This window comes from Anser cygnoides, chromosome Z, assembly GCF_040182565.1.
Source record: "Anser cygnoides isolate HZ-2024a breed goose chromosome Z, Taihu_goose_T2T_genome, whole genome shotgun sequence".
NCBI lineage: Eukaryota > Metazoa > Chordata > Aves > Anseriformes > Anatidae > Anser > Anser cygnoides.
Genome location: NC_089912.1, coordinates 36,911,841 through 37,044,409, shown reverse-complemented (window position 1 = coordinate 37,044,409; position 132,569 = coordinate 36,911,841). Strand labels below are relative to the sequence as shown.

Here is a 132,569-nt window from a genome sequence, read left to right as displayed (position 1 = left end):
GACCCTTGTGGAGAACAAAACATTATGCTGTTCAGCAGATGAAAACTGTTCATGTAATTTTGCATGTTAACGTTTTTTTAGAAATGTAAAGTGATGGACATAGGGAGACATCTGCTGCCAGTGAGAAGCAATGCGCTGAAGCCACAGTGCCAGAATTTATGCAACAGTGTTGTAGGAAAGTAAAAATAACAGAGGTGGTTATGCATATCTTACAAGTTTATGCCAGAGTCCATGAAAGATTGGGGGTGGGGGTAGGGGGAAAGTTCTTCCTTCCTCCCTTCCTCCCTTCCTCCCTTCCTCCCTTCCTCCCTTCCTCCCTTCCTCCCTTCCTCCCTTCCTCCCTTCCTCCCTTCCTCCCTTCCTCCCTTCCTCCCTTCCTCCCTTCCTCCCTTCCTCCCTTCCTCCCTTCCTCCCTTCCTCCCTTCCTCCCTTCCTCCCTTCCTCCCTTCCTCCCTTCCTCCCTTCCTCCCTTCCTCCCTTCCTCCCTTCCTCCCTTCCTCCCTTCCTCCCTTCCCTTTTCAATTTCCCTTTTGTGTGTGTGATAGGGAAGACAAGCAAGAAGGCATGATGAGGTAGCTGGAAAACCAGATCTTATTTCTTGATTCATTTATCTCAGAGCTGTAAGAAGGGCTTGCTCAACCACATGCTTCAGCAACTGGCTGCAGTGACAGTTTTGTTTTTTGGTACAGTTGTTGCAGTTCCTAAAAATCCTGAAAGGTCTTGTATTCAGCCAAGCAAGGCTCAAGTCTAACACTGGATGGAGCCTACATGGAATAGCTGTGCCCTGCTCATCAGCAGGAGGATCACAAATTTTCCTGTTTGAGTCTGACCTAGTACTGGTCCTGTCACAACTAAATTTTTTAAATATATATGAGTTGCTAGCAGTCTTGAGCCAGTCCCAGCAAATATACCAATGGGTAAAATTAGCAATAATACTGGCAAACTTTTCTTAAATCTGTTCAGTGTGGAATGGAATAAATAAATCGTCAGAGACATTTTAGACCAGGTGCACACTGATATTTCTCTGGAAAAGCTATCCACTGTTTATTCCTGGTACCTCCTCTGTAGTTATATAACCTTCCAGTGACACAGTTACATTGGTTTTACGTGTAGAAAATCTGTACCATGGTGTCTGTCATTAGGCAACTGCTGAAACATCTTTCAGAAATAATTTACGGTTTTTTTTGAGGTGTTTACTCATCATGGTTGCTAAAAAAGTCCTATCAGTCAAAGTAGTCCTATTAATAAGGGCATTTAACCTAAAAGTCAAGAGGCAAACAAGATACTGTAAAGAGAAACGGAAGACATTAAAAATAATTGTGCTTCTCACATCTGCCCTAGGGATTTTTCAAATACCTTTCAGCTTCCTAATGTCAACAAATGCTCAGTGTATTCACTATCAGAATTGTAACATGATACCAGTGCTCCAAACTCCATGCAGCTGGCTGTTTGTTTGTATATATATATATATGTATGTTTGGGTTTTGTTTTGTTGTTGTTTTAAAAAAAAAATCAAACACACCCCTCCACTTCCCTCCAACCCATAGTCAAAAAACATCAACAGCAAAAATTGCAGGAGAAGGTTCAGACCCACACCCCTTGCTAGATGATCTTCTTAGATTGCTGCTGTGATTACACACATTTCCTGTAAAAGTATGATGAGTCATTAATGACAGAAAGAGGCTGCTTATACCACAACATAAGCCTACCATAAACACTGTACATGGAGCTGAACCTTAATGCTGTCTAATAATTGAATTTGATTCAATTATTCATGCAGCTGTGCTGGAGCAGCAGCATGCTCTGACACCCACAGAGGGAACACTACCAGCTATATGATGTTTGCCTGGCGAAGTCTGAATGAATTTAACTTTTTGGGGCCAAAGCACAGGTAAATTAACTTTCCATACATGAAAGAAGAGAAAAGGGGGAAAGGGAAGAGAAGGGGAGGGAAAGGGAGGGGAGACTTTTTCTCCCTGGGGAAAGGATGAGATTCCAAATAACGTATGGCCAATGTCAGCCACTGTTTTAAACCTAGAAAGAGCTCAAATACAGTGGGGGTATGTGCTGAGTGACAACATGCAGGCAATGGCATGGTAGTCTTCTCCAGGTGATTTCTGAGGGGTTGCAAGGTGTTGTAAAGGACAGACTCACCACTGCTTCAGAAAGCTTTCACACTAAGGTTGTGGGGAAACAATGTGTTGAACTGGGATTTTGCTGTGTAAAGAATAATTCATTCATTGTCTATTTTATTATCCAAGTCATAGCAGTTGGCTCACAAACACTCCTTAGCTGTTTATCCCTTTAGTTTATATTATATTTTGACATGTTATCTTGGCCTTCATTGATATTTTTTCTTGCCATTTTTATTGCTTTTGTTTATTTCAGGAGCTTGGAGGAATTCTGTGATATTTTCCCCTTCTGCACTGTTGATCCACATTCTAGTCAAATAATTATTTAAAAGAAAAAAAAAAAAAAAGGTCACGAAAAGTGGGGAAAATATTCCAGTTGCCAAATTTCAGTTTTGGTAATGAGTGGGGGCCAGAATGAAAAGCAGGCTATAATTAAATTTCAGGCCCAGTTTTCAGAGTTCAACAGTCAAAGCAGTTCTCCATTCAGATAAAGCATGAAATGTGCTTTATATTTTCTTATGAGATGGTAAACATGAATGTACTAAAGCCATTAATGTCCCAAAGTCATTGTTTTTTAACTTGATCAAACTGCCAGCTATATTATATTGTCAAGAGCAATGCTTCAGTAATACTTCAGAAAGTAATAAGAACTTGCTGAGGGAAGAAGATCAAGCTAGAAAGGACTAAATGCTAACGCCATAATCTCACTGGAAAAATATTATTCCTGTATCTGACCTACTACCCTACATTCTTCCTGTGGCTAGTAATTCAATCCTTACTGTCCTGCTGTGAGGCGTGTTTTCTTACCCACGAGACCTTCCCACCCTTTTCCAGTATGTACTCTGCTTTTTGATTATCATTCCTCACCCTCCCAGGATTCATATGCATCTCTTAAGACATCTTGCTCCCCGGATAAAAGCTTAGTTTCCATATCTATGTTCAAGCATACTAATTACTTTTCTCTTTGACCTCTTGCAAAACATTAGCTAAAGATGTTTTGAGCAACTTCTGCAATTAGTCATGCAGTGACATTGCTTTGCCTCTATTTTCTCTAGTCTTTTAGAGCTGCTGTAACTGTGTCTGATCCATCATTTCCCAAAAGCATTGGAGAGTATCCATATTAATCTCATAGCTATTCAAAACTCCAACTGTGAAGCGGTGATTAAAAATATCTTACCTTTGGACTGGCTTAGTTAGGGCCAGGCTTCTATGGTTATGCACATCTTTCAAGACTATGTAAATGCTTTTAAATAACATCATTCAAAAGCGACAGTGTGAAATAGTAATATCACATTATCAGAGGGTAGAAGTGCTTAAAAAGTGATACTGTGTAATTTGTGACTGAGCTAGATCATTGCCTTATGAGCGCAGAGTATGAGATATCCTTGTACACTTGCTGTGTATGTACACAAATCAGCCAGTCTTAGGATGCAGTTGCATCTGTTTTCTTACAATGTTGACTGTCCCAGGTTGTCTAATTGGAAAATTCAGTGGATTCATCTGAGCTGTTTATTTTATAGTACTGACTCCGTAAGAAATAATCTTCATTTTTCCTTAAATAATTTTGGTTGGATGGGACTTTGAGCAACCTGGTTTCGTGGACAGTGTCCCGGCCCATGGCAGAAATATTGAAATTAGATGATCCGTAAGGTTTCTTCTGACCCAAACTGTTCTATGATTCTAATTTACCTAAAAATATTTAAGCTAACTGTCTCAGAAATGGGATTGGTGATGCCGCCAGTCATTACATATTGTTTAAAAAAAATGTATCTTGAATTTAACATCAGTCTTAATGAAAATATTTCTGGATTTAATTTGAGTTGCAATCCTTTGACATTGCAGCATGATACTGAGCTGAACTAGATTTGAGTTTGGTACGTCAGATATTGTTTTAATGCTATAGAATAAGATTATTAGTAGAAATATCAACAAAAGCCTGTATAGTATCTGTCTAATGTATACCTGGGACAGAATAACAGGGTGTCCCATTCTCACAGAAATGAACGTCTTGCTTTCTCATGGACTAGTTTCCCGTATCTTTTTTTTTTTTTTTTGTACTCCAAGTATCTGTGTCAGTACTTCTCACAGAACTTTGATGGACTTTGTACAACAACCTAACTGTAATGGGAATCTACAAGTACTGCAAAATGCATTGAGCAAGGAGCTTCGTATAAATTAAAGGGAGGGAAAAAAAAAACAATAAAAAACACAACAACAAAAGACACCTACAAAAAAAAAACACACCACCATTGCCTCTTCTAAATGTCTCAGTAGATCATCCTCTGCCCAGTGCCAGCATAGAACATTTTTTCTGGTTAGGCAGCTGCAGTGCTGTGACTCTGTGTTTTGCAGACCAATCTGTCCATCTTCCACCCTGTCAATTATATTCAGCTGTTGTCACATTGCTCCCTTTTATTGCTAGCTGTTTGGGGCAAGGATCAGCGGGTTTTTAGAAAGGGATGTTGCCTAGTTACAGTGTAAAAGAAGAGTCAATGCAAAACCAGGAGCTCTTGTGTGCTACTGCAGTAGCAAAAACATAGCAAGGGGAAAGTGCCAAAGGATTAGCTATTTATAGGTGTTTTGACCACCCCAAAGGCACACAGGTTATGCAGCTGTGTGCGTTTGCACTTCTGAATTAGTATCTGGCTTGAAAATCCAATTTACCTTTCTCTGCAGTGACTGAAAAGAGAGCTTCCAAAAGCTTTATCTTCCCTCATTTGATAGCTGGCCATTAAGACAGCGTATTCTAAGAAGGAGCTGTTTGTCATGAAGGGCAGTCTCATTTTGTGTACTAGCCCAGTCCTTTTCCACTCTTTTTAACCTTTATTTTTCTAAACATCAAATAAGAAATCCACCAAATATCATACAAGTACATTGGTATAAGGAGAACTCTAAATGTTGTCCTCTAAGTCATAATTACTGTCCTAAAATGAAGTTTTATCCTGCCAGTATGTTGGAAGCTATAGCAGAACAGGTCATCGTCATCTTCCTCTCTGCTTTCAGTTGAAAATGCACAGACAGCTGCTGCTGAACTTCTGCATATTAGAATGGCCAGTTTTGGGTAGCCTTCATATTCTGGGCAGGAAGCAGCAGTTAATTCCTCAAACCATGTATGTATTTTAACCAACAGTAGGGAGTCGTAGTCAATTTAGTATTGTGGTTTAATCTAGCAGTGTTTGTAAGTGAACATCCATTTATGTGTGAATTACTAAAATGAGGAATTAAATAGCTGAAAAGCTAGAAAGGGTTGTGCTACTCACCCTAATCTAAACAGAAGTGTGATTTCAGGAGCTAATAATAAGGTTTACAAGACTCTGAAGTGAAATCATTAGGCTCTGCAGTTGTGCAATATTTCTTCCTGATCTTTCTTGATGTCTTTCGTGAAAACTTATGCAAGGAGAGATGTAACTGGAAAGTGATTAAAATGATCTAATGACATTGCTATCTTCTATTTCTATAGTTAACTTCCCAGCTTAAAGGGAAAGAAGTGTTACTGACAAGTAACAACGTGCATGTGCATTGAGAGTTGACATTCCAGTCTTACAAGCTTTCAAGCCTGCTGATTTGAACCTGATAGAACCCTGCACATTTCACACCATCAGAAATTAGCTCATTTTTGTTGTTTATTTTTGTGATTACCTGCCCTACCTCAAATATATATTAAGTCTATGTCACAAGAGATCAATTATGTACCACCAGGGAAAGGAACTAGAGCAGTCAGATCTAAACAGAATTACATACTCTTAGTTTCAGTTGCTCTTTTTTTTCCTCAATAATTATTTTTTCTCTAATTACCCACTCTTGCAAAACAGTGATGAACTGACTTCATTGCATCGGGATTTACTAAGGCTTTTTTTCTGTATAATTGGAGTCATAAGTTTTTGCCACTAGAGAGCAGATTTGCACTATAAAGTGTAGTGTGCTTACAGAGAAATGTCAAAGGACTGAGCATATAGCATCCTGTAAATAATACCTTTCAAGTGCAATCACCTGGTAATGTGCATGTATGCCTGTTTTCTTTCTTGGTCACAAATGGTCTTTAAACTCTTCCCTGATTTTTATAAATTGCTTCTTTTGGAGACTGTAATGGTTGAATATTTTGCATGTTTCAGGACGCTGGTGGAACTTTAAAATTCTCTTCATACAAATCTCAAATTCTGGAAAGAACTGAATATTCAACAGAGGGAAGCTTAATCCTGCTTTGAGTATACTACCCTGGTAAATGTTGTTTGGATGAATGGAGAGTGATCAGCTCAAATTAGTTTATGTCTTAACTCTTAATTTTTTTTTCAGTCTATTGAATCAACCTTTCTTTACTTGAACTTTACATTAAGCCATATTTAGAAGCAACCTGAAAACCCCTCTTGGCTGTTGAGGCATTCCGATATCCGTATAGTGAGGGTGTGATTTTATAATATGTTTTCAAGCTTGTGGAATATCTAAAAGGGCCAAAGAATTTGCAAATGCAGAAAAGGGAAGCTCAGAAACACTGTTTGTTGTCTGAATACCCAGTAAAATACAATATTTGGGGTTGAATCCTCTGTCTATTAGAATCAGTAGTTGGCATAATACTTTGGTAAATATAGTGGTAAGTCCAGATGTTATTGTTGGGCAAATATGCTCTCACCTATTGCATCCCTTAATAGAGGAGAAATAATAGATATCAGAAGTGGCATTCAGGGTGTTCTTGCTTCACTAGTTCATGGGTAGAAAAATGCTGCTGGATAAGTTCACAAACTGACACGGTCAATGTAATGACCAAGTTTTATGACTACCCATGACACATCCCTTTCACTGTTTTAAACATGCAGTGCATACTCTTCCTTGTGCAGTTTGTTAAATGTGTTAGGAGCACAGCTTGTAATATCCTATGATCAAACACTGCAGAATATTTTTTCATATGCTTAAAGAATTTCAACAGTGAAATTTTCTTCTATTCCAATCTTTTCATTGGGTTCTGTCACCTGAACACCCATACCTCTGAAAGAGACAGTATTATATCTCTGAAGATTTAAAAAAAGATCTGTTTCAGAGGCACAGAACGTTTTAAATCTCTCATGATCTCAGATAGCATTACATTATGGATTCTAAGAAGCACACAGAGGGTCTAGCCCATACTGGAATTGTGTAGCTGTCTATGAGGTGTCTATGAGCTGTCTGTGAGGTGTGGCTTGAATACTAAAAGCTATTCATTTTTTCAGGTTTAAATTCTGTGAGTTATGCATGCAGCTGATTGAGAGAAAAACTCATATCACTTAATCTCTTTAAACTCAAAAAATGGATTAACATATTCTTGTACATTCTCACTCATACTTTTTCTGTGTTTTGGCTGAAGATCTTGTGAAAAGCATCAAATTGTATTAGGGTGGTATGTGTAAAACGTGACTGTGAAAAAGAATTGAAATTCACGTCCTAGGAAACCTTCAACTATAAGAATTTATGTAACTCAAATATTCTGACATGCTGTTGCACCACATCTGTCTTCCCAACCATACTCTTGATATTTTTGCTTTTGTGATATCTAGTTGCTAGTGGAGAACAAGATGACCAGGAACAGAAGGCATGTCTCTCTACTGCCAAGGAAGAAGCTGCTTGTTGGCTGCTGTACAATAGATAGAAATTATATCAATGCTGTTTAAATATCATGGCTTACATGATGTTGTAATAGCATTTTAAGCAGTGTTGAAGGTAATGATGAGTAACAGAGCAGAGTGGAGAGATCCAATCCTCTTCAGCAGTTCAGAAAGAAAGTAAAAAAGAGTCATCGGATGTGGCTCAGTCTTGTCATATGGCATGCAATGAGATGATGTGTCATTTGTTTTCTTCCCCAACCACCAAACAGTACGTCTGCTTTATCATTCCATGTGGTTTGTTTCCCTAGTTGTCCTTTGTAAAACGTCCCATAAGTTTAAATAGTCTAGCTGGTGTCACTGTCCTTTATTTAGCGGTTCCTCTGCCTGTGACTGGGACTTGATTATTCTATAACTAGCACAGGCCTCCCACAGCAATAACCCTTTTTTTTTGATGTCAGCTGAGGCTCAGTGAGGAGAGAGCTGGCCTCCTCAAAAGCTGCCAACAGAACTAGTACGGCAGCTCAGGTGATAGCTGGTCATATTCCTGTTAAGAAAAACTTTTGTAAATATAAAATGAATATGGTTTGTGAATTATAAAATACATATATATTGTACAATATATAAATATAAATGTATTATGTAAAATATATTTATATGGTATATGTATAATACATAAAATATGAATATCATTTATGTTTGACATATATGTGATTTATATTTTATATATACTTATAAAAGAAGAAGGAGCCTCAGCAAAATTCATGCCCATTTATGTCTAATTTGTCCATGTGAGGACTCTCAACTGAATTTGGATGGTGTGTTTTAAGATATTAGTACTTTGGTTACTTGCCATGTGTCAGTCCCTACTACAAGGATGGTAGTGTAAGTGTCTGATAGTTTGCGTTAATTTTGTGCCAAATCTGATCAGCTGGTCGTAAGTCATCAGAAGTCAGCTGTTGCCCTGAAATACTCATAGCAGTATAAAGTATGTTTAGTGTAAGCCAAAATGGTTCTTTAACAAATTAACTGTTGTTTGTGCACCAATAAAATCATATCTATGGTGCTGAGTAGGCAGTATGTAACCAGGCTTAATTACAGTTACTGCATGTGCAACTACCATTTCCTGCCCACTTTGACATTAGTCAGAAGCAAGTGGGACTGAGAGGGACAGCATTGTCTGTTTAGGGGCTTTATAACTGGAATTCTATTTATGGCCACCAACACAGTGGGAAATTCTGATTTCTCATATTACAACAGAAAAAAAGGAAGCAAAGCATAACTTCCTTCTGTCTTACACTATCCATCTCAGTTTTTTAATGCTCGCTACATTACAGAAGCTAATACGCTAAGCTTTATGATTTATTTCTGGTAACACGATATAGCAAATTTGTTAAGGCTGCTAGAAGTCAGAACGTACTTTTAACCATTTGATGGAGAAATGCCAGCCTAAATTAATTGACTGCTTAAAGTTATTAATTTACACAAGTTGGACAAAGGTAGGTTTGTTACGTGCCGTGACACTAAGTGCTGAAATGTAGTGGTTCATGGGAAGTGAACTGACCTGTATAGTCGACTCTGAAGGAAGGTGCAGCTCTTAATGCTTTTTCTTCTACACCATTTGCCATTTCTATCTGTCCTCCTTAGTCCAGCTTTTGTTCCAAGATGAGCTTAGAATGGAAATGCTGAATTCAGACACCCACAGATTTTGAAAAAATAGATCTGCAACTAGTCTGAAGCTTCTGCTCATTACTGGAAAGTGTGATTTTTCTTTTTTCCTGTAGAGTCAACTCTTGGTATTCCAAAATGATCTCTGTGATTCATGGCAAAACAGTAGGGGATATTTTAAGCTTCTGAATGTTAATCAAGAGCTATCATTCAGTGACTTAGTTCCAGCTGAACAGCCTGGAAGAATTTCTGATTCTTTCTAACATCCCTGGTTTTGCTTGTATGCTAGAAATTTCCAGGAATTTGTCATACATCGACTTTGCTCTTGTCTTTTAGGACATATGGTGGCAGAGTGTGAAACAGTATATTACAAGCCTCCAGATAAAAGCACTTAAAGAAAGGTAACTCTGATCTTCTTCATATATTAATATTAATATAATAATGATCCAGAACCATTCACAGTAGGCTGTCAGCTGGGTTTGTTTCTTAGAACAGGAAGGTGACCAGCTGAAACTTCAGTAAGGAGCCCAGCCTTTTTCCTGGTCTTCCTCTAACGGCCTTTAGCCTTCAAACATAGTGAACATGGAAGACACAAGTTGTTGTACTTCTAGGGCAAGTACTTTGTTATAGAACTTACTGCATGTTGTTTTGTTTAAATTTATTTACTTTACCTTATGTTGATATTGGATAGAAGAAGGTCTGTCACACATGTGATGCTGCTTTTACTTCCTGTGCAGCAATTCAAGCATTGGCCTGGAACTCAGGAGGCTGAGGTTTTGATTCCCAGCGCAGCTGTAGCCTTGTGTCTCATTCTCATTTCCCTCTCAGAGACAAGGAGATAATTTTACTTCTCATGGAAGACATGTCATATGACTGTAAGGAACTCGTGCTAAAGCAGCAGCAAAGACAGTTAACATTGACTACACGATTTAAGTGTCTGCACATAGAGGAAGAAGAAAGATCATAATTCTTGCTTTATTTCATAGATGTTTAAGGACATTGAAATAAGTGTCGTATCTGAAGCATGAGAAGAATATTCCCCACAGATGATATATTTTTCTTCAAACTTTCTTAGAATTGAAAGCATAAAAAAATAAAATTGTAGCTGAAACAATTTTATTTGAAATACCATTATATTTTTACACTGTTTATCAAAGATTAACAGCAGGCTTTCTAAACAATATTTCTAAAACATTTCCATCCCAGAACAAATTCAAGTAAAGCTCAATAAGTAATGTTATCTGCCGTTACTGGTAGTCATATTATTAGCACATTTGTCGGGTTATAATTTTTTTTACTAATGAAATGATTTACATTTATGTAGTGTTAATGATTCATTATGATAATTAATTTGCACAAACCTGGGAAAAAGGAGAGAAACCCTTATTTTCTTATAATTGAACTCACTTGTATTAGACATCTCAGTAGTTCTAATATCTCAGAGAATCCATGGCTAAATTCTTTAGGCCTTTGGGTTTGTTTGTTTGTTTGTTTGTTTGCTTGTTTTGGGGTGGTGGTGGTTGTGGTTATAAATGTCTGGTTCAAAATCAGGTTTTAATGTTAAATTGGGCTGTGAAATCCTTCTGAAGGACAGAGTGAGCTTGAAGACATTCTAGAGCCTTGATGCGTATCAGATAAATTAAGAACTGTTTAGAGTTTTGTTTTTCATCCTGTTTTTTAGTAGATTATCAGCTGTTACAGAAAAAAGAAAAACAGTAAGATCATCCTTCTCTCCTCCCGCTTATTCCTTGGAGAAACTACCAAAACTATGGGTATACTGCATTGTTAATCTGGAAGAATTGCTCCTTTCTGGGATGCCAAATACATGTGTTTTGCCTGGCAGCTTTCCATCCTTTGTTGGTTTTGAAAGGATACTTGGCTGAAATTGAATCTTGTCTTGCAACAGCATTTAATTAGCCTCTATCCCTTTGAGATTCGGATTAAAAACTGTGGATGTTGTCTATCTTGGTTTTCACAAGCAATTGATACACAGAGCTGACAAAGTACTCTATCAGAATACTGCTGAATTCTGGCAGAAATCTGTGAGAAGCTCATAATTCCTAGTAAGTCTGCAAGGTCAACAGCTGGTAAAACAAATATAATCATCTCACTCTTGAACATCTTTTGTTCAGCTTGTACTGATGAGTCAAGCTCTTTTCCAGAATGAAGTCAGAATTATTAGCTAAACCACACGTGTCCTTTCCCACCAAGCAATGCATAGTATTGTAAGTACTGCTTAACACACAGTCCACAACCTAAAATACAGTAAAGAACAAGGCTGTCTATCTACCCCTTATATATCCTAGCCAAACCACATGAAATGCTGGGTTAAATGCAACATAAAGTTATTCCCCAGAACTGTCACTATGGTGTTACAGCCCTGGCTCAGCATTTTTAGTGGTGAAATAATTCCCTAAATTGTAACTTAGCTATAGAAAGTGACATAGATGGCCTAAAAATTACAGTGGAAGGCAGGAGGAAAGAGGAGTGATGCAACTACTCATCTTACCCAGGTTTCTCCTTCTTTTTCGTTTGTTTGTTTTGCTTTGTCAATCTCCAGGATGTTTATGTTAAGCAAAACACTAGTCATTTTAGTGACCAGTGTGAAAACCTGACTCTGCTGACTTCACGCTTCATCTCCTCCAAAAACTCTGAGGAGCTATTCTTAGAATATGGTATAAGAAACTGTTGGTGCTCAACTTTACTGCTCACTCTTTATGTACATTCTGTACATGCATTGTTTGCATGTAAGATCACAGGAAAATATTGCATACAAATGGCAAATGCTGATGTTTTCAATGCGACTACAGTCTAGAGGTACAAACTGTGCAGCTATACTTGGAGGTTTTTTGTTTATTTGCTTGCTTGCTTTAAAGAGGCAACTATATAATTTCTTTGCAATATTACACAGCAATTCGAAACATCTACAGGAAAGTTAAAACACATAGTCCTACCTTTACTTCCATCCATGCATCATTTACTTACTAGGTTTGGGTTATTTTTTCCCCACCCCTCTGTTATAACAGAATTGTTATATTCGTAGTCAATTTAGATATTTCAGATTGATTCACTCCTTTTTAAAAACTTAATATGCACAGCTTTTATGGCTTGAATGTTTTCTTCATTACTCTTTCAACTTGTACCAAATACAAGCACTTGCAGCATTCTGTTTTCACATTGCTCTTCTTTTTTTTTTTTGTCTAATTCTCACACAAGAATACAGAAGGTCTAGCTGCAAATTTTAAACCAAATTTTTAGATCTTTGATTCAAAACTATTTCTAGTTTATTAGAACATGTGTCCCATGACTCCCCAAAATACTAGATAATAAATTCTTTCCACTGATGAACATTCCACAAGATGTAGTCCAATTATGTAAAGGGCTTGTGTTTTCCAATTTAATAACATGCTAACAAATAACCTCAGAATCTATTTTCTATAGCGGTGTCCCATATTCAGTCTTTCATATCAGTAAAAACAATGTGAGCTGTGTGCTTCTACTCCTATGTGTTTATAGGTCTTGAAAATTTTCAGTATACATTCAGCATGGAACTCTAATATGCAGGAAGTTATGCATAAATATTGCAGAATGTCATGTCTTTGAACCTAGATCTGTAACATGGTGTGTAAGCATTGCAGCCATTTTCCAGTGTTCACATGGAATATTTTCTCCTCTATGTTAATAGTTTGAACAGTGAAAGGGTAGAGCCTCTCTTCCAACAGTATCTTAAGGTCTGCTCCTCAACCCCCCAGTAAAACTGTTAATAAACTATTTATTTTCAGAAAAATATAATATTTTCATGCCAGATCACTATTTTCACAGAAGAGAAAGTAGTAATAATTTGGGTTGTCTTACCTGAAATTTTGAAATGTTTATGTCAGAAACTAGTTACATTTCCTGAAAGACAGCTCAATTCATCTCTAGAATTACCAGTTAATCTAAATTATCTTAGAAAACATACTACATGGATTCCCAATGCCCTTCATTACTCTCAGGATGACTCCACAAAAGATGTGACTAAACTGATCCTCCAGTTTGTATTAGACAACACTTTCAATTACCTGAGGATCTTTGCCTATGTTAGAACTACAAGAATTGAGTTATTTTCTCTATTACATAGCTATGCTAATTACAAGTTCTATATAAATGAATATTAGCACTTATTTTGACCATCACGCAAAACCATGAGCAATCTTAAAAGTTGCTGTGATCTTGAACATCACTTGAAGAAAACTTTTCTTGACATACAATTTACTGCTGCTGACTCGGAGTCAGACATCATGCCTACTTCCTGCTTCTAGAGCGGTATTTTTCTTAAATAATTAATAATTACTTTGTTTTAATTAATTGAATGATTAAATAAATCATAAGAATAAATAATAGAATGTCGAATTAATAATTTAGAATAGTTAATACTAAGGTGGGAAGAAAAGAAAGAAAAAAACCAAAAACACAAAAACAGAAATCCCACCAAAAAACAGTATCTCAGATCACAGAAGGGGCAGATAAGATTCTACAGCAGCTTGTGGTGACTGTTCAGCTATTTGGATGCTAATCCAAATTCAGTTATTCTACATTTTCTCATGTCCCACCAATACTGGATTCTGTCCCTGCAATTCTTTCCTTCTTCAAGTGTGACATAAGTAACTTTGGTCCAAGGTAAAGATTCTGTCTTTGCCAATCCACTTATAAAAAGAAGTCTTTTATCTATTGTGAGTTATAGTATCTTTTGGAGAGCATATTAGTTCGCTGTTCTGCTCTGAATAATTTTTTTCTTTCTGCACCTTGGGGCAGCAAAATAGTTAACTGCACACATAATTCTAAGCATAAATCATTTTCTACATCTGAAATCAGCTTCCTCAAACAGTACCTTGCAAAATCTGTGCATGGTCAAATAATGAAATAATGCCTGCCTCTTATGAAACCTTGAAGCATAAAATTTGTCAATCTCCCAAAAACTGGTTGCTTCTAATCTAATCCTATCTAAAGGAAAGTTTTGTAGGGCAGAATAATATCCTTTATTCAACCAGCTATTGGTAGCTGAGGGGAAGAAGACCCACAAGCTTTTAACTAGCATATTATTTTTTTTGCATGTTATGTATTTTCCTCCAGTACATAAAGTACAGCTGACAGTGGTCAAATTTCAACTGTTTTTTAGAGTCTGAATGGTATTTTTTACACAAAATTGCATGGATTGCCAAAGAGACTTTTAAAACTAAACATTGCAAAAAATCCTTGAATTAGGAAAGTCTTCCAACTTTTGTCATTAGTAATCTTCGCTATGATTATGTACCTAGCTTTCTACAAAAAGAAAACATCATTTCTTAAACAATAATTGGTTAAGGGATTACTTTGTATGCTTAGTGTTCTGTAGGGACAGATATAGATCTGCTATGTTATGGAAGTTTCTTTTTCCAGAAACTTGAGAGTTTATTTTGCTTTGTACATGTGCCAGTGAAATGGAAGCCTTACCAAAGTTTCATAGTTAAATGTTTAAGACACATACACCCAAATGTGGTGTACCTATTTTTTAAGAGGTACTGCTGAGATGCTCAGCTTTATTGATGTCAGCTCCCAACTGTCCTGAAGGGCAGGACTCATTCAGAATCTACCAAGGATCAGGGTGTTTTGGTCATGAAGCTGCATATAACACTAAATGTGCTGCACTTGGAGCACCCAGGCAATCCTGATCACCCCACTTTTCCCCTCACAGGGCACATAAGGTACGCAAGAAATCCCTCCTTCCTGAATTCATTTGTGGCAAGCGAGTTTTTGGCTGGAACTTGAGTCTCCTTTGTTCTGCCTATGCATCATGCTGCTCAGGAAACAACTGTGGTGATCTTAGGAAGTATCAGCCTAAAAACCTCAAAGAGCATGGAACACCACTGATTTTCTGCATACTGCTGTATGGGATAGGGATGATAATCCTTACACTGAAACTGGTGCAACCTGTAATTCTACTGGCAAGTATGAGCTAGTGATTTACATTAATGTGTCTCAATTTCTAATAAATAGAATGAAGTCTTTGTCCAATGCTTGTAAATTGTACTGGGATCTGTTTCAGATAATATATATATATATATAAAATCTTATATATATATATTTATACATATATATTTATATTTATTTATATATATATATATATATATATAACACCAGATTCTTACAGCCCCAGCTAAGTTTTCTCATTTTAGATGTAGTTCTCAGGATCACATAAAGCGGTGTTCTACTGTAGAAGAAAATCATATAGCAGTGTATGGGGCGAAAAATTGCTTCCTACCTTTCTCAAGCAGATGTATGCATCCTTGATTAGTCTGATCAACAATCAGCTGCAGCTGTAGCATGGTTAAACACTCCAGTCAAGTAGTATCTTTGATATCTCTCCTCTATTTTAGGGTAGGGTGTTAGTCCAAATTGTGAATCAGTAGAATACTGATGAGTGAATGGGATTTAAATTAGAAATATCCAATTAAGACTGTATATTTATAAAAATCAAAAAAATAATAATTGCAAAATATCTGAACAAAACTGGAGTTGCACTCCTAACCCAAAGGAATCCAAAGTTATCTTCTTAGTAACTGCTTCCAAAACACAAAGGGCTGATGAATTTGATTTCTGAGGAGTGAGGGGTTAGGTAAAGGAGGAGAACCTTTTTATTGGCATACACCTTGCCATAGACCCAATATTATAATTTTGCTATTCCCATGAAGGGTCCTTGTGGGGGCTGTGGATAAAGAAAAGCAGCGTGTGACCAAGTCCTGGGCAGATAAAGATCAATGTATGCTAGCCTCTGGGTTGCCACAAAGTGTGAGGAAAAAAAAATAAAAATAAAAATAAAGTAAAAAAAATAATAATAATTTTCAGTTTCTTTGTAATGACAAATCTCAAACCAGCTTTCCTTGTCTCTGGACCAAGTATCTCTGACTACTTTGGTTCTGAGTTGTGTTACACAGTAAGCTAAGACTGCGCTAAATGAATTCTATCATAAAAGAAAGGAAACACAATTTAAAAAAGCAAGACTTTTTTTTTAAACATATGCTTGCCTTCTTAGAACATTTCTCAAGTCTTAAATTGCAGTTATTTGGAAATAAGTTGGAGACTAAAATGACTGTCTGAAATGTCAGAAAGCCAGTTCTAGAGTGAAGTTACCATCTAAGCAATAGAAAAGCCAAGTGTACTTCACGGTGGTTATTTCAAGAAATATTGCAGTTCATTTCTGACACAAGCGGCTGAAGACTAGTAACTTGAACCACATGAGAAGTCTAAGAAGCTGAGAGTAATCAGCGGCCTGGAGCGTTTTGCTGCCTCTTGTGGACAAGGGAGCTTTTACTAGAAAGTTAGCTCCTGACTGCAATCTGCTCGAAGTGTGCTCGGACCTCGTGCTGCATTACTGATGTTGTTGAAGCTCAGGAGAAAAGAGAGGGGTCAGTTAAGCTCTTTCTGGTTCTCTTCCTCATACAAGAATTTTTCGTCAAATTTTTGTTGTTGTTTGTGTGGGGATTTTTGTTTCGTTTTTGTTTGCTTGCTTTGCTTTTGAATGAGAGAAATGTGGTTGAAATTTGACTTGAAGTCTTTCCCATCCTAGATGGTCACATGCACTTTCCTTTCCCAGGTGCATCTTACCCTGTAATAGCACACAGCAACCTCTTTTTTCCAACAGCTCGCTGGTCTCACTGTCTTTGCTCATCCCAGGTGACAGTTTTACTGCCAATTACTGTTACTTGTTGCTGCCTTACTTCTTGCTGTGTGGTACACTGCTTCCACCTATTTGCTGCTTCCTAATGGAAGTGCTGTAAAAGTCACTTGGAATGAAGCACCGAAGATAGACAGCTGGGATGGAAATTGGAAGGTGAATGTACATAAAGAAAGCAACTCCAGAATAGGTAATGGTTATAAAGCTCCTATTTGAAGGGGGGTTTGTTTCTTTGTTTGCATTTTATTTCTTACTTCTATCATTAATATTTGATGTTTGGGGAAAACATATTTGTTTCATCAAGTTCATTCGCTTGATGGTTTAATGGTTACACCTTCTCCCATCATGTGGATTCAAGAAAGCCCTGTCTTAACCTTTCTGTCTAATCTCTGGCAAAAGAGGCCCTGACTGAGGTAGGGTGTGAGTACAAGAAGCACAGCGAGTCTGTGATGTTTCCCAAAAATTTGACTAAGCCTTTATGGCACATAAAGAACCATAGTTCTCTCTTAAGTTCAGGCAAGTCACCTAGCCAGACATCCCATAAGACATCCCTAACCTCTTTCTCGGTGGGACACCTAGGCAAAGCTTTGAATATGGATCGTAGTTGACTACCTGAATTGCACAGCCATTTCTATCTGTATACAGATTTTTGAAACCATCTAGTAACTGTATACATATCAAATGCACTTGAATTTCAGTTTCTCATGTTTAGTAATATGTACGTGTTAACGTGACTCGTGTTATTCATTGTGTTTATAAAAGTAGCAGTTGCCAGTCAAATGCTAAATACCAAGTAGTCACATTTTTAAAGGTAATTTTATTCTACTAAAATGCCACCCTATAAGTAAATTTTAAAATAATCCTTTCTATTTAGGAGCAACTTTCTCCAAGCACATGTTTTCTGTTATGTTAGGGAGTTCACTGTGGCTGCCAAATTTAATAAGATTCAGTGTAATATTATTTTAACCAACGGAGTTGAAAACCCCAAATTATAATGTCAGTTGGAAACCCTCATTGGAAAAAAGGAGGAGAAAAAAAAAAAAAGCCTTGCTTTCCACAGGATTTAGATAAGCATAAGGGAGCTGCAAATCAACAGTATCCGTGAATTTATATATGAATTGTAAAGTTTGTTTGTTTTGTTTTTTCATTTTCCCCCAAAGTACTACTGAAAACACGTGTTCTAAACTATGAAAGCTTCAACTGGCTCAGATTTAGAGACTCAGCCAACTGTGCTTTTTAAGCCTTGATTTGTTACTAGTGACCTTTCGTTGCAGCTAGTAGTTGGCTGTTTACCAGTGGGCTCAAGGCTTGACATTCACTGATGAAAGTTGGCTTGCATTTCCCTACAGAGCTCCCACTTCCTTTCTCCAAGTCATTTCTAAGCAATGTGTGGGGAAACTCTGTCACTCTCTCATTGATAATATCCAGCATTTGAATTTTTCTATCCAAATCTATAGTGGTTTCAATATAGATTACTTTTTAAAGAAAAATAAATAGTACAAAGAAACTTCTCTGTGTATCTTAATATCACTTTTTTAAAATCAAAGGCCATATAACACTGAAATGCACCTCTTCCTAACATCCCATTCAGTTGATTCAGCCTGTGGAATTTGCACAAAGAAACATTATTTTCTACTTTATTTCCGTTAGGTAAACTATCATTATTAGAATTTTAGTAATGGAGTTTATTTAACTCTATTATAATTTGGAAGAAGTGATATATTTTTTTTTTCAGAATTTTTTTTAGAAAGTTGACTTGTATGTTTCCAGTTGTACAAACAACTTATATATTTGTATTCTGTTTTCAAGCAGTTTTATTGTTGTTATTAATAATTATTTATTGTTATTGGATTAAATTAAAAAGCATGTATAGAAATTCGGGGAGATAAAAGTCTAAGCTGTAGTTACTGTCATGGAGATAAGTCTGACCTGAGATATTTTTGTTTTGAGAAAACTGTTCTTTCTCATATGCCTGAAAAATGTGGTGTGCCAGTTCAAGCCCAGCTACTTTTAGAAATGAAACAAAATGGTGCTTTAAATAAGTGTGCTAAAATATGTTCTTCTTTCTGAATAATTTATAAGACTAACTAAAGAAAATTCAAGATATTTATTTTCCCACCTTGTCGTACCTGAATAGAATTTTGAGCGTGATCTTTTCTTGGAAACTTATTTGGAGAAGACCAGACAGGAAAAACCATGGTACTGATGGATGCCTGTAGGTATCAATAGTGGGATGTCGACAAACAAAAAGGAAGCTTGTTCTTTCCTCATAGTGTTCCCCTTACGAACAAACACATAAGGAACAGTTGTGAAAGCAAAAATCAGACTGGCAATCCTTGTAACCCTTTTCTTTCGCTCCTCCCAGCCCTGTGTCATTCAGTTCAGTATTCCCAGTGCCAACCAGAATGCCTCTCTTTCTCCCCCTTGAACAGATGGGCTTTGCAGCATGCCCAGGATGCTTTGGATTCCAACCACTTTGGCTGGGCCTCTGCCTGCCAAAATAAATAAAATAAGAAAGGGGCCAGGGCAGACATGCCCTGCAGGTAGTGTGGCAGACTTTTTATGACCAGCTGGTGCGTAGCTTGATGTTAGCTCAGCTGTGTAGCAGCACAGTAAGAAAAGGTGGTCTGCAAGAGAAGATGAAGCCCAAATATTCAGATTTGATTTTAGTAAGAATTTAGGATCTGTGAATGGTTTGAGGAGACAAAATCTGGAGCTCTGCAGAGCAAAATTCCACCTCCCTGTGCAAGAGATGTTTGGTAGGCAGTGTTACTGTGGGGATGAGTGCCACATACTGATGAAAAGCTGCTGAGTTCTGGTACAATTCATCTAACATGGATGTAGACTTGCTGAGGAAAGGAAGGCTGATAGTGTCTATTTCTTCCTTTCATGTTAGTGAGAACTCTACTATGTCATTACAAATTATTTATATGACTATAATAGGTGCAACACCATTTGCTGTTCTTCAGTTAAGTAATAACTCATGTTGTTGTTTCTCTTTCTCAAATGGATAAAACCCTCCTAGCAAAACCACTTAATAGCAAGAAATCTGTGTTATAAATTTAGAAATTAATTTTACCAAATTTTGTCAACTGAACTTGATCATCCCTACTTCCAGTGTCACCCAGCAATGCAGAAAATGGAAATGTGACTGCAATAAAACTTAACTAGACATCCCAGATACACTCAGGTTTATTCTGCCTTATCCATCCAAGGGCAGGAAGAATGATTTTCTCCTTTTCAAATGGCAGAGTGCTTTCTAGAACATGAGGCAACAATAAAACAATGTACTTTTCAGTAGCTTTAAATAGGAGTCTGAGAACAAGCGTTGGGATGCAAGCACAACAGTCGCAGATTGCCACACTTCACCCTAACTGCTGGTGGCGTACCACAGCATTCCTGGGCAAGACGCAGGGCTGTGGATTACAGTGGAAACATTCTGGGACCTAATTGTTTTGTATCAAACATAATAAAAATGACAGAACATAGGCTTTAAGGATACATGCAGAGCAAAAAAATATGTCTGGAGTTTTATCCACAGTGTCAATTAAAGGCTTGTCAGCTAAATGTTGCTACAGAAAACCCGACCAAAGGCTTGTTGTCTTGGACTGAACTGAATGTTCTTCAGCCTTTAATTGTAGAATAAGATAGAATAATCTCTGAGTACATGCCACAGCACTTGGTAATGCTTTCAATTCCCTGCTTTCCAGTCAGTTCTTTTGACAGGAAGATTACCACGATAGCTTTTTTCACATACTGCAGAAACATACTGTGACACTGCCATTGTGATTTTTGACAATGGACTGTAAAGTCCACCCATAAGGCAGGTAAAAGTAAACATACCTGTAAATATTTAGCAGCAATATTTCAGCTTAAGGAGGAGCCCTAGATAAGGTGACCATTTTATACCCAGAGCAAACTGTGTAGTGCCAATTCTGAGGATTTTGTGGGTGTGTCTGGCTGTAAAATACAATCCTTTATCAGAAACTGCTGTGAACTCAGCTCAGGTGGATAGGTATTGACACTGGTTATCACTCTGTAACCAACTGAATACGTTGAGCAAACTCTTGTCTGCCTGAACAAGATGTCCAAGCTGTAAACCCCACAAAAGATCTGATGAGGATGACTAAAGATTGAATAACCCATGAAAGTTAACGTAACCTCAGAAATAGGAAGAAATTTGCTGTTGACCAGCTGTGTGTGACAGGGTAGTGAATCAGGGGTGGGAGTTTTGTTTGAACTAGTTTTGTTTTAGTTTTCGCCCTTCTAGTTTTGTGAAAGATGAATTCTCCCAGGAAGTTGAGAAGAATTAGAGCCCATATTAGATTCATCCGAAAATGAATCTGAGTATATAAAATGCATACATCAAAGAAGGGCGGGGGTACACTATATGGGATCTAATAGAAAGCATTAGCTGAAAATAGTGGTTTCTGTGTGCATTATTTGGAGTATTATAGTTCTGCAACAGGCTGCAGTCCAGGTAAGAACAAATAGATCCATATCCTGGAGTCAAACACAGCATGCTGTAAATGAAAGCTCTGTTTCTGGTGTGAAGGCAACTGCAATACCATGGGAAAATTATACTAGTCTGTAACTACTGAAGAAATGTTCTGTAATGTGATGATATCTGAGTCAAATTTGTACCTAGTTGTGTTAGCACAACGCTGTTCATATGCATGAATATTAAAATAATCTCCAAGCAATGAAAATGCAGTCTGCATTCAGCAGAGCAGGACCACAGTGTAGACGGGGATCTGGACCTGCAGAGGAACTTTCTGGCTGGTGCCAGTGCAAGGTAGAGCCACAAATGCTGACCTCTTTGGAATAAGAATAGTGTCAGTTGTCTTCCTGTTCTGTTTTCTTTTGTTTTGGTTTGGTTTTTTTCCTATAGAAAATGCAAGAGTAGGGGAAAAATGTTTATCTGAAAAAGACTGCGAAGTAAGGGGAAGCAAAATATTATCTCTCATGAAAAACATGTAATTTAATATTTAACATAGCAACTTCCCAGCTCATATCCAGAGCATAGCTATTTTTTTCTAACATGGGAGCAATGAGTTTCTGTATAGTTTTTCTAAATGGGAGCTGTTAAATTGGCTTTGTTAAACTCTGCAAGCTACTTCTTCATCCACAGAGAGTTATATTCTCTAACATGTCATCCTTCAAGGCCATAGTGATTGAAAAAAATTGGAAGACTCCTGAGGCAGAATTCACTAACTACCCTGTTCTCCAACACAGCAAGCAAATGCATATCATGAGGATGAATACTGTGCCTTTTTACCCTGCTCTGTGTAGCTGCAGTGAGCTGAACAGGACCTAGCCTGTTCAATTTTTTCTAGCTCAGTCAATCCTTTGATGTGTAATGTTACCCTCTTGTACTAGCAGTGAATTACTTTAACTGGAATGAAAGCCAGCGCTGCTGATGCCAGTTCTGCTGACATGAATGTGCATAAATAAGGAGGCCTTGAGAGCAAGTAGTTATCCTTGGGAGATCTGGAAACAGGGAAGACTGGAAGCTGTGGTCATGACAGTAAGGGATTAGTGGTATACTGTGCAGTAGCTCAGACTACACCTGTATGAAAACATAAAGCTAAAATTCCCAAAGAGATAGCTGTGTGGAGATGTCTCTCTCCACACCCTTCCGCTATGTCTTCTCTTAGGCTCTCATCATCCTGGGAGACTGAAGTGACCAAGGCCACTTAAGCTGTCGTCAGGGACATGAATGTCATATCTCATCAGTCTGATGCACAAGGAAGTTGTACTTTCTGCCAACATTTATAAACTTTATATAACATATATTTATATATATAAACAGTGTTCCATACAAAACTGTTGCAAACAGATGGGGATGGTTTATTTCTGGTGAGCAATGTTACCATTTTCCCAGCAGAGGGAAATCTGGAGACATTGTCAAAGCAGGTTTAGTTTACAGAATTAAAAACAGCTTATTGTCATAAATGTACTGGAATTATTTAGTGAAGGACTTTCTCTTTAATTATATGGCTTCAGACAACAATTAACTGATGTCATTGCTTAGCGTGCATTAGGAAAAGCTTGGTTTTGAGCTGTATTCCCAAGAATAAGATCTGAGGCGTTAAATACATTAGTGGTGTCACTAATTTTTCTATAAAAAATCAGTTAGCTTTGGCAAGTTAATAAAACTTTTACATTCTGGATAAAAGCAAGAGCTCTTATTTTGGGATTTCTTTCTTTGTGTGTATGCAAAAAATAGTTGATGTTCACAAAAAAAAAAACAACAGGTATACTCTAATATATTAAAAGTGTCAGTCTGTACTAAAGGGTGTACATGCTACTTAATAAAAGCTTTTCTGGTGCTTAATGGAAAGCTCTGTCTACACTGGGTGTCTTGTCACAAGCATAACAGTGCCGGGAAAATGATCACAGCATATGCCCAGCTATACTGGCAATGTTATATCTGGTAACGATAATGTAATTTTTATTTATTTATCTATTTATTTTGCTTTCCCCCTTTCCAGAAGCCAGTCACACCAATGCAAGGGTGTCTCCACAAGGAGATTTTGCTGACCTGCCTGTGTTGGTGACTGACAGTAACTTCAGATGCCTCAGCAATGTTTAACTGACAGAAGTCTGTAAAAAAAACTAATTGTATGAAAATCATAGAATGAGAGTCCTAATTATGAGAGTGAGGAAGAATAGTCACTTCATTATTGTTATTGAAAGTATAGGTGTTAGAACAGAGATCATGAATACTGGGTGGCTTAAGATGAATTTGGTTTCATGTTCTAAAGGGATGAAAAACTCTGGTAAAAGCTACCCAGCACCAAATCAGAATTATTCTTAAGTGTTAGGAAATAAAACTTGCAGAAGCAAACAGCTACAGACTCCTACCCAATTTACTGAGCAAGTCTTCTGGCTTGTTCCACAAACTTTTGCCATGGAATTGCACTCCAGAATTTGATATTTAATTTTAATATTGATATTTCTGAAAAGAACAAAAAAGCGAGAAATTGTATCAGAATCATACTGCTACTTAAAGCCCAAGGTTGCTGACTCACCATCACAAGGAACTTCAGCTCTAGCGGTTGATTTCCTCCCTCCAGCCTTTTTATCTGTGGCTACTGTCCTCGGCACTGCAGGAGCAGCCAACGGGAGCATGTATCTGCTCCTTATTCTCCTCACTTCATAATATAAGCTGAAGTCATCATCAATTTACATGTTAGGCTGGAAGCAATGGTAGGACGGTAAAGAATGTGTTTTCAATTCAGCCATCTCCACTATGGAAGCTGTGAGCCCTTGGATGTTTGTCTCTGAACTAAAACTGCTCCTTTTCCTTTTCCTTTTCCTTTCCTTTCCCTTTCCCTTTCCCTTTCCCTTTCCCTTTCCCTTTCCCTTTCCCTTTCCCTTTCCCTTTCCCTTTCCCTTTCCCTTTCCCTTTCCCTTTCCCTTTCCCTTTCCCTTTCCCTTTCCCTTTCCCTTTCCCTTTCCCTTTCCCTTTCCCTTTCCCTTTCCCTTTTCCCTTTTCCCTTTTCCCTTTTCCCTTTTCCCTTTTCCCTTTTCCCTTTTCCCTTTTCCCTTTTCCCTTTTCCCTTTTCCCTTTTCCCTTTTCCCTTTTCCCTTTTCCCTTTTCCCTTTTCCCTTTTCCCCTTCCCCTTTTCCCCTTCCCCTTTTCCCCTTCCCCTTCCCCTTCCCCTTCCCCTTCCCCTTCCCCTTCCCCTTCCCCTTCCCCTTCCCCTTCCCCTTCCCCTTCCCCTTCCCCTTCCCCTTCCCCTTCCCCTTCCCCTTCCCCTTCCCCTTCCCCTTCCCCTTCCCCTTCCCCTTTCCCCTTTCCCCTTTCCCCTTTCCCCTTTCCCCTTTCCCCTTTCCCCTTTCCCCTTTCCCCTTTCCCCTTTCCCCTTTCCCCTTTCCCCTTTCCCCTTTCCCCTTTCCCCTTTCCCCTTTCCCCTTTCCCCTTTCCCCTTTCCCCTTTCCCCTTTCCCCTTTCCCCTTTCCCCTTTCCCCTTTCCCCTTTCCCCTTTCCCCTTTCCCCTTTCCCCTTTCCCCTTTCCCCTTTCCCCTTTCCCCTTTCCCCTTTCCCCTTTCCCCTTCCCCTTCCCCTTCCCCTTCCCCTTCCCCTTCCCTTCCCTTCCCTTCCCTTCCCTTCCCTTCCCTTCCCTTCCCTTTCCCTCTTTTTTTCTTCTTCTTTTTAACATAGTTATTTTTAACCTTCATTAGTTCCTTGGTTTGGTTAACTTGTGGCTTTAGAAGCAGTTTCACAAACTTTGCAACTACCAGAACTGGGGGAGAAGATGGCAGGGGGAGGAGGCCAGAGAACAAAGGAGACAGAAAGTGCTTGCTTTAGTTCTGCCAGGAAGCATCTGCAGAGCCATAGCCAGCAGCACTGTAGGGGACGGGGTTGGCTGTGGGGGACAGGAGCTGCTTCTGTAACTGCAGCTGAGCCTACTGCAAGTATGGTTCAGCAATGTCTCTCTAGGCAGTGTGCAAAGTCCATCTTCTATCTCAAGGATGAACTAGTTCAGCAGTCCATTGCAGTTTCCATGTGTAGTCAGCTGTTCTGCAGAATATCCTGTTCATCATCCTAGCCCCATTCACAAACGCCTTCTTAGCTGTTAAATTGCTTCCATTTATACTGAACTCAGAAGCTGTGTGTCTGTTAACACCATCTTTAGGATTTCTGTGTTAAAGTCCCAGTCATCAGCACATAAATCTGCACCAAGCTGAAAATATAGATGAAAAAAGACCACTGAAACAGATGGCATCATGGTATGCTTCATTTTTAAAAAATAAAGCAACTCCTTTTTCCAAATAATCTGGATTTCTATCCTGTAATGCTGGGGTGACTTTGTATCTTCTTAAGCAATTTGACTTTACTCCTGAGACATTGAGCCCTGGTTAGGACACCAAAACTTGCAGAGTCCCTTGCCAACCCAAATTTCTGCAATCTGTATATTTGGGAATTCTGGCTATCATGTGAATGCCGAGGCACTCGTACGCAGGGATGCCCTTTTCCTGGGGCCTGTTATGCACCCCCCCCACAGCAGAGCATGCTGCATTGTGTGTATATACTGCCCTTGTTTAATGCAACTCCTGGCCTAGCATATGTGCCAAATAGATACATTGCCCTTTTTTAATTGCTGCTCCGAACTGTATTGGTGATGAAGGTGTCAAATTCTGAGCAACTACTCACAAGAAAAAGTCCTGTTTCTGCATCACCTGGGAAGATCTAACTATTAAATAATCCCAAAGAGGGGCTACAGGTAATTCAGAGCATGAGGAGGATTTTACACTTACTGAGCAAACCTTTGTCAGGGTAAGCCAGTAACAGTGTCATTTGCTTTTGTTGGCATTTGAATCTTTGCAGTACAATAGTGCTTACCCCTCACTGCTGGCGGAAGACAAGATACCTTGTTGTGTGGCAGTACCACAAAAATTATCCAGAATGCTCATGGTTAGTTATAGATAATAGATAACAAGCATTCCTCTCTCACAGTGCTGCCCAGAGCTGTAATTTATCCGTACAAGGAATGAGTGCGGTATTAGCACTAACACTTGCATGTGGTCCCACAAGATAACTCCTGTCTGTCCCAGACAAAGCCTTTATCAGCAAATCAATCCCATCTGCAAGTGCTAGGTCAACAGGTTAATTGGAAATTTGTGACTGGTTTGACAATCCAGGAAAACTAGAGTGATGTCTCACAGGTTTGTATTTGTAAGACAGAAGTATGTTGAGGTCAGTAAGTCAAAGGGCTCAGAGAAACATCACCAAATTGTTTCAATTCCTGTGTCAGCAGAGTGCTGTTACTATTTAGTATTTTGAGATTTACTGCAAACAGGAAACTTCTAAAGCAAAGACCCCTGGGGCTTGTGATTGTATAATTCTGAACAGCATAACAATACTTTTTGTAGCTTTTATCACTCTTCTGCCTGGAGCCAGCAAACTGCAGTTTGGGGAGGTTTGCTTTCCTCTGAATGATTTAGGACACAGCATTTGATTTACAGAGGGGCTCAGATGCTGTGGACGGGGTGCTCCATATCGAAAGAGAGAACCAAAAGGAAAGGGTTTTGCTTGGACAGACATCTCATTCTGTTGTTTCCTCGTGCTGAAGCCACTGTTATTCCCTGCAAACCAACAGGTTCCTTCTGCACAGCGACTTGCTGCTCCTGGGGCTGTCGCAGTATGCCACTTCTTGTTTTTGGAACATCTTCTCCAGCTGTTCATGGCAAGAGTCTTCCCCTGGTGCTGCTGCTGGTTCAGTCTTTGTTGGAATGACTGAAATGTGTATGCTCTTGGAAAAACATGTGTAGTGATGGTCCAGGCAGTCCCTTGGTGGCAGCTTGAGGGAAATAAAAAAAAAAGAAAAGGAGGACAGTAAGTGACCATACCACACCACATTTTGTGATCCTGCTACACCACAGAACACAGAAAAGCTTTCAAATTTTAGTCCCTCCTTCATTAAAAAAATATTTTAATTGCTTTTGCAAGCTTCTAGGATCTTCTTTTTAAAACCTTAAAATATAGTTTAAGTCCTTTTCTATAAATATATCTTCCTCATTCTCTATGGGTTATTAACTTTGGTTGCCTTTACCACTGTGAGACAGATACCATAAAATATGTGGGGACTAAACACATCCATGTTGAGTAGCACACTTCTGCTTTCTGCTACCAAACTTCCTGCTTCATGCTAGGAAAAAATGCTCTCTTTAATCAAGAAGTACAAAGTGGGGAAAAAAATCTATATTACATGCAAAAACAAACTTTAAGTCAGATGCTCTTAAAATCTACATTTACACTTGCTTTAAAGCTTTACCCATTTTTCTGTCAGCAATGCTTCTGTGCTTCAGAGCAGTAAACACATGGGAAAATGTTTCCAGTGCATGTCTCATGCTGTTACATACCTTATTTTTCAATAACAGAACATGGGAGATGTAATTCTTGCTAACTGTGGAGCTTGCTCTGTAGCTTTCAGCTGTTCCCCCCCCCCCCCCCCACGCCCTCCTTAATGTTTCATGAAATCAGCAGTTTCTGCTAATTCTTTGATGGTGTGTCATATTTGATTAGCAACAGGGAAAGTAGATTTAGATCTGTTGGGTGAGATTTTTTCTGATAAGTTCGGGGTACAGAAAAAGGATCTGCTGCCTTCACTGCCAGAAGCCTCTGTTCAGGGCTACTCAAATAATTTACAGTCAAAACTCATCTCTCAGTTCTAGGAAGACAGTGTATGCTACACTGGGTGACAAGAGTGAATTGCCATGGGGAAAGAACGTATTTAATACCCCCATTTTTGTCTTTCATGTTGAAAATAAATGCTCAAATTTTAACAGTGTTGTCCAGATTCACGGTAAGAAAATATCACTGCTCCTTCATCTATTGTGCATGACTTTAACCCAGAAAGTTGATATCTTCATCTATCAGGATCGCTTGGTTTCTCTGGTCCCTATCCTTTTTATTGTGCTGTTACCACAAAGAAGACAGATGCCTGGATGGCTGATACCTGGGGAACTCTGTCTTTATTAAATACCAAAAAGTCATTTATTGCTAATAATGAAGGAATTCCAGTGACTTACTGTATCTCAAGACTTACAGAAGCTTTCTGGATTTTGGTAAACTGCAAATTTTGCAATAGTTTCTGAATTATTTAAAATAAAACTAGGGAAAGCTTTTTTGTTGTTGTTGTTTTAGTTTTATCTTTTATTTTTAGCTATTATTTCTTTTCTTTTTAATCTTGGAGGTTCAAAAGAAAACTGGTATGCCAAATACACAACACATTGCAAATAACCTCATCTAATGCACTGGAATAAGCTGTAATGGCTCTCATGACCTCGTCTCTCCCTGTTCAAATTAAAAATGTCCTTGACAAATTTGAAACGTGTACATATTCGTCTGCATTCGTGTACACTCGTGTACACATCTTTGAACACACAGAGAAGCTTGTGTTTCAGCAACCTGCTACGTGTGCTGTCATCAAGCATTTTCTACGAGCACAGGAACTGTCTACCTGCCCACATGGGAGTAGCTAAATGTGCTGTCTGCCGCAGCTTTGTCTGGCTGAATGAGAGGTTCAGCGTTAGACAAGCTTTCTCCAGCCAGTGATAAACCTGCCAGTCAACCAGGCACTTAACTAAAGGCGCTGAATAATTAAAACTGTTATTAAGTGAATGTTTTCCTGGCTTTCTGTACATATGCTCCATTTTTTTGAGTAAATCTACACATGAATGTAGGAGGCAAAGCCCTTCTTCAGCACCAGGACTTGACTCATGGCAAGCCACAGATCTGGTCTCCTGAGAGCAGGGATTCCTCACTGGGGCCATTTCTACATGGATGGCCATATCTGAGGCGGGCACTTTTCACTCTAACAGAGGGGTACCAGAAGGAGAAAACTGCTCTGGTGCCTCCAATTTACCGGAAGGTGAGGTACTGGAACTCTTTGTATAGTAAGGGGACAGGAAAAGGAAGATAAAGTAGATCTGGTTTATTTACCAGGAAGATAGTCCAACACCATCATGTAGGAAAGGGAATGTAAGGAAATAATGTGTAGAGGGAATGCATGAAGTATCTTTTGTACTTCATGTCTACCAGATAGAAGCAGATGATATTCATCTGAAAAAGGAAAACTATTTTAGTTCACGAAAGCACTTTGGAATAGAGATTCTTTCACCTAATTCCTACTTTTTTTTTTTTTTTTTTTTTAAATAGTAGCTATCCTCTGGTAAATGTTTTTTCATTGGAAAAGTTCCCCAAGAACTATTTCCAGGAGGAATGACAGAAACCATTGTGGTTTTCGGTTGAACTAGCTTTTTAATTACATCAGATGCCACCCACAATGTACTAAATCCTCTGGCTTGTTTTGCTGTTGTTGTTGTTGTGTTTTGTTACTGTAAATTAGTTAATGGAAAGAAAAGGACAAGGTTAATGCCAATTTAAAGCTTGGACTGGCACACTTCTCTCCTAGAGAAAACCTTACAATGGTGTAAAATTTATTCATCTGATAGTTCTTCTGCAGTGTGGGTCTCAGTTATATCTGCGATAGAATGGAAAGGGAGGATGAAGCCTGCAAATGTAACATGTTTTAAGAACTGATGGAAGGAAATTACAAGCTATTTCTGCAGAAATAATTCTTAGTTTGGCCTGTTGCCTCCTTAAAATGAGATTCTACTGCAACCTGAAGGCACTCAAGGTTTTTTTTTTTTTTTTGTCAAAAAAAAAAACAAACACACACAACCTTTCTTTTTTTCTCTCTCTCTGGCACCAAGAAGTAATATTTTATGTCTTGCATTGTTAGTTCAGGTCAGCTCAGTCTCAGCTGGAGCCTCTTATACATAATCATAATGCAAAAAATAGTCTGAGGAGCTACATGAGTGATTTTGTAGACATCCTAAAGCCCTTGAGAGGCATTTTTAAGCATATTTATTTAACAAACATGATATTACAGATGAAGTCTGAGAATTGCTGTGAACACACTTCTCTGTCCCATGATTGCCTGTCCTTCAGCAAATGCATGGCCTGTGCAAGCTTATAAGTTCTGCAGCCTACTCTTCTGGCAGCGTTTGAAAGTTCAGTTGACTTTCACAGTTAGGGAACATTTACAGAGCAGAGCCTTCAGAAAAGTACCAAAGCCATTATTACCTTTTGACACTAAGCTCTTGTATTTGGGACCTGATTCTAAAAGGAAAGGAAGGGTAAAAAAAAAAAAAAAAAAAAAAAAAACACTCAGAAAAGGTTAGAATGACCTGACCTGGCTCAGAGCTATGCTCAGTTGGCCAGACTCAGACTCTGTTCCTCTCTCGGTCTTTGCCCTTCTCTTCTTCCTCCTCAGTCTCTGGAACTGTCAACAAGAAGCAGGCTCCAAGTTTCACTTCAAAATAACTGTCTCTTCTCAATCTGCTCTTATTTTGGAGCCAACACTATAGTGATTGTGCTTGCACATGGCAGTGATTTTCTTAATTCTGCAAGACTGGTAATAAGCTCTATAGGTATTCATTAGCATGGGTGATAGAAAGTGAAAATAAAGAAGGAAAAAAAAGAAAAAGAAAAAGAAAAAGAAAAAGAAAAAGAAAAAGAAAAAGAAAAAGAAAAAGAAAAAGAAAAAGAAAAAGAAAGAGAAAGAGAAAGAGAAAGAGAAAGAGAAAGAGAAAAATAAAAAGAAAGAAAAAGAAAAAGGAAAAAGAGAAAGAGAAAAAGAAAAAGAAAGGAAAAGAGAAAGAGAGAAAGAGAGAAAGAGAAAAAGAGAAAAAGAAAGAGAAATAGAAAAAGAAATAGAAAAAGAAAGAGAAAGATAAAAAGAAAGAGAAAAAGAAAAAAGAAAGAAAGAAAAAGAAAAAGAAAAAGAAAAAGAAAAAGAGAAAGAGAAAGAGAAAGAGAAAGAGAAAGAGAAGGAGAAAGAAAGAAAAAGAAAAAAAGGAAAAGGAAAAGGAAAAGGAAAAGGAAAAGGAAAAGGAAAAGGAAAAGGAAAAGGAAAAGGAAAAGGAAAAGGAAAAGGAAAAGGAAAAGGAAAAGGAAAAGGAAAAGGAAAAGGAAAAGGAAAAGGAAAAGGGAAAAGAAAAGGAAAAGGAAAGGGAAAGGGAAAAGGAAAAGGAAAAGGAAAGGGAAAGGGAAAAGGAAAAGGAAAAGGAAAAGGAAAAGGAAAAGGAAAAGGAAAAGGAAAAGGAAAAGGAAAAGGAAAAGGAAAAGGAAAAGGAAAAGGAAAAGGAAAAGGAAAAGGAAAAGGAAGAGAAAGAGAAAGAGAAAGAGAAAGAGAAAGAGAAAGAGAAAGAGAAAGAGAAAGAGAAAGAGAAAGAGAAAGAGAAAGAGAAAGAGAAAAGAGAAAGAGAAAGAGAAAGAGAAAGAGAAAGAGAAAGAGAAAGAGAAAGAGAAAGAGAAAGAGAAAGAAAAAGAGAAAGAAAAAGAAAAAGAAAAAGAAAAAGAAAAAGAAAAAGAAAAAAAGAGAAAGAGAAAGAAAAAGAGAAAGAAAAAGAGAAAGAAAAAGAAAAAGAAAAAGAAAAAGAAAAAAAAGAAAAAGAAAAAGAAAAAGAAAAAGAAAAAGAAAAAGAAAAAGAAAAAGAAAAAGAAAAAGAAAAAGAAAAAGAAAAAGAAAAAGAAAAAGAAAAAGAAAAAGAAAAAGAAAGAAAAAAAGAAAGAAAAAGAAAGAAAAAAGAAAAAGAAAAAAACTACACTTCTCTCATCTTCGGGAGGCATGTATTTTTCTGGCCCTGTGGCTCCTCAATTGACACTGTTAAGGGTGTACATGTCAGCATATTCTTGCCACTCTGTTCGAGAAGGACACTAAAGGTGTGCAGCACTTCCAGCAGTGTCTATAATTAGGATTATCTGGTATATGGCAGCACTGGCAGCTTTCTGCCTCAGGCTGTATGAGGATCACACTCATCTGTTTCTTACTGCATTTACTGCTGTGAGTCATGGGAAAGAAATGAATGGGTGCTCCAGCATGTTGTTCAAACTGCAACATCCTAGTTCCTGTTGGCAGTAACTGCCTGCTTGCATATACATACAGTATATAGGCAGACTCATTCTAATCTAATATAGTTGGTGAATATCTCACATGAAAGAGAGACAGCCCTTATGGAGGAACAATCCCAAATGGAGGAACACCAAACACAGGCATGTGGAATCTGATGCGTCGCGTCAGCTACCGGCCGATAAGTTGTGTGCTTTTCACCAAAGTGCTCAGTCCTGGCTCAGTTTAGCAAAACTATTTGATTCATCTGAGCAGTTCATCTGTATATGAACTACAGAAAAGGAATGCAAGAAGCCTGACTATCCCTCATGGCAAGAGGAAAAAAGAAACATGAGGATATTGCCCTTGGTTATTACCTTTCTCTGAGTCCACGTACATTTGGACTGTGAGCAGTGGAGCTACAGATGTGTTATGGTCTTAGGAGCTGCATTCAGTCTGCATTCATACCCAGTCTCCTCCCAGCTGCCATCAGGCTGAGTGATCCACACAGCCCCAGCCTCATGGTGGAGTTCCCAGCTGCCCTGAGAACTGGCTGTGTTGTGCCTCACTTGTTTGCTTTTTTGAGATATGCTGCTCCAGCGCTGCTTCCTCATCCCTGTTAAAATTCTCACCTAAAGAGTCAAAACCACAAAAAGAAAATAAAGGAAAAGAATTGACTGTATGCGCAGCAGTTTGTTTTGTAACAGGCATGTTCCCACCACTGCTGCCTGAGGAAAGAGGTCTCCAGTGCTTGAGGAAAAAAAAAAATGTATCCTGCACAAATGCTTATAGTTCAGGAGTAAAAGTAGTATCTGCAGTGCAATTGCCTGGTCAGTCTCTGTGCTCAGTCCTGGACTCTGGAGCTCTTAGCACTGAACTCTGATCTTCCTTGCATCTTTCCTCAAGTGTCTAACCACTTGTCAAGCACTGAAGAAAAACATATTTAGTATGGGTGATCAAGTCACACATAAATTTCCACCCTTTATGTGTGCTAGGTCCTGAGATGTTCCAGCACAGCAGATGGGACCCAAGAGAAGCTGACCTAAATGAGGCAATGAGCTATGGAAATACCTCTAACATTTGAGGTCAGGACCCTAGTAGCTAAAATATTTCTCTTCCATACCTCTGCAGAGTAGCTTTTGCCAAGTATGTCATTACCACCGTGAAAAGCCTGCATTTTACAAGCAAGAGTCACGGGACATCTCTTCTAGAGAAGCTGAGTATCAAACCCTAGAGGATATTGTTGCTGATAGCTGTGGTGTGAATCTGTACATACCAGTAATCACACTTAAGGGACAGCTTACCAGTAATTGTAGTTCCAGATGCATTGTCCGTATGCTCATTCATTACCCAGCCCCAGCACCACTATTTTTTTTCTGTGTCAGAGGTTGAGGAAACAGAACACGTGCTCCCCCCACCCCTCGGGTCACGCACACGGGAGCAGGAAAGGCACACACGCCACAGGGTGCTGCAGCGACACAAGGACGTGCCAAAAACTGGGAAAGGAAAAGCCACGGTGAGCAGCACACGGAGGAGAAAAATAATGGGGCGAGCGGAGCTGGAAGGCAAGGCACAAGGAGGGCAAGGCTGCAGCAGGAGCAGCCTGGACAGGGCCAGGTGCTCGGGGCAGCAGCCTCGCACAGGGCTTGGGGGAGTGGGGACGGGGGGATAACTCCATGCTATCTCACGTAACCTCGCACAGAGCAGCTCAGAGCCAATGAACTTTTAAAAACCAGTGCCAGGCTGGAGCACCACCTGAAACGCGGGCATGCTTGTGCATGTGCTGTTTTGTCCTGCGCGCAGTCTTCCTGAACAGCGTACTTCAAAACCGGTGCATTTCCCGTCTACTTCAGAAGTGCCTTTTCTTCCACCTAGCCCAAGCAAAGGTGGTTGCATACTGACAGCTCTTGGAATTTATTTATAGGGAAGTAACAGAGATGGAAGGTGTCCAAAAACAAAAACACCAACTCTTTTCGACAGTGGGGAGTCAGCTGTTGCCAGGTGTAAGAGGAGGCAGGAGAAGATCCAGAATTTAGCCAGACTTGTTGATGACAGAAGATAGCATAATAGTCTGAGTTACCCATTTTCTTCTCCCTCCCCCATATTTTTATGCTAACTAGTGCTTATTTCTGAGTGCCAACAGCGGCAGAAAACAAGTAGCTTTTTCTTGGATTATGTATTTGTTAGGACTTGTTACTGCCTTGATCTGGGGGAAGGAGGAAAAAAGCACATTTTCTAGTTACTTCCCTGCTTTGGTCTTCAGAGATTTGGGGCAGTCTTAAGGGACACACAGAAGAGCCTTTGTGCTTCTGAGGCGGTAATTAACCACAGGGCAGTAACGTGATGCTGCTCAGGGTGTCTGGTGGGAAGCGGGCAGGTCACAGATCTGGCTGGAGGCCGTGGTGAAAGCCTAGGGGCAGGGCTCGCAGCTGGACACGAGGACACACGCTGCAGCTGGTGGCGGGGCTGCCAGCAGAGAAGCATGGGATCCACCAGATAGGGCTCTCTGTTTAAGCTGAGGCAAACGAGTCCAGCAGACAGTAATATGGCACATGCTGCACATATGGCAGTGTGTCGACCAGCAGCTCCGTTTTAAGCTTTAGAGGGGCTGTTGTTTTCTGATGCCTTTTGTGCCTCTCTTGCGAGCTGAGGGCTCCAAGAGCATCATTATTGCACCAGCCAAGGCGTGTTGCAAAAGCTTGCAGCTGACTGCTCAGCTGAACCTGGGGAAAGAGAGGCCAATGCTGCAGGTGGGAGCCACGGGGCAGTCCCTGGTTCACTCAGCTCAGCTGAGCCAACCACTTTCAGTTGATCTATAAGAGAAAGAAATTTTACTACTATTCAGGATCTATTGGATAAGCAATTTTGTGCTTTTTTTTTTTTCTTCATGTATGTGCTTTAGACCTTTGTAAAGTCCATGTAAGGACTTCAGACCTTCCAAAGATGGACAGCAAAATGCTCAGTGGAAAATAAAGTTGCTCTACATTTGACATCTACAATAGCCCTCACTGAAGCTGCGCTGTTCTACAGTGGCAAGAAAGCAAAGCCAAGGGGTAAGAACAAGCACAGGGTGTTTTGTTATTTTCATCTAGATTCTTGTGTTTCTATTCTATTTCCCTTGGAATGAGAAACCTACCCCTCACATGCCAGCCCTCAATGCTTACACCCATGGCCATGTGTGGAGGGGCGCGGGCAGCACCGCACCGCCAAGGCTCCTGCGGGGTGCCTGGCACTTACACCCCAGCACAGTGGGAGACCTCCAGGACCCTGCACACCACTCTGCCACCTGAAGCCATCAGCAAACCCTCAGAGGGAAGCCAGGTGTTAGCCAGCAGCAAAGGGGACAGCAAACATCTCAAGCGCCAGTTCTGTGCGGTGTCTTGATGAAAATCAGGCTTCGCTCTCACCAGCCTGCCTGGTATGAATGAGGACAGTGCCTACCCCCTACGTTTTCCAAAAAAGCTGTCAGACTTAAGGGAGGGATTAGCACTGGCGAATTACTGCCAAATTGGCACAGGGGTCTCATGCAGCGGGAGTGGAGCAGGATGAGAAAGCAGCTCTCTGGGGTAATGAATTCTCGGACTATGTCGCAAGACGAGGGGCAAACTGATGACAAAATCTGTGGGTTGCTCACAGGCTCCTGCAATGGATTAAATCTCGCAGTTCATCAGCAGGCATTGCTGTGTCACTCAGTTTAGTCACTTCAGCACCTAAACCCAAACCTTCACCCCATCTGCAGGAGGCTGCTGCAGGGTTCGAAGCCTGTCCAGTTTTCCATGAGCTACCACAAGCTCACATCTCTCAGCCTACCACCTTGAGTCATGGTGGCGGAGGCTTCCCACACTGCTGTGCTTTCATCAGTCTGTTTCCTTCATGGACCAGCCATTGGACAGTGCCAAAGACATTTCTTATTTCTCTCTATCTAGACAGGCTTACCTGACCAAAGGAAGATAGAGTAGCCGGGTAGTGCAGAAGCTGCTGAACTTCTCTTGTTCTCAAGAACTGCTGCAAAAAGCTGCATGCATTTGTGGGCTTTTCCCCTCAGCCACATGCTCAGCCTTGGAGCGGCTGGGCAGCCACACTGCAGGCCTGCCTTTTGACAGGACTGCTGGTCCTGAAGCACACACCTTCTTGTGCACTCCCAGCACAAACCTCCAGCTGGGATTTTTCTATTGCTCCCCATAACCCATGAATACAAAATCAACCCCACTTGCTGGTTGAAGAGCAACAACTAACCCAAGGCATTAAGCACTTTGCATTTAACCACAGAAGCAAAATAGCAAGACGTAGAGCATTCAGCCCTAATGATGGCATGGTGCTATGATCAAAAAAAAAACAACATTCCTCTGCTAATGACCCTGTATGTAGGGAACACAGACGGCATGTTTCTGACAACTCTGTGCTGAGAGATGGTGTTACATCAGTGACAATGAGGCTGACTGAGGGGGTGTCTTAGTGTTGTGAACCTCTCCAACAGGCACATGTAGGCACAGTCACAGACTAACAGATGAAGAGGTATTTGATGAAACTATGCGAGGTTGCACAATCAGAGACCACTGCCTCTTGCAAAGAACTGGTGTACCCCATCAGTGTGTGCATGAGATGATGCTGTGAGTTTGGCTGGTGTTGGGTGGGTGGGTGGGGGCTTGTTACTGATGGTTTGCAATTCCAGTTGGGTTAATTTGGGAGGGCCCAGCAACTCTGCCACTGTATGAGGTTTATGTGGCTGCAGGGGTGACCTCTGTGAGTGGAGCCAGCTCCAGCTGGCTCCAAAAGGGACCTGCTGCTGGTCAGAGCCAAGACAGGGAGTGACACTGGTAGGGCCTGTGGGAGAGCTGATTTAAAGAAGGGGAAAACCTGTTGTGCAACTACAGCTAGGAGAGAGGAGTGACAAAATGGGAGAGAACCAGCCTTGCAGCCTCCCAGGTGAGTGCAGCAGGAGGGCAGGAGGTGCTCCAGGCAGGCAGCAGCAGTTCCCCTGCGGCCTGTGCAGGGAGAGGCCCCTGGTGGAGCAGGCTGTCCCCCTGCAGCCCGTGGGTCCCACATGGGGCAGATCTCCACGCTGCAGCCCCCCCGTGGAGGAGCCCCCGGTGGAGCAGGTGGCTGTGGCCTGGAGGAGGCTGCGGCCCATGGAGAGCCCCCGCAGGAGCAGGCCCCGGGCCGGAGCTGCAGCCCGTGGAGAGGAGCCCACGCAGGAGCAGGGGGTCTGGGGGGAGCTGCCGCCCACCCGTGGGGGACCCGTGCTGGAGCAGTTTGCTCCTGGGGGATGGATGGACCCCGTGGTACGGAGCCGTGTGGGAGCAGGTCTTGAGGAGCTGCTGCCTGTGGGCAGCCCCCGCAGGCTCAGTTCGGGAAGGACGGCATCCCGTGGGAGGGACCCCACGGGGAGCAGGGGCAGGGAGGGACCGTGAGGGAGCAGCAGAGACTGAAGAGCCGTCAGGGACTGACCGCAGCCCCCGTTCCCCATTCCCCTGCACTGCTTGGGAGGGGAGGTAGAAGATGGTGGATGGGAAGGAAGGTGCTATTAGTTTGCTTTTAGTTTTTCACTGCTCTGCTCTGTTATTAGCAATAGGCAATAAATTACAATAATCTCCCTAGACTGAGTCTGTTTTGCCCATGACAGTAACTGGTGAGCAATCTCCCTGTCGTTATCTCTGACCTTGAGCCTTTCTCATCATATTTTCTCCCCGTGTTCTGTTGCAGAAGGGGAGTGAGAGAGCTGAGCTGCCCACCAGTGTGACACCACCACAGCCGCAAGGCCTGCAGTGCATAAGCGAAATGCCAGGTTGTCCATCTCGCGGGCTGACCTCTTGGTAGTAGCAGAACTGTGCCAGCTCCCTTCTGCTCTCCCTGCTTCCTCTGCAGGCGTTGCTCATAGGAAGAAGAATGATCCCATCTGTCTGTGTAGGGTCCATAGTGTTTCCTCTTGTGGTTTGGCATTTCTTCCATCATCTTACTAACAGGACCATCCCTCTGCAGCAGCCTGGCAGAAGACAGATCTCATCCCTGTGTCCTGTTAAGTCAGTATTTTTGCTAGCAGTGAATAAAGGCTGTATCTGAAGCAGCAGTTTAGGAGTGAAAGGTTCTCTGTCTTCTCACCCAGGTGATCCTAAGTGCTCTTACTAACATAAATTAGCAATGTAAAAGGAGCTTGCAAAGGAAGGTGACCCCTAATGAGTCACCCTGTGCCCTACCCTGGCTTAGTTCCTTCAGTCTTTGTGCAAATAAATTATTTCATTAAAACAAACGAAGCCTTTTGACAAGAATGAGATGACCCTTATTACTTTTCTCAGATCTTTTTTTTTTCTTAACATCTGGTAATTGCTTGAAGCGGCAGAGAACTCCCTTGTTACTCTTCTGCTCCTAAGGCAGCCTTATCTTCCTGGGTACAGAACACAGGCAAGGGACAGGGCAATTATTTTATGAAAAAAATAGCTGATTTATATAATTATTAATAGAAAGTATTTTTTTTTCTTTTTCAAAGTGTCATACCCTGTGTGCTTATGCACCTCACTATAAAGCTCTGAAGTAACCTTCCAGTAAGTGTTACTGAGTGAAGTGAGGACAAAGCCTGGGATGCCAGTCACTTGATGGAATGCTGCAAAAGCACGAGGCTGCTCTGTTCTTACCCTTTAGAGGATGTTAACCCCTGAACAAATATCAAAACACTGCTAATGCTACTCGAAGAACATTCTAGGAGATATTCAGTTTTCCTATGTTCTTTATTTCAAGCATCACTTGAATTCATTAGCTTCTTCTGCATACTCCTGATAATCCTTGTGAATGTGGCTATGGTGCCAGTGGTGACGGGAGGATTAAGACTGACCTCAGGTGGGAAACAAGCAACAGCAGTAGTGGATAAAGTCTTAAGAAACAGTTTTCAGAAAGCCAAAACCTTAAGTAATACACAGTGAATGAACAGAAATGCAGACAATGTAGTGTATGAGAAATTTGGGCAAAAAGTCATAGAAGGGAAATAGAAAAGCAGTGAGGTCCTGGACCATACAAATGTATTCTTAGTTTAGTAAAATGCTTATAAATCTTTGCAGTCGTCTAATTCTGGACTCCTCTTTTCTTGATTAGAACAGGCCATTCTCAGTCACGGGTTCATTTACGGTGAAAAATTTGACTGTAGGTTTCTGAATTGGAAAACAGCTTGTAGCAGCTCGGTGTGCTGTGAAAATGCCTTTACCTTGGGACAACAAGCTATCTAATGCAGGTGCCCATGTAGTGTGCCTGGTGACCACTTAACAATTATCCAGATATTTACTGCAACTTTTTGAACATGTGATGCAAACATCAGGACTGCTATTATTGGCGGGGCAGGGGGGCTGTGGGCCATATGGCATGGGCTGTTGGACAGGACCATGGAAATCTCCCACTTACAGAGAAGCACAAATTTAGAAGGCATGACAGTCCCACAGGGGATTTCTCTTCATGGGTGTGGAGCTTTCCAGCTGAGGAAGCTTTCCAAATGAGCAGCTGCACATCCTTGATCACCGCTCTCCAAGCAGTGACAGCACTGATTACTGTATTGATAATAACCAGCTCCAGACGTCCTACCATTAGCTAGGCGGGCTGGCACAGCCCTGCTAAATGGGGGCAGGCGGGAGGAAGACCCCGCGGCAGTTCTTTAGCACAGCTTTCCCTTCTGCAGGGCTAGCTGGGCGCCCTACTTAGAAAAAGCAACCCGAGGAGGGCGTTCTTAACCGGGTGCAACGCGATGTAAATGTGCAGCTAGGAAAGCAGCAGCGCCGTGCAGGGACGTGGCCCAGACAACCCAACCGGCTGAGCTGTGCCCAAGCCAGTCTCGCCTTGGCAGACCTTCGCCAGCGGCAGCTTTGGCTCTCAGGGCTTGGATGAAGCCTCTGTTGTATCAGCACTGCGCCAGCCTCCGCGAGGCTGCAGGACGGAGGTTCAAGGCGCTGCCACACAGGAGGCAGGTGGATGTCGCACACGGAGGCTGAGATGCGGCTTGTGCCCAGGTAGCTGTCCGGCACTAAGCCTCGCAGAAGAAATAGTTGCACTTCATCAAAGCGTGTACACCAGGGACAGTGCGAGCCGCCGTGTCTGTGTAGGTCAGCACTGTTTCGTTTCACTGTACGTATTTGGGGGTGCATGTGTATTTTAAAACACACTGTTTAAAATTGTTTTAGTAAGCAGTCATCTCGCTGTAACTTTGAAATTCTAGGTTTTACAGAGCTGCTGCATTAGCCACAGTGTTTACTTCTGTCACATATTTCCACTGCTCTGGTTATGATTCAGAGAAGGAGCGAGGAAGCTCTTAGCCAAAGTATGCCATGGCTGTTTAATTCCCATCCAAGGGCTGTGCCGGATGCATTTTGGCAGTCTCAGAGGAAAACAGCATCTGTGCAATCACTGATAGATATGGGCAATTTTAGTCAATAAAAAGGAAACTGGGACTTGGTCCTTTAGCAGCAACCTGATGTTGTCTAGCTCCAGCAAGTGGGTATGGAAACACACTTCTGCATGTTTTTCTTAAGAGGCGTGGAATTGCAGGGCACTCATTGCACCATCCCATGCGTGTCCATATTAAGAAAAACAACTTTTATTTCATACGGACTTTGAAAATTGTCAAAAAGAGACTAATTTCCCAGCTCTGTTCACCATGCAGTCCTGTTCCCCTGGGCTGCTCCTACCCACGTTTTGATGGATCTTGCTACTGCCAGCTGGAAACCAATGTCTGCTGCAATTTACAAAAAGAGTATCTGGCTTGGCACCTACTACCTAAAACAGTGAAAAATGAAAAGCCTTGCTGCACTGGGCTCTGGTTTTGTGGCTGTCGCCAATAGCTGCTTCTTGAAAAGAGCACCACGGGGAACTGGCCTGAGCACGGTGCTTGGACACCTATCAAAGTTGACCATCCTCCCCCACTCACCCTCCTGTCTTTTCATTCTTCCACCTTTAGTATCTGTCCCCTCCCATCTTCCATCCTTCCAAACCAGTTGTGTTACACATTGCTGCAATGTGACTGTTGATTCCCTAATTACATGTTCTGAAATGCTATTTTTTTTCTTTTATGAATGTGAATAGAAATGCTGCATAACACCCCCATATACATACTTTATCTCTGCTGCTTAATGTGTACACCATACACAGGAGATGACTGTTACTGCTCCAGGAGGTTAAATTGTGACAGGTGGAAAAAGCTGTAGAGTGCCAAAATGTACATTAGTATTAACCACCTGGAAAGTGTACTCCTCTCCAAGGACTACGTCTCCTTACATGTTTTATTACTACTATAAAGATGATTTCCTAAGGAAAAAGGTTTCAGAATAGCCATCTCCCTAGTGATGCCACATTTTGTGAAACTTGAGAACTTCAAAATCAGTTCCAAGTAACACTCACCTTCCTCCTAGATGTGATGTTTTGGGAACTGGCCTTGCACAACAGCCTGCCTCACGCATTTGGTGAGGGATCACGGTGAACGACAGCAGGTGGGAAAGACAAAGCCCTGATCCTGTGTGGCACAGGAGGGCTGCTTGCACCAACAGCAGTCATTCAGGTGGGTCTCCCACCAGGAAATACACAAATGCAAGATGAGTTTGTATTGCCTTGCAGATAGTTCCAGTTATAACCTACAAAGGCCAATGTAATGGTGAGAAACTTAAAAAACAAGACAAAAGCCAACAGCCTCTTCATGGCATTGAAGGTGTAGCATGGGAGAAACAAAGCACATTCCTAGTAAACAACTGCCCGTGGCTCTGAGACACAGAGCACTGCTAAAAAACCACAGCACTCCCTGAACGCAGACATCAATATCTGATGCTTCCTTACTCCTTACCATTTTGAGGAAAAAATGATGTATCCATTGCGGGTGGCTCATTTTCATGCTAAAACATCTCCTCCCCTCAAGGTCACTATTCAAGTAATAAAGCTTATCACAACCCTTGCATACCTTGTTGAAGTCCTGGAAAATCAGAGTGATATCCAACCCTGCTGTGTCACAGCATACCTGGAATGTCTTCTACTACATGCCAAATCCCAAAAGTGAAGCACCCACTTCACGTGAAAGAACTGATAGGCCAAATGTAAAGGTAATGCTCTACTTCTCTGTTAATAGGCTCTCTTACTGTCACATCTCTAAAAAGAGAGCACCGCATTTTTCGGAAAAAAAATAGTTGTGGACAATCCAATGGTGCCACAAAAAGCCGTGTGAAATGCTTGACTAGCTATGTTATAACAAATAAATTGTGCCTTTTGCATGACAGCTCAATCGTTCATAAATGTGGTCATACTATTTTGTGTTATATTTAAGTAATCAAGTTTGGTATTTAGCAAATTATTGCCAACTCCACCAGCATTTTTTTTTTTGTCCTCAGCTTATTAGGTAACCTACTTGAAGCTTGAACTCACAGTTTGTTAGTTTGTGTGAAGACCGAAAACCATTCCTTGCACAGTGATGACAGACAGGATTAGCACTGATGGTAGAAATGACAAAATCATATTGCCTGAGGTTGCTGGTGATGATCCAGTTGACTATTTAGCAATGAATTCAATATGCAGTTTGCCCCCAGACCAAACAGAACAACCCAGGCAAACCTATAGTGAGACCAGTACATGGAGATAAAGGACCCCAGAAGTGGGAGTAACTTTTCAGAAGCAGTACTCACAGTTCCAGCTGTGGCTAAGCTTTGTCCCTCAGCTGAATAGAGTATTTTCCTTAGAAAGATAGATGCTTTTCCACAGCCAGGTTAAACTATCAATGCTGCCCCTCTCCGTTCCTCCTCACCCCTCCTCCCCGCCCCCCAACAAACACACAAGAAAACAAATAAAGTTCTGATCTCACTCCCAGGTTTACTCTCCATAAGCATCATGAAACCGACCTGGTTTAAAACTAAACCATTTATGAACACAAAATCAAAAACCAGCACACCCTTCACTACACGAGTTCTCAGTACAGTCAGCTGGGCACCCAAATCAGCATCAGCGCTGGCACAGACAAGAGTGTAAGTAGATGGGACCAGTCCTATGCAGTTTTACTGGTTTACATTTGAAGTACTTGCACTGATCACAGGCTAGGATGCTATTTTCAGTAAATGTAACGTTATAGTAACTGTAAATGAAAATACAGTCAAGGATATGTTATGCTCGCACATTGTCATTAGGGATGCTAAATACAATTAAATATTTGACAAGCTATTGAGTAGTGCATATCATTAAATAATTTATTTAAGCATCCATTTAGCTGATTTAATAATGCTTAGTGAGGCAGTGAACATGTAGGAGCTCTTTTGTGTTGTAAGTACAGTGTAAGCCAATGGGTTTTCTTCTGAAATAATGTAAAGCACATGAAATTCCTCTCCATTACACAGACTTTTTAAATATGACGACAAGAATACTGTTTTAGTATCTGCTACTATTGCATATGATAGAACATCCATCAAGGTTGTTTCACTGTGTTTGTCTGGTCCTGTGTTTCGTTTATTTCCAAGGAACTAGCCAGTCATACATTCAGAGTAGTGAGTCGAGAAATGCAGCCTGCACTTAAAGAGAGTAACTTCTCCAAGTTCGTGATGACCACTGGTTATGTTCGTTTGCTGTGTCTACCCACAGAAATCTCTCCTAACCTCCTAACAGTAAGCACTGAAAGAACCACGTAAAATTTATCTACTGTTACTTTGACACCCAGACTGCTACCTGCAGGAAAAGGTTACATTTCCATTAAGTCTCATTCTGGGGACTCTTACTCATGGCTTGGCAATTCCATCGCTAAACACGTCTTGGCTTCCCAGCAGCACATGCTGCACATGCCATCGGTCTCCGTTAAGCAGGTGAACATAACTCTTTCAGAAATAAACTAGTTTTGTTCTGATTCTCATTCTATATCCTAAAGTTACTTAAGACAAGAACCTTTACCTTTGGTAAAATATTTCTTTAGGCAAATTTTAGCTGGTAGCTGCAACCCGCATGTTTTTATAGACTTAACAAAAAAGCCTCAAATCCTCACCCCAAATACATTTTAGAATGTACATACATAGAGCACATTTTACTCTGAAATTTGTGTCCTGATGTAACTGTCTGTTCTCACAGAATTGCATTATACCACAAAACCTGAAATTTAGGCCTGGATGTCATCATTCCATCATGTTCAGAACTGTTTTTAAGGAATAAGAAAATGTTAAAGAATAATCAAATGGTGCAGACTTTCCTGTGCTAAGCCGTGAAACAGAAAAAGGGATACGGAATAAGGATTTGGAATTTTATTGCTGATTTTCAAATAAATGCAATAATCCAAAACCCCCTAATCTGGGATCACAGTCATTTGCCTGCAATCATCACCAAAAGCTTTTGATCTGTGTGAATGTGTACTGCTTGAGCCCTTTTCATTTAGTGGGTTCAAAAAAATAAAAAAACTAATACTCTTTTTTGGTAAACCAAAATAACCAAAATATTGGTTCCCAATAGTTACAGAATAAGACATAGTACTTTTTTTTTTTTTTTAAGGCATAAAAAGACAGAAAACACAGTCAATTCATGAAATTTTTTGAGCAAATTCATGAACTTTTTTGAGCAGCATGAATGGAGATCTTCCAAGAAGATGGTGATAGGGAGAAACAATAAGGTGCAGACAGACCTAGAGAATCCTTATGAAGCTCAAAAATCACTTTCAGTTCATTGTTAAGGTGCCCTATTCACATGCATGCACCAAAAAATAGTAACAGCTTTAAAAAGTAGACTTCAAATATCAATGGATTAATTGCCTTCCCCCTCATTTCTCCACCCCCCAACCCCCAAGGCAAGAGACCAGGAGCACTGAAATCAGGATAACGGTGCTGCAATGATGCATGTATTGTACTTGGTAAGAATGTGTCACCTTGTAGACAAGATTTCTGAATCTAAGAGTTGATTTTTTGAGGGGTGGTGTGGTGTTTGCTTGGGAGTTTTTGGTTGTTTTGAGTGGGGTTATCACAACACTGCAGAGTACAGTGCTTGTTGGGCCCAGGACTATGTTCAGAGACTTGGCTGCTAATGCAGCATCTTCTCATTTAAAAAACACAAAAGGGATGAGCAGACTCATACAACTGCTTCAGTCAGCTCAACAGAGCAAGGCCTAAGTGTGCACAGGCCGGCTCCCTTAAGAGGACACATTAAAAACACCTACTTTTCAAGACAAACCTTTGTAGGCAGTACTAGGCCTCAAAACTCTAAGCTTTTAGTAACCATAAATATTGAAAAACTAAACCGAGAACTTTCTAGTTGATCATTATCTCATGGTTTTATCTTTATCTTTCTTTCATCCCCTTCAGAACTATCTTCTTTTTTTTCATCAATTGGCAATTTCAAAAAACTTGCCATGATGTAGATAATTCAGTATCAGTCTTCAAAAATAACTTAGCATGAAATTTAAAGCAATAAATTAGTGCTTAAGGAATTAACTTTAAGGTTGTCAAATATAAAAAGTGAATGTATTGAAACAAATACAGAGTAGACAATACTGTGCCTTGCTGGCATACTTAATGCAGAAGTGCATGTTATCATGATCAGGTGTATAATTAGTCTTCTGCTGATCACTACAGTAAAATAATCTGTGTCACAATGGAGAAAAACACATAACCACTTGCAGTCAAAAGGCAAGAAATCCTGTTTATGAAGGCTTCCAATTTACTTCTTATTGGGAAACCTCTGAGATCCTTGAAGACAACTTTGGTGTACACATTTAATCAATGAAACACAACTACTAATAAAATTATGGTTTAGTCCACTTGGCAACAATAGGGTCAAGTGACATGAAAAAAACCTCAGCCCTGTAAATTACTTATTACTCATACTACCAAGTTACTTTTCAGAGAATTTTCACCACAAATTTGTCTGTAGGCTGCAGTTGTTTTCCTAATGCAAATGTAACTTATGAAAAAGAAAAGGGTAGGCCACCAACCGAAAGAAAACATTTATTGAATCAAAGTCAATACTTTCCTTTTAATATCTACAAGCCAACACTGAACTGACTTTATTCAAGAATGAACACAATGTACAAAAAAAGTATGTCTGTTATAAAAATATGTCAATTTCTTTTTTCTGGCTATTGAGCTGAAAACATTTTAACAAGTGCAAGATCGTTTTGGCAAGCAAATTTAAGCTGCTGTTACCAATGGCAAAATTCAAATTATTTTCTGATCATGGTATATTTAAGACTTACCGATAAAGTGGCATTGGAAACGCTGACCCCTAAAAAAATCACTGTGTTGCCGTGTTGCCATGCACCCAGACAACTGAACACCTTCATCATGTGTCGTTATGAATCAGTACCTTCATCAGTGAAGACTAACCCGCTTATCTGGAGCTATTCAACCAGGTAATTGACAGCTACCACAAAAATACAACTCGGGGAAGGCGAACTACCTCCAAGGCCCTGTATTTGGTGTGGTGTTTGTGAGCTGAGAGAAGAGTATGTAGGTTCATACATGTTTAAATCAATCTGACAGCTGTTGCAATGTGAAATCAGAAAAAGTATGGAAAAAGAATAAAGAATAATTTATGACAGCAACCTATATGAACACATGGGTGTTTATGTATAAAAATGGATCTCACTAGGCTCAGTTATGCCTTGTTAGGATGATTTTTTCGCATAAAAATGTAACTCAACCAGGACTGAAATCATTGACTTGTTTCAAACCACCAACAAGGAGAAAAAAGACCATCTACAGAGATAATCTGGAAACAGTGCAATATTAAAATACAATTTTCACAACGTGTGAAAGAAACATGCTTTGGAACCTGAGCAAAAGGCTTTTTACCAACTTGGTAAAAAGTCACCCTGTATGTTGTTTTCACTGGCATCTGTTCTGCCAGATTAGTATGTTGCTCTTAGCAACTTCCATGGCCCCTAAATATTTAGTACACAGAAACTGCCAACTACTTAGAGAGGTCTACTAAACTTTTCAGCTAACATTGCAGGCAGTCTGACATGCTGCTAATGGAAATGACCATACAGCCTAAAATTAAGAAAAACTGTAAAAAGAAAAAGAAGCAGCCAAACATGTTGCTTTTTTTTTTTTTTTAAATAGACTAAAGCGCTTCCACAACACTTAGATACGGTACTACACTGGTTTACAGCCTCGAGGTCAGTTCTTTCAAAATAAATATACTGAACATTTACAACAAATGCCTTATGAATGCAAGCTCTCTCTTTATTATTTCAAGACCAGTTGGATAAAAACTAAAATAAAGACATAACTCTGAAGCAGCTAAGTTACACGTCCTTTTTCAGAAACAGGCATTACTTGGTGCCACAGCAAAATTTTTCACCAGCAACAGTATCATCAGTCCGCAGTAAGCGATTTTTTTTTTTCTGGCACCAAATGGGCCACCATACAAAGCAACCTCACAAAGCATGCGGTCATCTACTCTGCTGATTTTGTATGAAATAATCATTTGTGCTTGCAGGTCCAAGACCTTTCAAAAATGGATACGAACAATGGGCGACTAAAAACATTAATGAAAACTCACTCATTTCTAAATTATGTGAGTGGAGAGAAGACTTAAAAGAATAAAGAGCAACAAAATGCTGTGCATTAGTATTTGTGAGAGATGAGGGAAGCTAAGGTTGGTACTTTCATTTGCCTTAAAACAAACAAGCAAAACCTAAAAATAATCCTAAACAGCTCTATGTCCATGGTACTGGTAGAGGCCAATGTGTGCATGCCACCGAAAGGCACGGTCGGACCAATCTGAAAAATGGCATCATCAGAGCAGAACAGCAACTTTTCACGGGAGTAATCACAAAGGGTGAACAATAAGCCATCAATTCTCTCTTGTCATGAACACAGAAAGCAGTCACCAAGGCAAAAGAGGGGACACAGGAAAGAAGATACAGGAACTCACATAAACCTGGAACACAGAAAACAAATTAAACTGAGTTTTGAACATTTTGAGCAACCATTTGCTTACCATAACATTACTATTCATTGATTTAACACCACACATATTATGACTAACTAAATGGAAAAATTGTTGCAAAATATGGTACTCTAACCATGTTACAAAATACTTCTGTAATCTGCTATACAGCTAACTTTACTTGCAAAGATTTGTAGGCTTAAGAACAGACTGATGCATTCAGGACAATCTTTTGTTCATTACATAAAGAAAAATTAACATATTTACATGATATAGATCTTTTAATAACAAGTGCATTTTAAAATTATGCATCATATGGAACACAGCTATTTATAGGGAGCTAATTATGATATGTGGAAAGATCCTTCCTTACTAATCTAAAACAATGTCTAAAAAGTAGAGTGGAATACTTACTGGAAATATATCCCCAAGGCTATCCTGCCTTTGTATCTACAAGCTGCATCTGAACGTTTGCAGACATGCCACCTCCATAGCCTCCCTTGGACTGCATTTGGTTCTGAATTGAGCTCACCTGGAAACAGAAGGGAAAGTGGGGCAAAGAAAACAAGAAAGTCAGTTAGAAGTGAACTATGTATGGTGTCGTCTTGCTTCCAATTTTCTTTTTGGTTTGGTTTTCAAGTTTTACCATTAAAGCTACATTACTTTTGCATGAGGACATATGCAGCGTAGGCTTGCTGGAATTTTCAGTTCTGCAGGCAGCTCAGCAGGAGAGATGGAAGAACTGGTGCTGATGCAGACGTTTTTCCTCTCTCCCAAAGAAAACTGGCTGATTCAGGCTTTCACTGAGCCACTTGATTACTCAAGAAAATTCATCAAATCTCGTACTGGTGTCCAACTCCATCTGACAAGCTGTAATTTAGCTTGTTATATGGAAAACATTCTTTGCCAAGTATGATAAACCAGTGAAGTTAGCACCATTACATTTAAAATATAATAGAAAATTTAAAAAATATATGGATAATATCTGCAGTACACAGCTAACCTCAGATAACTTTCTAAACCAAACAGGAGCTTTTGGTGTGTGGAAAATGTATCTATTTACGTTAAAGCATGTCCCACTTTATTTAATTGATATTATTCCTTTAACTGGCAGGGCATTCATTTTCTTAAAATCATACTGAGTCTACCAATTTCTCTGAAAACAGCTTATTTTAAGGCATTTTTAGCCTGATGCCAGTAGATAGATTAGATCATCCTTCTCCCCCCGGCATGTGCACATCTCTCCATAGGTTTCATTACTTTTATCAACAAAAAGAAAGAGAATCCATAGACCTTTCCTGCTTGTGTTGCACAAGTCAAAATAATCTTCTCCTCATGCCTGCAGGAAGAAAACTCCAACCTTAAAGGCTTGGCCTTTTTCTGTCTGCACCCCGAGCATAAAAAACAAGTACACAACGAGCGCAAGGTAAAATATGCATTTAAGGCTACATCTTCTGAAACTGAACTTTCAGCAAGAAACCTGTGTCTGCAGTGCACCACTTACAATTACTTCATGTATGCTCCATCACAGAGACCTCAAAGCATCACTAGAAAGCTGAATTAAAACAGCACTGGAGAAACGTGTCTAAGTAGCATGCATGATATTTTCCCCATCTACAAAGGGGAAAGAACCATATTCTTTTCCACAGCAAAGCAAAACATACGCACACATACAGACTGAAGCAGCATAATTCCTTCCTGTTTGCTGTTTCTCAAATTAACATGAAAAAAAGCCTATTTTGGCATCTTTGTCTTCAACAGCATAGCATATTGCAGTGCTTACCAAAAGATCTGAGTTTTTTTTAATGCACTTAAGCAGCACACTACTTTCTACCCTGGTGCTTTCCCCAAGTAAGTGATGCAGCTACAGCGAAACAATACTATGTTCAAATTTTTCTTCAGGGCTAAGTGTTCAGAGGTAATGCTCTAGTGGGTCTGATGCCAGTGACTACAAACTCTGTAAGGAAGTGTGGAGGAAGAGCACAACCACATTCATAGGGTGGTGTTTGAAAACATTCACATTTCACCAAGCTGGTCGTCGTCTTCACTATGCACGTCATGTTAGCCATTGGAACACAAAAGGAATTTGAATGTAACCTTTTTTTTCTTTCAGAAAATATCTAATTTACACGTTAATGTATTCCCCAAAACAATTTAAGGACTGAATCCATTTAATCTGAACAAACCCTACTGCCTCTACTGAAACAAGTAGAAATGTCACCCTCTGGGACACGTCAGCTTCCAGCCTGACAATTTGCCTATACCACTTTAAAACTTTAGAGAAAAGGCTATCAATACAAACTCCAAGGCTAAGGTGTAAGTTTTATGAGTGCTTTTTCTAAAGGTTAGAAAAGTCACTCTGGTATTTGATCACACATATAGGTGTTTTTGCTAGTGGATAAGGAACTATCAATCTAAAATACAGAGGCTGTTGCACCTATGGGAAATGGACTCCAGCAAATTTTAGTTTCAGTGCATGAACAGCTCAGTGGCTATTTTGTATTAAAAACTATATATATGTATGTATTTACATATAATATAAAAAATGTAAAAATATATATTTCTCTCTCATATGAGACATATATAGTGTTAAAAACTGACCAAAATGCAGATCTAAATGATGGGCTTACAAGGTGGTACTCTTTCTGAAGCACCCTCCTTTTGAGGCAGTCTGAGCTACTGCCTTTTTTTTTTTTTTTTCCACAAAGACATTATTGCTTCCCTTTGACGACATACAACAGCATGGTTCTTTTCCCTCTTATGTCTAATTTAGATAGGATAAGGATTCAAAGGTTTTGGAAGGGGAAGCGGATTGCACCAATTAAATATCATACAATCTGCCGTACTGCTTATCTATCTCATTAATCTCTTTCCTTCCTTTTTTTCCCCCTCCCTTTTAGAACAAGGAAATAGCACAGATGGTCCTTGAGAAAAAAGACAAGGAAAAACTACAAAAAGGAAGGAATACATGAAATCAAAGGCTAAATTGAGGAGCATGAAGACAGAAAAATAAAGTGGGAGACTGCCATGTAATACAAAGGTTAAAAAAAAGTAAGAAAGTGGTTGAAATGGAGAAGTAAGAGTTCACAGAGGATTCCTATTGTTTAAGTTCACATTTGACAAGGGAGCAAAGCTCTCAACAGAGAAGGCAAAAAAATTAAGTATTTCAGTAATTAGGTCACTGCTGTACTCAGAAGCATAAATCAAGTACCAACACTGGTGAAAAGAGGCACCGACCAGATAGTGAATGAAGAACCAAATTTATATGGGAAAAAGCTAATGAAGTTGCAAGAGGTCCTCCTAAGGTATTCAGAACAGAGATGGCACAAAGAGGCTCGCAAAGAAGTATAATTTCCATACTGTAAAGTTAAGCAGCAGAAAAAATGGAAACACTGCCATGACCTTGGAGTTTACACTGCGAAGAATGAACAAGGAAACTGTATGTAATATTACCACAGCAATTTACCAAAGAAGAGGCAAGAAAATAGACAATGTTAAAAAACTAGAGATTTGTACTTCTACAGATTATTTTTTGCATACGGTCTCTTTCTATCTGGGATCAGAAACTACCACTGTGGTCACTGATGCAGCACATTATCCAAACTGAAAAAAAAATAAGAGAAAGAGATATCCAGTTATGAGTGTTCAAAATGAAAAAGTCCATGTAGAGACAGTAATGATTAAATGCTATCTGGAGATGAACTAAATATTATGCAAGGCAAAGGTGAGGGCAAGCAGGGGGAAAGACTGAGGTGAAAGAGTGAAGCTTCAGGCAATCACCACAAACCTCCCAAGAGACAGTTCAGCTGTGAGAATGAGAGAGGTTCTCACAGGGGAGACAGCAAACATCTACAAAATAAAAAGCCATGCTTTAAAATAAAAAGACAAAGAAAAACTGATCACTTGCTTATTTCAATTCACAGTGGTTTTAAATATTAATATAGTTTACTGCATTAAATAATTAGCTTTAATTGAATTTTGTCAAATTGAAGCTGTGTTAGTCCATTCAACTTTCATACAGATGTTTTCGTACAAATTACGTCTAAACCATTACCTTGTTTCAGGGAAAACCTAGCGTATTTCTTGTCATTTCCCAGCTTTGCATTTCCCCAACAGCTACCAAGCTGTATATATATATATATATTTTTTTTTTTTTCTGAACTCAATAAGCTGCAAAATAGTTGAAACTACAAGTGACCTCACTTGCCTACATTAAAAGTGACTTTCCTCTACAGCTCTGTTCTCCATTCTGACATCTCTGGCAGAAGTCGTTCTTCCCCTTTGCTAACATCCACCAACTGATAACAAGTTTTTCCTTTATAGGGGATTAATAAAGTCAAGAAGTATTTTTATTCAGTATCTAAATACCACCCTTTTCTCAGATTACAATTGTTGGCCTTACAAATAGATTGGTGTTTCACATAAAATACAGTTGAACTAGACATCTATCCTCATAAGCCTATTTTCAGTATCTGTCTTAGTCTCTGTTTCTCACTTTCAGAGAGAAAAAAACTTATTGCTCCTATCATCTACAGGAAGCCACAAACCCTGCTTGTGACATCATCACTTGCTCTGGAAATAATTCTGAGTGCAAATAGGGTTACAGAATATAGAAAACCTCAGCAAGGCGGCACAAAAATATTTCTATGTACCATAAACCAAGGTAAACTATAATTTCACATAAACCATGTTTAAAATATTTAAAAACATTTAAGAAATCTAGTCTGAGTTATAAGACACATTTAAAATATTGTTTTCTCTGATGTACTCTAATGTATGTCAAAATATAGCTCTGTATTAGTTCACACGTGCCATCAGAACAAATTTTTCAAAGGTATTCTACATACAGCCTTCACAATTTATACAACATGCGCTATATATTGTCAATAACCACAGGAATGTCTTATATGGGTTTCCGTAACCTGGAATGCAAGTAGCTAAGGTTTGGAATTAAGACACTGGCAGGTTATTCTACAGTTTTACACTGCAGAGCCCCAGTCTTGTAACTCAGTGGAGAATCAGTCTTTTTTGTGCTAGTTATACAATATATATTCACAATGAGCCTGTACCCTAAAATGAAATATTCTTCATCCACAGATGCTTACCGAATTCATTCCACTGAATAGGTCTCCTGATCCTACATGAGCTGTGTGAACAAAGTTCGTTGGCTCCCCGATCATGCTTCGGTCAATGCGCCGTCGTCTTTTCTGGAAGGAAGGTAAAGAAGCCAATCATTTAAAAGGCAAGAACAGTATGTTATAAATATATATATAATTTATATATTATATATATATACACACATATATATATAAATGCTGAAGTTGACTATCGTTAGGATATTTCATATGCTGTAAGGTATTTTCATAGAATCACAAAGCAGAATCCAAATTCCTGGGTTAACCAAGACACTGGTAATGCAGTCCTTTGTTTTTACTCAGATGATCTACAGCAGATTAGACCCTCACTGATACCTCTCCTAAACATTTAGGTCAACAAAATATTTGTAAATAACCTAAACCGATTCTACTGTTTATTAACCAACATTTCATACTGCAGCCTCTGACCATATTTGTATTTAAAACCATGTTGTGATACATCAAATTTGATGTTTAGTCATTCAAAATGAGAATTAATGATCAAAGAGCATTGAGTAGATGAAGCAGCTAACTTGCATAATTTCTGAGCTGCATGCCATGGGAACTTATGTCAGGGTTTCTAATACACTTCACGGGGATGTCCAGAACAATGCCTTGATCAGGGTTAGTCACAGCCGTATCCTGAATGAACCCCGTGCACTCAGATAACTTCACTCTGCGTGGCTGTGGAGTGTGATCTGTAGGAGTGTAGTGTGACAGTGAGGCGGGATGCCAGATCGCACCCTAAAGGTATGCTGATTCCAGTACTCTGAGGCTGAAGGCAAGAAGAGCTGTAACCTCTGCCTCCCCTTTCTCAGAGTCACGGCTGCAACTTTTTAATGTAATAATACGCAAGTAAGAAGTTAGAAGCAGTAAGGACTTCCTCTAATTAAACCTGTTTTGGATGTCTGCCTCCAGCTGAATATAGTATCTAAAGAAAAGAAAAAGAAAAAAAAAGAACACAAAAGCCTGTCCTCATTTCTTACGCCACAACCAGCAAGATTAAGCAGAGCAAACCATGCAGCATGCAGCCGCCCCATGCCTGTATCCTGTATTTAAAAAAACAAAAACAAAAAGCCACAAAGCACAAAACGAGTATTTCCATTTGAGGTATGTTGAACAAAATACAGTGCAATAGCTAAGAAACTGCTTAAGCCCAATTAAAAGCTTCCCATTCCTTTAAAGTCCATTCAGCCTCATTTTAAAGGGATGTCCACTCCTAACCTGCAGTTGGATCCTACGACCATCCAAACCCAAGACATGAAGGTGCATGCCTTATGAGTGGGCTAGCTGCTACTGAAATGCACCTACAGATTAAATCTCCATGAATCAGAGCCCACAGTTATGAGCCAGCAAGCACGAAACACTTTTAATCCTTTCCTGCACTTTTTCCCTACTACTGAAAACAAGTGTTAGGAGGTTTCAGGGTACCTGAAGGGTATTGTATTAAGGGCCACGGGGTGTGCAGAGAACAAAACGTAAAACACTCCCATAAAAATAGCAAAACAAAACAACCTGTTCTATGCCAAAACTGTTGGTGAATTTTCTACTCCCAAGGAATTTGAAAAGACCAACCAAATAAAATAATCCTAACTATTAAAACATTTTCATGCAGTTTAAGGGCTTTCAAGGGGAAAGCGGTTACAGAAATCGATTGAGATGTCCCAGGTACAGAAAACATTGGTATTACTTCACAGAGCCATAAACAGCCACAACAGAATCTATCACAATGCCCCACCACCAACCGTGTCCCGTGTGTTAGTATTTCAGTCTGGAAACCAAACTCACGGACACATACAGCACACTACTTCTTAAATAATGCATGACATGAGCTTGTAAAAGTATGCGTGACTACCTTGGTGGGGAGAGATCTCACACCAGGCTTATATTTTCACTGGATGAGAACTGCTGATCTAACACCATCAGGGTTAGGAGCATCCCCACCAGGTGTAACGGGTAAACGGTGTTAGTTGCGAATTGCTGGATCGTGGCACATTGGTACTCTGACACAGAAAGCGTCTCTCAAGCCCCACATGCACTCCACCAGTTAGAACACTTAACGTTACTTCAGGTCTATAGCAGGTGCCCGCCTTCAGCTTTAAAAAACAAACAAAACCAGAAAGCCAGAGTCACAGTCATTTGCATGTCGAAACAGTATATCCAGGATTTCTTGGTTTTAGCAGTTTTGAAATGCTGGGCTCTGAGGCAGACCAAACAAGAACAAATCTCAGAAGCTTTTGAATTTTTGTTTTGTTTTGGGTGTGTGGTGAACAAACAAAACCCTTTCTTTGGGCAACTCATTTTCCCTTTTTACTTGTTGCAAAGCATACAGGCATTCCAGTAACATTAAGGAGTGCTGGATCGTATGAATGGCCTTAAATGATTCTGCACTAATCTCCAGCTAGTGAACCAGTAACCAGTAGTTGAAGTGAACTGCCATCAAACCCTGATTCTTAAGCAAGTTTCTTATCAGAGGCCATCAGCCACCAGTTACACCCTGGCATATGCCCACTGATGAGATCTCCTTGAAGCAATGGAACAATATTTAAATGCTCTGCTCCATTCAGACCATGAAGCAGTTCACTCTAAAAGCAAATAAAATGGTGGTTTTTTTTTTTTTTTTTCCTGCAGGAGCACTCAGTTTGCATGTATAGTAATGTTTGAACTTGGATCATGAACATACTTTTGAAGCAACTTTGCCGGTCCAAATTTACCATGCTTCAATTTTAATCTCTGCGTGATCCTGGCATGCATAAATTGCACTTCATTTGCATGGAGCTGAACTGGAATCCCAGCTGAGGCACTCCAACTGCTACTGGACATCTCGGTCAGAGAACAGGCAAGCCGGTCTAAAGCAGACCCCAAAAGGCATCTCATGTTTGTCTTGGTTCCTCAACACCGTTTTGCTTTACAACACTGCTCCTGTTGAGCGCAGTTTCTGTAGACACGGCCTCAGTACTGAATCAACTGGTGAGCAGAGGAGAAGGGACATGGGTAGCACTGTTAAAAGTCACCACTTTTCAAAGGACCTAACACAGGAGACAGGAGTAGGGAAGCATCCTTGGAAAGGTTACGTGACTCTGACAGAGGACACCATGAAGACTAGCTTTGCCCGGATTTTACCGTGGAGTTGTATCTTCTGGGGCCCTGCACCTGTAAGAATACATGTAGTACCACTCCTTGGACACACAGATTGATTCCCCAGTAAATTCAGTATATTTAATCTGAAAGGAGCTGAGAGAAAGCACATTCATCTTTCACTTAAATGAATAGCACGATTATGCTCTCTTCCCTCCGTGTACTATTTATGCCTATTCTGTGCTTGTTTCTAGTGCAAGTCATCTGCCTCAGCTGATAAAGTGCAGCCAAAACAAATTCCACTCATCCGTGCCCCAAACTCCATACAGCAAAATACCATAAATCATTAACGTTCATATACACACACACACCACTAATCATTTTAATAATGAGATCTGACTGACTATAAAACTCATCTATAAAACAACTGTGGATGTGTACAACGTTAGCGCAAAGGACTTCATCGTCTGTGCCATATTCACACCATCTAAAAGCTTGTTTTAAAATAATATGTTTCTGACCTAACATGCACGTGTGCTAACTCTGACAACCTAGCTGCAACAACACCCTATTTCCTGTTCCTGTGTTTCCTGCGGATGGATGTTTTCTTGGGAAATCATTATGATTAACTAACTTGCTAAGTGTCTGTTATCTTTCTTTTTAGCGTGGGTCAAGTTACTAAAAGATTTTCTATCAAAGGCCAAAGAAAGTTTAAAATCTAAATTACAGTATTTGATGTTTTGGCTTGCCTTGTCCCGGTGCATCCAATTCCCTGTTTACTAAGGGGTGATGGCACGGCAAGGAGCTCAGCAGAGGTGAGGTGAGAGGAAAAGATTTGCAGAGGGATCCTGGAAGTGGAATATGAAATTCCGTAATTTAATGGCTTAGCTCAATTTGTTTCTTTGACAAAATTCTGCAGAATTTGGATTGCAAAGCACATACCAGGTAATCTTTACCCCACAGAAAGAATAAAATCATCTTTAAAAAAGTTTAAGAGATGCAGGTTTGCGTGTTAAATGTTTGAGAGGAACAGAAGCAGTTTGAGGACCCGTCTGTCTCTGAAGCTTTGCTCTAAACACATACACTGCATAACCTGAAATGGGAACACATTCAGTTACCATAGTAATGAAGTAAAGAATTGATGTCTCTTCTATTCTTAAGCTGTGAGCGATGCTTTACACCCACATAAGGTAGCACCTCTTTTGAAGTACAAGATTAGAATTGAGAAAGCCACCAATGGTTGCTTTACAAGAAATTATATTAACCCTGCAAGCTTCTAGAAACTTTTGATAAACTTTTAAAAACTTTTGTTTGAAAGTTATGAATCACCTAACTGAAATACCTTTTTAATAGTTGAAAAAAACTTACTGCTAGAAACTAATTTTTTTTTTTAAAAAAACAACTAGTTGCCACTGATGAACCGAGGCATGTAAAATTTCCTTTTTATTCCCCTTTCCTTTCAGTTTGAAGAGAAGCGATCTTTTCTGACTATCTCCAAATTTTGTCCAGAAGTTGGGCTGCATTTCTCTAACTCAAGCCAATTCACGGTACAGCAACAATTCTAGACAAGTTCTTTGCCTCTATGTGTGCATGCACACACACGCAAAAAAAATTAAATTTCAGAATTTTTTCTCCTTTGCAGTTACGTACACCTGGCTACCCTTCCTGACAGGCCCTTTCAACAAACACACACACACACACAAAACACTTTAGCAGGCTGATAATTATTTTCCTGGAAGCTGGAAGTCACACGTGAAGTCAAACAGACCAACATACAAAGATAGCCCAGTCAACGCAAGCACCAGCCTACACACACAGGGGATCAAGAGCAAAGAAACCTCTTGTTTAGCTGGCAGAAGATCGGGTTCTGCATAACCTACATCAGATTTTTTGAAGGCATCAAAGAGATACAAATCCCAAATCCAAATATGAGTGAAATATAAGTGATGCACAGGGCTTCCGTGGATCACACAGCACAACACAAATGCCTTTGTTGATTTGACCTGCACAAGCCTCCATCTCAGACCCTGTCAGTGATATTGTGGGAGCAGATTTGGACTATGATCTTCAATATATATATGCAATACATTTTATTGCATGTAATTAAAATGCTACATCATACTTTATCAAAGCATACATTATACAGATTGATAATGCATCATATATTGCGTATCAAGGCATTTTTTCTGTAATTTAACATTTTTCTGTGCTCCAAAAAAAGTAGCACACAATAAACTGAATTTGAAAGGGAACAGCATTTTGATCTACATAGTCTAATCTTGTGTGTCACATCTCCAGCCATATCCAAATCAATATGAAGCAATCCATATACAAAACGGCAAGTGATGCACCTTTGTTTTTCGTGACACAGTTCTTTTTGTCTTTCATTCCATCTAATTATTGGCAGACAAACAACTTGGGCCAAATTTGTCATCGTTTCCGCAGATTGCACAAGATGATCTCTATTATCCTTCATGACAATCTGTTATTTTGGCTTCTCTGTTAAGAAGCAACATTGCAACATCATGCCTGCACTTTTATCGTCTTCTTTTCTGAATAAAATGAGAAACATCTTTTAACTTCAAAACAGCCTTGATACATAATCAGGCAACCTCCCCCCCCCACCACCAACAAAACAAAACCCACCACGTTTTGGCGCCTCATCTGACGCAAAGTAAAAATGCCAGCTTCTTGAGATTCATTTCCCAGTGCTTTATTAGTCTCTCCTCTAATTTTAGACTATTTTTGAAAAAATAATTCCTTAAAAGGAATTCCTTAAATCGAGGTATTCATAACATTACGTATTAGAGTGGGATGTCCTAGCAGCATACGATGCTTGAGTGGGTCACGTTCACCTGCCAGGGTGGCTTGCACTGAGTCAGCAATGCTCAGTGGTGGCTTGCAGGCTCAGGAACCTAGCTAAAACAAAACAAAAAAGTTTTTCCCTTTTCTTAAATGACTACCGTCATAAAATAAGCTTATCTCTCTTGGCAAGAAGGTAACAATTCCTCTTTGAAGCCAAGATCAAGACTTAATAAATTTACTTCCTGACTCCCTACTGGGAAACTTTCCCTGGTGAACAGAGAAATGAATGATCCAGCTGGAGGCTGGAGGGCTCCTTTGCAGAATGAGTTTCTGTGGTCAGAGAATGACCACTTGCATTTATTACTCCACAAATTTTGCTCTTTTCAAAGCAAAAAGACAACTGAAAATGCAGGCGTTAGAAAGTTGCACAGATTTTAAACCTGTCTCCATAACATGAGGATCATTTCTTCAGACTGCTCCATCACTGCCATCTCAGTGATTACAATGGAATCCCCTAATACAGTAGGAAGCAATTTACCCTCCACTACAGCTCTTTACGAGCTTGGCTTTTAAGTAACAGCAGGGTAATTTGAACATGATGAACCATAATCATTTTTACCCACATCTTCAAATCCATGCCACACTAACGGATTTATAGATAATGCATCTTTCCATAATGAAACAATCCTAATCCCAAACTTTACTAAAATAAAGTAAAATAAACTAAAATAAATCCCAATGCAGCCTCCACAACTGCCATGGTAGGTATGAGAAACACAGGCAAGGAACATGCTGCTAGCTCTCCTCTCTACCTGACCAGTGTGTTTGTTCTCATGACTAGGAGCTGGTTTACACAGAAATCCCACGCCGCACGGACGGGCTATCATGACAGTGATAGGAAAGAATGCAACTTGCTAAACTGTTTTTGAAATAGGAACTATCAGATCTAGAGGGGGGGCAGAGCTATCGTGCTTGACCTTCTGCCACAAGTAGCCCTCAAATGGCAATAGTTTTTTGTGAGTTTCTGTTACCAATCATACTAGTGTTAACTTCAGGCTAACCCAATGCAGAAAGCAAGCTTTTAATCTGTTAATTTGCTCTCTGGGATCGTGCACAGCAATCAAGATATGAGTTTCAAAACATCTCCCTGAAGACAAAGCGATCTATTAAAGTTTTCAATGAGACAACTCTTTTGAAACAGAGCTGTATCCTAGCTTTGTATTCCAGAGCTCAGCTGAAACTTCAAAAGCAAAACTAACCAAAGATAAAGCTAAGATAGAAAACCAAGAAAAGGATTTAATCAGAGACAAGCTAGTCAATCATTTCAAGACAGGGAATTTGGTCTCCTAGAGGAGAAACTGAAAGAGCGAAAACACCCTCCATTTTCTTTTCCTCCTTTGATCTCTCCTGCTCTATGTATTTGCTCTGAAGAGAGTGCCAACAGCGCAAGCAGTGGGGTCCCTATTCACAGGAAGAGCGAGGTACTCTCTCGGAACAGGCAGTATCAGATCACCGTGTAGAGGTGGCTTTCTGCCCTCCCACACACATGCTGTTCTGCTCCCAGAATAGCCGGCCGCGCGCAGGACGGCCGCGTCCACCGGCACGAAGAGCACAGCACAGCCCTACCAGCCACAGCGGGGTCAGGCGTGAGAGCAGCGTGGGGGCTTCTGCTTCTCAAAACAAGCTGTGGCTTGAGTGGTGTGTCTGAGCTCCGAATACCGCCCCATCAAAATTAGATAGACAGGTCTGAAGAGTGTTCCAATGTTCAAATGCCTCATAACAGTTCTCCTTCCATAGAGGCAAAACAAAGAAGTTAACCAAGATAATATGCAAAATAAATTAAAATGCCAACCAATCCCTTCAAATCACTGTATTTCAGTGATAGATTTCTTCTAAAGCAGTAACATTTAGGATCTAAGCCCAGCATACCAATGCCCTGAGTACCAAGATCTTCATCAACTGCAAAACTCCAAAGCTGTTACCATTACTAACAGATTTTTCTCGGTCACTTATATTGACATTTTCTAGCAGATTACTTAGAGAGTCTTGATTGCTTACATATCCTAGAAACTATGCTTTCTGTCAGACTAGAAGCAAGAAGAAAATCAGCTGAGGTTTTCACGACAGTTCTTGAGCAACAGAGATAAGCAGGAGGCCTCCAGCACACTCAGCTTTCATCAGGTTTTCTGAAAATCCAAGATGCTGCCTGACTCCTCTAGCTAAAGGAGAGTTAGGAAATTGAGACAAAAGGTTGAAATGAGAGATTTCTTTAAATAGTTTAAGCTGCTTTCTTTAGCAAATTGAATGTATTTACCACCTCCTTGAGTCTTTTGAAGTGTGCGCTTTCTGATCTGTTTACACAATATTCTCATATTATACTGGTGTTAGTCATCAGATGACAAAACTGGCAATTGTAGCCTATGTTTTCTAAATAAACAGGAAAATTTGCCAGATTAGGTCAAATGACTCTGAAAGACAATAGGTCTTTCAAGAAACATGTTTAGCTCTCACATTAAAGGGAACTCGTTTTATTCCAGAAGCTTAGACCAACTTTAAGTGATACAGTAAATGAGAATCCATTACTTGATACAGATAGTAAGCACTTTCCTTTTCAAAATACACATTGCCACAATTTGAAGATGACATTTATAATTTGTCTGCCACATTTTACCAACTTCTTTCCAGTAAGTTTATTTTCATTGTTTAGTGATTAATGCCTTTTTAACGTAATCAATAAAAAACAGTCACCTGTGATAATACTGTTTTTCTACTACAGCAAACATCCTTCTTCAACATCTTTAGACAGACTATGCTGTCTGAGGGCAGAGTAGCAGGCCGTTCATCAGCTGTATGAACAGCAGGACGTAATGCAAAGAACAAGCCAGTCAAGATACTGGCTTGTGGCATCTCAATAAAAATCAGATCTTTGCATATAAAATGCACTCTTCTCGTGCAGTTGCCAGGTGGCATAACTTCCAGCATGTCAGCTGTTGCTTGGAACAAGTGCTTATTACCACCCCACAGCTGGAAACAAATTTTATCTCTGCAGCTTTTGGAGTGAATCCAGAACTGTGACACAGGTGAGGGACAAAAATTCTGCAGCATGTGGCGCACAAGGAGAGACTGAAAGAGTGGGTTTGTTCATCCACAAGGAGTGACATCTGCTTGTGGTTTTTATTGGTCTTCCACCACGTGAAGGGATGGTAAAGAAAGACAGATTTAGAGCTGCGCAGTGACAGATGCAACGACCTGAAGTTCCAACATAGCAAATTCTGGCAAAAGTTAAAAATAAATAAATAAATTCATTGCTAGGTAGTGGTCAAACTCTGGAACAGGAACCCAAGGAATGTGAATGTCCATCCTGGGAGATCTCCAGGACTCAGCTGGCCATGGCCCTGAGAAAGCTGGTCCAGCTGGCTCTGCTCCGAGTGGGGGCTCCCACTAGACAGCATCGAGAGGTCCCTTCCCACCTAGATTGTTCCCCAAGTCTCTAAATTCACATGGTGGTGGAGAGAGAGAATATAGACCAATACAGTGAGCTGGAATTGACTTTGTTGTAACACAGATGTGGTATATTCTCCCCAGTGATCAAAATCAGAACATTAATAACGAGAGGTAGATTAAACAAATGATGTAAAGATACACCACAATATAAGCTCTCTGCATATTTTTCATAGCCTCTTAAAACAACAGATCCCAGAGTCCTGATAACAACACACCGAGACATGCATCATGTTAAGCCCTCTCTCCTTTCACTTGCTGACCATTTCCAAAAAGAACACAGGAAATATTTAAAAGGTGACCTGGCACGATGAGAGTTGCAGCTTTCCAGAGGAAATGTGTCAGGACTTGCAACACGAAGCCCCTCCTGTTCAGCCAAAGGAGCATCACCCCCACCAACCAGAACACAAACAAAAGCTTCGGGTGTCCTTAAATATGCTGCGTATTGAAATTCCTTTGTTATGAAGTTGTATTTCACGCTTGCAAATCCTGAGAATTTCTACAGATAGCTGTCTAATTTAAGCAAGTTTGTTATGTCCTCTGCATCCAGGTGTCTGCATGTATTTGCATCTATACAGAAGCATACACAATGCATTAGATTACATACATTACATTACATACAAGCCTTCTGTACTCCTATGTACACTTACCTCTGTATGATCTTCTAAATCTGAATTATATGTACATACCAAACTCCATTAAAGAAAAATATAAGAGAAAACAAACTGAAATATTGCTTCTGAACAGGTAATAGCCACTGCCAGATACAGGATCCTCAGTCACACTCTGAATACAAAACCAATCGCTTTCCAAGTCTAACGCTTTATCTGGAGCAGCTAGTTGAAACACCTGCCTCTGTGAAAGTGACAGCCCTAAACACACTGCAATATGTGCTCGCAAGCAGCACTCGTGTACTGCACATTGTGATCCACCTTTGACTATGACGAGCTGGGGCACGTGGTATTCTCAGAAAGCCTCTGAACCCAGCTCCTAGTAATGCCACGACAAGGAGAAAGCGGATCTTCTGGAGTTATGGCACTGATACTTCTTTTAGTGGTAAGACTCATGGGTGGAAGCTTTAGTACTTGTGCCGCAGTCACAAGTCACAAACAAAGCCACAATACTTAATAACAATATCCTTAAGAATCAACACCCACAAACATAGCAAATTCATCAGCTTTGTGAATGTCAACCCCTAACCTCGACAATAGTTTGCCCAAAAATCAGCACCTTCTTGTTCGAATATATACATATTCAATGAAAGACCTAAGTAGTCACGTGGTTTTCTAGGGGATTACTGTGCTTCTTACAACAGTGATGTTTTACCACAGTATTTTATTTTTTTTTGTACAAATCCTTTTTTAGGAAAATTAATTCCTCTACAATTTTCCACGTGCCAGGTCCATGAGACACACTGCTTACTGCTGACCTTTCTGGCAATCCTCCCATTGGTATTTTCCCTTGCTGTTATTTTTCACCTGTGTGAAATTATGATCTCTGGGTTGTCCTTACTGCTCCAGTGGCACCCCGACCAGTTACCTCGTCAGCAGCAAGCACTGTCACACAGCCTCCGGTACCCCATTTCGCAGCTGGGAGAGGTATTCATAAACCTGCAATCACAGATCTGCTTCAATGGCCATCCCAATTGCTGCTCCTGCAAAGCTCCGAGATTTGACTGCTGGCACTGGAAACCTTTTCACCTAGTTCATCTCAGGTAAGTCGCTCAAAGAGGCGCATCCCATAATACATAACGATGTAGTCTGCCTTTAGTCGCTCTTACAACGTCAAAGCAAAAAGGAGCTACAGCCTACACAAAGGAAGCAGGAACAGCCTCCCGTGTTCTACCCACATCATGAAAAATAGTCACGCTTTTGAAAGGTGATCCCAGCAGTGCATGCGGAAAAGATGGTATTACACACAAAATAAAAGAAAACAGCACAACAAGCACCCGAGACAATTTAGCAACGGATGGTCCAGTAGGTATTTTAGGACTGCTTAGATGCTGAGCCCATGTGTAGCATAGATAAAAGCGCCTCCGTAAGTGTATGCTACCAGCAACTCTTAAGAAGCATTTGAATCAAGAGCTGCACTCAGAGCCCAAATAGCTTTCTGCTCAGCTCTCAACATCCGGAACAGTATCTGACACTGAGCTGCAACACAAAGGCCTGCACCCATAGGTGCCTTCTCACTCCTGTGGCAAATTTCCAAAAAAGATGAAAGGGCAGTTGTTCAGGGAGGTAACAGCAGAATGGTGTCCCATTGCAAAGAGCACAAAAATGAAGTCCTTTCAAGGAGTGTTCTGCTTTCCCCAGCAAAGCAAAGGAGTCCTTGCTGCCTGGTCCAACCTCCTATCACAAGGAAAACACTAATTTCAAGCATGTACAGGCACTTTTGTATAGTCTAGCTGAGGCATGCCACAATTCCACAGGTCTTGGAGTGTAAACAGTCATTAAGTACTTAAATTTCATCAAGTCAGAAAGTGCCCCGTATTACTAACTTACTTGTCAAATTCTACTCTTCCAAAAGCAGCCTGGGTGAAAAGTTGTAGTCAGGTGTAGCAGCAATAGCTCCTCACACATCTACTGGCTGCACTGAGATGCACAGATTTTGTTAAGCACGAAATATCACATATTTTCATTATTCAGAATTTACTATCCACGGGGATCTTTGAGTCCTCCAGTTGCCATTATGGCAATTTCAGGGCAATTGCTTCCCGGTTCTACAAAGGGAGTCAGCTTCTACCAGAACCAAGGCACAACAAACATCAGCTAATGGCTACAGATTTACAGTCACTGGCAGTTCAACAATAACAACAACAACAAAAGTTAGGGAATGGAGAGGAGAAAAAGCAATAAACATACAGAACAAAAGCAGGCTTTTTACACAGCTGCAGGCTGGGAATTTCCAAACTAGGAGCATAACTGTAAGAGTAGACTATTTATGGTAAATATTTTTCCCTTTCCTCTTCAGAAAATGGAACCATGTGATACCTGAAAAGATAAGCATGCAACTCGATCTTCTTATCAGCTAGAGTTACGAACACAAATTTGTTGGTAGGAAAATACATCTATTGTTTCTAAATTACAGAGAAACAGCAACTAAGGTAATGCATTGCTACCACACTGCTTCACAGCCAGGTATCCTTTACCAACACACAGGTCTCCAGTGGACTCCAGCAGCTATGCCAATACAAAATTGGGTTCATGATGGCTTCATCTGTTGAAAAACTGCTAAATTCTTACTGTATCAGATGATTTTATGAGATCCCTATAAATCAGTGTCACCAGTCTATGCCACTCAAATATACCTCCACAATCAAGGCACAGGATGTGCAAGAGCTTCGTTTTCCTCCCTGCGTGGTCTCAATGCGTCACCTCCATCCACAGCCCCTGCGCGAGAGCACTTTGCCATTTCACCGTGGTTCACCGAGGTTCTGGGAAGATTCAAAGACCCATGGCCACGGGCATTTGAGTAGCCTTCTATAACCGCTGTCCTCAACCGCCAGTTTGGACAATGTGCTTCTCGATAGCTTCAACATTTTAGAGTAAGGACAACTGTATACCACATCAAAATAATTTTGGACAAGAAGAACTGTAACAACATGAAATGTCACACTTTTCACAGGCAGCATCCGAGTTGTATGCCATGGTATTGTTAAAACACAGGCAGCCACTTTACAGGTAGCCTAGAGAGAGCTTCTCAGAGCCTCTTCGCCCTGTCACTTCGGATACAGTGCAATAGAAACACTTTTGAAATTGAGAAGGCTGTGGTGGTCCCTTTCACACCTTTCCTGCTCTCTCTTTGGCATTCACTCCAAATCCCTCTCTTCACTGCCTGTTGAGATGAACACACAGACACAGAGAGCCAGGGAGATTTCAGATGACTGACACTTCCAGCCCATAGCCTACTTCTCAAGAGTCCTCCCTGCATTTGCTCCTTGCTCTTTTCTATTTGAGTGACTTTTACCTCTGTCCTGGTCCCCTAAAGATGTCTGTAAACTTTGTCATTTGACAGATGTCCAGGCAGGAATTTCACCCAAGTGATGCTGGCTATTCTCACTGCACGGAACAATTGACTGACAAGTTACCTCTGTAAAGGATCCCAAAGGCTGCCTAACCAGAAGACGATAGAGCAGTATTAAGGAATCCTGCCACTTTAGTTTCTGGCAATTCCCTCACTTTCCTTTGTCCTAAATCATCTGCAGCAGCTTTGTTAAAATCCCACATGAAAAAAGGGAGTTTATATAGCTTTACAGAAACTTTAAAAGCTTATCCTTATAAAAACAACATATACTTGGTTTATGTACCAGCAGCTTTTATGGAAAACCAAACATTACAGCTTCAGAAGTGACCATAGCTCTATGACACCATTCTAGACAGTTTTAATCATCCACCTCTTTAGCTTTACGGTGCTAATTTCAACATATTACACTGGAAATTCAAATAAACTTTAAGTACTTTTTATTAATCTAATGTTTTTTAAAACTGAAGGGCAAGCACCTAAATCTTTCCTCTAAGAACAGCACAAAGGGGTTTTGTTTTCCAGCTGCAAACTGCAAAACTAAAAAAGTCAAAAAGTAGAGAGAGACACGCTATCATCAGTGCTCTCAACGCTCCCTCTTTGGAATTGTTAAGAAAAAATTGAGAAACCCAAACAAACCTTTCTGCCATTCCCAATTTTGTTTCCCTGCAGGCTTCATCTTCAAGACCACTCCTCTGTGTTCTGAGACTGTATAGTTACAGAACGTATTTATTTAAGAAACTAAAACAAGTGAACAAGCATAAACAAAACATAAAACTTAGGTATGGCTGGGGAACAGTTACAGCATGAACTGTACCACATTTAGTGCATCCTGCAGCATTTCTAGTCTTACACTTTGTGAACATAAATGTGTCTGCTGAGTTTGGTTATAAGAAATAAATTGTTAAAAACATTCACCCCTGCAATGCCTGCAGGGCCAACATAGCTAAGAGCCTATGTTGAATTCTATTCCTTCTTGGGCATGACCAAATTATTTACTAAATTCCAATGAGCTGAAGCAAAGGGATTACTTGCTTAAAAAAAAAAATTTACTGTGCCAGTGTGGGAAAAGGACTCAGCTTGACTCTGAACTTAGACTGAGTTTGCAGACCTGGCATCTGGAAGTTTTACGTATTTTCAAAGGTGTCTCCTTGTAAAAGCGGATTGCTTGATGTATGTTTTCTTAAGCAACAAACCGCTATATGGTAAAAACAGGTTTTAGAGTTGTATTTCAGAGCATGCTTGCAAAGACAAGTTTTGCCTGTCTTTTTACATAAAAAAAAAATTACAAGGACACAAGAAACAATCAAAATCATCTTATTTCCTGTATCATTTTTCTTTCATTTTCACTGAGGAATAACGTGAGCTGAACAATTCTGGAACACTAAATTACGTAAGTGATATAATAACTTTGTGTAACATAATTACTTGATTGTTTTTCTTATTATAAAAAGTAAGATAGTTCAGACAGATGTATGGCCTTCCATTCATACTGACTAATCAGAAATAAATATTTGCAGTGGTGTCAAATTCAGGGAGAACAAGCAAGAAGGAGACAAACTTATTATAGAACGTCATTTTGGTGAAATGAAACCTCACACCAACAGCATACAATTTTGTTGTCTTCAAAAGGATAATCAGATGTCCTCGTATTTGTAAAATAGTATGTCTGATGCTACAAAGCAGTTATTTCATACAAGCATTATGTACTTCAGAAATTCCTCTTGCCTTTTAAGTAATCTCTGTTTGAAATGAACAACAAAAAATCTAAAAAAAACCACACAGATTTCATCTATAATTAACATCATCCATTTTAAGATCTAGTGAGAATAAATGTTTGCTGTTACATTTAAGCTGCACTACTTTCAATAAAAAAAAAGTACTGATGCTCCTCATACTCACTATTGATAGCAGCCCAGTACTGGTTGCACGGTGTTTTAAGATTTGCACTGTCTCCATGTTTAGTTTATAGAAAAGATGATATCCACACAGCAGAATGGGCTTACTCATCTTTGACAGGATTTAAAACACAGCTTTTAAAAGCAATAATCAAGTACCCATAATTTTTCTCTCTGATCTAAGTCCCACTTCCTTATATTCTTAAGTATACAGACAACTGTTTTTTTCCATCCTCCCCCAAAATCTTCCTTTGCATTACAAATTGATGAGCCATTTAATTTTCAAAGCTTAATTCTGGTATCACAAAAAGAAAACATGCATCTAATACTTTTCCATGGAGAATAAAAGGGCCTGTAAAGCTCTCTTGCCTGCTTTCTGTAGATCAGCATGCCTACTCTTGTTTTGGCATTTCTTTTTCTCCTTACAAGCTCAGCATTGCCCAGCTAAATACAAGAACAACCACAAGCAGTCCAGCATACTACAAACACACACACACACGTGCATATTCTAGCAAATTTTTTGGAGTACGTGCCCACCAGGATTCATTGCTCCCATTTTAACACTGGTCACTAAACACTATCTAACCATCATCCTGGTGCCAAGGCACTAAATGCTTTTGAATTGCTAGAGTACAGAAACCTGTATTCCAAGCAAATAATATTTGTTCTAAGCAGAGCTAAATAACTTGTCCTATATTAATATCACATTTAGACTTTTAGGTCTTTCAAGAAATTTACCTGGAATAGATCTGGCTTGGAAGCTACCTAAGTTTACAGGAACTTTATGATTCATAAAAAGTAATTTCCTTTTATAAATAAAACACTCCCTTCACACACAACTTTAGTTCCCAGTCAAACACTGCCAAGCGTGCTTTCTTCAGGGAACTTAATTCATGATAGCATCAGCATTTCAGTTCGCAAAACTGAGAGAGCACCCCCAAAACACAAGGTATATGCAAATACATATAATGAGGTAAAGATAATTATTAAAGCTTGTATCTCTTTAGGGTTTTCAAAAAGACAGTTGTACCATCTCTAAATTTGCATCATACTGGCGTAACCTCCCAATTAACATCTATTCACCCTGTGCGCCCCAACCAGCTTTTCTGTTCTCTGCTCATTTAAGATCAGAGGATCGGAAGGAGGTGGATCGCTATTCACTACCACGGAGCTCCCCAGGAAACCGGCCTCGCATCTTCCAGCTGCAAAGCAAGGGTAACGCCGACCTCCCAGCTGAGTCAGGCCTGAGCTCGTGAGCAGCAGCACCGCTTGGGGCTTCCAGCGAGGACATGATGAAAATCACTCAGAGCTCAGGAGAAGACACCGCCACGAACTTCCAGCTCGTTCACCTCAGGCCAGCTGTCACCACAGTCACGGCCCACCAGAAACCTTCTCACTGTTTAAGCAGGAAGACTTCAGGGGCCACAATTTCTTTCAGGGCAGTGCAGGCAGGGAGCTATGTACCACAGCACACCCCATGGTGAAGCAGGGGGGGAGGAGCCCCTGGCCAGGAGCCGTATCTCAGCCGTGCTGGTGGCGCAGTGAGCTGCAGGCCGCCCCTCCATGCGGCCCAGCGCCATGGTGCCGGAGCACTGGGGCGTCAAGTGCCGTGCCATGCCACCAGAGTGACGGTCCTGCCCAACTCAGGGACAACCCACTTTGGTCCCAAATTATTCCTATGCATTATAAGGTAGCCGAATGCCTACTCTAAGCCATCTTGTGCCAAAACCCTAGTGCAGGCCTGCCAAAGATAAGGCAAAATTAAAGCGCGATTTGACAGCACCCCAATACTAACGTGTGCATCGTATGAACCAGCTAGTCCTTTGCAATAAACCCTTTGTCAAGAAGGAAGGTTACACTCATAATAAAAAACAGCCATACCACAAGCAATAGGGGAAAAAACAAACGAAACCAATTACGAAGACCATGTGCCCGCTGAAGACAGTGTGTTGTGAAACCACACTATTTTTCTGAAACTGAACAAGCTAATTACAATTGCACCAAGAGAGGTGAAACAGGCGAGGAGTATTTAGAAGAATTCCACGCAAGCCATTCTCTTCTGAAGACAGGTCGCTCTCAGTGCACAGCATGCCTACAAATCACTGGGTGTTACAGGTGTATTTGAGGGGGAAAAGACAAAGGGAGATGGTATCTGTTCTCAGCCACTGTAAACTACAGCTCTCCTGAGGGTACACCCAAGCAGCTAAAAAAACTCCAAAATTATCTGAAAAACAAAAGCTGAATGGTCCAGAGAGGAATTACTTCCCTAAATCTGCATCAGTGTGTTTAAAAACTCCACTTTTTCTGCTCAGCCTCCACTCCTCTGTTCCCCCTGCTCCGTGGTGGGACATCAACCCAGAACTATGCAAGTCGACAGTTCAGAGTGATCAGCTAAGCCACTCTGAAAATGAAAGTGAGAAAATCATTGCAAGCGATTATACATTAAATCCTCTGGCTTAAGGAGTACCTTGTAAGTCTCTGAGGATGCATGAAGAATAGCTATAACACAAATCAATGGGAACTCTGTTTTCATGCATGTCTCATATAAGCAAGACTCATGACAAGAACTTCAGAGGCAAAAGTTTGAGGAAACAGCCTGAAAAAGGCCAATTTCCATTATTTTGAAATGTTAATGTTGGAAATTCAACATGTAAGGTTACATGGAGATATACAGCCATTTAAAATGCATATCCTGTGAGTTATATTTTGTCAATTGTATGTTGGTTATAAGAATGATCTCCAATGCAGTATCTCAGATCCATTACAGAAGAGTTGCAAAAAAAATATAGTAAGATTGCAGAGGAAGTTTCTACTCTGTACTCCCTTTTGTATAAAAATAGTTAAAGGTAAAAGGCTGAACACTTAGCTGCAAGGCAACAACTTCTCTCTCTGTTCATTAACGCTAAGCATACTTCCATTCGGAGTCAGTGGATGTACAAATCTCTCAGACTCTACGCCCAATTACCTCTGCCTCTAGCTGTTGGCAGGTAGAAATACCTCTCAAAACTACATGCTGGTGTCTTCAGGTTACCTACCCACCCTGCTCCAATCTGGAAAGCAGGAGAAGAGGGGAAACAAACTGCTGAATTTCCAAGCATAAAAAATAAGGGATGCCAAAAACATCAGAACTCTTGCATTTTCAACTTCCATTAAAAAAAAAAAGTAGAGAAATTGCTCTGGACTTGTTCATTTCAGAAATGCCCCAGCATCTTCTCCAAGGTTGGCTGCCAAACTATTAACTTTTGTTATACGGTATCAATCATTTCTTGTGGCAGTTCTTTTTGTCAATGACTTATACTGGGTTTTGCTGTTGAAGATGTCTTTTCACTTAAAAAAATCGGAGATTTAAAAAGAAACACAGGCTCTAAAACTGGTGTCCACATCAAAGGATACTATCTACTCCGTCCCCAAGTTTAAGCAGAAAGCCTGAGTTCTATAGAGACTGTAGATATAAAAGGCATATTACATCCTTCTTCAAATATGTTGATAATGGCATAACATATTTTCATCAACAGAAAGCTGGCATCATTCTTGTTTTTTTCCCCTCAAAAGAGCTAGTTTCCATCCCATCAACTGGCATTATATTAAATAAATAGCATTGATACAGCTAACTCCAAGAGCTCCTAAAAATGTCACAGCTTTATCCATAATAGAGTATCACAAAATATTCAGTTAATTTCCATGCAGAGATTTATACATACATGCAGAATACTGCCTCTCTTTTTTGTTTTCTTTGTAAATGGTTTTACACTCGAACACCACAACAGATTTCGAGATGTGTGGGGACTAATTTAAATTTGAAAGGAAAATCTAAAGCAGCCCCATCAGGCTAAAAGTAGCACAAAGAAATCAGGTTTGAGACATAAAAGCTAAGTATTTTGCTGCTTATTTAACTCTGCCCCCCTTTAATAAGGTGTTCCCTCAGGCTAGCTCTACAACATCCCTAAAGAGCAAAAAAGAAGGAATTTCAAACATCTGAAACTGGCAGCTTAGTACATAATTCAATATGACAACTTTGAAATCTGAGGGCTCTGCAGAGTCGTCACCTTTTACATCTGAAGTCTTACATAGGCTTACTGAATGTGGTAGGATGATCAAACTTGATGAATTGGAGGGCCTGAACGTTTTGGTCATTTTGAGTCAGAACCCGTGCTTGCAAAACATAGCAGAATTGAATGGAGAAGCTGACCCAGTGTTTTTTCAGCAGCAAACATCTCATTTATTATGCACCGAGGGTGATTTATTCTGCTTTTGTTACGCATACAGAATACTTAATTATCTTTACTGTGCCCAATTTACTGAGAGCTACAGTGGTAAGATGGATCCTTGGCTATAGACAGAACCCCTTTTCTAGAAAAACAGGTACAGCTGACACTACCTATCAATGGTAAACTTCCTTAAGTAACCCATGTCAAGATGATTTATGTCACCTGCAGCACTGATCAGTCAATAAATATAGCAGTATGTGCACTGTTCCCATTATCACCAGTGAAGAGGTCAGTTTTTGTCAGCAGTGTTCCTTCATTACATGGGTCATGTGTGCTAGCCTATTAAAATTATTCCACCTCTTCTAACATGAATTTGATCTACTTTTTTTTTTTTTCTCCCCAAAAACTGGGAGAAATAGAAAAGGAAAAAAATAAATCTCATGCAAGACTCCAGAACAGAGTATTTTTCAAAAATGCTAAGGCAGGAATGCCCAGTATATCTGACTGATCGAATTTAACTTTCACAGAATTTACAGAATGGCTGAGGCTGGAAGGGACCTCTGGAGGCCACCTGAAGCAGGGACACCCACAGCAGTTGCCCAGGACCACGTCCAGGCAGCTTAAAAGCTTCAAGGAGGGGGAGTCCACAGCCCACAGCCTCTCTGGGCAACCCATGCCAACGCTGTGTCACCCACACAGCACAGCAATGCTTCCTGATCTTCAGAGGGAACCCCCTGTGTTCCAGTTTGTGCCCATTGCCTCTGGTCCTGGCACTGGACACCACTGAAAAGAGCCATGAACAGCAAAAGTTTTAAGTTCTTTTACAACCTAACTTGAAATCATTTGCACAGAAAGCCAGCTCTCAGAATTGCCCAACTTTCATTTTTGATCTCTCAACCAAAGATAACAAACAAGATTGGCTTGATGTGAAAACAAGTTGTTGTTTTTTTTTCCTGCCTTTATGGGCTTCCTCACTCTAAATCCAGGTCTGTCAATTCTATTTCATACATCAAAAAAGACAGGACAGAAACTTTCTCAACTGCTTTTAGCATTTATGGCATAGCATGCAGCAAAACCATAAAAAAAGTGTTGACAAAATGCAAAAGCCTCTAAAGAGGAGAGAAGCAACAAAGAAGAAACTAATTAACTGGAGAAGGAAACTCAGAGCTAGACAGAGGAAAGCACACTTTATTCTTTTATAGCAGAGCAATAATTTCAATGCAAGGTCAAAGAAAAATAAAGAGCTCAATTGTATTGGGCGGTGGCCCAAATTAGATGGGAGTGCACCAGGTTGTGACCGAAGACTTCTCACTCCAAAAATTAACTTTGCAAGTTAAAAACGGGCAGGACAGAAACAAAAAAGTGGAGGAAAATAACAGAACCCTGGTGTAAGCAATGAGCTTAGCCTAGGAGAGAAACTAGGGCCATGTTTTTCTACGAAAATCTGCAAGACAAAAGGCTCACTAAACTCCTGCTATCGAGCAATGCATCTGGTAGTTGGGATTTAGCAGAATTTACCAAACACAGCAGTGGATAGGACTACAGCACATAGGATGCATGGGAAGAAACACTCATCACATCACTGGAAAGTGCAAGATCAGCTTACAGAACCTACAAAGAGCATTTGTGGGAAGTGTAAGAAACCTGGTGCATTCACAAAGTATTACTCTTCTCAAAATAAAGACGGGCTAGGGTCAGATCATAAGAGATTAATTTCAGGCTATTTAAAGAACCAAGAAAAATATGCCCACAGTTATTTCTTCAACAGATTAATATCACCTCCTTATCACCTTATGAAAACAGATGAAATCAACTAGTTGTTTGAAATTTTCATTGTGCTAAAATGTATTAACACAAAATCTGACAAGAGAAAATCAGAGGTCGGTATGAAAATACCTTCCCTTGGCTTCTGTTTGTGTCCTTCCAGCGTTCTGCTGGGGTACTAAGGGGGTATCGCAGGGTATTAAAAAGCAAGACTTAAACCACCCACGGGAATATGCTTTCTTCAACTGTATCAATATTTAGTTTTGTTTCTTTGCATCGTCCATTCCTTCATTTATCATCCTATTTCAGAGAGTGATACAGATTCATGTTCAAACACGCCTCTTTAATGATCATATTACGAGTACTGCAGTCTTGGAAACACTGAGAGGAATATTTAGCAACCAAAATAACATTAGCAGAGTGAGTAAAGCACTGTTTTCCAGGAAGCCCCTGCTTCATTTCAAGGCAACACAGTGTATCCATTTAGCCCTGACAAAAGACATAGAGAGGCTGTAACTGCACAGTGATACATTTCAATCAAATCTGATTGATTGGTGATGGTAATAAGTAAATACTGCCTTTTAATTAAGGAACCTCCCCAAGTGCTCTAATATATACCACAACACTGTTAGTGTACTGCTCTGGGGTATGCTGTTAGAGAGATGATGCCATTGAAATTTGGCGAGCAATGTGCTTTTATTGCAATAAAGTTTACAAATCTATCTGCAAAGGCATGGTTCAAAACCATGAAAAAGAACTGGAAAGCACTAGCATGCAATTCTAGAAGGCCTACAAAGTAATGGAAGTGACCCAGAAAACGTCTTTGTGTGCAGTCTGAATAACAGTCTTCTGTAAAATTGACTGAAATGACTCAGTACACGTATGCGTTTATCTTAAGGGCATTACAGCTGAAAAGATAGGAGATGCCATACACAAGACACCTCATTTGATATGCCAGCATTTTGCCAGAATAAAGCAGAAGGAACTCTGTTCCCACATCCTGGGTTTCAAGAGAGGTGGAAGTGCCCTTAACTCACTGGAAGCTACAAATAACACAGGAACACATGCAGTTACTCAAAGTTCAGTTTTCATTTCGATCCAGTTAAAAGCCTTTAAATTTAAGTCAATATTCATGACATTAAAGGTGTCCCCTGACAAAGATTATGAGAAAAGAATCGTGTTGCAGAGAATGTAAATTTAAAAATAAAAGGAACATTTTAAGCTTTTTGCAGAGTAAGTAGCAAATCAGGTAACTTGCTGCTTTCAGGTATTATTCTGAGAGACCATTAGTTTCTAGCGTTTCTGCAAGACCACATCAGGCCTTCCACAAAAGGAGCATGCTTTATGGCTGAGCTTGAAAGTGAAAGCTGGGACACTGTCAGTGAGGTCATGAAAAGGTTGAGGTGCAGAAGGTAAAAATAAAAGGCGGCACATGAAAGAGATAAACTGTGCAGACTACGCATTTCTCCTGAGAAATTGGATTGGATTACACCAACAGGCTAAAGGTACGGTAGGGTTGGACAAGGACCTTCTACGCAAGTCTGCAATTTTTGCCTCCCTTGTAATAAAACAAACCAGTAAGTCCTGCATGGTCGGATGAGCCTCAGTGTCATAGTCACAAAATTTTGCAATACATTGAACAATAAGAAGTAATAAAAATGTAACAATAAGTAGTAATAAAAATGTAAAAGTATAGAAATTGTCTTTAAAAAGGACTTGGACGGGACTAAAGGACAGGAGTTGGACTCGATGATCCTTATGGGTCCCTTCCAACTCAGGATATTCCATGATTCTATGGAAAAGTAGCATGTTTTTCAGCACCAGAGTCTCCTGAACCATCTGGCTCTCGAGTTTGCTTACACTGATAGTATATGCATTGCTACAAGCCACAAAGAAAAAAAATATTCATGTACTTATTCAGGTGCATTTGTATCTGACTAAATCCTCCACTTAAAGCAATGGCGTGTGGCAGAACAAAGGCTGTACAACGTGACAGCACGCTGTAAAATGAGCAGAGCAGCTGCGTGGTGGAAGGACAGCTAAGGACCCATGGTCAAGCACAACTAGGCAGGCCCACAAAGACTTTTTCCTGAGACCTGTCCTGAAGAAGTTTGTCACTTTGTAATGAGCAGGCTCCTACAAGAGTTGAACAGCTGATTTCAAGAACTAGGTCAATGCTCTGCTAAGTGCTATCTGTATCTTAAACATATGGATGGCTTTAGTTTTCTAATCAAATGCACAGCACTGGATCAACAGAAACGTACAAAAATGGGTTGTTTCCCTTTTCTCCACTTTTAAAGTATATGCTCTGCCCTTTCCATGGGTTGTGACTGACAGATTACAACATGCTGCATTAACACACCATGTATTTTATGGGCAATAGTTTAACTGCATCATAAAGCTTGAATCAAGATTTTAATAAGGAGTAAGACTGAAGATTCTTGTAAACAAATGCAATATGCCATTTTATATCTCAAAGATTTTAAAAGCCATGTTATTTTTAATTGAAATATATAATCCAAAAAACTATGCAAATAATTTTGGCTATAGATGGGTGGCATTTTAATGGACTGCACAGCATTCAGGCAGGAGGAGGGGACTGCAGCTTCTCATGTTGGTATCTGAGAGCTCATCTCCCTCAACTTTACTGGACTAAGAGTGAGATAAAGCTGTATTTATTTGTTAGAAATTAAAATGGTCAAATTTCTAATACTTGCATTGACACCTAAGGATCATCCAGGTATTGAGCAAGGTCAATTTCTATGAGCTTTTTTCTTAAGTCATCAGACAGGTATTTTATTTTAAATCCCTTTGCTTCCCTGAAGCCAAATTATCAACTGAACATATTAGTGTGAGTTTGCTCTATTCGCTCTGGGATTCTCTTCGTCATTGCAATTCAACGTCAGTGGCCACATTTGCAAGGTGACTGTCCTTTCTATGTATTGATTTAGCTTGATCTCGATGTCACACAATACAATTTTTTCTCCAAGTGCTAACCATATTCCTTGTCAATTCCACCCTCAAGCAGGCGGACTTTCTCTCACAGCACTGGACTTAATGCACACTCTAAAGCTAGTTCAAGAAACCTAACAGTATTTCTGTACTTATTTCCTTACGTATGCTTTAAAATGTTCTTCTGTCCACTTGTTCACTGTGTACTTTTTCCACACAAGAGACATTCTGAATTCTTGACAAAAATATCCACAGCATGAGAACATCCCTTCACTCTCCAAAGATTTCATCTAAAAATTAAAAAAGCAACTAAGTCTGAAATCCTGACTTCAGTTAAGGTGTACTGGATTTCACTCTGTGTTTCTTAAGAGAACTATTCCCTTCCTTCACTATTGTCCAGCCACACCTCAAGACAGGCCTTATACAGTACCAAAGTCATGACATGTCCAGATTTCCTTTTGCTTTTTGGCAGATATTGCAGTGCCAAGTTAGGTCTTCTTCACCCTTCCCTTCCCCCCTTCAATTCAAACATACAAGCTTGCATTTGAAAGACTTTGGATAGAAATGAGATTAAGGATAGGAAAAAAGGTATGTGGCATCCATCTAGAACAGACATTTTTCTGTCCCCACTAAGCCATTAGTTAATTCCTTACTTCTCACTGAGCTTGGTCAAAGAGCACTAATTTAAAAAGCCGTTAACAAAAACAGAAAATCTGAGCAATACAGTTAATTACAAACAAAGCAGTGCTGATGTTCATACTTACAGGCTGAGGCTGTTCTGCAATACAGCAGTTGAAACACAACCAGAACTCGCTCATTGTTTACAGTCTGAAGTGCGTACGCAGATGAAAAGCAGGACTTGACTTCTGTAAACGTATCTCCAGGTAGTAAGTTCTTTAAATAGATTTATTTATAATTGTTCCAATGTGAATTTCTTTTTCTCTCTTGAGCTTTTCTCTGAAGATAAATCAGTTCCAGGAAAACACGGTGAAGTTAGAAAATTATTTCAGAGTATTCTTTCAGCAGGTTGGTCCCAGCACCACAGAAATGTTACGTACGCTTCTTTGGTCCGTAGCGTTAAGTGAACCTGAAAACAGAAGTACATTATATCAAAAAAAAAAACCTAAGATACAGAATTTCATACTCCTAGAGAGCCACCCACACCTGTGATTTCTTGCTGGTATCTTGAACCCCTGAGTGAAGAGATACTAGCAAACAAGTCACATGCTTATTTCTACAATGACTACTCCAAATGGCATTTAACAGAAATCCAGATGAGGTTTAGGTTCTAGCTTTTGCTAGATGAAGCAATACTGAGGACCAGTGTCCAATCTTCTGGCAGCCATCTTGGTTTGATCTGATTCTAACTTTCTAATGTCATTTTTGAAAGTGACAATTGACCACACATACACCCTTTTAACTTAGGAAATTCTGCCTATTGGCACTTCATGTATCTTCATAGCAAAATTATACAATCCATTTACAGAGCAAGTTTTAAATACAATTAACACCAACCTCATAGCACAGCTGTCAAACAAAAAGCATGATTTTCTAAATACCAAGAAAAAAATCTGCAGAAAAATTGGTTAACACTCAAGACCATTTGCCTTCTCTCTTGATCCTGCTGTTTCATGTACAATTTACTTCAAAATAGGAGATTACTTGTAGAGTTTGAAACTGTTTCCTTAAACCTTCAAAATTCTTCATGTGGAACAACTGAGGCTCCAGATTCCAGCCATTCCTTTGCTAAAGTAACATTGATTGGTTAATCTCCAACCCGTTTTTTTTCCACTAAGAGTGCAATAAAAATTTCAGTGAGATTTCATTTTGGCCATTTATCTTGCCATCTATCATACAATTAATTTGGAGGGAAATGGAAGTGAAAGAAAGTATTCAGAAAAATTCACATACATGCTCCTTAAGAGTTTTAAATATGGCTGCAACTTCATTCATAGAAATTTTGTGTGTGCATACCTATGCACTGCTGTCTGTATGCAGCTCTTCACAGAGTGAAGTGATTTGGAGACCCCATGGGATACACAAGCAACATCTTTATGTACGTATCTGTACATACACACAGAGCGGCTTGCATGAGTTGCTTGTCTGGCACAGCAGTCACACTTAGCTGCTGCCTTCATCAGTTCTCTACACACGACACATGTTAGCCATGAGGTCCCTAATTTACTGCGCACAAGCCAAGCTACTGTACTGTGCTGCCACTACAAGCCAGGTACTTTCCAGGATTGTTGGCTGTGATGCGCATACGAAGAAACAGCAGCACCTTTCCTGTACTAAGTCCAAACCCTCTGGGAAGCCTTCCCACTTCTTACCTTTCCAGAGGCTGACAGAGGTTCTTCAATAAATAAACGTGTGCTGCGGTAACAACATCTAAATAGGAAAACTCTAGCAAAAGAACATCTATCTCCTAGCCTTGAAAGAGCTATCAGTAGTGTTTAAAGTAAGTTTACATGCATTTCTTACCCAAAAGTCAGAATGGAAAAAATAATATTTTACTGTCTTTCCTTATCACTAATACCATACAAAGCAATTTGATTGAACAGAGATATGAAAAAAATAAACAAAAAAGATCCTTCTATACGACCTTTGGTTTGACAGTCTCATTTCAAAAAGAGGCTTTAGTACAGTACTAATATTTATTTTTTACGATTTAAGATGATGATTTCTGCCTCAGAAATGGCCATCTAAACCCCATGTATGTGTCAAGAAGCTGCAATCAAACACGGGAATTATCAACCAACAGTGTGAACTGCAATAGAACTTAAAGGGAAAAAACTTAAAACACTAAATGTCTCTAAGGAAGTTCTCACATCATAATTAGGCAACTTCGCACCATTTTCTCAATTCTAGTGATTTAAAGTTGGATCAACTTTTAAATAGCCAGAGCCTAACATAGAAAAGCTTGATAAGAAAATACACTGCTGTTCCCTCCAATTTCAGAATTTGCATCCCACATAATTCTTTTCTTGACTTGATTTAATATGTAACAAAATTGGAACTAGAACACGCTAAATTTCTGTTAAACATATAACAATTAACATTTTTAGCCCAGCAACTGTACGTCTTATCTCTACTTAAAACTGAGGGTTTTGCTTCTGACAGGCTCCAAGTTGTTCTGAAATGCAGCAGTGCTCTCCTAACTCTAGCCATTCAGATTATGAGCAATTGCAAAAGCAAGTACTCAAAATTACAGCATTTTGAAGTCTAATATACTGTAACCTGCACAAGCTATAAGCAGGAGTCTTGCATGCATCCCCTCCTGTTAGGCAAGTGATGCAGTATTTCGAAGTGCAGCTCCTTTTAACAGTGGTGCTTATTTAGATCTGACAAGATCCAGATACAACATATCACATTCTTGTTTTCACAAAGGGTTAATTTTCCTCCAGCTACTACAGCCGTGTACAGCACACATACATGGAAAGGGCTGGGAAATTCCTCTGTTGATTGGCCCACTCACTTGCGTGCTAGTAGCTACAGTGCTCTTCGTCTTGCTGCAGCCTTTAAGCGCTATGCTCAGCTGAAGCCCTGGGAACAAAACTGAAAGGCTTGGCCATGCTTCTCTGAGCCTGGAATGCTTTTCCTGGTTACAAAATACTCAAGCGTGCACAAGATTTTCTCCACCCAGTCGGACTCATCGTGGTGGACTTGAATCCTCAAGGACATAATTCTAAAACCGACCTGCCCCCTTACACGGAAAGCTACCAAGTGCCAAAACCAAGCTAGAGATTACAAGTAATTTTCTCTGATTATACATTTATTCTTAAAAATGCATTTTTCTCCTCTATAAGCTACAGAGGGCCACATTTGGCTTAAATTTCTTGGTTCTACCAGAAGTATCAAGCAGTTTTTCAATATGTACTCTTTCAATTACAAATAAAAATGGGGTGGAGGGGAGGAAAACACATCCACTAAGTATGGCATCTTTTAAAGAGTGATGGATTTTTATACATCCCGCTCTGCTAAAAACATGATCTATACAGTGGCCAAGTTAACATAAAAGACCGGGTATAAATATGCTGCACCAAAATGGAAAGAAAAAACGATTCAGCTAAAGGCAAAAAGGGATAACAACACTGTGGAATTAACAGGAACACACTTGCACTTCTCTTATGCTGCTAGTAGCTTGTTTAAAGAACAAACTGAAATAGGGAAATTCTGCTCCTCTTTTCCAAATTATTGGTTATTAAAGAGTAAGAGAGAAAGGAAAATCAATACAGTGACCTACAAATACAAACCAGACAACTATGTAATACCAGTCCTCCAACAATTTCCTAAGAAAGTGTTCCTGCAAAGCCTGGACTACCCCAAATCTGGCCACAATTAAGCAGATCCTAAAACTTACACAGAACCTCACAGCCAGTTCTCTGTTTCGTCACAGGATCAAGCTGTTAACACGGCACTGTGCGATCAATGAATCACACCACATGTGTGTGAACTCCTGTGTTCATCCCTGCGGACCTGCCAGATCAAGGGGACAACACTGGGGCCACAACTGAAGTGTGCAGTTGAAGACAGCAGCTCCACCACTCCTCAGTTTTCCTCTTTCCACAGCTTTGAGGTGCTTGGAGTGGCAGACCACCACACAGCTCATGTTGAAGGACAATGTGCTTATTCTACCTGAACTAGAAAGTCAAAACGGTGATCAATGGTGAAACACCTGTTTGCTTTTATCCAGTTCGAACTTTCTGAACTTTGAACTTGACTTGTTTTATTTAGAGCATTCAGTTCATAAACCAATAACTTGTAGAGTTATTTGCTGAACTTCTTTGCCATGTATCTTGCATACTTGCAAGATATTAGTGTAGACACTAATTTTATATCATTTATAGTAATGTCTAGTATGAAAAAAATTAAAATACTAAAAAGGAGGATGCATTGTTATTCAAAGGGGAAACCAGTAAGGTTATTTTCATTACTTCGAAGTTTATTCTAAAATAGCTGATGTAATGCAAAAAAACGAAACTACTGCCTACTGTTAAATACCAGTCATAAAGGTGGTAAGCGCAAACACTGCCTCAGTGGTTAGTAGGGGTGTGGAGCACATTCTGTTACTAAGAGAGACAGCTGATACTGTAAGCATTCATGTCCTACAGAAAAGTTAAACAGAGCAGGAAATAATAAAGGATAAAACAGAAGTCAGACATTCTCTCCTCTGAGCTCTTCATACTTACTGGCAAAAAGGGTGTTAGAGAACATTTACCTTAGTTGATCCAAACAGGGATATATGCTGCATGCTGTGGAGGGTACAGTTGGAATAAAGCTACTTATGAATCATGTAGGTTAAGAAAAGCCTACTGTTTTTAAGAAACACCTATAAAGTTCCTTTTAAGGGTCAACCTCTATATCCTCTGGCTATGTAACTGTTTGCTATAGCTTCAGACAGGAAGTGTGGTAACAAGGCTATGACAATTACTTGAAGCAAACAAAACCACAGGAAGAGAAAGAAAATGACTGCAGGTGTTAACATCTGAATTTAACTAATTTGCCCCAAAACTCAAACTCCTATTTAAGGAGAGGAAAAAAAAAAAAAAGTAAGGCATGTACCAAGTCCTGACTAAGTATTTCACAGCGTGTCATGATGTACCACGACATGCACATGTATGCACAAAGTCATGGCTAGGACTACTATGGGTTTTTTAGTCTCCAGTAATTTACAGGAAAGAAATTTACAATTGTTCTTCATATGGAAGAATAATTTCATAAATGTTTTCTTTTGTCTTAGATGCCCCAAACAGCTGTCAATTGTTTCAATCCTTCATCAACAGAAAATTATTTTAGAGTTGTTTTTTTTAAAACTTTTTTTTTTAATATATTTTTCCCTTTAAATCTATATTATAGCTGTACCATTTCCTCTAGCTGCTTAGCAGATTCATTTCTTTCTGTCACTTGACTATGTATGGGCGAGATGAGGTTAAGGTGTATCCAAACTAACAGGTTGAGCTTGTGCACCACTTCCATGGACTTTAAGCCGTAGCAACTGGTGGATGCTTTCCAGCTCTCAAAGGAAGTGGGAAGTGTTTACTTCCCTGACAGCTTGGTTTTCAAACTACTTTTGGAAATAAAATGACCTGTAAGACAAGCAATGTAAGCTTAGAAAAAACGCTACTTACTGAGAAAGTTGCCTTCATACCTGAATTTTGTACCAGAGGCTGTCTCGGCAGTGCTGAGGCACTTGCAAAAGCACTCTTCCTCCCTCTCCCCAGCCCGAGTAGACGCTGCTGGGGACTTTGCCGCTGCTTTCAGTGCACCAGTTATCTTTGCACTCTCAAACCCTGAGAAACCGGAGCTGCGCAGAGCTCTTGCCAGACCAGGGATAACACTCACCGTCAGCACAGGCTGAGTAAGGCCGAAATCTATTTTTCACTTCCTCATAACTTTCCCATATCTATTCCTCCCTCCGTGCCATATGCTTTGGGGTTTAAGTTTCAAGAAAATGAATAAGTGTCTTCAAAGTTTGAGTTAAGACTTTCTCGTGCATTTTTAAACATTTAAAGAATAGGTCCTGATACTGTATAGAAGTATTTTATTCATGCCTTTTCCTATGATATGGTTTTGAACATTTTGCGTGTTCTAAGTTTGTAGTAAGGGATGGCAACAAAAGATGCAGGAAGGGAACAGCCGCAAGCCAGTAAGGAGAAATACCAGGCATTTCATATCATGTCTCTAAGAGAAAACAATAAAGCAGGTACAGTCAGGAAAGCCAGTTGGAAGCATAAAGTACAGGGTCTTTAAACGTCTTTATAAGATTGGTAACATGAAGCTCAAACAGTTGTTCTTATCACTGATGAGTGTCATGCCTTTTTTTTTTTTTTGGTAAACCCTTCCTACCCATAATTCCCTGATTTTTTTTTTCTTCCATAGCCACTCTGCTAAATTTAATTATTTCAGTTAAGTGGCCCAGCCTCCAAGCCTCCATGGGTTCAATGCAGTTTTCTAAAAGAGCTGACGCACACAGCTTATATTATTTCTCACACACAGATCTGCCATACGTGCAAACAGGAACTTCCCTCTCTGAAAACCACAACACTGAACATCTAGCAGTTCTGCACTATGAAAATATACAAAGACTAACTGACAACTGGTGATCCAAATTTACCAAAAACAGAAAGACAAACCTAAGACAAAATAAATATGTTGTTCTACCCAAGATAAACTCTAGGCATAATATAATTTGTCCTGTCTAAGAAAAAGTCCATTAATAACAAGTGGAAGCCTTTAAGAATCTAATCCTATGTTTATAGGAAATCTAACTGCATATTTCCTGTCAATTCACACTGGGTAACATGATTTTTAAAATTATATTTAAAGTTCCAATTGGCCAATAACATCATCTTCTTAGCTGACAAACCCTACCGAAGACAGCACAAAAGATTTTTTTTTTCTATTCTCATCCAATCTCCTTACTAATTCTGACAGGTAATACCAGTTAGAGATAAAAAAAAAAAAAAACAACAACACCTCAAACTAGTGCTCTAATGCAGGATCTGAAAACTGTATCATTTCTGTAAAGAATAGAAAAAAAAATCCCTAAACAGCTCCCAATTATTACTTCTAAAGTAATGACAGGAAACGATCAACATCCAGGTCCACGGAGTTCATTATTTTAACAACAATGTAGTATGTAGTATGTAGGAGTAGTATGGCCCACAGGAAAAAAAAAAAAAATCTACAACCAACTACTTGACAGACCATATGAGATATTCAAAGGACCCTTACCTGTTCTTTACTATGACAATAGGTAAAAAGCATTCACAGCATTTAATATTCCTTTTTCCACAGAAAACTGATATACCAGAAGCAATCACTTTCTCTTCAAAGCTCTTCAAAGAGCCACAGAAGCGCACATTTTTCATCTACTAGCCTTTAGGGCCCTGTCATATCTCCATACTTATTCTCTAGCCCTTTTATCACTTTCTCTATTGTTAGTTGCTTCAGATGATGAATTCTATGCACATGCAGGCATGTATGCACATGGGGGATGGCTGAAGGAAACTTAAAATCATTTCGAAGACAGCTGGGTCACTCTGGACTAGCCAGGCGAGGTAGGACGTCGGGAACATGTACATGCAGCAGCTGGAGATGGGGCCCAGCGGTTCCATCTCCGTGGACGGCCTCGCTCCTCAGTGCTCCCCTCAGACGCTTCTCCTCACGCTGCCGCCCCACGCAGATCCCAGACGTGGGGGCCTCAAACCCCACCGCTTGCGGTCACCGCTCGTTCAAACTGCTCACACAACAGCCCTACCTGCCCCTACCTTTACAAATCAGGCTGCTGCTGCTCTGCAGCGGGGTCAGTTTTTCCTGACTAGACATTTCAGATCAATGTATTAAAATACTTGCTTTATTTCAGAAGAAGTCCACCTTTGGCCAGAAAACAGAGAAGAAACAGAAGAACCACCACCCACATCAGGCAGGAATATCATGATGTCATGGAGGCATACTGTAGAACCAGGACACACAGATGTCTTGAAACTGGTAGGAGCTGGTAAGTGCTAAATGGGCCTGCTGCGACTTCACCGTGAAGGTGAGCATGGGGACCTACACCAACCTGAGAAAGCGAGTCTCACAAAGAGTGCTCTACTCAGAAGCACACATACATGTGAAAACACTTGCCACGGCCACGCTTGCTTTGAGACTGCAGCTGGGCTCAGGTTTTGCCCTCCTCCCATCGGTATCTGGAGCAGCACTGCGCGACATGCAGCCCAATGTGACGCCCAGGCACCAGGGTCAGGTTTCATCTCGGTATACCATTATACAGCAATAGCTGCCTCTCTTCCTCTGCCTCCAGACATTTCTCAAGTCACTCAAGCAAAAAGAAAAGCTAAAAATAACTGTAGAAACAAAGAGTTGGGTTCGCTATTATAATTTAGATCTGCCGTAACACAGGAAAGTGTCCTAATTCTAGAATCCTTGAACAATTGCCAAAACAACAGAAACAAAAAAAAAACACCACACCAACCCTACAATACACTGAAATAGAACTACTAAGGAAGAAGCACACATGACTTCCACAGCACAGGTAACCCCTCCTATACATTTCTAGATACCAGAAGCCTACAAAATACTATGACTGCATATGCATGCACCTGTGTGAAGCCAGACACAAAACACGTAACTCAGTAACTGCAGTGATCACAAAAGACTGCATTCCCATGACCAAGACCATCATGCTGTAATACAGCAAATATGAAAATAACCATAAAGGTAAAAAATTCTTACCTCTACAAACTTGAAACAGCTAGTCTATATAAAGGAGAACAACCACAAACTGAAAAAAAGTTTCTAGGGTCAGCTGGTAAAGAAAAAATATATTAGAGTTGCCGTCAGTCTGAAATAAGGCTTTGCAGGTCAACAGCACCTTTTCTTTTGCTGAAAGCAATGCTTATTTTTCAAAACAGAATGAGATTTAAAGAGGAAAGATGGAGGAAATCCTCAGGAGATTTTTGTTGCTAAGATTGTGTACACTAAGCTATTAACATGCACATATAGACATAACTTGTTAGTAGCTATAACAGTACCTATCTAGACATGATTGTTTCACAGAGGAAATCCTATAATCCAGTATCCTATTTTGGGACCACTTTCAGGCAGCAGCTTGATTCAGAAGCTGCAGATCAGTTACAAGGAATTATTTCTCGTTCCTTCTCCATCCCCCAAGTTCTCAGAGTGACTACAAATGATACTCAGTATTCAGCTAGGGTATTTACAAAAAATATTTGACCTCAGAGAGTTCTTTCATGTCTTTTTCAAAACACTGATGTAATGTTTATCTAGACACTTAAAGGCAAGACCATGAAAAATTTAATTGCAAACAAAATATTGAACATTTTCAAAGATTTTCATTTACGATATTTACCTATTACTCTTTTGGTTGAAAGTGCAGATGAAGTTTGTTGTTTGGTATGTCTTTTATATAGAAAAAAACACACAAACTTTCCCAAATTAAGTTTAATTATATATCAATAAAGCTTAAGGAACCAGGTGGAGACATGCAATTTTAGAAACAAGTATTCTGAGAGAAAAGATACTATGCCATAATATACACAGAAAAATAGCCAATTTAAAATAAAAATACACAGTACACAAGACAAATTTCTAGCTCTGAAATGCAATTTCAATGGAGATACCAAAATTATTGACCTAGTTAAGAAACAAAGGCAGTTTCAAAATGTTCCAGATGCATTATAACAAAGTATGTATTCTCAACAGAACAGCCACTACTGTTCTGACATCTGAATGTACAGGAAGTTAAATTGTCTCCTCAGAAATGACCCGCTTATCATGCCAAGAAACTCTGGATTATATTCCCTGTGTACCCACAAACAGTTCAAGGCCATTACTATTAAAAACGCCAATTTGGAAAATGCCCTCTGGGTCATATCTCAACAGTGGTTAAGTTATGTACAGTTTTATTGCCAATGTAAAACCGCCGTAAATCTGAAGTGATCTGGCTGTCCTGTGCAACAACCTGCGTATACATGGGCATGAGACTTACCTCCACTGATAACATAACCAGTTCAGCAGAAAAAACTAAGATTGAAAGCACATCAATTCTTCATGCTAAGAATTACTTCTCCAACTAGTTTTAAGACAAATTGTACATACCTGTAAATACTAAAATAGCACTTCAACTCCCCAAACTGAAAGCTGCTGACTTGCAGTGCTTGTCTACTAAATATGAAAGAAGTTTTATATTCTCGAGTTAGTGACTCGCTATAAGGAAGTAAACAGGCAACGTGACAAGTGTAGTCTGACACCAAATAACCACAGGACTACAGTGTTTGAACCCCATAGTGAACTTCTAGTTGTATTAAGTACAGCTGTTCCCATACAAAAGACAGAAGATAACTGCACAGCATGTAGTTAGAAATTGTACTACCACACATACTATTAAGAAATTGAGTATCACAAATAGGTTATGATTTCCAAGATGCAAACTCAGTCTGCCAACAATTTCATGAGTTTCAATGAATAAATTGCAAAAATAATCCTGCATCACGAACTATTCAATCTTTTCCAAGAATATAACAATTGCTCTTGCACACTGACTGTTTTCTGTTAATTTCTTTTCCTTGTTTTTTTTAAATAACACCTCAGTTTCTTAAAGCATCAAAAATAAAATGCTTGAGTGGAATGAATTGTGATACATACAAACATTTCTCAAACTAAATACCTTTCTGCTCTTTGTTATGCAAAAAAAGTATTCTCTACATGTTACATGAACATGCACGAGGACTCAGCACAGCCTGCCACCTCTATTTAGTGTTTGGTTTGTTTAAGATTGGCTATTTCACAGGGTGGGACAGCCCTGCCCGCCTCCCTCCACAGTATCCTGGCCTCAGGTTATCAATGATGCTGGAGGCACCTGCAGAGAGCTGCCAGAAACACCCCACAGAGTGCAGGTAACTGACATCTTCCAAAACGCTGGAGGAGGTAACTGATGAATACTTAGATAGCTAAGGTTTTCTTTTTTTTTTTTTTTCTCTCCAGCAGAAGACCTAATTCACCTACAACACATTTACTCAATTACTATGATTGCAAAATTGCTTCAGCCCGTTGGCTTCGATGTACTCATGCATCTGCTATTAATTCTATTCCCCAAAAACACTGCTTTTTATTTGCTCTCAGCCTTATTTAGCACTAGAAACACCCTTCCTATTCTCTTTCTAATACGTTCTAGACTAAAGTCATGTCACACAATAGAAGTTACATTCATTACAGGCAGAACTACTACATGACATTTGGAAAGCAGAGTCAGGCCAGCTATTCAATGTGACCTAGTTGAAAATTAATCAAAACAGTATTTCTTCCTTCTAAAAGCACAAGCTTGGGGGTAAGAAAAGTACAAAAGACATTGTGAATCACATGACAGGAGGCTGACTTTCAGGCTCCGATCTCAATCCAACCACCGCCTCTAACAGGGAAGGTACAGACTGCCACTGACATTTCCTCCCAGCAATCTCCGTGCTGCAGATTTCAATGCTACCTCCACTACACTGAGAAGTATTTTGTTTGACATCCAAGAACTCGATAGTTTGACAAAAAAAAAAAAGCCTTTCTAAACTGAAGAGCACGCTCAATTGCAAGTCCACTCTATTTCTACAAGGGGCAGTAAAGAAAATATAACAGCATGACATTTTGGCCCAATTTACCTTCACAGTCACTGGTTTAATTTTTAACCTCCTTGAACACAGAAAATTCTTCTCGTATGCTAAAGCTTAACTCACGGCAAGTCTATCTGCTTCTCAGATGCTGTTTGAAAAACACGTCTTCCACCACAACACCAGGTGTTCAGAAACTGGTGTTGCAAATGCACTCTCAACCGCAATGCCTGTGCTGTCTGCAGCCTTAACAAGGGTCTGGTTACATTAGAAATGATCAAGCTGCCCAACTCTTCCTACCAGGCTTTGCTCAACGTGACTGACTGGGGGGTTCTGTTCTGGATTAGGAAGAAGCTCCCACAGCAGCACAAGACCACCAGGAAAATCCCAACTCGCTCACAAATCCCCCCAAAACCACACCGCAATCCTCCCCACCCCCAAAAGCCGGGCTGAAAGCGATGGGGCTAGCTGTCACAAGCACCAAGGGTGCCCGGGACAGAGACGATTTCCATGCTCCCTATGGAGAGCAAGCACAGAGCAGCGATGGCAGCGTCCATGTGCAGAGGTGACCCAGACTCGGGACCTCAGAGCATGACCCACACCAAACAGCCCCATCCACCCCTCATCCCCCTGGGTGGGCGATTTAGGCACCGTGGATAGTTAGGACCAAGGAGCTAGAGACATTGCTGTTTTTATGATATGCCCTACAGTGCTGCGTGTTGCTCTCTTTCATGCTGGAACCAAAGCTGCAGCACATGAAAACTGAAAGGACTATTTCCAGGCTATTGCAACAACAAAAAGCCTGCACATAAAGGATCTGCCTTCTCACCTCTTTATTCTAGGCATTTCATGCATGAGATGCATTTATGGGTACGGAGCTATCATAACACTTTTTTTTAAATCAGTAACCTCAAGAGAAGCTCAGTGTGCACAGCCAACTCAGATATTTTTTTGCGAGACTTCTCTTTCAGTTTCACAGATAGGTTCTGTTGTCCTTAAAGGGTAAAGATTGGCGCCCATACAGACAAATTCTGTCTTTAGCTGATACTAACCGGAAAGTTCTCCACGTATCAAGTCAGTATTTTTCAACACTGAGGTCAATAAAGACAGAGTGATTAAGGCACCAGTGCAAGGTTTTCACCGATGAATGTAAACCAAATTTAAGTTGCATGGAGTAAATATGAGATCAACTAATCTAGCTTATTTATTGAATGAGGCTCAAATACAAGAGGTTTCTATCTAAATACACATTTTATTTATAGTCACATTTTCAGATGATAAATGGAGGTATAAAACACACCTTTAATTAGAAAGGTGTTTATTATGCCCCCAAAAAATAACTTCTGAAGGCAGGCTGGAAAAAAACAGTACCCTGTACTCTGACACCCAGCCTCCAGGTCCTCTTTCTACTCTAACACAGATTTAATCAATTCACCCTAAGTTAACGAATATACAATTTAACAGTAAAAGCTGGGGGGAGGGGAGAGAGGGAGCAAAAACAGGAAGGTGACTATCAGAAAAACACTCACTAAAATTTTACTAGATTATAGAACAGTCTCAGTATGCAAGTGGTGGAAGTTCCAGCACATGAGTCATTTAGCACTCAACTGGACAGAGCATTTGTTAAAAAAAAAAAAAGAGCCACAGGCAAACAGTCATATCTTGGCAAAGAAATTAACAAATGAATGAGCAGATCTTTTCCATTCCATTTTTAAATGATTCTGTGGGAAAGAAATGAAAAGATCTTTAATGTACGACAACACTGCATTACCAAAAATAAGAAAGTTGATTCAGTAACCATTTAAAGAGTTGGTAAAAACTTCAAGAACCAGTATCAAACAGGTAGAAGAATGACAATGTTGTTTTCAACTCTATTTTCCCTGTATTTTAACACAGGCATGACTCTTCATCTTGGGCTGTGAATTCACTGATAGGATTTCTGAAGTCAGGTTTGTGACCGGACCACCACTGCAAAGCCTGGTAATTGCTGAGTTTTTGTAAAAAATCATGCATACCTACAACAGCATATATATAAAGATCTTTGCATATAATCCATCATCATGAATCACATTGCTAACTATTTAACATGAATTAATTTAATTGTTGAAATAGAAAGCAAAACTGGGAGGCAGGAAATAAGAGTTCTATTCTTGGCTTTGCCATGAACACCCTGACGCTGAGGAAGTCTCCTGACTTCTTGCATTTTGCACGCATGGGAAACTGAGGCATAGTGATCATATTAATTTATAACTCAAGATACTTAAGGACATTCTAAGCACAAGCCATTTTCACCAATTTCAACGTATAACTTCTTGCAGAATTGGGACACTGAAACTGCATGATGATATTAAAGACAGAGGGCAATCCTTCCCCCAGCAAAATAGACCAATAGGCAATCATTAGATTTTAGAATTGTGTATGTTAATCTTCAAATTTTTAGGAGAAAGTATTGAAAAAAAATAAGATAAAAATATCGTGTGTTTTCCTATCAAGAAACAGGTATGTTTCTCTGAATTCTGTCTAGAGAACTCTGAATTGGCCAATAATAATCTGCCCTGAAAAAAAAAAAATATATAGTGTCAACAACTTAAACCATGGTAATAAAAAAAACTTTAACTGTCCTGATATCTGCTTTCATTGCATTCTAGCAATGTAACTATAAAGTCACATATTCAGAACGTTTCATAATAAAATTGCAACATTCTTCTTTCTAAAGGGAATCATCAGTTATTCGATCATAATGTTCAGAATAAATAAAATAAGTGGTCTTCTGCATTCAAGGCAGTAATACTGCATGCTGCTTCTCAGCTAACACTTTAAGAAAAGTTTTAATGCTTGTTTAGGTGGGAAAGATTGAATGTAGTATGCTATGTTCTAAGTATATTGGAGAGTGGCTGCAATTATCTGCTGACACTAATTCTCAACTAGTCATGTGAAATTCTAGTATCCTCATGAGGAGTCAGCATGTGATCCCTATCAACTTTTACATACTTTTACTAGTTTCATTTCACCCATGTAAACCTTGTCTTCTGTATTCATAAAAGCTCTGCTGTATACTCAGCAATACTGTGAGAAACAAATGTTATGCAACCTTACTGACAGCCTTTATGAATACAGTAAGTCTATTTACGTAATATATTAATACATCACATATACACTGCCTATACATATCCATGTTTACCTCTCAGGTACACTTGAAGTGGAAATAATCCCCAAAATATTAAAAATAAAAAAAGATCTGCCTTTTTTACTACAATTAGTCAACAACACATGGCTATAATCATGCCAGATACTGCTTCACTTCTTAATGTACCGAAGTCAATATACAATTGTTTGTTTTTGCAAACCTGTATGTTCTATTTAAATGGATTTTCCTAACACAACAGGATCTTAAAGAGCCTAATCATTGTTCTTAATGTACATTTTATAGCTAAGACACGAGACTACAGATGAGAAACAAATGGCTTGCAGATGAGGCAAATTATACAGGAGAAAATAAGCCAAAGAAATAGAAACATGGCTTGGATGGAAAGCTGACTTACTAATGCTGACCTATAGCAGTTACATGGAGAAAAACAACATCCTATTTACTAGTGCATGCATCTTCAAGTACATCGCTATGTCACCAGTCTGCATTTCTTAGTGAGACTGTCCTCTGTCAAGCACTACCAAGTTGAAAGTGTACTTGTATTTTTAACCAGCAAAAATAACAAAAATAAGTAATAAAAACTATGGTTCATTTATGGCCAGTAGTATGCTTCTACAGTTTTGTATTTAGTCCAGTTTTCAGTCCTTTTATTTTTTTGATAACTCTAATGGAAAAAAAATCTTACATTTTCATTTTTTGTGTGGACCATCATCAGCTAATTCAAAGAAATCTTGGTTTAGGACTTGTACATACAAACGAAAATTGTATCAAGTGGACTGTATTTCTTCTAATCTGAAGAGGCCTCTACAATGTTGTTAATCTAGTACTCTACACAAAAAGACATTAAAGTCATAATTGAATGAACACTAACTTCAACCTCTAGTCAAATTTGTGATTTTTTTTTTTAAATCAGCAGGCATCCAAATGTCACTTTAAGATAACGAATTATGGGGAATCTAGTATTTCCCTTAGAAAGCTTTCCTGATTATTAGTTATATGCAGTCTTAAAAGTTTGCGTCCTTGTTTCAGTAATAATTCAGAGTTGTGTAAAAACTTCATCCCATCCCACCATTAACTTTTTTTCTCCCTTTTCTCAAGCAACATTTTCACAACCTCCACACTGTTTCCAAAAAGCAAAATACAGCAAAAAAGCAGTTTTTCTCCTTACTGTACAAAGAAACATCCAGAAGGTGGGCGTACATGGAGGGACGGAAATCACACCTCACCTGTCTTTTGTCATTATTTTTATTATTCATGACATTCTGAGTAAGGACATACAACAGATATATATTTAAATATCAAGGTATATATACATTTAAGTAATCAAGGTAGAAATTTTTTCCTCCTTTACAACTGACCTTGACTTTTTGCCATACATCTCTGTGTTTCAAACAAACTAAGTAAATGTATCAGCGTTGTCTATGTATCTAGCTTCTGTATGATGATCCACCTGGTACAGCTCAAATCTTTGGAAAGGAATAACGCTACTGGAGGCAGGGCAGAATGAGGAATTTAGAAGAACTTAACCCCAGACCACTCAACATCTCCCCTCCTAAGCCCCTCCACCTTCAAGATACTTGCACTATTATGCCGCTACTAAGGCTTCAGCTGGAGTTTTGTGCACCTTCCGGCATTTAGAACAAACAAGGTAATTGCCCTCAAGCTGTCTGACACCAACATCTTCATTTTCTCCCCTGTGCTGCCCAGGGTCTCCTGCAGCAGCGCTGCGAGAGGGGAGCACTGGGGACAGCAGCCACAGGACAGAAGGTAATATCGGAAGAGCAAGCCAAACAACCCTTCGGTGCTGCGTGCACCTCTTCTGTAGTATGAAGGTGATGAAATGCTAGGCCTTCGACGTGGTTTGAACTAGGTGCTTCTTGCTAGAGAGCCCTTTCACACTTACGTCCCCAGAAATATTCTTGAGGGAGGAGGCCGTGCTTCCTGCTCCTACCCCTGATTTGTCCAGGTCTCCATCCTCAGACATTGCCCCTGCCTACTTCTTGCCTTTTCATCCCTTCCACAAGAACATCTCTCCTCCAAGCACATAGGGTGAGGAAAAAAGACCACTACATACTGCTTTCTGCAATGCCCAAACCAGAATATACGTACAGCAGATGTTCGCAGCATGAAGTGAAGTCTTACCCTGGCACACCAGTGCAGTACTGAAGTTATGTTCTTGTTCCCACTGTAAGCACTTCAGTTCTGCTGTCATGTTACCCTACACTATTTGTTTATCCACAATGAATTAAAGGTTTCAAGTACAAACACCTATATCATGAAAATTTGTTCAGGAGGGACTAAAGGGAAAAATGAAATTATTTACAAGAAAACACATTTTAAAGCAGTATAAATAATTGTGGTATGGATCAGAGGCATACTGTCTCCAAGCAGTATCTATTTTAGTAAGTTACCTACTGCAAACAGCTAAGGAATGGAAATAAAACCAACACACAAACAAAAATATTGCCTCCTCCTTTCCACCTTTCCAACCTTCTGACCTAAACAAAGCAGTCAAAAACCCTAGGGAAGCCTGAAAAGTTAACAGTGCTTCAACCATGGTATATTTCTCCTGCCAAAACAATCACTAGACATACAATACTGCTGATAAACTTAAAAGGTCTTGAATAACAAATACATGACATTTAATACTTATGCTTCCTCGCTATGAAAAGAATGCTGCTGCCACACCAAACAAGATTCTCCATAAATACGAATTAAGTGTTTCTCACATCAATCAAAACTGCTTGCCCACTTGAAACTGGGAAATATTCGGTATCAGCTACGGAATTTTTCCAGACAGCCAACATGACAGGCAATCTTTTTGTAACACACATAATAAAGCTGCGAGGCAAATGGCAGCAGCCACCGCTGTAGCTCTTTGGATCAGGAAGTATTGCCAGGTTCCTCCAAGACCTCTTCTGTAAACTACACTGATAAGGCTACAGAACAAGCCACAGACAGAGAACTGAATTACAGGGTTTAGCTCATGATGGATTTAACATCAGATCCTTCCAAGTTTAAGCTTGAAAAAGTGGCCCTGCCAACTCCACCTACCCTGTTCTCTGTGGCATCTTATTCTACTCATCTGACAGGTAAACTTTGATTAACTACGTTATTTCTCTTGGCAAATACCTAATTCCCTAGATGACAAGATACATATATATCAGATATTCAGAGGGATCATCCTGGCTGCATGTGCCATGGAGAAACATGACCGACCATCACAATTTCATGATGTACAAATCCACCACTTTTTCAGGTACAGCCAGGGTCAGGAAAGCCAAGGATACAGGTATGTGCTTCACTTCAGATGCGACCATACCTGTGTTTAAACACTGTTTAAGCTTTTTCCTTTGCAGAGATTGTGGCAATTTGGAAACACAAAACAGAAAGTATCACAACAGCTTCATTTTCTCTTAAAAACTGCTGTGGCAAATGACCAAGAAACTAGAAATAAACAGACAAAGGTTTGAAATATTAAAGAAAAGCCCAAAAAAGCACACTAACTTTTACAAAGAGGTAAAAGTACAGATTTTTTGACTTTGAGAGAAGATGCACTGTTTCATTTAGCCATAAACTTTTGCCCTTTTTCTCCAGTTACTTCAAACTTAAAAACTTTTGTAGCCAGTTTTAAACAAGAGATGGTAACAGCTCTGAAGTATATACAGGTGGCAAATGTCTTCCTGATGACCTTTACAAAACTTGTAGCAAGCATTTCTGCGCACAACAGAACCACTGGAAAACTCCATTATTACTAACAATTTAAGTTAAATTTAGTGGAATCCTCTCTGTTCAAGAAAAACAAAACAAAAAAAACAGAGACATCTTTACTCCCTTCACATTCTGTTAATTTACAATAAAACTATTTAATAATATCATAATATTTCATCTGTACAATCCTTTCCAATGGAAGGTCTGAAACTGAGTCACTGGATTTTGCTGGAGGGCACAATCTAAACTGTTTGTAGAACTGACTTAACTAAATCAACACAAATGAAAAGCAAGCAGCAACTACCTTGACTAAACTGTCAAACTTCTGTAATGTGTTTTGAACTTCTGTAATTCAGTTTACCGTGCAAAGTTTCCCTGCTTTAAATGAGATCCTATCTCCTCTAATGCCACAAAACTGTTCGGTTTTACTTTTCTGTGTGTGGAGGGGTATCTTCCTTCAATCTGTCGACAAAGAAATCTTGCGTATATCTGGAAACAACAACAACAAAAAAAAACCACCAATTGCTTTGCCTGGCATAACAATTTTTTATCTGAAAGCTGAGATTAAGGTGTAAGAGGTATGCATTTAGCTAAAAGTTACAGTTCCTCTTTAGCATGCTTTTTCCATTACTGTTGCCCTTCCTCAAATAAAGTGGAGCTCTTTAAATTCTTAGCTTTACTTTCCCTAGCAATTTCCGTAAAGAGCACAAGAGTGACTGCATGCAACTTGTTTTTAACATTTTTCTTCTGAGTGTGTATACGAAGATAGCAAAGAGGAAACGGTCACTTTATTCTATGCAGTTGTTAAATATGGCATTTCAGTACAGCCTTAAATCTCAAGCCAGATCCAAACAGTTCCCTTATTTTTTCTACCACTCACAAAAATACTGAGAATTCTGTAATTTGAAACTAAGGTTGCCTCCGAATATTAAGCAGGTGCCAGCCTTCTCCCTTTGTACTTTAACAGCAAATAAATAAATACACCTGCTAGGGGAACACGTTCTTCCCAGCTTTCACCTTCAGCTCTCTTTCACTGCACAGGCTGCATATAGAACAAGTGAAGAAAAAGGCAAAAGAAAAAACTTAAAAGCCAAGAAATGAGTAGCACATCCCATCTACAATCAAGCTCCAGCAAATCACACTCAAACAGTTTACAAGGACGCTGTTCCAGCTTTCCACCCTGCTCCTGTGCAGGACATGATCACCTCTGCAGCACAGTCAGTGGATGGGAATGTGCTCCTAACTTTATGCTGCCCCAGGTCAGCACATCGGCCTCATCCGAGCACATCCAGGAATTGTAAAGTCTTCTGCTCTGAGCTCTGATTTACAGCCAGCCTGCAGCACAGACATTGGAGACTGCATGTAGGAGGTAAGACAAAACTGGGGAGGAGAAATGAAGTAACGAAACTTGTCATGTCATCCTTCTTCATTACCGTAACTAGATGACCATGATGCAGTAACAGCACCTTCACAGCAAGGTACGCTCGGTTCCTCAGTGGATTTCAATTCCCCTGGTTCTCCCAAGAGAGAAGGGGTGATGGCTCTTGTGCTAGGTTCACTGTGAAGGCCAGATACGGCTGCTGCCCTTTAAAGCACATCATCAGTCACTTCCCCAAAGACCTCTTTGTCTGACACTCAGCCACAGACCATTTGGCTTAAGGTATTCACTATTCAGTCTCCCTCCCAAACAAACTCTCCCTCTCTCCCAAATATGCAGCGAGAACTGTGGTTGGTGATTCACCAACCACAGCTGGGTAATTAATGAAGCTTATTGTATTCACATCATTCAATTCATTCAGGGCTCTCCATGCAAATAGATCAGATTGCCGCATCTTACAAATGAAACATGTATTATTAATTTCTGTAGAAAGCATCTGTCACAATAGCATAACCCCTTTACAAGAACCAATACAAATATTGCAAAAAGTCCTATGAATATATATATATACACACACACATAAATATATTTAAAATAAATTAATTTGTCAAACCACTGCTTCTTTAAGAGTTTTATGCATCTACACTGAAAAAATAAATTACAACTGAATTCCTTCATGCTATTTAACTTATGGCAATGAACTGTGCACTGTATCAAACATCATTATGAATTCTTCAGGAAACAGACTCTTAAGTTAAGACCCATAAAATCACAACAAAAAAAATCAAAGATTTTTCTACTGTGTATGGGAACATACTTAGTGCTAAGTTCAATACCAGAAATTCCTAAAGCCCAAAACAGGATACAGTTAAAAGTAACAAACAGTAATGACACTAGCACATCTTAAGTAATTGATTTACCTATTTACTAAAATAAACAAAAACAAAAACAAGAACGGGGATTTCAATTTAAGTGTTAAAAATTAACAACAACAACAAACTAGGAAGACTAATGGGCACACAGGTTCTTCTAAATGCTATGCCAGCAGTTTAATTTGCTCATCCTCAGTTGTGGCCATTCTCTTTTGGAAAGCTGCCCTAATTCTTTTCTCCAGTGCCTTGTTGCTAGGGTTGCAGCTGCATGGCCCATTCCCGCTGAAGCGCATGTCTTTGGAGGGGGGCACAAAGGGCTTCATTATCTTTTTCTCAGAGCTCCCACAGTCAGAATAGAGCACTCCCCCCTCTGTCCCCCACCAGAAAGTACTCGGAGAATCCCAGCCGCTCAGTCACGACTATTTACATATGAACACTTGCACCAGGAATCCCATGCCCTTCCTAAATTGCAGACGACTTCCACAGGTTGTTCCAGTTCTGCCAAGGGGTCTTCAAAAGTTGTTCATTTATTGTTCAGTCATCTTTACTTGCGATTTTATGGAAAGTTAACATTGGAGTATAACTTTGGAATTAGTAAAATGATTGGTGATGTTAGTGACTGGTTTTCAAAAGCATGAAGAACCATCTGCTAACATTGCCAATCTTCAAAAGACTTTTGTTTAGAAGTCCAGGCCTTCTTCTGGGTACACAGCCTCACACCAGCTTAAGGCACAATACAGAAAAGGACACAGCTACCAATCTAAAACACTGTTCATTGACATTGAACTTCCTTCTCAATGATTAATTTAAATCTTTTATTGATATTTACAACTGCATTCATTCAGTGAACGTGCTAACACAGTTGCACCAGTTATAAAGGCAAGAAGGATATGGGCAGTGTTTCCATGCAGAATATTTAGCAAGACAAATAAATTTAAAAAGTTAAGAAATAAAAGTCAAATTCCAAATAATTACCAATAAACTGTTTCTTGGCTTGGTTTTGGTATCCTCTTGCTTGTAAGTGCCAGTACATTTTCAGCCATTTCCTATGAAAAACTTGTTTAGCATTTGTAGTGTCATAGGAAAGAAAATACTCAAAAAAAAATAGCGTCCATTTTCAACTGCCCTTCCTCTAGGTAAAAAAAATCATTACTGAATAGCAGAAACAGAATAGGGAAGAAAAGAAACTAACCTACCGCAAGAATTCTGAGTATCAATATGTAACAACTGATAAAACAGATCTTTTGTTGAGGCTATATGTGAAGTAGTAGTTCACAATGAAAACAGAGAAGGAAGATTACATTTAATGGAAAGCAACCCAAACCAATTATTTACATTAATAAGCTTATTCAGAGAGTACACAGGGAGCAGAAGTATTTTAATATAGGATGTCAGACTGTTGCTTAGCAAGAGGTAGAAAGGAAATCAGTTTTTCTAGGCCTGTTATTTTCAGGTCCTACCCTAACTAAAGGGTCAGAGAAGATTTTTCACTTCATGTTACCAGGTTAGCAGTTCTCTACCTGAAAGTCTGTCTCTCTAGGAACAGTGGAAAAAATTTTGGGGGTTTATGCCAGTAGAGAGGAACTAGAATCTCCGTAAAAGGCCATAGGAATTGCAGCGCTTGCTGCCCATCAGATTACCAGAGTATCTTGACAAGGCTGTACACTTATCACACTCCCAGTCAACAGATGACTTCCAGATACCATCTACGACCAAGAGGCTGTTTGTTACTTGTCCCATGAGCTGCCACCTGTGATCTAACTCTGGAAAGACCATATATGACAGATATGCAATAACATGTTAACATGGGACATATGCAGACAGTCTAGCCCATTTCCTGGTAACCTTGTGAGAAACAGGTTAGACCTTCCCTAAAATACTTCCTCTTGGTACTTCTGCTGAGGTCTTAAGCCCCATGTGATTATTCTGAATGGGCCCAAAGAAAGGCAGCAACAAACAAGTGTAATTTCTGCAAAGGAATTTCAGTAGAAGTTTACATTCGGAAAAAAAAACACACCACCTTTATGGTTAACTGTCTCAGTTCTGTGTCACGTAATAACCTAGGGGAAAGCGAAAGGTCAGTAGGTTAAATAAGGCCCTGAACTATATAACTAGTATTGTACCAGAACCATAACTCAAATACTTCCAGTGCAACAGGAACTTAACTGTTCTACTAATTCAGAATTTGTGATGCCTTAACCTACAATTATAGTCTTTCTTCTGTAGCAATACAAGATCAAAAAAGGTGCACATACCATGTTTATTTGTAATACTATTTGATACTTGATTCCACCTATTCTTTTTCTTAGCCTAATTCCATAGCTATCTCTCCATTTGTATTGTATAGCTCCATAATGGGGATGGTAGAACAATTGCTAAGAACTTCATGTTAAAGACATACATTTGCTAGAACCAAAAGAAAACAACAACAAAAGAGACAACAAAGCACCATTATTTCACATTAGCCAGCACACGTGCAGAAGTAACTAGACAAATAAAGATGTGTAAGAGTCAGAGGTGGGATAGAGTAACACAAGGCAGCACTGAAATAACTGTGATTCTTGAATATGCAGTGCAATGAATAGTGCTATCTGGTGTTTGATAAGAAAGACAGCATTTGCTTATGTCACCACTACATCTATTTCTGAATGCTTGAAATTATATATATATATACACACATATACATTATATATATATACATGTATATATATAAAACATACACACACAAACACAAGCATTCCAGTCAATTTAGTGATGTGTGCACAAAGCTACCATGCTTAACTTAACATGAGACTAAGACTTCAAAACAAATGCTGGTTTAACTTTCTTTGAAATGTACTGAAGGCACAGACTGTTATAAAATTTAGACAGTACTGGTAAAACCAGTAATAACAATGTGTGCATACTGTTCATCCACTCTTACCTATTAATTCTACTAATTAATAATTATCAGTACGTTCATCAGCCAAAAAGGCCAATGGTATCCTAGGGTGCATTTGGAAGAGTGTTGCCAGCAGGTCAAGGGAGGTGATCCTCCCCCTCCACTCAGTCCTACCTGGAATTCAGTGTCTTCTTCCCAGTACAAGGGAGACATGAAGATGATTAGGGGGCTGGAGCAGCTCTTACGAGGAAAGGCTGAGAGAACTGAGCCGGTTTAGCCTGAAGAAAGACTAAAGGGGGGGATCTCATCAATGGGTAAAAATATCTTAAGGGAGGGCATCAAGAAGATGGGGCCAAACTCTTTTCAGTGTTGCCCAGCAACAGGATAAGACACAACAGGCACGAAATGAAACACAGGAAGTTACACCTGAATTCGAGGAACCACCACTTTACTGTGAAAGTGCCACAACGCTGGAACAGGTTGCCCAGAGAGGTTGTGGAGTCTCCATCTCTGGAGACATTCACACACACGATCCTGCCATGAGCTCTAAGAGACCCTGCTTGGGCAGGTGGGGTTGGACCAGATGATCTCCAGAGGTCCCTTCCAACCTCAACCACTTTGCAACTGTGATGAACAAAGAAGCAAACTGCTTGGAATTTTTGAAGGAGTTCTGGAAACAATCACCTAAAACGCTTTCGCCCACTTTCTGATGAATAATGTAATATCAAAAATGTAGTATCTCAAAAAAAACCCACTATCTAAAATACACAAATACAGCAGGACAGTGAAATAGGAAAAAGCGTTACACAAGCTGTTCTGAGAAGCTAGCACTCATTTTCTGAAGTGGCTGATGTTCATTCTTTTCAAAATTGCTTGTTTATATTGAATATGTCCTCCAAATATAATCAGTTTCTGCAAAATTAGCTATTATTTCTGGATACATGTGAATGTGTTTTCCATGTAGAGGATTTTCAGCCATGGAAGAAAAACGACACTGAAACAAACATGAAAACACTTCCACACCAGTTCAGACTGACCTACCAAGTCAGTTACAGCTGCAGCTCTACTCTACTGTAGAAGCTTCCAGTAAGTAAACACTATGTGACGTTGTTGAACATACATAGAAATGAAAGTATACCAGTCTCTAGAGACTAGAGCTAGCACACGTTTTTGTTATACTTGTTATTAGCCATGTAATAAGTCAAACTTTTCTGCAGCAAAAATGTACAGCTGGGAAGTTGATGCCTATTTACAAGAGGTTACTACTCTCACCGAGGTAATAAAAGAGATTAACAAAAAGCAACCAAGAGCCTCCACTACTACTGTAGTTAAGCATACCAAGCTCTTGGCCTTAAAAGGCACTACAGTCAGCTTTTGCAATGCTAGCAGCTTTTTCCAAGGCTTTAGAACCAGAAATAGAGTTTTCTGCTACAAAACCCCATGAAAAGACTTTCAGAACATAATGTATCCAGTACACTTTGAGTCACAGGCCTGTTTACAAGCATCACCACACCAAGAACAACCACTACTGCTACTTGAGATACAAGCATCTGAAAGAGATAGGAACACAGAAAGGTTACAGGAAAGGTTATATTGGGACAGGAGAGAGGGAGGGGAGAAGAGAGGCAGAACAGAGTGAGCGATCATACTCTTGAAACAGGCCTGAAATTTAAATACAAAATAAAAGAATTAGGTGGGAGCTTTGTTTCTGAACAAATTTAAAAAGGGGGGGAAAAAAGGAAGTAAAAGCACTTAAGATACCACAACAGACAACAGGCTGCGTTAAAAAGATTTGCCGAAAAGTATCTAAATATCCAGAGGCAAAGATAATGAAGGAGATACTAAGGAGGTAAGACAGAGAGCAGAAGAAAGAGGGTAACAAAACAAAGAAATCATGGCATTTACGAGAACATAATTGTTGACAAAATATTTTTCTAAACTGACTTATCTGAAGGTAATTACTGAGATTTCAACAATAAATCATATTTTCCTTCTGTGGCAACTCTGGTAAGAAGCTTCAATGATCTTCCATGAGCTTGTTTGCCAAAACAGATAAATGAAGTAGTAACATCTGTGTGCATGTTAGTCTGGGGATCTGTACTTCAAAATCAGCAGGGACTACAATGACTCAGGTCACAGCGTAGCTTTTAGTTTGTGTGTTTAATCACAGCCCATGAAAGGCAAAAAACAGTCAATATGGTAGCAGCCCCATCTCTTGTGGCATTCTGAGTCAGAAGCCTTATGTTAGAAGCTTCTCAAAACGTAACTGGAAGTTAAGTAGCTTGATTGTCACAAGTGCCAAATCCGCAGCAGTTTCCACCCAAAGCCTGCCAGATTTGGGAAGCAGGCACTACTCTGTTTAACTTCCAAGACAAATCTATAGCAGCAATTCTACTTCTCGCTCCTCCCCAGTAATTAATCACCATGCTCCTCCGTGCCTCCACACCGAGCTCTGTATAAGGGAATTAACATATTTTTAGGGACACATACGGCAAATAACCATCACCCGTGCATTCACCTTTGGGAGAAGGTATTTCAGATTTCCAGCTCCCTACAGTGAAACTACCTCTCCAAACAATACCTGAAAAGCCTATTACTCTTAAAATGGGGGCTATGCTGGCATTACCATACTCATTTTCTAATTCACTCACGTTAATTAAAAAGCAACCAACCAAACAAAAAAAGTGAAGTCACAGCAACTCCCCCACTACTCTCCTGCTTGAGTCAGCTCAAAAGCAGCATTCCTCTTCTTGCAGTCAATAGGACTTAAGGGAACTATGGTTCCCGGCCACTCTCCTAGTTCTTCAAACTCTTGCACCAACCAGTGCATGTGTTCTGGATGTGAAAATGCAGCTCAGCATCGGAACATAATTCATACCCAAGGTTAGTTGCCCCAATTTCACTGACAGTATAACTGTTGACAAGAGAACAGTCAGTCAAGCATAATCCAGCCAGAGAGGCACAGGCCTGTTTTGCATCAGGAATAAGAGAATTATTTGCCTGCTTACACTTCCTCCCCAGTTTAGTCAGTAACAGAAAACATTCTGATAGTACCAATAACTGGAAAACAAGAAAGATGAGAAGGATTAAATAATGCAATACATTTTAATACAGAGAAGGAAAGAGACAGACATGACTATTCTTTGAATTATCCCTGTCCAAAGAAGAAACTGAATCCTTGAAAAACACTGCAGCTAGCTCATGCTTAGGAAGGCATGGACAGCAAGATATTACTTTGTTCATTATATTAAAAATAGATATTGCAAAATGGTGTCTTCTGAGAAATCTAATATTTGAATGAAGACTGTTCCAATAAACATGTGCCAGATCAGTCTCCCCTGGACACTGGGTAGCATCCAAACTGCTCAACCAAAATGCAACAGCCCTGGGCATAAATAAACATGCAGACTAGTTATCTGTGAAAATACAGAAAGAAAGACATCTGTGAAACAATCATATCTAAAGCTGAGTGTCGTTGAGACTTCCAAGACAGTATTTTGATTCTAGGTGCCAAAATTCTAAATAAATGATTACTGGAACACATGTCCTTCAAGGAACAGAGCTTAAAGTGCTTTTACAATTAAGGGAATACCCAGTAACTGTATATAATGTTAAAAACAAGGGTAGAAAATTAGCCATTCTACGTCCTTCAATATGCTGTAGCAACTGTTGTTCCAAAAGAAGACGTCAGAGTGATATGGCTGGCAGAGTATTTTCTGTGGGCAAAGATGAATCTGAGGTTAAATTAGGCCATTAGCAAACGTCTGTTCGTTATTTCCTCTTTCTCTTGGTACTAGACCAGTAAAATAGAAAAGACTTATCCTTTTCCTTCTTTTCAAGAAAACAGACAACAGAAGTATCTCTAAATGGCCATGGTCAGAAGTTACACCTGTAACTCAGGAACAAGATTTAGATAAGGTACAGGAAGCAGATCTTTGCTTAAGTTCACTTTTGCACCCAGCCTGCTCAAGGACCAGATTCTTGGACTTCATGAGCTCTTCTGTGCCTGTGACCTACCAACTTACTACATTTTAAATTTCTCAGGTGATTTCATGCTCTAGTATACAGTTCCTTAACTATGTGATGTCTAGCAATCTAATTTGACTATATAACACATGCACATTGTCTGGTAGCTTTTCTAAATGGATAGGCATTACACACTGGAGGATAACTACAAAGCTGATGTACAGAAGACAGATAGGAAGTACTAAATCTCTGACAAAGACTATTAAAACTCCCTGCGGCCTCTCTGGAGAAACGGGATGCCAGTGCTCAAGTAGTCTTAGAACATTCTTCTTCAGCATGCTAACTGCAGATGGCACTTTGCGCTGAGCATTACACAGTGCGTGGGCCCGGGGCGTAAAAACCAAAGATATGATTGCAAAGCACACTGCACGCATGAAGGCAGGAAGCACACAGAGCCTTTTCAGGACGCCGTATTTCACACTGTATATAAGCTTATCCAGTTTAAGATAAACATTACCGCATATGACTGCGGTTCCAGAAAGAAAAAAAAAGAAAAAAAGAAATCTTAGAGAACAGAACTTCTCCATCTGTTAGAGAGATGCTTTAAATATCATTTATAAAGTACATTCTATAGCTAGTTATAAGTCTAAATTTAAAACCTTGAAATGAAAGATCTCTCAGGGCATGCACACAACATTTCAAGCTACAGTAACTGAACATCATGCAGGTTTACTTTCAGTTTCTAGCAGCATCTCTTTGGGGACCTCGGGATTTCCTTCCCTTTACCTCCCCATTAGACTACAAGAGAGCTTGCCCACAAAGCAGGACAAACCTGTATTCAATTTAACAACCAATTTTCTTGGCACACACTCCTATACTACTTTTTGCCTAATATTCTTTTCATATGGACAGGTGTAATGCAAATTGTCTTCCACAATAGCAAATTTCTTATTGATCAACTTTGTTTCCTAGCCTTCCTGTTTTATGGTTTCCACTGGCAAAAATCCTTAGTGACTTCATTCCTCATGTTGCACTTTATTGTGGAAAAGCGACAGGAAAAGTTACACTGTGGACTTCAGCATTAATATTGTTCTGGATCAGCTGAGTTCTACTGTGAAATGTGAACAAAGTGTTTCAGCTCTTTAAAAAAAAGATTTTTACCCCTGCTTCCCCATTTAAGAAGCCGTATGAGTGAGTTATACAATCCAGCTGCACCCCAATGATTTGACCCAAGTTTTAAAACAACTGAGGAGGAGGACAGAAGTTACTTAAGCTAAACTGAAAAAAAAATAGTCCTTCATCAACATCTTACGTGCTTTTTTTTTTCTCTACCCTTAAAGTGAACAGCACATGTCAATTTTAATTACTTGAGTGAACTAAAACTTCTGTGTTGCCATTGCTCCAACTTCATGAATCAATTGTTAAATTAAGAGTCATGCAGAAGTGACAAAAATACGGTGGATGAACTCTAAGCAATTCCACACTTACTTTCAGGAAATGAAAACTCATGAAAACTTTACACAGAAAAGACAGCCTACAAACCAAAACTGAAAGCCGTATACGACAAAACCAAGGTAATAGAAAAGACTCATTTCAGACTTTGAAGATATGCAGGGTTTTCTGTGGTGGTATCCAGACGCACGCTACCACAAACAGCCTGCAAAGGTTCTAGGTTAGTACTCTGGGCAGCCAGAGTGTGCTGCATAAATGTTGCAGAAGCTCAGAAGCTTTTTGTGCTAGAAGTGAATCAAATAAGGTTTTTCTTAAAGAAAAAAAAAAAAGTTGTTTCTAAAATTCACTACTGTTTTTACATTACCTCCAGATAGGACAGAAACATTTTTCCTACCTTCCCCCCAGCCCAGTACTCCAGACCTTTAGTGAAATAAGTGATAAGTAGCAACACCAGAATGGAAAAGGAAAATACTTTTTTTTTTTTCTCTCCAGACTGTTCAGAATTTACTCCAGGCAGTTTGAAAGTATTTGTTTCAGAATGTCATAAGGCTAGACAAGAAAAACACTAACTGTGATGACGAGCCACAGGCCTTAATGCTTTCTCTTCCTTATGACTGGAAATCCATCCACCCACTATATGGTCACAATCCTGTGACATGAAAGACTGGCTATGCGAAGACGCAAGTCCAGACACACAACTGCAGGGGCGAAGGGGGAGTTAAAGGGTTCTCAGCAGAGAAGTAGCTGGGAATGGCTTTGATGCAGCACTGTCCTGCACCACTGTCTTGCGAACTGCCAGTCTGAACCACAAAATAATTGAAGAAATACATTAGAACCTCAGTATTTTTTTATTTTTTTTTTTAGGCTGGAATGGGACATACTACAAGATGTTTAAGGAGATTTTGCACTCACCACTTTCAATAGCTGTTGGTGAGGCAGGCCAGGAAGGCTGTACTTCCTGACCCGTGACTGAAGCTTCCTGCAGACACTCCTGGAGCATGTACAGAAAGGGCAGCCAACAGGTTGGGAACACCCACTGCAATTCACTTGTTTCTGGCACCAGAGCACAACACAAACATTTTTGCACTCTGCAGTGCTCTTTGCTCCCTGCCTCCCCCTACTCTCTGGGGGCATCACCACTGACTCCAGTGCTCCAGTCAAAATCCTCTCCCTTCCCCACTGGAGTCTCCCTTCAACAGCTCCCATCCACACATAAGCCCTCCTGCTGCTTGCAGTACAGCCCCTACTCTCCTTAAAATATTCCACCCCTTTTTCTTGGTCTGTTTGAAGAGGAAGACATCACCAAGATCTTTCACCTGCCTTTATTATCCCTGTGCCTGCCACCCAGCTGCCTGCCTTCTCCCCCTTCCATCCATCTCCAACATTTTCATGTTTCATTACCACATCTGACCACCATTTCTTCCCCTCTCTCCCTCTCCCACCCCACTTCTGACAGAATCCCAAGGACTGAGATGTCCCATCCCCACACACCGTCCCAATTCCCCAGTGAAGCTTCTTTCATGGGGTGGGTACATGAGCTTCCGGCAATGCTTCTGAGGCAAAATATCAAGAAACATCAGGGACAGCTGGGGTAGGGTGCAGATCCTGCCCCCACTGTAGGACGGCACCTACACTTCCAGTCTCGTACGCTGGTAATAAAACTACCTCATCACGGACTTCTCCGGGATAAATTCATGCGCAGACTCTTTCTTCCCCAAGCTCTCTGGCAGAAAGCTTTTACAAGTAATAGTGAAGTCACTGCTGAAAAAAGCAAGTACGCTTATAGAAAGGAAGTGCTCAACGTGAAGGATAAGCCCAAACATGTCGGGTATTGTCACTCTTACTCAAAATACTCCAGAGTTGTCAAACGAACTTGGGAGAAGGGAGAGAGGAAAAAGGAAAGAAAAAAAAGCCCTTTAGCCATTAACAAGTTATTTAAATGAAATTCAGCATACTTTGACTATTTTTAGAGTAAATAATCAGGTTTGCTACTTGAATTACACACTTTATGAATAGTGCTCAGAAGCACAAAGAGCAAGTTAAAATGGGAAGATATCTATTACTTAGTACCTGAGAAATTAAGTAGTATTTTGCATGCTTTGCTTCCAGAACAGAGCTCTGTAACATGTTCCACAAGTGATATCTCTTTTGGATGAAGCAGCATATGTAACAGCTTTTGTGCATATTTCCTAACTTAGTGTTACCCAACAGAATCTTTCTCCAAAACTCATAGGATTTTTAGACAAGAGAATATGAATCGGGAAAGGAGAACACTGAAGTATAATTTACAAGCTTCCAAAATTAAAAGTTGTGCAGAATTAAAAAGAAATTATCAGTAATTTCAGGATTTAACTGTTCCACCAGCACTTGTGGAATCATATCATCTTAGAGAAGAGTTAGGTATTGCAAACATATTTAAGAACCTTAGTTTGAACAAAGGAAGAGGAACATGAAATTAACGTAAAATAAGCAGAAAATGAATACCGTATATTCTTTGGTAAGAGGATTATGGAAAAAAAATCTAGATAAAACATATGTGGCTGCACATACCAGAAATACCAGAGTCTACTGGGGCAACAAGACAATTTAATGCTGTCAAAAATAATACGTAAAATTAATTGAGGGTCACAAAGCACCTGGACCTCCTGTCAAAGCTGGTCTGAATTAGATATTAATATTAATCAACGTTTTTATTATGAGTACAAAGGAAATTTGCATATCATAACTCTGCTGGACTTCTCATCAGGGGTTTATCACCAGGGAGGCACTTGAAATGCTTTTCAGAATTCATGAGAAGTGCCATGAAACCAGATCCAATCTACTTAGGTTAAAAACTCTATCATGCTTTGACGGTTTTGTTATCACAATGAATATTCATAGGTTTATCATCTGTGTTTAGCTCAACATTTAAAGTGAAATGTAAACTGGCAGTATTGCCTACCTGTATTTCACAATTTCAGTAATTCTAGTCCTTTCTGTAAGCAGCAAGTCATTCACTGAAGATATCCCCAATTCTAGAGAGCAGGAAAAAAAAAAACACAGTGTAAGTATCTATTAGAGCTGCCAATACATATTATTTATAACAAAGAGTAACATGATTTCATGTTAGAATGAAGAAAAGAAAACAGCTACCAACAGTCAGCCCAGAGTCAGGAATTTCTTCACCTTTTTTCCTTTGCAAAGAGACACAGGTATCATAACTCACGGAAGGCTGAAAGCTACTGCCATCAATGAACAAATTCAAGGACTAGAATCTACCTTATTTACTGCAGTTTTGGAAGAAGCATTTGCTGACTTTTGCACTCTTGGCGCTCTTTATTCTTATACTAACATATTTCCTTAAGAGTTGAGGAACTACACACTTTATTTTTAAAACACACATATATATGGTTATATTATATATTGTGTGTGTATGTACACACACATGCATACATGTGGTACGTTTTTACATATATATGCAGTAGTAGCTTAGGAAGTAACCAAGAAGCATGGGTTCAAAGGCAGCATCTGCTTAATTTGGGCTGCTTTCTTTGCTAAGGTAAAACTTTAATATTATCAGGGGCTGGTGGAAAGGCCATAAACCAGATGCATATTCCAACAAACTGTGTGTGCAAGATTAGCTGCATAAACCCTCTCACTGATCAGGCTTCAGATCACTGTCAGTAGCAGGTAGTTCAGGAAATAAGTGGTTTGTACTAAGTATCTAACAAAAACACACAACTTTGCAGTTACACCTCATGACGTCTGTGAGGTTCAGCAAATGTGTTCGTTATTAAATATGTTTAGATGTCCATGCATGACATCTACTAACAAGTTCAGAAGTTCTCGGCAAAAAGATGGATTACAAGAGCTGCAATCAGTAACAGAGAGGAAACACAAAAAGAGCTGTCTCTGACCACCAAGAGCCACTGCTCTAGAATCTGCTATTGAACTACTAGGGCCAATGGATTATTTCCTGGTGCTAAACCTGTGTTAGAAACAGCAACAAACTAAAATCCAAAACCAAAACAGCAACAACAAAAAGAAAAAAAACCACTGCATTCAGAGATCGTTCATGTGGATTCATAAACCATCCTGTTTGCAGTTGTGTATCAAAACTGGGCTTCAAAACTGACAGAAGCAATAACAAAAGCAGAAGAAAACTCCAAACCACTCACTTCAAATGTTCACAAGAAATATGGCAGAAGTCACAGTAAACAAAACTTTATGCATTTCCTATATTAAATGGGGATTGTGGATTTTTTTTTTTTAATTTTTATTTTAAGTATCTTCTACACCTGAGCTTCCTGGTGCTACATCTTCCACACTAAATGACAAGACATTTGCTTGCTGATTTTCAGTGGCGGCTTGTTTGTCATATTTAATCCTTTACTGCTCACAAACTGAGGAACTGAGGCTTCTGTTTCTTCTCAGGCTGACATGTCAGATTTAAAAAGTAAAATTACATTTGTTTATTTACTGCATAGTTCTCAGAAAGAGACAGGGAAAATCTACAGATTAGAAACAAAGAGCTGAGGCAGATGAGCACAGGTAAAACAGATTATATAAACGAAGAAAAACAGCAAGTCAAGAGAAGAATGCAGGGGAGGAAGGTAGGGAAGAGGGGAAACTTGTCTGGACAGTGTTACATGTCACAGACAGAAAGCTTTGATCACCTTTCTTGTCAGGACAGAAATTTGGGTGGTCAAAAAAAAAAAATCACAGCAGTGGATTACTAAGAATGACAGTATTAGGAATTAGCTATAACTGCCTTAGTGAAAGCAATGCTTGACTGTTACACAGCCACAGAGAACTGTGTGGAAAGAACGAGATTTGTCTCCTTTCTTCAGCTAAGGAGTCAAAGAACAACTTTGGCTTACACCTTGTGCATGTTTAGCTACTTCATAAGAACAAATAGGAGACAAAAATAAACTTTAATTGATGCAACAGTAAATTTGACCAAGCGTATAAAGAGTGTAGAGTAGATGTATTGAGGAGCTAGAGAACAACAGGCCCTGAAGTTTGGACATCAGGTCAGAGCAAAGCATGCGGTTGTCCACACAGCAGCAGACACCCAGGGAAGACACTTCAGTATCATGATACTTTAGCAGTTTCCTTGACTTTGAAACATTAAAAACTTAAACACTTGGTAATAATATACATGCTTTCACTGAACGGTTTGCATGAACCCTGAAAAAAAATAAATGACCAAATGAAAACTTCCCTCCATACAAACTATATTCAGAGTATCTGTATGTAGAGTTCGGGGGTTTTTTTTCCATGCCCTTGGAAAATAACTGTATCAGGATAGTTTGCTGCTCAGACAAAAAAAAAAACCACACAAAAAACAACAACAACAAAAAACGAACAGCTAAACAATCAGCCTGTAACACATGACATTGCACTGGTTGCCCAACAATTTTAACAAAGAACCAAATAAAATCCTGAAAGCCAATAAGGCTGACAAGCATTCTTAAAATCTTGTAACTAATTGTCATTGAAAGTTAGCTACCTTGTACTTGAAGTATATGTGGCCAATAGCTGAGATAAAGGCAGGAGAACCAACTAATTCAACCTCAGCTGAACATAGACCTCCTCCCTCAAAGAGAATGCAACTGAACCTGAAACATAAGATTCATATCGTAAGTTTTCATATCATGTAAGTTTTACCGAGAGAAAACTGAGATAACAGTGCTTCAGCAACACAATGCTATGAGATTGTTAGTACAGAGCACACATTAATTGGCCATTAACAGCACACGTAACATCCTAAAAACATGTAGACTGAGTTTCTATATAACCTATGTTTATAACTAACAATATCAAATGTAAGAATATCTATATTTGCAAATTCTAAGCTTCGTCTTTCTTGACTCCTCTTTAAAAAAGAATAGACTAAGTAGAAAAATAGATGAATTTCACTTTCCTAAACTGTAACATTCAAAGCCCATGACCACACTGTAAGAGCAGCATCAACGAACAATGGAAGCTCCTCACAGAACAACTTTTAAAGTCAGTTACAAATAAAATTCTGGACCACTACTTTAAAGTTGTGTCACAGCTATTTAGAGTCCCGGATGAATGAAGCCTGTAGACTAAACCTACATCCTAATGGACAATTTAATTCACAAAACCACTTCTATAAGTGGAAGACTTCTGGCTTGAAATGCTACTAAATTAACTGGCACAGATTACCCGCCAGCAGAGTGGAAAGAATGGTGTTTGCAGGCACTGCCAAGGCACACTACTAATCAAGCTGTAACCACTGTCTTCGAAAAGTTTGGACAGCTTGTTGCAGACTTACCTACGCCTCTCACTCATTAAGAATGCTGGTTATAAATAACAGTTGTCTAAGTGCTAGCATTTACATAAGAACTTGAAGCTTTCTGCTTGCTGAAAGCCTTGTTTCGGGAGCTAACAATTCAGTACGTTTCCTCTATTTCTAAGTTACAGCTAAACTGCTGGCTTAGCCAGTTGCCAGAAATCACTAATATTGCAAGATTCACAAGATTTTAGAGAACCCAGATGTTGGACATCTATTTTGATGTGGTAGCTACAAGAGGATCATAAGCATTAACAGATTTACGCAAACTGTTATTAGTAAGTGTATCAAATTCAGAGAGAAAACAATCAGTGGAGCCATGTAACATTTTCAAGTTGTTTTCAAATTACAGAGAATTGGTTCAAATTTGATGAAGAACTTGCATGAAGACACTATATGTATACGAAGTGCAAGTTTTAAAAATGCGTTTGTATCTTAGGGAAAAATATTTTCTAAACTAATGAAGCTGTGGGTTTGCAATAGATGAATAGTTAAATGCCCTGCAAACATTCAGCCACTTCCATTTAAAGAAACATAATCAGTTTCAGCACTTTGATCAGTATATTGATAAGAAAATGATAATCTAAACTTTGTCTTTTTTTTATCTTCATTATGTTAACAGACTTTTATATATATATATATATATTTTTTTTTACAAGCTATTAAAAACTATTGAGAAAAATATAAAGGATTAATCTTGCATCTGAGATACTTCCATGTCTCTATATACATACATAGTATATATACATAGGTTTTTAATCATCCTCCCATTCCAGTCAATGGCAAACACTTATTTAGAAGTGTTGTCATATCTTCAGTCACATGCACGCAGGAAGTGATAGAGAGCCAGTAGATCATATTTTATTTCATTATGAAGCTTCTGTTCATCAATTCATTTAATGGAACCGTTAAGGAATGTGAATAGAATTATTAAGTGCCAATGAGTTCAGAACTGTGAAAAGCTAGAAATAAAAGGCTGTAAGACTTATGAGAAGTAAGATCAAATACAAGTGGAAGCACAAAGAATCCAGAAAGCAAGTTTTAGTTTCTCCTATTGCTACCAGAGATGTGTCTTTCAAAACTAAAATCTTTTAGAGGACAATTTAGAGCCAGAGTTAATATGTAAATAATTCTAAAGGAGGAAGGTATCTCTATTCACTGGCCGCCTAGGAGAGGACTTGGAACAGTAGCCTACTTAAACTCTTCTCTGAATACCTCTTTCCCCGTTTAAACCTTTTCAAGAGATACTTCGAAGACACCAACATTAAGACATTTCAATATTTTATACTGTTTATGCTTTGCCTCCAGAAATCTCCCCCAGGGAGGAGAAGGGAAAAAGGCAAAAAAGCAAATAATCCTCTTGGAAACTACTTGGAGTCAGGCGCTTAGAAGGCTGACCTTTAGGTCACTTTTATCTGTGCCAGCGTCAAGTTTTCCTATTTCATCTCTGGTCTAATGAAATTCTTTGGCTCATCAGCGACACAGGTGTGTTTACTTGGATGCTTAATGGACTACACTGCATGAACACACTATGGAAACGACTGAAAGATACGTAGAAATACAGAAACGCAGCTATGTAAGGCTTGAAATCTTGTATTCCACTCCAATTAGACATCCTGCACTTTTAGTATGGAAAACTTGCTTGTATTCCAATGTCTGAGTGGCTAAGCCTTTCATAAAGAGAAAGAAAAAGTAAACTGTGGGCTAATACTTCTTTCTCAAATTATTTTCACAACCACACAAACCTAAATCTCACAGAGATCTCTTTCACTAAAAGTAAGGGCTTTCCTTTTTTGTAAGGAAATGGCTGGAAGAGGCTGACGCTGTCAGGGTTTTGGTGGGAGGAAGGTGCATTTACTGCCTGCTTCTGAGAAGCGTACCAGTCTGTTTTCATACCTGCCAACCTAGAATCTGAGAGCCTGACGTGAATAGCTTAACTGATTCATGAGACAGAGAGTGTAATTTAGTCAAATTTTTGCTTCAAAATGTACTACGTATAATACCTTGACTGCCCATTTTAAATCACACAGACGACAATCAACCACAGTGCTAATACTAATCCTGTACGTAACAGGAGTAGAAGGGCTGAGGTAACCAACAGAACACAAACAAAACCCAACAGACTGGTGTTTCTAGTCCAGTCCATCCCGAAGTTTTGTCTTTTAAAGACCTGGAAAGAGAGATATCCAGCTGCTGGAAACTGAACATCTCCCCCAGCAAGCAAAGAAAGGGCCTAACAAGTCACTAGCTATCCAAATAGCTCCACTACCCACACAAATGGTTTCGGCCTTTACAAAACGCAGCCTTCAAAATCTGCAACTTGTTTTCATAAAGGCAAAGACTTTCAAAGCCTTCACTTCCCACACTTACCCCCTCTTAACAGGAAGCCTGGCATGTCAAAGAAAAAACACCTCAGTGAAACCACTATAACTGTGACAGACTGCATACAACAAACAAATATCATTGTAAAAGCAAAATGCAGTGAGTGACCTGAATACACACGACGAATCGGCTCTACAGCTGACTGAGAAACGTCCGGACAGCCTGACTGCATTCGTGTTATGTCAGACTAATTATCCTGGGCACGGGCAGCTCTCATGAGCCTTACCCGTCTCGTTTGAACTCCAATGCAGAGAGAGCATTTCAGCTCTGCACTCCATGTTGGTGCTTTTGCACGACGGTTCCTCTGTGCAAGGGGAGAGCAAAAAAGCCTGTTCTCACAGGCCATCGAACACACAGGTCGATAGAACTTGGGCTGCAGTCTGAACAGCATCAGTGCTTCCTTGATTCTCAATATTTTTAAATATATATATATATATTTTTAACTAATAAAGTCAACACAGCAACAGAGAAAGAAAATCATCCTCCAACCCAGTCTCTCAGCTTTTCAGCTTACTCGGACTACAGTAGTAAATAGCCAAGAAATGTCAGGTGTAACTTGTCCCATCCTCAAAAAAAAAAATCACAAAAAAACAAAAACAAAACCTCAAGAGTCAGTCTCCCTATAAATTCCCATTAATTTGTATGTTAATCTGTAGTCAGCATTGACTGAATAAATTATTAAGAAAATAGTCTACAATGATCCTCATTGTTTTTAACCAAACCAGTTTTCAGCGCTCCAGAGCAGATGCAGATCCTCTCAAGAATATTCCCTTTTGTAATTAAAACTAGCATTGACTGCACTTCAGAATTACTGCTGTGTCTAAGGCAACAACTGCAGGTACAAAAGCATCCAGACAGGCCTAGCTAAAAAGGAGAACCTAAGACACTGTCAATGACTTAACAGAAATCACCAAGACATGAGCTACCTGTACTAAGCGTGCTTTGAATGTAGCTGTAGAATTACAGCTAGAAGCTGTAAAACACTGACTTTTAAGCCTCTCCATAAGTTCTTGGAGAGGATGGAACAGAAATTTTGAAGTTTCTTTGCCAAATTTACCTGATTCTTATGTCATTTTTCTGAACAGAAAGAAAACTCAATAATTAGCCACATTATCTGATTGTTTCAGTGGATTAGTTTCAGAATCACAAAAAAAAAATCTGATAAAATGATGCAGCCAATGTTACTTACGGTCTAATTTTTAATTAAGCAAAGAACATATATACATCAAAGAACAAGCAATGCTTGCAGCACTGAGCATATGCAATATTAAACACAGGCTCTGCCTTTACGCTCCCCATACCCCCCGCTACACACACACATTACCATGGTGATTTGTAAAATTTTCTGTCTCGGATTTTTGAGTAGTACACTGTTTGAAATGCTCTCATCAGCTTTGAATAGATGCAAATACAAATTAAGTTACATTTAGAAAAACAATAAGCCACAGTTTGATAAAGCTCTTTTTAGAGCAGAACACTAACAAAGATATCTTAATATGACCTCAACCAGTAGATATTAAACCAACAAAGCCTTCACATTATGCTTTCAGTCCCTGAAAGAAAGGAAACTGAGTTTAAGGATTAGAAAAAAAAAAAAGAAGAAATAGCAGACCCACTGCATAAAAAGCATAATCTGGAATCACCCATTATCTGTGTTAGCATTTGAATAGTCATCTGCACAAGTGTTGCTTTCAGAGCAATTAGTTGTATTTTCATAGAGTTGTGTTTTCTTTAAAGGAATTCTTAATTTATATAGTATTTCACCAAAGTGCACATTTGTTTTGACTATAACATGTTTTGAGTTTCCCAGAAATGGGATCGCTTTACCCAGTCTACTTCTAACTTTCGGCATTAGTTAAAAAAAAAAAAATCACCTTAAGAAATAAGCATCACCTTACTATCGATACATACATGTATCGTGAAAACATAGAATGCACAGGACTGGAAGGAAAGACAACAACTGCTGGTTCGTTGTGCCCCAACCAAAAAGTAGGTTAAACAAACAAATCCACCGCAACTTTCAGTACCTAGATTCTCCTGCATGTACTACGACAGTGCCTCATACTTTGGTTTGTGAAACAAGTTGGAATACAACTAAAGCAATTATGATTCTAACTAAGAGATTCAAGGGACAAGACTGTAACTCTGACTCCTAGGTAATGACAAATACCACCCTTGCAAATGTGTTCTTGTAAAGCTGTAGTGGACTTTCTTCAGGCACAGTTGTAGTGGGTTTAGGATCTCAATGAGATTTTCACCACCAAGTTCATGATAGCCAGTGCTTCACTTGAAACACTCAAAACTGAAAGGAGTCACTCACCACTCCTATTGACTGCCCTGGAAAGGGCTGGAGTAAGTGGAAGAAACGCTTAATAACCATGCACGGGTGAAGAAGAGGCTCCAGAGCAAGGATTTACAGGCTTTTCTTTAGAGCCCGCGTAACAAGCTTGGCAGTGGTGCAACCAGGGGGATGGTCCACGAGGGAAAAAACAGCGTGTTAGAGCCGATTATGTGTTTCACAATAGAGTGCCTATACTGACATACAGCCCCTTTGAATTTGCCTCAATACAGCCTTAAGTCCCACTAGCATTTTTCAAGAGCATCACAAAGCTTCACTTACCCATTACAAGACAGCTTAGCAGTAAACAGGTTACAGCGGAGTCAAATAACAGAGCTGAACACACCTAGATTTATCCTTCAAAGTCACTATTTCAACACTGAAATAAAAAGACTTGATTATGCAGCAAGTCCTGGCTGTACCAGCCACACCAATACCAGTGGCATGCTCCCCGTGAAAACAGAGTGAAAGCAGATCGCTTAAATATTTGTGTAAGATGATTTTCTGATAGGACAACAACAGAGGGAAAAAAAAAAAGAGAGAAAGAAAAAGAAGAGAGAGAATGTACCAGAGTTAATGATTTAGGTAGTCTTTCATTAGCTCCATAAATGATTTCCTCCCACCTACCAAGAGTAGTGCCAATAACACTTTTTCACAAATTGGCAGTATCTGGACATTACAAAATGGAAAAAAAAAAAGTTATTCTTCAAATGCACCCTGTGCTTGAGGACAATAAGAAGAAAAAACAACTAACAAGCAATATGCACATTAAATACCAAAACTAAACCAACTATTTGAAGACCACTCCACCAGCCCCATCCCATAAAAAACAGAGGTTACTTAGAACAGTTTGTCTGCTTTTTTCTAAGTAGACAGACTTGGATATGTCACCACCAAATAAAAATCTGCTAAGCTCCTGTTTCTGAACTACTACGCATGCTTTGGACTACAGAAAAGTGTTTCTATCAGATCTCAAAAACTGTTTATACAGTTCAGGTAAACAAGACTGCTCTTAACTTCAAACTATCTTTTTTTACATTAATTTTACTTTGTTTTGATTATCTCAAGGAAGAACAAACCTTACAAAACACAACTTACTCCAAAAAGGACTTCAACATGGAATACCAGGGCAAGACACCATTCACTTGAAGGGTTAAGAGGGGAAACAGGTAATTGAGCTCAAGTGAAAATTTGTTCTCAGGAAGCTTTAAAGGAGTAGGTGGAGTTCCTTTAGCAGCTGGGGTTTGATGAGAATAGCTGCATCACGTGGGGCCAATTAAAAGACACGTTATCAGTCAGCACAAGAATTACTGAACATGAGCCACAAGATAAAGCAACCAAAAAAAGTAACAAAGAGCTTTCTGCATGTAGTAGTAATTCAATGTTTAGTAGTATTACTGATTTCATGAGAAATCGGGTTGCAATTTATGGATGCCCTGTTTACATCTTGTGCAAAAACAGTCTCCAAATTCAGTTGGTGACTACAAGAAAGAGGACAGATATCCCTTTACAAAAGGTGAGGAAAAATTTTATATATATATTTTATATGTGTATATATATATATAAAATCCATACAAAAATAAGTCTATGATTTAGACAGAAAATGTGCTAAGTATAATATAGAAATTTCCAAATTCATTCAAAAAGACACTTATTTTTCTTATGGGGACAATTGAAATTTTGACTGGAAATGCTTTGGTGATAATGTACTTTCTATCCTGTAGAAAGAAAGCTTTCTTGAGAAAACACATCTGAACTGCATGCGGTAACTGATAAAAGTTCAAGGCATGTACAGTCAAAAAAAAAGAACTGTCCAGAATTTGTAAAAAAGCACGAGACACCAAAATACTCAACAAACAATGATGCGGTCTGTAACCAGTTACTTGGTTCATGCATTGTTTTGCCATTATATTGTGATTTATATACCCATGAAACAAATAGCTCTCTGTTTTAGCTTAACTGGTTAGAGATAGTTACAATATTTTACTTCTGCTTGCCTAAAGCACAACCATAAATACAGTACTCTGTTGTGATGTGAAAAGCTATTGGATCAGACCTGTCATCACTACGTGTGATCTTCCCCTAGCACTGGGAACCCTCATCTGTTTATACGAAAATTTCTCCTCTATTATGCCAAAAATGAATGGCTTTTTCTCTCCTCTAGTACCTCCTCTCCTCCCAGGAAGCGGCAATGGAGACAATGTTTTATATAGCGCAAACGAGTCTTACCATAGCCCATGGTGGGGCTGTAACAATTATATATGGTGGGGAGAGGATGCAAATTCTGTCCAGCAAAGAAACTGACAGTTTTCTAGTAGCCACAGTATTAAATCACAGCCTCAGGTAACTGCAATAGGTTAGACCTTTGGCAGCACTACTTCGTGGCCTACACTGTGATCCGTACCTTCAACACCAAACAAGCAAGCGATTCATTGAACACAACCCAGGGACATCCATTTAAGCTCCGTGTTGAATAACCATAACTTTGAAGCAAGATGAAGAGCAGTTCCCAGTTTTCCAGGGAGTGCAGTTGTCAGCAGCTTGCTTTCTCCCATGCATCACCCCGGTGCGCTGCTGGATGTGCACAGAGGAGGTATCTGTTCTCCCTTTTGCATTTCATGACGAATACTACCGAACTGATTGGACAGACAGTTAAATAAATCAGAGCAGGAAGTTAATTTAAGATAATTCATCCTCCCAGGAAGCTTGCAAGATCTGCTGATGATAACCCTGACACCTTATGTCTTCCTCCTTACACCCTCCACTCTGAACCCATCTGTTAATAAAAACACTGACAAGGAAGGTGGAAGAGCGCTCACATAACAGTGCTTTTGTTACAGGCAAGAAAACTTCTGTTCCTATCGGAATGGAGACGAGAAGCTATTGAGAGAAACTTCTGTTCCTTTCGGGACAATGGTAAATCACTGGACTAAGAAGCTGATGTGCAAGATTAAATTACACCTGCGCACAACACACAGAGGTAGAAAGAGACTGGAGGGGTCCTGAAGCGCTGCTACCTAGCTATGCAACAGGCACCGAGAACAGGCCCTCTTACAGGGCACTCTCCCAAACCACCCTCCTAACTTTTTTGCATTCTTTTTGTTGAAAACAGTCAGCGCTCTCATCGCTAATCTCCTCTTCATCCTGCCCATTAAGTGCAGCCCCTACTTCAACGCAGTCAGCGCAGCTGTTTGATTATTCTCTCACCCACTTTCATTTGTTTCAGGTAGCTTGTGTGAATTTAGTATTTCTTGACATCATCAGTAGTCATGCAACAGAACAAGAGATGCTAATCATGTAAGCCCGACTTGCTTCAAAACACCCTGAAATCTTTAAGTGACTCAAAAGCCTCTTGAGATTTACTGATTTTTTTTTTCCAACCAAAAAGGAATCCAACCCATCCAGCATGCTTCACAGAAACATTCTTCCTTTCACCCCTATTCACCCCCCCATTCGCTCCCCCCAGTTCAGCTACAGAAAGGAACACCATGTCCCTGCTTTTCAAACATATCTCAATCTAGGCTATTTGTAAGTTTGTTCTTGAAAAAGAAACATCATTCAGCTGTGCAGTCATCATCATGTATGCTTAGCTTCTATAGTACATCTAAAGCAACAGGAAAAAAAGCAAGAGCACTCTGATACTTTAAAAAAAAAAAAAAACAAAAAACCTGAATGTTAGCCCTGCTTTAAGAATTGATAAAATTGGATTAGACAACAGGCGTGTATGTCCTAACTACATATATGGAGTAAACAGCATCAAATTCCCTACAATCCTTCAACATAATCAAGAAAGCATTTATTTGTACTTGAGGTATCAAAACAGTGACTAGCATTTTCACAACATCCAGTTCTTTTAAAATTCAGTTGTTTGCTAACACGCAAATATTAATAGTAGAAGACATGGGACTAATACTAAACATGTAGGGCAGTTAGTAGCAAACGTGTTTGCCTGAGGTGACACAACAAGGTTGTACGAAGGGCCACATAATTCATCACCCCTTTCCTCGTATCTGAGTATACAGAGAAGCACACAGTGAGAAAAGATATCCAGAGCTAGGGAGGTCACCAGAGATAACTGGGTCGTTCAGGTGCACATTTATGTGACGTGACAGTGTCTACTACCCGGCAGAACCATATCTACTAAAAACACGCGCTGCAGCGATGTATTTCATGAGACACTGCTACTCGATGCCTAGACTCGGGCTGTCAAGTGTAATTGAGAGCTGCAAGGAAGTGGCTGAAAACTGAACAGTCATGGGACGACTCAAAAATAAGTGTAGTTAGTCCTATTTGAATTCTACCCAAGTACTCGGTGGTACTGACCAGAACCCAGCGATGTCTGCACAGAAACCAGAAATAACAGGAGTCATTACAGTACCTGCAAAACAGACTGGCAAGAGATTTTCTTAGCAATGTATTCTGCTAGGCTTGTATACAGTTTGCCACGTGACAACAAGCTCAGCTCACAAAAAACGAAACAAAAACCAAACAGAAAGACCCGCAAGAAGGGTGCTTTCAGAAAGTACTTTAGAATTTTTTACATTATTGAGTAACTTAATTCAGCATTATGCTTCATGCCTAAAGGTTGGTCTATGAATCATAATTAAAGCAAGTTTCTCAACACTACCATAACTTTGAAAAAAAATCCTGAAATCCAGGAAACTGCCACCTCAATCATAAACCACATAATGAAATGTTCTCCTGGTAATTCATATGTCAGTAGCGTGAAGAAAGTCATTTGTGTTTGTATAATACAGTATTTGTATAATTGTAATGCTAGCAAGAAATCTTACTGGAGAGAGAAAGAAGAAACCCCTTCACACCCCACCTTTGAGGGTCAAAAGGTCTGGCACAAACATCTAAAGGGTTTGTGCAAGCTCTGAAAGGTTTGCTCAAGTTACCAGGTGCTGGACTAACTCCTCCCCTGTGGACAGTGAATTATAGCAGCAACTGCTGATTAATGTCATTTCACCACCACAAGCCATTACTCCTTCCAGAAATGCAGAACAGTGTCGATTATGCTTCTTGTTGGAGGAAAAACGTGAAGTGTGAACATCTAATACATCTTGGTTACTGCAATGCTTCCATCCATAGGACACGGTTCGATTTCTCGACTCTGCCCTAGGACTAACGTTTTGATCATCGCAATGAATGCGCCGATACCCAGGAAAAAATCACAGTAAAAAAAAATAAAAAAAATCAAAAAGTCACTTTGAAGACAAACTGAATTTCTTTTCTACCCTTCCTGTTTCTAAAGCAACCATATCTATTTTTTGGACAGTAGAAGCCATGACAGGATGTTCAAAACATTTCTAACTGCCTTTTCTTTTGTCACCGTGTGGCTTGACACCATGTCCGCAGGCATTCCCCCAGATGGCTATACTGCAAGCCACCATAAAGATTCTGACGTGCTTATCAGGTCAGAATTACCAACAAGCTTCAAAGTAATTTGTTTTGTGTGGTTATATGGCAGTGTAAGTAAATTGTCTACATACTGTTCGTGAAAACAGGTTTTATATCAAAGATAATGCGTGGTACAGCTGCAACATTTCTGGACAACAAATTACACCTGCCAACAGGTTCAATGTTCTTCATCTTGTGTTCCAATGGATTAGAATATTTTGTAGACTGTATACTACAGTCTTTTGATTTCCTATCTATACATCTTAGGTCTAAATAAGCAGAAACTTCACCAGGAAGTTTCTTGAATGCTAAATGATTGATCTCCTGCAGAAGGGAGAACACCCTTTCCTCAAAGCAGAAATCATATAGGAAATATAAACTATTAGCAAAATAATTTTAGGTATTCAGACAACAGTATCCAGATTATACTTTCTCACCTAAGCTAATTGGCAAAATTAAATTTAAGAGAGCAATGAAGTATGTAACAGTACAACAATTTACGTGCTTACATGGAATTTATAGACAGCGAGATTTCACTGCTTATTTGAGCTGCTACTTAGATCATTAACGCCTGAAATAATTTGCTTAAACCCAGTCTGCAGTGTTATCTACAACGATCCCTTTTAACCTTGAAGAAGTCATTACAAGTGAAATTCAGTTGTTTTATTACGTCTTTCAAAACTGTACCTGTCTCAACAATGTCAAGCACAACTCTCAGAAACGTATCTGTACCTAGACTGAGCTATTGTTGATCAGATGAGCTATGCAAATGGTATCGACTACGCATTCCTCGTGAGTGAGGAAAAACGCGCCTTCTGATTCTGATCTCCATTTCTTCGGTTAATTACAGGGAAGCACACAGCGTTACTGTTACGAGGGCTCCCTGCCTGCTAAGATCCGAGGCCGGCTGCCTGTCCTTGAGGATGAAGTCAGGCCCATCACCAAACAAAACAGACACAGCAAGAACTTCGGGCAATCCCTCACCGCAGGCTGCACGCGCTGCTTCACATTAAGGCGCCGTAGCCAGGCGAAGGAGGTAGCCAGGATACGAAGGATGTCTTTGCACCGGGTGCGAGAGAAGCCCGTTCAGCTGCACGTCGCTGAAAACCTAAAGTTTTCGTGGCAAAGCAGAAAAAAAAAAAAAGAAAAGGCAGTAGCAACACCACCGCTCCGTTCCCCCCCGAGTTCAGGAAGGGAGGACTCACGGTTCAATTCATGCCCGACCTCCGCGGGAGGAGCCCCGGCTCGCCGCGCTGCGCCGACCTGCCGAGAAGCACGGGGCACGGCGCTGCTCAGCCCGGGGCCAGCCCTGCGGGCGGAGCGGGGCCCCGCACCTGACACCCCCCGCACGGCCGCCGCCGCCGCCCCGCCAGCGCCTCCGGGGCTCGGCGGCACCGACCCGGCCGCGCCCGGCCCCACCTGCCCGGCTCCCCCCACCCACCGACCGACCGACCGACAGCGGCGGCGGGGCTCGGCGCTCCCTGCCCCGCCACTCACCGCTGCCCGCTCCGCTCCGCTCCTTTGTCTGCCCGCCCGCCGCGCCCCGTCCCCGCCGCCCTCCTGGAGGAGGCTGCGGGCGATGCCGGCGGGGGAGGCCGGCGCGGTCACATGCAGCGGGGCGGGCGCGGCGCGGCGCAGGGCCCCTCACGGGCTGCCGGCGAGCCCGGCCGGGGCGGAGGTGAAGATGGCGACCTCGGCGGCGGCGGCGAGGGGATCGGATCCCCGCGGCGGCCCGCACCGCACCGCACCGCACCGCACCGCGCTGGGCTGGGCTCGCCGGCAGGGGAGGGGACAAAGGAGGCCGGGCGGCGGCGGCGGCTGCCCGTCAGCCCTCCCCGCGCACCGCCCGCTCCTCCTCCGCCGCCGCCGCCGCCGCCGCCGCCCGGTCCCGCCGAGCCGCCGCCGCCGCAGCGCCCCCTGGCGCCGGGGGGCGGCCCCGCTGCGGAGCCCGGCCTCGGGAGGAAGCCTAAGGCCCCGCGCAGCCCCCTCAGGGGAAAACAGAAAGGCCTGGTTGGAAGGGGCTCCGGGGGTCGCCCAGCTCCAACCCCCTCGGCACAGCGGGGACCTCTCCCGGCGGAACTGTGTCCCCTGCGGGACAGCACCCCAGGGCACGACGGCGGGGTACGCCTGGCCTCGCTGAGTGGCGACGAACCACCAAACGGTTCGCTCATCCGAAATAGGTGTTGCACCGCCCTGAGTCACTACGCCGTGCACTGTGCATTCGCTCAGACCATGTATTGTCTTCCAAAAAATAAAAAAAGTTCCACTTTTCTGAGCTACAGGTGGCAAGCGTGAATCAAATACGAAACGTGGCACGTTGACACCTCAGCTCTGTCATGTTCCCGGTCCCCAGACTGCGAGAGGCCGCTATCCTCCTCCATCTCGCCCATGTGCTGCTTGTGCTCACCTGGCACGGCCTGCGTGCTTCAGCAGCATGGGTTAAAACTGAAAATGTGGCAGGGCTAAAGAGTTTCCAGTTAGCTGAGCTTGGGCAGTGCCACAGAGGAAGAAACAGGAGAGACCATTTGGCTGCAAAGCATATCAAGCATATCTAAAAGTACTCAGAACATTTCGGTCTCTGTTTTCAGCCTGTATGAATCCCTCTGACATTTACACTTAACACAGATTTCTTGTCTTTAAAAAAACTGCATCACCTGAAAACTTGTGTTTTGTTTTCCAGACTTTTTTAATGATTTTGCTCATTTTCCATAGATGTCTTCACTTGCACCCACCGAGGTACCAGATGTGGTTATGTCCAGATTGCCTTCTGAAGGGTGCAGCATGAAGGGTGTTTGAACAGATCACCACATCCAGCCGCTGATCTGCCCTCCACAGCCCCATGCACTGAAAACCACCAGTCCCAGCCCTGTACTCTACCGGTGGTGTTTCTGTTGCAAGTGTTTAGATGATGGATCATTATCTGATGCCTGCAAAGAACAGCTGCAATCATTGTTACCATTCTGTTTAAGCTTCTCATTACTCTTAATGGACTTCAGTTCGCAAGAACCCTGTGATGTAGAGAAGTATTATGCCCATTTTCAAGATGAGAAATTGCTGCATAAAGAGGCAGTATAGCTTGCCTCAGGTCATACGTATAGTATGTGGTAAAACAAGAAACTTAACAGAGTTTGGATGCAGATCCAGTCAGTCTAGCCACAAGTTCATTGTCTTTCTCAAGCTCTGTTTCTCAGGAGTCGACTCCTGAAAAACTCTTGGGAATACTGAAGAAATTCTGAAGAAGACAGGCTAACATAAATTCTGTTGAGTGGCAGCTTATGCAGGAAACTACATAGTTAAATGGAAATGTTGTGAGTAGGCATATTTACACAGAAAGCTTTCTGCAGAAACATTATCCTGTTTTGCTGAGTGTATAAACCATGAAGGGGAATGGGGAATGCCACGCAACTTGTCACTTCAATACTGTGCACTTAAGACATGATGTAAGTACAAACTTCCAGCTCTTACTGGCCACATTCCACGCAGAAGTGGGTGAATCACAGCAACGTTGCAGGATGTTAGGCCAAACGTGCTTGCACAAGAGTGATTCCCATGAAGGACTGTCCACATTAGCAACACCACTGTATTTGAATGTTGCGGCATTTACATCAGACCCCGTCATAACACATGGTCTGAATTGTTTCCTGTGGCAATTTCTAGTAAGGAACAAGGACGTGTGAAGTGTGTGCCTCCACAGTTATCCATGTTAGATTGGTTCTGGCAATGTTCATTGTTTCAGGCGTCTTCCCTGCCACGTGTCTCAGCAGACACTTGAGTGCCCAAAGGCACCTTGTGTAGCCCAAGTAGCATAAACCAGCAAGAAGCCAATGTCTCCAAACCAGGTTCAGCAGCACAATCAGGAGATCCATCTACATTGTAAAAGCATGTGCCAAAGACTTGTCAGAAGACGGTCATGTGCCAGGCTGCTTCTGGCAGTGATGGTACATATTTAGCTGCCATAGTTACTAACAAAGAACTAATCATGTTGTGTATGAGAACAAACTGTGTATAGAGCCAGCCATGCTTGCAAAAATACTCAATTAAGCCTTCAATAAATTGAACTGAGTCGGACAAATGAGCTCTGACCAACAGTTTGTACTTTGCTTCATTACAGTTAGTTCCTCAAAAACACAGCCACGTTGTCTTTAGCACTTTCTAAGTACCTCTCTTGTGTCCTTCTGACTGTTCTCCTAATTTCTTTCCCCTGTGACAGTCCTGACAATATTACTATTACTATTACTAATTACTTCTTCCATATCCAAAGTTGGGAAAGAATTTTTATCTTTCAAAAACTTGTTTTCCCTCTGCTGCTTCCTCAGGACCTCATGCCAAAGCATGAAAAAATGGCAAGGCAGAAATAACTCAATATTTGTACGAACTTTTGATAATAAATGACATTCTTCCCACCCTGTGTGCCAGAGTGCTTGGCAGTCAGCATTCCAAACACAACAAATAGAAATCCATCATTGCTGGCTTTGATCTTGTTTGTGAAAGAATGATTGCTTTTTAAAAGGGAAGAAACGCTTTATAATTCCGAATCTAACAATGAGTTGTTCTCTTTTTTAAATGAACAATAAAACAAACATGTTAGCTGTGACTAAGCAGCAGCGTGTGGGTATAACACCCATAAACACCATGGGATTCCTCTACTTCTGGTGTTGCCATACCCAAGTCAGAGAAGGTGTGGACGAGCGATTGCAAGTGGTTCAGTCAGCTATTCACTGAGCTGCAGCAGCTGACCATACCTTCATTCCTGGGCCGTGGCAGCTGTGTACCTCCGTGACAGCATTCTCAGCAGAGGTGTTTTCTTTTGCTGTTGCCACAGGCAAGGAATTAGGAGTACGGTCATTTAATGTGGCTCGGCTAGCGAGAGGCAACGTGTTCAGCTCTGCTCGCCCAGCCAGATGCAAGGGTCTGTTCGTAACCCACGCCGAAGATGAGTCCAGCCCTAAGGGTCAGCATTAAGAGGAGCTCAGACCGACGGGTGGGGCACGGGGCTGGAGAAGCAAGTTTAGCCTCATCTTCTCTTCTGCTGAAAAAGAAAGCTACTGGGGATACCCATCTGCCAGGGTTTTCTCTAAATGGTTCCTCTCTATGAATAAGCCAAGGTAAGAGAAGAACTTGCATTTTCCAGAAAAGGCAGAATTTTTACCTGGGAGTCCCAGCAAACCCTCTGAATCAGCACAGATTTTGGATACCAGCCACGCCGCATGTTCTGTCTGCATGAAGGCTCATGCCTCGTGCCTACCCCCTCATGGCTTTATAGGGAGCATAGGTTTGTTTCTGAATTAGATCTATAGGGCACAGACTTGAAAAACAAGCTAAGGTGCTCTTCCAACAAGTAGCACGAGGCAGATTTAACACTCACCAAGAAGGTGAGAGGAGAAGTGTAAAGAGCGTGTGTCCTCTCCACTCAGTCGCTTCTTATTCAACATGTAAAGACCTGAACTTGGCAATGTAGCTCAGAGTTTTCTGCATCATAGAAGTAAGATCTTTGAACAAAAGAATCTCATCTATTATAAATCCAAAGGTATTTTCTCAGATATATTCTTTATCAGCACTTTCTCTAGCAGAAAGGAACTTCACTGAATAGCTGCAGTGATATAGTTTCTTCATTGTGAGCTTGCAGAGAAATCTCTATATGATACCCTCATTCTTTTTTTTTTTTTTTCTGGTAGAAATGCAAGTCCGCAAAGAAGGAAAGAAAGAAAGAAAACCATTTTTAACACTAATTATGCTTGCAAGAACCAGGGCTAATAATTAAGTTTCTAATATACTTTCTGTAACTTCCCTTAGTTCTCATTGTATGCATTATATGCTCTTGGAAAGTTGCAATTATTTAACTCGCTTCTCTGTTTTGTCTCTCACCCTCTGGCTGTCTGGTCCGCTTAGGTTGCATGTTTCTGTTATGTTTGTGCTATGTTTGCACATTGCCTGGTATTAAGCAATTTCCAGTTTGTTTGGCTTTTCCAGATGCTATTGTGATACAAATAATAAATAATACTACACTTTTTTTTTTTTAAATACTGTTATTTCAGAAGCTCTAGGGATTGACTTTGCTTTCCTCTTTATGAAAATATGGGTTTTACTGGTTTTACCAGAGCTCGAGGGCCATTCCAACAGGCACTGTGGAAAGCAGTCTTTGCTGCAAGATGCCACTCTGAAACTGGCTGGAGACTGGTTAGAGGATGGGAGGAAACCCCCACCCCCCAAAAATCCTCTTTAACATCTAATTTTTCTCACCATTACTGCTAATATTCCTATGTGCCTTGCTGGTGGCATGGAGAGTTTTACAGACTTATTGGTAGTGCTGGGTAGCTTCAAGTATTTTCCTATTCCTAGGAAGCTTCTTTTATTCATCCTGTAAAAAGTCCTCTGAAATCAATGGGAACTTCACGTAAGTGATTTACTAGGTCTCAAACGACTTACAGTCCTTCTCAGCATCCACCTTGCATTTCAAAGCTCACATTTCTCCCTTGATTTTGTTCTTTAAATTAATTTTCTCATTCCCTTACAATTTCTTTTTAATTGCCACTTCCATTAGATTTATACTCAGTGCTCTTTTTGAATGGGTCTGTACCAGAGCTGTTCTGAACTGCAGACTAGGTGGACTCATATTCTCAGTACTGTTAACCTGCCTGTCCCTGCAGCAGAGCCAGTTCAATTTAACTGAGGAATGATGATGAGATGGCATCTGTTCCTCATAACAACATAAATGGCCATTGCTTTCTCTTTCTTGAAGCTGTTCAACCCCTCCTCTCTTCTCTCCTCTCCTCTCTCCTCTTCATCTTATACCAAGAAATTTAATGTTCAGTTTCACCTAATAAATTGCAGTGTACCTTTTGCATTGTTGCTGGATTTATTTATTTTTGCATTTTAATTACGCTATTTATTTTAGCTAGTTTAACTAGATATTTAAAAACAGATCCTTACTTGGCTGACGGATAGGTGGTACTAAAAGCCTGCTTGTAACAGCGTTTGGCTGTGCAGCAGCCATTCCATTACAATACCTTCCTCGTTTATGTAACTGGCAGTAAGTTGCATCAACTCTTATATTGTTGTTATTTTTGATCTCTTTCCAACCTGCTAGATTAATTTGGAATAACTTTCAGTCCCAAGCCACCAGAGATTGACGGCATTTGTTTTGAACAGGACATTCATATTCATAAAAAAAAAAAAAAAGGCATATGAACAGTGACTGTGTGCCCTGAAGCATATGTTCTTTGAACTTGCAACTGGGATTTCAGACAGTACGATCATTAAGTACTGATGTTTATTTCGTGTCCATAGTACTGGTCAAAAGAGGTGGGGCTCACAACAGAACTAGAAGATGTGGTAGGAAAAACACACTGAGCTTTCCCTAAAATAAGAATCCCACTGACCACTAATAGTTAGAATTGGGAGAATTTTAGAAAACCCTCAGGTCAAGCCAGAGGCAGGATATATACGAAGTTGCCTCAAAAATTAAACTCGAATGCCATTCATGCCAGTAACTGTATGCGTGAGGTTACACAGCTTTTTATCACCACGCCATCAGCCTCACTGATTCATGGGTGGGCAAAGTGCATTTTTGCACGTCCAGCTGCCCTGCCAGATGCAGAGAGTTTGCCACAGCAGGGCATGGTTTTCTGAGCAGAGCTGGGCCCAAACACCTGCCTTTTCATTCCTGAATTGAGCAAGGCCACCGATGTAGTGAATGACACTGGGGACTGGGAACAAGATAATGGCGAGTGAGCATACTCTCTAGCAGCAGAAAGCTCCTCATAGGTGAAATGGGAATGAAAACAAAATGCTATAATCTCAGTGAATAACAGAAAGTTCTAGCTATGTGTGATCAGCAATGTTGTATGTGTAATTAAATCTAGATTTCAAACTACGTGGATGTTGCCCGTAATATGGGACAGAAGAATGTTTTCCTGATGTGGAAATTGATGGTAACGTCCATTCTGAATTCTGGTCTCAGGCGTGCAATGGGAAATGAGGTCTTGATCTTCTGTAGTGAGAAAACATCAAAAGGAAAGGACAAAACTATGCATGCAAGTTGAAATATTACTAAGAAGCACTAACAGTAAAGGAATAGAAAGAAGTTACATGAATGCTGGAACTAAAAAAATCAAGTGTCTATCCCATGATCAGTTCCCTGTGGTCTAGAAAAGTCTAATGACCAAAGCTTTTTTTTTTTTTTTTTTCTGGCAGGTGAGCCATTCATGATGTCTCTGCTGTGTGATTTATATTAAGTCTAATAAAGGAAAATAACATCCGGTGCCTTTTCATCCTCTGGGCAGGGTTTCTCTCATCTCTGGAGCTACCTGTTTTAATGAAACTTTTAGGAACTTACAAATCTGGGCTTTGCCTTTTTACGACAAACACACAGATATACACAGCATTCACAGCTTGAAGATGAGAAAAACTTATTTACTTAGGAAAAAAAGAAAGAGAGAAAATGGAGCATTAAACTGAAAAGAAAGAAAATAGAAGATTGGGAAAATAACTTTAGTGAAAGCTCAGATTTTCACATTTATGTGTTTGGGAGAATTAGCCTTGAAAACAGGACTATCCAATTACCTAATTCACATGATGGAAATCGTAGCTGCCACAGGCTGACAGAATACAATTTATCCAGCTCTATGCCTTTAGCAATATATGGTGGCAATAAGTTCTGCAAGATGATTGCACTGTAAATTCAAATATTCTCTGAAAGTCTATTTCCTCTGGGTCTTGAGCGACTGCCTTTTCTCCCCTATGGCACGAAATTGAGAAAGGAGCATTTAATCAGCTGTTCTCCTTCTCTTCACAGGTCTATCTTTAATCTTAATTTATTTTCTTTCCTCACAAAACCATGGGAAACATTGGAAATTTTCCTCAGATGTCATTGTTGAGCTATCTATACTGGCATCACTGTCTAATTTATCACAGCGTTGGGATATTTAAC

The 132,569-nt window shown here is 40.0% G+C and overlaps 1 protein-coding gene and 2 long non-coding RNA genes across 14 annotated transcripts; 2 read left to right on the top strand and 1 right to left on the bottom strand.

Annotated features, from left to right (window-relative positions):
* The first annotated feature begins 33,848 nt into the window (after positions 1 to 33,848).
* Positions 33,849 to 38,654, top strand: LOC106045104 (uncharacterized). Its single transcript, XR_001212618.3, has 3 exons — positions 33,849 to 33,986; positions 35,373 to 35,523; positions 38,174 to 38,654. It is a non-coding gene; the product is annotated as an uncharacterized lncRNA (long non-coding RNA).
* A 7,713-nt stretch (positions 38,655 to 46,367) lies between these two features.
* Positions 46,368 to 125,434, bottom strand: CDC42SE2 (CDC42 small effector 2). Of its 12 annotated transcripts, XM_066987830.1 has the most exons (9): positions 125,138 to 125,434; positions 124,846 to 124,903; positions 124,625 to 124,748; positions 112,708 to 112,816; positions 110,158 to 110,230; positions 78,457 to 78,779; positions 53,437 to 53,538; positions 48,746 to 48,863; positions 46,368 to 48,322 (listed from the first exon to the last, which is right to left on the bottom strand). In XM_066987830.1, exons 6-8 carry the CDS (start codon positions 78,508 to 78,510, stop codon positions 48,765 to 48,767), a joined length of 255 nt encoding a protein of 84 aa, XP_066843931.1. In that variant the 5' UTR covers positions 78,511 to 78,779; positions 110,158 to 110,230; positions 112,708 to 112,816; positions 124,625 to 124,748; positions 124,846 to 124,903; positions 125,138 to 125,434; the 3' UTR covers positions 46,368 to 48,322; positions 48,746 to 48,764. The 12 variants fall into 12 exon arrangements, with proteins under 12 accessions (XP_066843931.1, XP_066843935.1, XP_066843932.1 ...); XM_066987834.1 differs by lacking the exon at positions 112,708 to 112,816; XM_066987831.1 differs by lacking the exon at positions 124,846 to 124,903.
* LOC106045100 (uncharacterized) lies at positions 86,057 to 93,765 on the top strand. The gene is made up of 3 exons (XR_001212617.3): positions 86,057 to 86,192; positions 91,705 to 91,788; positions 93,239 to 93,765. It is a non-coding gene; the product is annotated as an uncharacterized lncRNA (long non-coding RNA).
* Positions 125,435 to 132,569: the final 7,135 nt, after the last annotated feature.

Excerpts from the sequence above, each read along its gene's own strand:
- CDC42SE2 (XM_013195429.3), bottom strand. The coding sequence starts at position 77,919 with ATGTCTCTTGTGTGGAAAAAGTACACAGTGAACAAGTGGACAGAAGAA. Across the intron at positions 53,539-77,856 it reads AAGAACATTTTAAAGCATAC|AAAAGACGACGGCGCATTGA; the intron begins GTAAGGAAATAA and ends CCTTCCTTCCAG. Across the intron at positions 48,864-53,436 it reads TATTCAGTGGAATGAATTCG|GTGAGCTCAATTCAGAACCA; the intron begins GTAAGCATCTGT and ends TTCTGTTTCCAG.